This window comes from Pectinophora gossypiella, chromosome 22, assembly GCF_024362695.1.
Source record: "Pectinophora gossypiella chromosome 22, ilPecGoss1.1, whole genome shotgun sequence".
Lineage (NCBI taxonomy): Eukaryota > Metazoa > Arthropoda > Insecta > Lepidoptera > Gelechiidae > Pectinophora > Pectinophora gossypiella.
In genome coordinates, this window is record NC_065425.1 from 4,225,870 (window position 1) to 4,370,048 (window position 144,179).

General features: G+C 38.1%; 7 protein-coding genes and 1 long non-coding RNA gene across 11 annotated transcripts in view; 4 read left to right on the forward strand and 4 right to left on the reverse strand.

Moving 5' to 3' along the window:
* The first annotated feature begins 808 nt into the window (after nt 1-808).
* LOC126376951 (uncharacterized) lies at nt 809-8,496 on the forward strand. Its single transcript, XM_050024501.1, has 10 exons — nt 809-821; nt 1,365-1,513; nt 2,112-2,263; nt 2,630-2,712; nt 2,925-3,142; nt 4,660-4,830; nt 6,106-6,261; nt 6,901-7,073; nt 7,547-7,624; nt 8,202-8,496. The coding sequence occupies exons 1-10, from the start codon at nt 809-811 to the stop codon at nt 8,494-8,496; spliced, it is 1,488 nt and encodes a 495-aa protein (XP_049880458.1).
* Nucleotides 8,497-9,372: 876 nt separating this feature from the next.
* Nucleotides 9,373-27,090, forward strand: LOC126376952 (uncharacterized). Its single transcript, XM_050024502.1, has 22 exons — nt 9,373-9,421; nt 9,694-9,806; nt 10,071-10,222; nt 10,469-10,551; nt 10,658-10,875; nt 11,149-11,337; nt 11,680-11,871; nt 12,108-12,280; nt 12,686-12,763; nt 13,083-13,168; nt 13,780-13,989; nt 16,867-17,180; nt 18,181-18,415; nt 18,697-18,908; nt 19,446-19,628; nt 20,323-20,487; nt 21,639-21,811; nt 23,582-23,659; nt 24,303-24,332; nt 25,570-25,626; nt 26,074-26,097; nt 26,736-27,090. Exons 1-22 carry the CDS (start codon nt 9,373-9,375, stop codon nt 27,088-27,090), a joined length of 3,369 nt encoding a protein of 1,122 aa, XP_049880459.1.
* Nucleotides 27,091-27,500: 410 nt separating this feature from the next.
* On the reverse strand, nt 27,501-34,275 carry LOC126377238 (uncharacterized). Its single transcript, XM_050024948.1, has 4 exons — nt 34,204-34,275; nt 29,939-30,103; nt 28,753-28,905; nt 27,501-27,709 (listed from the first exon to the last, which is right to left on the reverse strand). The coding sequence occupies exons 2-4, from the start codon at nt 30,077-30,079 to the stop codon at nt 27,539-27,541; spliced, it is 465 nt and encodes a 154-aa protein (XP_049880905.1). The 5' UTR covers nt 30,080-30,103; nt 34,204-34,275; the 3' UTR covers nt 27,501-27,538.
* Nucleotides 34,276-35,885: 1,610 nt separating this feature from the next.
* On the reverse strand, nt 35,886-58,995 carry LOC126377106 (methenyltetrahydrofolate synthase domain-containing protein). 3 transcript variants are annotated; one of them, XR_007567788.1, is made up of 14 exons: nt 58,789-58,995; nt 53,698-53,920; nt 45,867-46,027; nt 45,224-45,310; nt 44,653-44,741; nt 43,912-43,986; nt 43,175-43,290; nt 41,861-41,978; nt 40,718-40,870; nt 39,846-39,935; nt 39,545-39,595; nt 39,239-39,449; nt 39,056-39,096; nt 35,886-37,158 (listed from the first exon to the last, which is right to left on the reverse strand). XR_007567788.1 is itself a non-coding variant. In XM_050024766.1 (13 exons), the coding sequence occupies exons 1-13, from the start codon at nt 58,826-58,828 to the stop codon at nt 37,150-37,152; spliced, it is 1,383 nt and encodes a 460-aa protein (XP_049880723.1). In that variant the 5' UTR covers nt 58,829-58,994; the 3' UTR covers nt 35,886-37,149. The 3 variants fall into 3 exon arrangements, 1 of the variants encoding a protein (XP_049880723.1); XR_007567787.1 differs by lacking the exon at nt 39,056-39,096 and having other exon boundaries at nt 39,197-39,449; XM_050024766.1 differs by lacking the exon at nt 39,056-39,096 and having other exon boundaries at nt 39,279-39,449; nt 58,789-58,994.
* LOC126377288 (uncharacterized) lies at nt 51,876-76,651 on the forward strand. The gene is made up of 2 exons (XR_007567828.1): nt 51,876-51,951; nt 76,540-76,651. It is a non-coding gene; the product is annotated as an uncharacterized LOC126377288 (long non-coding RNA).
* Nucleotides 59,785-67,614, reverse strand: LOC126377123 (BTB/POZ domain-containing protein KCTD9). Of its 2 annotated transcripts, XM_050024798.1 has the most exons (7): nt 65,597-67,611; nt 65,182-65,252; nt 64,684-64,812; nt 63,928-64,063; nt 63,263-63,337; nt 62,694-62,812; nt 59,785-62,360 (listed from the first exon to the last, which is right to left on the reverse strand). In XM_050024798.1, exons 1-7 carry the CDS (start codon nt 66,186-66,188, stop codon nt 62,244-62,246), a joined length of 1,239 nt encoding a protein of 412 aa, XP_049880755.1. In that variant the 5' UTR covers nt 66,189-67,611; the 3' UTR covers nt 59,785-62,243. The 2 variants fall into 2 exon arrangements, 1 of the variants encoding a protein (XP_049880755.1); XR_007567792.1 differs by lacking the exon at nt 59,785-62,360 and having other exon boundaries at nt 62,749-62,812; nt 63,844-64,063; nt 65,597-67,614.
* Nucleotides 76,652-123,961: 47,310 nt separating the features above from the next.
* LOC126377128 (uncharacterized) lies at nt 123,962-127,821 on the reverse strand. Its single transcript, XM_050024806.1, has 3 exons — nt 127,379-127,821; nt 125,829-126,870; nt 123,962-124,023 (listed from the first exon to the last, which is right to left on the reverse strand). The coding sequence occupies exons 1-2, from the start codon at nt 127,548-127,550 to the stop codon at nt 125,834-125,836; spliced, it is 1,209 nt and encodes a 402-aa protein (XP_049880763.1). The 5' UTR covers nt 127,551-127,821; the 3' UTR covers nt 123,962-124,023; nt 125,829-125,833.
* A 10,669-nt stretch (nt 127,822-138,490) lies between these two features.
* LOC126377000 (uncharacterized) overlaps nt 138,491-144,179 on the forward strand; it is a 6,162-nt gene continuing 473 nt past the window's right edge. Inside the window, exons 1-5 of the mRNA XM_050024576.1 lie at nt 138,491-138,768; nt 138,949-140,214; nt 140,364-141,552; nt 141,719-141,921; nt 143,825-144,179. The exon at nt 143,825-144,179 is cut by the window's right edge and continues 473 nt beyond it. Coding sequence (XP_049880533.1) covers nt 138,967-140,214; nt 140,364-141,552; nt 141,719-141,921; nt 143,825-144,179 — 2,995 coding nt within the window. The 5' untranslated portion in view covers nt 138,491-138,768; nt 138,949-138,966. The remainder of the gene's footprint in view (nt 138,769-138,948; nt 140,215-140,363; nt 141,553-141,718; nt 141,922-143,824) is intronic.

Consider the following 144,179-nt stretch of genomic DNA (forward strand, 5'->3'; position numbering starts at 1 on the left):
ATATTTTAAACAAATATGTGCTGTAGTTCTTGTCGTTAATAACATGGTTTTCTTTCACAATTTGTTTCAAGAGAATACACATACGCGCTCATCGACCTTTTCAAATATTTTTTAACTTTTTCCTCCTTTTTTGCATTATTTAAATAAAAAAAAAATATAATAACAGAGGGATTGCGCCCATATTTGTTGACTTAATTTCAAGTTGCTGTTCAGTGCATCCTATTTATTAATGTTCTGTCATATCGTAAAAATCTACAGAAGGATTATGTCCTTTCTAACGTGATGGGCCATTTTATGGGCGATAACCTGTCACCATACTATCCCATATGTTTTATCATAATATCCATCTTAGTACGTCTCGTATTAAATGTAGCTGCTACTTGATTTGCAATTATTTGTAGGTCCCACCCATTAGGGTTACGAGAGTAAATACTGCGCAGTAAAACTTTCACAATGTTTAACCCGACACACATAAAGCTTATATACGTCCCTTTGTTGGACATAGACGTCGCCTCAATCAACCGTAGGCTGGAGTACACTCTAACACGCTTCTCCAAAGAGAAAATTTAATTCGAAAAACATCTGACTCGGACGGGACTTGAACCCACAGCTCTCCTCCTCCTGTTCATGCGAAATTCGATCTATTTATCGCTGCTCCATACAAAAATCCAACAAAACATTTAACAAATATATTGAAATACAAACAAAAGAAACTAATTTCCAAACTGTTTATTTACAATGCAATATCGATGCCAATTTCCATAAAAATCGATTATAACTCGGAAGCATAAAACTCGGAATATTAAAAATGAACTTATGCTGTATATTTATGCCTGTATAACGGAAACGAGTTTTATTTGACTAATGAGCTTTACAATCAACCGTGAAATTAGGTATAAGACTTATTAATACGGTATTCGTATTTTTAAGTCGACTATAACTCTTTCTTTATGAAATTCAAGATGAAAACTTCTTTCGAATTAAGTTTGTGGCTTACCTATTTAATATGGGCATCATGTCGGATTTTGGGTGAGTTTATGACACGCTAACTAAGCTATAATTAAAAGGTAAATATAATATTCCTTTTGTTAATGTATTTACCTTAAAGAGGAAAGTGACCAATCACAATAAAATTTAATTGAGGAGATTGACTGAGGGCGCTACGCAGTTACTTCAATTCGAAGTGTAATAGGGACTGAAAAGCGAGAAGCAGAGAAATTAAACCTTAAAAGAGTTCTTGAACGGGTTTTGAATTTAAATTCAAAGAATTCAAATTCCGTCCAAGTAATTTGAATTATTAATTTAAAAATCTTTTCCCTCCATCTCCGTAAAGTTATATATATTTCTAAGTTTTTATTCTACAGCGGCACAGGGAATTGAGACAGCGACGGTTTTGCCAGAAAACATACTAGACGTCATAAGAAAGGCGAACGCCAGTGAAATACGACAAATCTTGAATAACACCAGAAGAATTATACTCGGGTCTCAAGCTACACACACTCGTCCTTATATGGTAAGAAATGTATTTATTTATTTATTATGGTGCATCAACAGCAGTACATACACAAACACACAAAATAAAATACACACAGGAAAAGATCGGGTATGCCAGCCAATTATAGACGCACACAACACTGACTAAAATAATAATAAAAAGTAGAAAATAAAGTTAACAAATTAAAAAGATCAATAGTTGAAACTAAAATTAAAAAATATATAGATCGTGTAAACTTTCTTTGAGAAATCACAGCAAATTACTACACCGCCTACCGTGGTATTTGGGGTAGTCAGAGGTACATCCATCGCAAGATGAACTAAGCACCCCCACCTCACCGAGTTTTCTGTTAGACCAACGTGATAAGTGGTGAGCCATAGCGCCGTCTATAATGGTCGAGCCTAAACGTCCAAGTTAAAGCGAGAAACATTGAAGTCTGTATCCACTAATCAGTTCATCGGATCGACTATCATCATTCACCGTGCTAAACAGTCAAACACAGTCATAAATATAGTCAATTCCAATCCATTTTTTATCACTAATCGTAGTATTGGATGAAAATTCCCAACATGTATTACTGCTCCAGAAGTCGATGCTAAAATCTTTAATCTTCCAGGTATACCTAAAACTACCGTCAAACAGCGCTAAGTTCCAAGACTACAAACGGTGGTTGTGCGGCGGTATTATCGTCCACGAGGAGTATATCCTCACCTCAGCAGCCTGTATCGAGGACGTCAGGCATTTCTACATCGTCTCAGGAACTTACAAGTATTCTTATTGTGTCTTTTATTTATAAGTCATGTTGCCAATCCATCCAAAGGTCACACCGATGCAATTCATCTAAAAAAGCAATATTGCTATTTGAAATTTGCGCATATGAAATAAGTGTGAAATGACAACAAATGTCAAATAGCAATATTGATTTTTTTTAGATGAATCTGGCCAGATGGAGTTTTTAGCCCCCCTGGTATCTATTGCTAAAGAAAACGAATGTGTTCCGCGTTAAAAAAACTGTATCCTCCTTACTCTGCTACTGAATCTAAATAGGTAGCTATTTGTATTTGTGTTGCAAACCCACATACAATTTTGCAACGGGAAGATCTTAATCTAACTCTACACCTATTATATCCACAGATTCTCATTCGATCAAGATCGCTATAACAATCCTTGTATCAAAAACGGAGCTAAAAAAGCTGTATGGAAATGTATTCCCCGAAGTAAGTTATTAATTTTTAATTTTGTAAGCATTTTTTCTTACATAACGAGTTTGTGAACAAAGTTCTTTTATGAAAATTCCACTTGATATCAACTCAGAATCATGGTCTGAGTTATCCCTCAAAGTTTTAGTTACGATGTCACTAACACCCGGTATTTTTGACCGTGACTTAAAGGCGAGTGATTCAAAAATAAGGCAACGTGGTTCTTTCAGATTATGTCTTCGACGGTCATGAGAACGACAACATTCGATGGATGAACAACGACATCGCTGTGGTCAAAGTGGAAGACGAGTTCGACTTCACGAGGCGTGTCAGGGGGTGTGACTACGCTCCCAAACCCATCTGTTACAATAATCAGAGCACAAAGTTTGAAGCAGCTGGCACACCCGCCTCTATTGCCGGTTGGGGTAGCAAGGATAAGTATAACGATGTATGTTTCATAATCTCTCTATCTATCTACTCAGCCTGTGTCCACACACTGCTGGGTATACGCCTCCTCTCTTTCACGCCATCCTTTCCGATCCTGTGCAAGTCTCATCCACGGCTTTCCGGCGTACCTCACAATGTCATCCGACCATCGGGCTGGTGGTCTGCCTCGATATCGCATACCATCCCTTGGCCACCATTCAGTAACAGTTTTAGTCCATCTGTTGTCTTCCGGTCTTGCCATGTGTCCTGCCTGCTCCACTTAAGCCTAGGAATTCGTATACCTACATCTTCGACTTTAGTGCCTTATACATATATACATCCCCCTACCGGTGTCAGGCCTCCCCTCAATCAACCGGAGGGCGTATGGAGCATACTCTACCACGCTACTCCACTGTGGGTTGGTGGAGGCATCACAACAATACTAAATATGCGATTTAACAATGCCCTGCAAAACTGCTTAATCCGTGTGCCTGTAGGAAGGAGTCTCTAATATACAGGGTGTTAGTGACATCGTAACGAAAACTTTGAGGGGTGGTTCAGGCCATGATTCTGAGTTGATATCAAGTAGAAATTTCCGTCGCAAAAGTATGGATTGGAAAATAATTAAAAAGAAAAGAAAAATTTTCATGAATTTTTTGACACGAAATTCCACTTGATATCAACTCAGAATCATGGTCTGAACCATCCCCCTCAGTATTCGTTACGGTGTCACTAACACCCATACCTACTTATATGGCTACCGTATGTACTTGTACGGGGTGTAAGTGTCATCGTAACGAATACTGAGAGGGATGATTCATCTGATTATTCTGAGTTAATATCAAGTGGAATTTTCCATCGCAAAAGTATAGAATTGAAAATAATTTAAAAAAACTAAAAAAAATCATGAATTTTGCGACGGAAAATTCCACTTGATTTTAACTCAGAATCATGGTCTGAATCAACCCCCTCAGTATTCGTTACGATGTCACTAACACCCAGTATGTATATAATATACACTGTCCTTCCAAGACATAAATTATATTATCAACCGTCAATATTTGAAAATATCTGATTCTGAAATCAAACCCCCGGCTTTTGTCAACCCGGGACGAGCATGTTAACCGTGACACCTGATTATGTCCAATTTATTTTTCGATCTGTAAAAATGTCATGGCAATAGTGAGGCTTGCCGGACTTGCCGAACTACGCACAAGACCGCGAAAAATTTAAAGAGGAACGGGAGGCCTTTGCCATAGAATAAGGAATAAATACTACGTGTAGAACGGCAACTGTCCACTCTCCATCAGCGACTGAGCTATGGGCTAGGTGTACCTTATCCCCCTCGGTCTCACTTTAGTCTTCAATCGTATTGGCGTCAAACGTCACACACACAGATGCGCGTGTACGATAACGTCAATGTGTAGTCTCTGTGAAAAACGAGGTTTTTGTACGAAGTGTCCGGTGTGCTTTTGCCCAATCATGGCAAAATAGGCTAGACTTGATTACATAGATTAAATAGCATACAACTTTTCGCAGTGGGTCAACTCACGTAGGAACTACGATGTGGAGGACCTAATTCATGCTCCTGTGACAATCTTGGGTAAAGTTCAATGCAAGAAGCGTTGGGGACAACGGTACCATAACATCATCGACAATTATATGATCTGCACTAATGATTTCTCATCGGATCTCAGCGAGATTTGCAAGGTCTGTATACAGAGTGTAGTAACATCGTAACGGCCTGGCGGCCTCCGTGGTCCAGTGGTTTGAGTGTGTGAGGCCCCGGGTTCAAATCCCGGTGGGGACATATCACAAAAATCACTTTGTGATCCCTAGTTTGGTAAGGACATTACAGGCTGATCACCTGATTGTCCGAAAGTACGTGAATCCGTGCTTCGGAAGGCACGTTAAGCCGTTGGTCTCGGTTACTACTGAGTTTGAACTTGAGCGACCGAAAATTCTACTTGATATTAAATCAGAATCATGACCTGAATCATCCCTCTCAGTATTCGGTACGGTGTCTTGTTAACATTCTTATGCCACATCATCTATTTTTTTTTCTATAATGATAGCCAACATGATATACATAACACGTTCTTGAAAAATAAATATACGAAACTATAATCAGTAATGACAAGTTTTCCAATTTACTTTGTCCACCTTGAGAATATTCTTTTCTCAAGAGGTCATAATTATTTTGAATTAGGTACTAAACCGGCTCTCAACCGGCGGGCGTGTATGAAGCGATTGATGAATGTGGAGGAAGCAATAGAAGTGTGTCAGGATCGAAGCAAATGGAATTCTATAGTCTCTGCTTACCCCGGTGGGAAATAGGCGTGAGTTTATGTATGTATGTATGTAGATACTAAAAAATGTGTAATGGTGATAGTCGTGTGATAGGACATACCCGACATTATATTTCTAAATTTAAGGAAGAATGTTTCAATGAGGTTGCATATCAGCAAGATGCCTATTTTTTCGCCCGGGTTATTCCTGAATTGGCTTATAGTAAGTTAGTAAAGTAAGTAAATCTTTATTTCCTTTACAAAAACATGGATACATAACATACATACAAAATACAATATTTGTAGAGGCTGGAGCCTAAACTAGGTAAAAGTTATACTGAACTTATACATTCATTCACTTATTTTAAAGTTAACGGTTGTCAATCATCCGTCCCTTTTTTGGCGGATAAGACGACGGATATAACTTAAAATAAAATTAAGTGTCTGCAGGAATCAGGGCCATTGAATTTCCACCTCAGCCTCTCTTCCCGAGGTCCAACAGCACTAACGCTCACGATCACGTTGAAATCTTTGTTCAGAACACATAAGATAAACTTACGACTATTGTCTCAATTGGGGTAGTCAGAAGTACATCCTTCGCATGATGAAATAAGTATCCCCGCCTCACCGAGCTTTCTATTACACCAACGTGTTAGGTGGTTAGCCGTATGTTTTAAATATTAATATACTTTTACAGGAGAAATATGTAGACTGTACAGATATCGTAGAAGATTCAGATGAAGCAGGCAGAAGATCAAATCCTGAAGAGATACCTGTTCATTCCGCACATCACATTAACCAAAACAACTCTTTGAGGAGACAGAAAGACGAAAAAGATGGCGGATTCTGTGAGGTATAAAAACTGAGGGTTAAAAAGGCAATATTTCTTTTTAATCTTGTATAAATTAATAATACATAAACAAATACATTCCATTCAACTACAATTGTAACAACACACACATTATTAAAAACAAATTTTAAAATAAGAATATAAAACCATAAGTAAATAAAAAAATCACATCGAGGCAAAGTCCCCAGAATACTGGCCATGTTGCCTCTCTGCACCGCCAAACTAACCCTTATAAAAAGGTCGGCAGTGGCAGCGGCAGTTAAAAGTAAGCACGCAATGCCAACATTTGTGACGGTAAGAGCGATGTGGCCGAAGATGGGACATGCTTACCTAAAAAGTGCCTATTCAAGCCTTGAAAAGGCCCAGATTGTACATAGTAGGAAACACATTCACGGGCAGCGACTTCCAGAAATTTAAAGTTATTCTTAAAACAATTGCAGATATTTCTTATTTATCAATTTAACTCATCAATATAAAATAATGGACACGCAATGTCTAAGTCTCAGCTCTTGTCCGTATAGCATTCTCCTTGCTACTTTTAGGGAAAAATTGGGCAGTGGTTTCCCTCTTGCCTTCCGCCCCTAATGTCTAAGTAGTTAATTATAATTATTTCATTTTCTTCTTCCATTTTCCGTGTTTTAGAATGATCACGGTGGTCCCCTGGTGCACGGGACTGGCATAAGCTCCTTAGCTATCGGCATCATCTCTGCGTGTTTAGTCCGGGAGAAGACCAACCAGTGCTACGGGCCTTTCCTTTACACCAGCATCTATAAGAATCGTATGCTTATCAACTGCGCCATTTATAAGGATGTCGGGTAAGAAAACAAGTGTTGTATATAGTATAACCTACTATTTATTTATATGTGTTTTTACATTCCACGACATTATCGTGCGAAAAGCGCCGTTAAACACAATAGAAATAGAACTTAGGTAACTTAACTACACATTTCACGCATCATTCATCACTATATGTCCTCTGATTCACAAATAGATTACATTGGCGCTGATGCAAGCATGACAAGGCACGCTGAAGTGGCGAGTATAAATTGCAATGTTCACTACTTGCTTGCTTTCTACGTGATCTCTGTACAAACGGCATTCGACAGCTAGTGGATTAATATCGAAACGAAATATTATTTATTGCAGATAAAACAATTTAAATATACAGAAAAAGGAATATAATACAATACGTGGCCTGTGTAGGGATGCTAAAATTCCTTCTCTAAAGAAAAAATACGAATTGATACGAAGTAAAAAACAAACTGTATTTATTTTCTCTTATTTACAGTAATGACTGCAGTAAGCTGTTCAGAGCTGGCACGACACACACTGAAGTGGAAATGAATTGGTCCGACCATCCTGATGGGTAAGCCTTCACAGCTATTTCCTGTTGAGCTCGTCTGAGACCACAGAACTCCGATGATAATAGAAACTTCCACTTTCTACTATCATCATGCATCTTCATGCTTAAACAATTTTCTTTTTTATAACATGTTCCGGCTAAGTAGTTGATGCCATTTGTGGGAAATCTACAATAAATCATAAAAAAGAAATATAACCAGTAACATATTTGCTTTTTGTGAATGTTGTTTTAAAAAATGATTTGTCTCAATGTTTATTAAAAGAAACTCGTAATTATGAAGTAGCTGTCTGCATAGGATGTCTACATAAGCCGGATTATAAATACTTTCCATCAGTACACTACCCTAATCCCAATGTTTGAAGGGAAATGGTGAAATCATAAAACAACATAACATAACATAACTACAGATCTATGACGTATCTCTGACTACAGTGAGATACATCATCGCAAGATAAACTAAGTACTCACACCTCCCCTAGCTCTCTATTAGACCAACGTGATAGGAGGTAAAGCTTGTAAATGAAAAAAAAGTACCGAAATATCACTTAGAGAAAAAATAAGTAATCTAAAATGTTCACAGACCTGCTAAGAATGAAATCAAAGTCATGCGAAGGAAAGAAGAGGAGGAGAAACGAAAACTTGTTGCAAGTGGTGGAGTCAGCATTGCCACGGGAAATAACGCAACTGACCACGTTGGTAGAAACGACAAAAATACTGAAGATGTTAATAAGCATGATTCCCATCCTGATCGTCCTTTAGAACACGATGGTCTTATCCTTAGATCTCGTGATGATGATCCACCAGCAAATAAAACCAAACATATAAAGTCTACGACACCAAATGTACCGGTCGCTACCACAAACCGTGCACCATGATTTCTTGGAGAAATAAAGTTTTCGAATAGATATATTTATTTTATTTTATTATTATTGACGTTAATCCTTTCCCTTCGGGTTGAAAGGTCAGACAGACAGTCGCTTCTGTAAAAAACCCGGACGTATTCAGGTTAGGTAAGTGGGGGTCCACTTGGTTGTGAACACGGGCGAACGCTAGAGGTGATAAAGTTAAACTTTTATTAAACGAGTATAATTATTAGTACCTATATCAAGGATATTAGTAACAAAATTAATGAGTAAAATAGTGTAATGTTATATAACCATTTGAATTGAGTAAGCGATGTTTTCGTATAAAAGCTATAAAAATCCTAAGATTACTTTATGACGTCTGTTAAGATCTACAAGGCATAGAAATTAAATATAATCTATGCTGCCTAGTAACTACTTAAAATAATAATGTAGTCACTCGTAATTAGATTATTCTTTGGGTTGACGAGGTTGGTATTCCATCTCACAACCCACACGATAAGAAGACGAAGATTATTATAAAACATAACTTGTATTTTTTAAAATATTGATGTTGAATATTGAGATTTTAGACCAAAAGTACCTAGTAGACGATCGTTAGCAGATGATGCATGTCGAATCATCGCGTTTATAATCATAAAATCTGGCAATCTTGTTAACCTAGGCTACAGACTGTTAAACCCGACCCACATAACATCCGTAATCAAAACCTCTCATCCTAAGATTTTCCGCCGGAAATAAATTTTCATTAACTTGCACATGTATGTTTTCAACCATAAAGTCATGTAGGAACATTTAATTAAATTGTTTGCATTTGCGTGAAATTGACAATTATTTTTTTCCAATTGATCTCATACCCACCGGTCTTCTGACATGCGCCTTTACATCATGAAGTCCCTTTTTTGTGTTTTCGGAGCTTTTTTACAACTGTTAATAGGTAAGTTCTAAACTAGTTATCACGGAAAATGTTCTATAGATAATATGCCTACAGTGGAGGTATCTATATAACAAAGTATGAATGATTGGATGTAAAAGAGAGACAAGGTAAAGATATGACGTATCTAACGATTAGACGAAAGATTATTGACGATCAGAACTGTATCCATAGATCAAAAATTTACAGATAAAAACGTGTTGCAATATAAACAAACATTATTGGTTAAGACGTGTTAAAGCTATTATTGTTTTAACAGCAATTTTTGATTGTAGATGTGCAAGCTATCGAAGTAGCCACCCAATTACCAGAAAAGGTAGGTAAACTTGTAAATCAAGCCAGAAGAATAATGAATGGAGAACCGGTAACAGACAACAGACCTTATATGGTAAGTAAAAGTAGTAAGAAATTGATCATGTTAATCTATATATAAATGTTAATGTTGTGAAAATGTTAATGAATTGAATATAACTCAGGAGATATAATGATATATCTCAGGAGAAAAACATAGTGGTTAAAAATTAACTTTGTAATAACAGACAAGCTTACAATAATTTACATGTCCCAAAATCCAAACCATGCAAAGATAGATAATGATGTTTGAGTTTTGACAGTGACTTATAGCAACCTAAGTAACTAATTATCATCCTAGGTGTATCTTAAACTTCCGCGCAGCAGTGCCAAGTCACAAAGCTACAGAAAATGGTTGTGTGGCGGTGTCATTATCCACGATGAATACGTCCTGACTTCAGCAGCCTGCATCCAAGACGTAGAGCATTTCTACGTTGTATCAGGCACTTACAAGTAAGACGACAACGGTATCTCATTTCATTAATTTTATTACATATATACACAAGGTACTTACATCGTTTATGCAGTTTACAAATGATCACCATAAACGACCAACGTAATAAATCTACTGATACCATGTTTGGCCATCAGAAAATATAAATATAATATAATGTTACACTTTTATGTTTGCAAAAATATTCACTTAAAGATAATTAATTGATAAATAAGACAATTTTTAATAGTGTAATAATCTTTAAGGTATGCTGATGAAGATGATAGATATAATAACCCATGCATCAAGAATGGCGGAAAGAAGGCGATATGGAAGTGTGTTCCCAAAAGTAAGAAGTAATATTTTCAAAATAGTATTTTTTTTTGATTCTGTTATGATTCCAATAATGTTTCAATTACACACCATTAGAAAGTAATAACCTATTTTAATTATAGATTACATATTCGATGGACATGAGAACGATAACATAAGATGGATGAACAACGATATAGCAGTAGTAAAGATAGAAGATGGTTTCGACTTCACACGAAGAGTGAGAGGCTGCGAATTTGTACCTAAACCAGTGTGTTATAACAATCAAAGTCAAACGTTAGAAAATCCAGGCACGATCGCTTCAATTGCTGGATGGGGAACGACTGAAAGGTATAATGATGTGAGTATAGTACGAGAGATTAAATCAAAGTAAAATTGCTACGATGAAGGACAATGTCTTGAAGAAAAGAACGAACGCACGAGATGAAACATTTTTTTCGTAAAAACAAGAAAGTTTTGAGGCCATGTGGCTTATCTAATCGGATTAGGAGATTAGTTGGTAGTCGCTTCTATTGTATTAAGCTGGTGCCTATCAGCTTACGGTCAGAAAAGCGAATCCAGAAGTAACCATGACAAGCACTAATATATGACGTGTTAATGTTCTACTTTGTAGTGGGTCAACAGAAGAGGTCTTAGTCCACTAAGAAGAACTGACAACCAGCAGAACCTTCTAGAAGCAGCTGTGGAGATTATAGCGAAGAACAGATGCAAGCGCCGCTGGGGTAGCCGCTACCACAATATTATCGACAACTACATGATATGCACCAAGGACATTGGTCAGACTATGTCTGAGATTTGTAACGTATGTATTTGCTAATGCTATTACTAATTATTTACAATAATTATTTAATATATATGAAAGTGCAATAATGATGCAAATATTCTCATCAATTGGAGACTTCGCTAAGTTTGAACATGTGATATCCCGTAATACAATTACCACAACAAGTAAATATTTTACGATACTATTCTTTTGATTTCCAATCAATACAAAATCAATGTCGTATATTTTTTGATATTGGATCATTTTAAAATAAAAAGCATTTGATGTCCATGCTATAACACTATCGCTTATCAACGCTTTGCAATGTGTCATGGCTGAGGAGAAGAAGCAGCATATTTCATTCCTTCTGAAATTCCGTAGGAAAAGTATGTAGACTGTCAAGACATAAATTATTCAGACGAAGAAGATGGTGGCATGAGACGAGATGCCAACGCATTGAAGAGGACAGACAAAGTTCCTACTAACCTCATCATGCATTCGGCGTTGCACAACGAAACGTTTAAAAATGGCTCAAGAAGATTTACACATAATGTTGATGGTGGATTTTGTGAGGTAAGCCCTACCTTCTCATTTCATTTTTCATACAATTGCTTGAAAATCTATCTAATTAAATACCTACCCTTAAGTTTATAATATCAACGTCAAGCATCTTAACTGTAGATTTTATGTATAAGGCCCAAATAATAAAAGTAAAAATATGCTCTCTATTCTACGGAGTTATCTATCAACATAATTTTACAGATTACGTTAAAAATTGTCTTTATTTTAAACCATCGTTTTTAATATAGAATGATCACGGCGGTCCTCTAGTGTACGGCTCGGGTATCAACTCTGTCGTCATCGGGGTCATATCAGCGTGTCTTGTCAAGGAGAGGACTAACAAATGCTACGGGCCTTTCCTCTACACTAGCATCTACAAGAATCGACAGTTCATCTCCTGTTCTATCTTCAAGGATGTCGAGTATGTTTAGTTTTTCAATCAAAAATACAAGGTTAGATGGGACTTTCCACCAAGAGTTGTCATCGGTATAATTTTAACAACACTACAGCAAGTAGTGGAAGCCATTTAACTTTTTTCTTATGATCTGTTTCCTGTAAATAATTCTTGTTGGACGCAAAGCCGGGATCCATATATGTATACATCAAGCTTGGTGTTGAAATTGTAATAAAAAAGCTTTAATTTTAATTATTGGGGGACGCCTATGCCCAGCAGTGGGCGTCGTACGGCTGATGATAAATTAATATTATTCAGATTGCATTACTGTAAATTACATTCATTTTGACTGGTCAGCATTTTATACAATCAGAAAGTACTACAAGATATTCTGTTATTATATGACTTACCAAACTCATTATACCCTTTCAGACCTAAATGTCGGCGACAGTTCAGATCAGGGGTGACCCACGAAGAAACGGTCCTGTCATGGAAGAACCATGAAGATGGGTAAAGAATTTTGTATCTTTTGTTCCTTTTGGCAAAATATAACTAAGTATGGAAAAGTTCGATAGACATAGAAATAGGCATCTAACAAAATCAACTATTTCAACAATAAATTGAGACTCAACATAGTTACTAACTCGGCAGCATATCAACAACACACACATCAACATAACACAGAACACCAGACATACATCATACATAAATGCTGTGAATTGTGATAATCATACAAAACAAAGACAGGACAATGTTAGTTGGATCAACTAGTATTTTAATGAGATGTAAGATGAAAGTACAACATTATATGACTAAGTGTTTTTAACAGGCCAGCGAAGTTCGAGCAAGAACCAGCTGCAGTACCTGAGAAGAAAGTTGAAGCCGTAGCAGTACCTGCGCCCGTTGTGCCAGCAGGTAATTACAGAAATCTGGATCACCTAGGTGAATGATTTTGTAGGAAACATTTGTATCTTACAATACCCTTTCGCAGACATTTGATTCACATACATACAATAAAGTCCTGTTCATATTCCCTATTATAAGGTGGATCGGAATCACAAAACCACTTACAGCAACATTTGGTATGATGTACCTTATATTATCGCCTATAAAAAGGCCTATCATGTTTGAAAAGACACAATGCCCGCGAAGATAAGCAGTCCACGCTTGACTTTGTTTGAATGTGAAATTGTGATAATGCCGATTACAGGGGCTAAGCCCTTTTACATACAACTAGCACTTTTTGTCAACAGCACCTTCGGCTGTGTGTAACAAACAGGGATTAGTCGCTGTAATTGACATCATCATTTTTTTCACATTTAAACGAAGTCAGTGATGAACAGGGAGCGAATAAAAACACAGAACGCTCGCACTTAAGTAATTATTATTTATGACATATGAGGAACATACAACATTATAGGGTGACCTAATGCGCTGTAGTTTAGGTATAAAAAATATTTCAAATTGAAATCTACTAAATCTGAATCTAATGCTATAAATAAATCACATGCATCTGTTTAAACTAGTACCGCAACCACCAGTAGTAGCAGCGGTACCTGAAGTAGTGGAGCCCGCGGCTCCGGAGCCGGTACAAGCTGAGACTGCTCAAGTGGTCCAACGAGCTCACGAGGAAGCGGCGGCAGCAGTTCCAGACAAGGTGTACGCAAACAGTGGTTTCGTCATCCGAGGAGTCAACGAGACGAAGGTAGCCAAGGCGAACGCGACTCACGTAGCCGGTTAACTATAATGTTTATGATGAATAAAATTTAGTTGGAAATTGTGTTTTTATTTAAATAAATGAGATGTCGATTTTGCTGTTCTACGAAGCCCAACTTCGATGGTATGGATATGTGATGCGCCGAGAAGGCAATCATCCGGTTAAAACCGCTCTACAAAATTTCACAGGCTAACAATCACGAGGACACCCAAAAGCTACATGATGGAGAAACCTAGATAAAATGGCTAAAAACATACCAACTGACTATAACAGAAGCAAATGGCGGAAACATATTCAGAGGGCCGACCCCAAATCACAAAGATAAAAAAGAAGAGAGATGTTGATGTTGTCGATGAGGTTAGCGCAGGATCGGAAAGGGTGCAAAATGTTGGAGGCCTATACCCAGTGGAATGTTGCGGGCTGATTGATGATGATGATGATGAATGAGAGCCGGATGGAACCAGATAGCATTGAATTATTAATTTATCTTAAGTGAAGTTTTCACTAACACAATTTCATTATAGACACGGCTCCCCACCTATTACGTTGGTATAACAAATAGATCGGCGAGTTGTGGGTACTGAGTTCATCCTACGTTGGATGTGCCTCTGAGGGGATTCTCTTAAAATGCATAAATGGTTTTGTCATAATTTTTCATTATCATAATCCTTTTTGCATAACGTTTTTAAGCATAATAGTACTTTCCCATAATAACATCTAAGAATACTGGTTTGTTAGGTATAACTTATTTTTGGACTAATATTTGTTGGTATAAATTTGATTCGCATATAAATAGGTCTCCATAATTCTTTTTTTAGAATAATAGTGTTTTGTCATAATTTTTACAAGGCATAACAGTAGGTTAGGGTGCGGCGGGGGTGGCCCTTGGGCCACCCCTACGCCGCCAGCATGTTTATCTTACACACAAAAAGAATACTGAATGATGACCAACAGCATGAAATAGAGTCAAAAAATATCATCATCATCAGCCGTACGACGCTCACTGCTGGGCATAGGCCTCCCCCAAGGATCTCCACGACGATCGGTCCCGCGCTGCCCGCATCAAAAAATATAAAAAGTCACAATCATGAACCAAATGCAGCCTAGGAAAAAATAAGTTTCGGAAATGTTCAAAGTTGTGCCAAAGCTTTTCTCATTCGGAGTATAGTTTTTATGCTTATAATAATTATGCTTATATATCATTATTGCCATTAATTATTATGTAGTTATGAGTTTCAAATTTATGCTTAAAAAGTTATGACAAATTAATACTATGCGTAACTAATAATAGGACAAGTAACATTATGCCATGGTAAATTATTACATAAACTTTTATGCGTTAAAATAGAGAACCGCCTCTGAGTACCCCAATCGGGAGTAGTTCTAGGAATAATATAGTAAAAATGGGGCTCTGGGAGATTTTACTCTCTCGTACGAGAAGGTAGCTATGAAAATAGGATGTACCTATGACTATCCCAATTGGGATATAGGTAGTCGTAAGCTTATGTTACATTACCTCTGAAGGCTAAGGAGACCTTATTTTTAACTTTACTAACGTGGTGTGAATTTTAGTTGAGTTCTGCAGCATGCATGGATGATATTCGCAACTCATTATTTATCGTTTTCGTGATATTTATTTTGCATCATACGCATGCATGTGCGTCAAACTGTCAAACTCACAAATATTTTTCCATTTTATTCAGAAAACATATATGGTCTATTTTTGTATAAGTACTTAAATACAGTATAGACAACGACTTAAACTTATGATGAAACTCATTTTTGTAGACATTCAAACAGTACCTTTTTTGAAAATGATTCTCACCTCAACCTCATCAACCCTAGTGTCAGGAACCTCATCAACCCTGTTGTCAGGGTATTGAGCTGCCAAAGGCTCAGATTTATGATTTGGAATGATGGGAATTTTTCACACACATTTTTTAGCGTAATTTACACCATTTTTTGAAAACTAAAGATCAATTAGTGAAAACCAAATAACAAAAACGAATTATTATTTATCCTTGTTGAATTTATAACCTTTCTGCACAATGGTCAAATAAATGGATGCAACAGGTATCCATAAGAATATAACACTTACCTACAACAATTAGAGCTGGTGGTCTACAAAAAACTACTAAGTAGGTGTACAACATAATAATATGGAACCCGAAAAGAAGCAAATCATGCTTATTCCGATAACTGGTATAAGTACTTATATGCTAAATTATTTATTACTAAACAAGGAAAGAAATAAAATACTTGGAGTACATTTTTGCTAGAAAGATTTACTTATTCTAAATCTCAAACTTTTAAAGAACTTATTGTTCATATTTTGGCATAGGTAGGTAAGTGTAGGTAAGGTATTTCAAAATTTCAAAGATTGATATTAGAAATTAGAAGGATTATTTGATTCTTAAAGTAATAAAACAAAGTAGTTTCCTGTGTCAATTTCTTTATTTCCTGTAACTTTATCAGAATTAATTACGTTGCATCACTCTTCTATTTGAATTTCGTTGATGGAAATCCAATAATTGGATTCTACGAAGCGCGACGTCGTTTTGATTGACCAAATAATTGACATACAATTTTAATCGCGACATTTACAAATATCTGAAAGCGATCCTTCTGGGGCCGCTTTTTGAATCAAAATGACGAATTTCCACTTGTTCCTGGTTCCTATATTATTGACTATCGGTGAGAATATTTATATTATTTTGTTGATATTAAGATAACTAGTTTTTCGGTTCTTCTGTAGCGTTATTAATATTACTATTAATAATTTCTTGATATTGATTATTTGCGGCTACAATAAGAGTCTAAACTCTGTTACACACAAGCAGCCCTTTGCTTCTGATTAATGAGTGTACGGTCTCTAATACAATTTTGAAATCGACAGACACAACAGTGTGTAAGCCAGATATAGTCCCAGCGGTTGCAGCCACAGCTCCATCAGTAGTCACGTCACAGGTAGAAATTAGCACAGCAAATCCAGAACCCACGTCGAATGCTCCAACTGGAGCAGCGGTCGCAAGAAATGATAAGAAAGAAGAAGATAAGAAACAAGATAATAAAAAACATGATGATAAGAAAGATGATGAGGAAGGCGACGGTATACGAGACGAGGGCTGGGAGTATGAGAATAGTACGTACGTCGACACTAGAAGAATCTTATACAGTAAGACAGTTGGTGTCGGGAAAAGACCTTACATGGTAAGTGGTAAAATAATAAAGTTGTAGAAAGACAGTCACAGACAGACAGTCAATTTTTGAGGGTGAACCCAAATTACCAAAAGACAACTTGTAGCAACACTTAATATTGTATTGACAACCTGTATATTGACGACGATTGACAGTGTAGCATGCTGACTGATTCAATGTGTATTGGCTTACCTATCACGACCAGACGAGTGGTGTTGATGAAGTTACATAAATAACAACCATACTAGCCCTAGTTACGAGAGGTGGAATTCAATCTTATTTAAAATCAGAGTGACAACATTGTCTATTACAACTACACGTGTCATATAATATCTGGACGTAGGTAATAGGTACGTAAACTACCCTCTTTTGTAGTAATACTCATTACCAGAGCACATATTTTATGACTACCTACACAAATGTTATTCGACAATTTAAAAAAATACTTGTGGCTATGCCAGTATTTTTCACTACCAATTTTTAAACTACCTACCTCAAAAAATATTGGCTCGGCAGTATCGGTGATTCTAAATACATATTTGTCTGCTAACGACTTGGGTATGATAGAATCCAACATAAATAATTTTGGATTTTACTTATCCCCTACATAACATACTCGTAGTGACAGATAGTATAGGTTTCATATTTATGTTTTGAATCTATTTGTTTTTTAAACTTGTTTATCCCTTTGGGGAAAGGCAACTGTCGTCTAATGTATTTTTTGTAATGTCCAAATCTTAATAAGGCTGAACCCACGTCTTGAGTGAGTATTTATCAATGTTCTTTATTTCAAGTCCTTTATAAAGGCGTCTTATTTAAAATGTTCTAGGCCGAAGCCATGTCTTCTTCATGTTAATATCCGTGTTCAATCCATGATTTAATCGCCCGGCACAGACTGAGTACAAAAATGAGGACCAGGACCCAGACTACACTACTGATCAGTATCCGCTCAACAATCGGGTACCTTCACTAGTTTAGATATCCATTTAAACTTCTTCATCTCTTCATACAGGTGTACCTTCAACTGACGAAGGAGTCAGCTAAAGCGCACAAGTACCGCGGATGGTTGTGTGGGGGTGTCATTGTCGATAGGAACTACGTGTTGACGTCTGCTGCCTGCGTCGAAGATGCCGACAGGTTCTACATCGTCAGCGGCACTATTAAGTTTGTCGACAGCTTCGACTTCAAGTCCAACGACTGTGTCTGCAAACATCGTCGGAAAGTCGTCTGGAAGTGTATCCCCAAGAGTAAGTTTTTTAGATCTTCTGCTGCCGAGAGGCTCAAAATTGGCTGGGTTGCGTATTTTATACTGAATCTATTTTGTGAATCATGTTCAACAAGTATTTCATTAATTTCATTTTTATTACGATTCTTAGTTGCCATATATTATGAAATCTCATTATATTTTTACTGGTATTTTATTTTCAATATAGTTTAATTAAAATCATCGTTTTCCCTTAAGTTTCCTGGCCATTTTGTTCAATGGTGTCTTACCGGAACGAACAGAAAAATATTTTTTTTTTTTTAGATTACAAATTCGATTTCCAAGACAGTATAAAGTGGTCATCCAACGACATTGCTATCGTGAAAGTGGACAGGCCGTTCAAATTGGGAGTGCAAGAGAAAGGATGCGAGTTTGCCACTGATCTCATTTGTTATAACAACATCAGCAGAGAACTTGAGAAACCTGGTACCAAGGCTTTCATTGCTGGTTGGGGTAGCGGTAGCAACTTCAGAGAGGTAAGCCTACGTAACGTTGACAGACAAAGATGTGATTCCCCAAATGAATTGACGTAGGAAAACGTTTGGTCAGTTCAGTATTTGGATACAAACAAGATTTTGTCGAGGAGCGCACGCCAATGAGAGTATAAGGCGTCACAAGCTAGGCCGCGGGGATGGTGAATGTTCAAATACTAGATAGCAAGGTCTGCTCGCGGTCGCGAGTTATATCGAGGGCTTTAACCAATAGCCGTACTGCGTTTATCCACTTAGCATTCGCTGCATCTATTGGTCGAAGCCGTCGATATAATGCGGCGCAGTTTCCGTGGAGAGCCTGCTGGTGCCTTTTGTTGATTAGTCAGAAAGAATAATATTCTCACCACCCGCTGCATATTATTATACAAAATTAAAAGCTTTTTGAAATATTTAAGTTCTGCACCTCATACATAACTTATAGCAAGTGAAATATAAAATTATACAATAACGATAGCACCCGAAAACTTATAGAAACAGTTTACGTTTTTAACAATTATTTCGAATTTGATTATTTCTGTTTAGGGCGTATACCGACGTCAAAAGGTCCACATACCAGAAAATGCTAAGTGCCTGCAAGAGGCCAAAGTGTGCATTATGGACAACGAACAGTGCGCCAAGAAATGGGCTCAGAGATTCAGGACCATCATCACTCAATACATGATCTGCACCAAGGACGTGATGAAAAGGCTAAGCGAAATTTGCGAGGTTGGTAATGTTCCTTTTACCTTGTGCCGTGCGAGGGAGACAGACAGTCTGCGTGCGCTTCCTCCCTTACACCTTAACACTTTCAAGGACAGAACGTCTAATGACGTTCCGATTCGAAGGTATCATATTACCTATTATGAACCATAAATGGCCCATGATCTCTGTCCGTGAAAGGGTAAACGGCTTACGGCTTCATTAGACTGAGGGTGAATCAAGTACGCTCCAAGCTCGTATTGGTGGAAAGCGCAGTGTATCTTCTATATCTTTATTTATTGTTTACTTTATGAAATAAGTATATAAGTAAGTAAGTAAAATGCATGTAAAATGTTTATTTTTCATAAGGATACAAAAAAATATTGGTACAATAAAAACCCCACAAAACCTAAGAGGGTTGTCCGTGAAAGTGAAGTTCGCTTAAAATTATTATGTTTTAAAATACAGTATGAACAGTCAATCAGTGTGATCAGTGTGTACTTACACGTATGGTTGCATTTCATTTGTTGTCGATCTAAAATCGGTTATTTTTGACACGAGTGGTATAAGAAATCTAGAATCTAGAGGAGATATTTAGCAGAGAAAGGTAAATAGAACAAGACAAGAAGCAGTCGCGTCTATAGCAGTATGTTCATTTCATCAAAGTGCGATCGACCCAATTTTTTCTAAATCAGTACCTTTTAGTAACTTTTTTTCTCAGAAGAAATACGCAAACTGCACAGATGTCGAAAGTAGAAGAATTTTCACATCTGAGGGCTCAACGGACGTCAGCGGGAAAGTCTTTAATGTGGACTTGGGGCGGCATCTACGAGACCCTGATGACTATACCGCGAGGAGATCATCCATGCAGGGAGGATTTTGTGAGGTGAGCTTAAAATTTGCCAATAATGCTTTTCTTTTGCCATTTTTGCCCTTTGGAGATACAGCAGTGATGCTCTGTTGTTATGCTTTTCACGATCAGCCTCCGTGGTAGTTAGAGCATTAGCTTACGATTTGGAGGTGGAGGTCCGGGCACTGTCGAAAAAAATTATGAAACTGTTTTGCTTCGCTAGGATTTTGCAGGCTGAATCGCCTGATTGATTGAAAAAGTAAAATGATTCCTTGCTTTGATTCCGGGCTACTATCTTAAACGTCGCCACCAATACTTAGGATGATGGCATTGCAAAGTACTTTGTTATCATCATGACGTCACATACTTACTACATCATCAATAATTACAGCCTCCGTGGTCTAGTGGTTAGAGCGTTAGCTCACGATCACGGTCTGGGTTCGATTCCCAATGGGGACATTGTCGAAATCACTTTGTGTCGGTTTACAGTAGATCGTACTAAACCTTTTCTAAAGACATCTTGAATTTGGTCAATTACGTCTTTCTAGGTCCTCTGCCGGCTTTATGAACAACCTTCGTCTTATATGTGAATGGAATGATCTTACTTAAATGTTTTTTATCTCTTTCTCTCCCTTGCATTATTGCTTTCCGAGTCTTTTCCTTCCACTTCGCTCTGTTGAACGTATTTTTTTTTATATGAGTGTTTAAAATATCTCATCATTCTCCTGCCTTTATCCCACTCTAGGTGGGGTCGGCACAGCATGTATTCCTCTTCCATTCATTTCTCCCACCTTTCACACACATCGTGGGTGACTTTGCAAACTGACGTATCTGCAATTATTTGCTAAAATAATTTGTGTCTTATTGACAACAGCAAAGGCTGCAAATGAGATTCGCCAAAAAATTCAGATACGTCAGTTAGCGATGTCAGCGACATGTCTTTTTTACACAATCCATCCACATTTTCTTTTTCTTTTTTTTACAACTCACATATTATTTAAAACAAAACATAAAAAAAGAATAAAAATCTATAAATAAAAAATGTCCTCCAGCTCACCACATCGAGGCAAAGTCCCCAGATTACTGGCCACGTTGCCTCTCTGCACCATTTTCTTGTCGTTGTTGTCTTTCTTCTTTTTTTTAAAATATCTAAAGGCGGGTACTTAAACCATTTTTTTCGATGACAGAACGACCACGGCGGTCCGTTGATAGTGAAATACCAAAACAAGGAGCGTGTAATTGGTGTTATATCAGCGTGTAAGATCGACCCTAAGAGCCACAGCTGTCATGGACCCTTCCTCTACACATCTGTCTTCAAGAATAGGCAGTTTATATCGTGTGCTATCAACAAAGATGTGGAGTAAGTAACTAGTCTTAACCCTTTCACGGGCAGAGACCATGGGTCATTGATGGTTCAGAATAGATAGTATGACACCTTGGAAGCGGAACGTCATTAGACGTTCTGTCCTTGAAAGTGTTAATAAATGGGTTTCGTAGCACTAATCGTGAATAAATTGGACTCGTGGTAACCCAGTTGGAAGAACGCTCTCAACGCGAGGTCGCAGGTTCGAATCCTAACTCAGGCCTAAATCAATAATTTTCGAATTCATGTTTGGATCTTAATTGTTCATCACGTGCTCAGAGGTGAAGGAAAACATCGTGAGGGAACATACTTGAGAAATGTGTTTCGGAGGTATACACCTAATCTGTATTGGGCTGGTTTTCCCTTCGGGTTGGAAGGTCAGACAGGCAGTCACTTCTGTAAAAATCCGGACCTATCAAATCTTCAGGTTAGGTAAGTGGACCCCGTGAAAGACGGGATAACGCTAGGGAGATATAAGAAATTTTACAAAAAGCTCATAGGTTATTTGTAGATCTCTAAAGGAATGATATCGTTAAAGACATCAACAGACTTCTTGACAACCTAGTCAAATGACTTACTTTTGAGGAAACATCAAAACGAAAGTTTTACTGTCCTGTGACGTCATCAATAAAAGCGGTCAAACGTCGTACTCATTGTTCTTTGATTCATAAATAAAATTCTAAAATATTTCGAAAAGTAATATGAGATTTTTGATCATCTTAAATTGGCTTCTATTTCTAGATTAGCATTTTATGATTTATCTTTGACCTAGTCAAATACCTAGTTAATATATATCGAATGAGTGATAAATAGGACTTGAGTGATGCCAAGGAATAAATAAAATATTACCATCAACTATTTAATTTATTGTAGTCCATAAATAAATGTAAATAAATACGTGACACAAAAATCTACTTTACTACAGGATTGATAATGTTGGTTGTCTGTTACCACAGACTGCAGGATCTATATTAAAAAGAATAAAAAAAGACTGAGCTGTTGATATTAATATTATTTTTTGTTTTCTTTTTTATGTTATTTAATATCAAATCTAATACAATATTGTTCATTTCAGGTCTGGGTGTGTTACAATTTTTCATTTAATAATAACTACTATATAAAATAACCAATTTAAACTTAACGTGCTAATATTCTGTGGGGCTAAAAAGACCATATAGAAGCAATCACTCCAAAAAGCAATATTTGCTATTGATTTGCGTGCTTATTGTGCAAATGTCATATTGCGTTTTAGGTGAATTGCTTCGATGGCCAATTTTGACCCCTGTATATGTCAATAAAAAGTGGTAGCCCAGTTGGTAGAACGCTTGCCTGTCACTTTGAGGTCGCAGGTTCGAAACCAGCACTGGCCTTTCTGGCCTGATCGGTTTACCGATAATTGTCGAATTTGTTTTCGAATTCATTTTTGAATCACGTGCTCAGCGGTGAAAGAAAACATCGCGAGGAAACCTACATTCCCGAAAAATACATTTTCGGTGGTATGTGACCTAACCTGTATCGGTTTTCCCTTCGCGGGTTGGATTGGAAGGTCAGACGGGCAGTCGCTTCTGTAAAAAACCGGACCTGTCAAATCTTCAGGTTAGGTAAACGGACCTTGTGAAAAACGGGATATTGCTAGGGAGATGATGTATATGTTAATAATTCGCTTGTTTGGAATATTTTCGCTCTTTGTGGGAAAGTTTCATAAGGCAATGTGTTTTAAAATTATGACTTAGATACTTATTTGAAATAAATTATTTTTGTTTTTAGTGAAAATTGTCGAAGAGTGTTCCGTACAGGAATCACGCATGAAGAATGGTCTGTCAACTGGGACGATTACAATGAAGAGTGAGTAGCAAATAAGGAAATCATACATCCTAATTGGGGTAGTCAGAGGTACAGCTATCGCAAGATGAGCTAAGAATCCACACGCCACAGAGCTTTCTGTAGTATAGCCGTCTATAATGGTCGAGCCAACTGTGTTAGTGAAAATAAAAGGTAAATTAATATCTCAATGGTGAAAGTCCGGGGTAACGAGCCTCGAATCAGCGCTCCCCGATTGATTGATTTATTTCTGTGCTATAAAGTATTATTTGATTTGATTTGAGAAACTAATCACATGACCACAGAAACTATCAAAAAATCATTATCGAGATTGTATTTATAACTCATGTTAGGTTTAACAATTGAAAGTGATCTGTAATTGAACCAGTCAAAGTAGGTATTGGCGATCGTTTAGTACCTTTAGCTTTGAACACTGGTTGAAACATCCAAAGGTCTATAATTCTGAAACTCTTTGCGTTGAATCTAAACGTAGCGAAGAAACATAAGTGCCTATTTAAAACAGTTCATTCGGACTATTAAACAAAACGTCATATTTCAATGTAGATAGATTTTGAAGACGTATTTACTGATATTATTTTGCTTGAATTTGATACTGTAACGATGGAAAGCTACAATTGCAAAGCTAATTATTTCTTTTTTATTTCAGTGGTGAAGATTCTCCTACCAATAAAGCTGAGTAAGTGAATATCACAATTTATAGATAATAATTATGGTCTAAACTGGCATTCGTATACTAGTGATGTTCCGAATATCCGTATCCGTATCTGTATCCGCGGATATCCGAGATAAAAGAATAATCCGTATCCGTGTCCGTTACTTTTCACGCGGATCTTTTACGGATCTTTTTCAGGTGATTAAGTAGAATTATTAAATAAAAAACTATAAAATTCCATTCAGATTATTTTTATTTCTTAAAATCAAATATTTGGCACCTTTATATTGCAAACATTTAGATAGATAGATCTTTATAATGAAAGCAAGATAAAATATCACTTTTATAACAATGAAATAACTAAAACTTTAATATATTTTTTTAACATAATAAAGATCCGTATCCGTATCCGCGGATCTTTACACTAAATATCCGTATTCAGATCTGTATCCGCGGATATACATGTTTAAAGATCCGGCACATCACTAACGTATACTGGAAATAAAGTCACATAGAATGTAACAGTGTCTAAGAAAGAAAGAAAGATAGATATGTTTATTATGTGAACGTCACAGCGACAACATGAAAAACAACATACACTAAAAAAATCATTAACCGACAGACGAAACAAAGTAATATAAAAAAAATATATATATTATTTTTAATGTCGTGGTCCTAGATATCAGCTTTTGTTTCTTAGACGTTACTTATTGTAGATTTGCTGCAAGTGGCATTAAGTACTTGGCCACAAATGGGGAGCGCTGACTGCTCTCACTCGTTACAAAATTTAAGACAGCAGTCCAGAGGGTATGCCCAGTTGGCCGAGAACCGAGCCGAACCTGCGCTTCGGGCTCAGGGTGTCGTCTGGAGGATTATATTTGAAAGTTTTAATCGACCCTGGTGGGTCGATGGCGGAATGAGGGAAAGTAGACATCAGAAGTAATGGCGGCGTCCTTATTAAAATGGTTTTAATAATATAGTATTAACGTGATGTGTTGGAGTCACCAGTTGGAGACTTCTCCTGCAGAGTGTGCGCTAGAGTTTGCCGCTCTAGGATTGGCTTGCACAGCCATGAAAGAAAGTGCATTTCTTCGAGGCAATGACGTCATAAATCGTCTGAAACAGACGTATAAGGCCAATGATGATCATGATGATGTGGTTATATCAATAGCGCTAAAACAGTAAGATGATCGCCATATAATATAACGACAAGCAACGTGCTAAATAAAAAGTAAGACTAACAAAACAAACAACATTTCAGGGATAAAGATGATGATGACAACGAAGAGGTCAAAGAAAAACCTGCGCTCAGAAACAAGTAATATTTTCTTTTTTATCGTTACACTTCCTGTTGTAAATTGCTTTGTTAAAACTTGCCACAACAGTAATTTAGTGGACACACCCCTGCTGGTGATCCCTAGTTTGATTAGGACATTACAGGCTAATCACCTGATTGCCCGAAAGTAAGATGATCCGTGCTTCGGAAGGCACGTTAAGCCGTTGGTCCCGGTTACTACTTACTGATGTAAATATGTAGTCGTTATATGAGCCATGTCGGTGCGTTTGGCGGCTCAATAATAACCCTGACACCAGGGTTGATGCATTTGGTAATCCACCTCACAACCCACACGATACAAGAAGAATCAGTGTGAAGGAAACTCGCAATTCATTCACTTCGAACCCTACATTTTTCCAAGTGTTTCCAATTTCTTTCGGTGATTCAAAATGAATTAACTCATTCAAAGTAATTATCTTTTTATTTTAGAACAATACCGATTGAAAATAATCGGTAAGTATAAGTTGCTACGCACACCCACTGTACCTTTTGAACATTCAAATTCAAATTCGTTTATTGCAAAAAAATGTGGTACGTATATAGATCCTATCATTGATCCTATAATATTATTTGATACTATTAATTTAATTTTTATCGTATTTAAAAATAGTTTATTTGAAATCTGCAGTACATCTGCTAAAGACCCCGGATTCGATACCACGGCTGACATTTTGTTGTTAAAAGAAATATATATTTCATGTATGAAGGTGCTTGTTACTTTACTCTGGTCGCCTGGAAGAAATTGCTGTAGAGCAATAAATGTGCTGTAATCTTTCTTGTTATGTTTTAATATGTTTCGTGTATGTGTGTGCAATAAAGAATATTTGATTTGATTTATGACTGGAGCTACGTAATTAGGATTTCATACAAGAGGCAACTTTATTCAGAAAATGATACGAGTTACATTTTCAGTACTTAGATGAGAATAAAATAGCAAATTCGTTTTTGATGTTCAGAAATAAATTGTTTTACTTACACTTTCTTAATAATTTTGGCTAATACGTTGTTGTACAGGCTTCTTTAGTAATAGTTAGTTAAACTATTAATAGCTCAAACACTAAATCAGGCTTTACTAAGCAACCTAATTACAGAGATGAAGACAAGAAAGAAGAAGTAGTTGCCAAGAAAGAATCTGCATCAACAAAGGCGGAAAAAAAGGAAGACTCTAGCGAAGAGGAAGGGAAAGATAAGGCTGCAGAACGTAAAGATAGCAAAGAAGAAAAGAAAGAGAAGGCAGAAAAGGCAGATAAGAAGGAAGAAAAAGCTGCCAAGAAACCTAAAAGCAAGAAAAACAAAAAACACTCAAAGAAAAAGGCCAAAGCTTCTAGCCGAGCTGAATCCAAAGAGGCCAACAAAAAGGATGATACGAAACCAAAAGTAGACAGCAAAGGTGAAGTCTTTTATGAATCAAGTCGCGATGAAAATGTGAACGACCCTGAAGAGTAGCTGTTTTGAAACAATAAAATTACTGTAATTGTATAATTTTCATTAGTGTTTTATTTTTCTTAATACTATCATACAATGTAGGAACAATAATAATAAACAAATAGTAATAAAAATAAACCTTCTTGACTTTCAAACCGAACAGTTACTTTCAAAATCGTATAATACTTAATTGAATAAATATGAAATTTTGAATTATCAAAGTAAATAAGTATAAGAATATCGTTGCTACCCAATTGCTATAATTCGCCGTTCAACGAAATGCCTAGGCATTCAATATACTTAAAAAGTTCACAAGTTAGTAAGTACATTTAGGAAAGTAATTCAATGCTTAATTTGAAAAAGTTAAAACGTAAGTTGACTAAACGGCGAGATATTTCTGGGAGCGCCATGTTACGAACGGGCTAGGCATTTTGAAAAATAGGGAATTCATTGGTTGCATAGCAAATTATCATATAGGCTCAATGCAGAAATCCAATTTCAAGCAGCAAATGAATGATTTCTCGCAATCGTCTCCTTCGCACTTGTACATGTTAATCGTTGCTTGGTACGCGCCCGCGTTGGCACTGTTGATAGGCATGTCAGACGTGTCAGCTGTTAGGTTGTGGATTGGATACAAGCCCTGAAAGGAAAATTAGTAAATTACTTTTTGTGTTCCTAGCAACAGTGCTCAGGGAATACTCACAAAGGGTAAGGACCGAAATCATCTGGAGTAGGATCCGCAGCTTTTGTCATTTTTTCCTCAGGTAAACTATAGATGGAAGTTGTCTTTAGGTTAGCTTTACACTTTTTTCTAACACCTTTTGGAGGAGGTATATGCGTACAGCACACATCTACTCACTCCCGCACATTTATAAGAACAAAACGTCTCTATCTATAAATGCGTACCGGAAGACCAGCCCGCGCCTAAACGCAGGCGGCTCACTGGGCCTCCCCCAGCGGGGTCTCACGCGGTGGGCTAGACCGCGAAGGCGGGGCCAATACTTAGGGCCCTTTCCGTAGTTGCGGAAGGCGAGGCGAGCAACCTTAAAGGGCAAGAGCCCCAGAAGGTTTCCCCACACTTGAGTGTGTGAGAAGACTACGTGTGTATAAATGCATACCAATACGAAACTGTCACCTAAATAACAATACACGAACCTGTAGTTCATATACTTCAGCAGAGGGGAACGCGTGCAGTTAGCAACGCCTGACTAATGTCTCTGATTATTTTTCTATCTGTAACGCAATTCAAATTCATATGCATGGTCAGTATGATGATGATCTTCGACCGATTTCGGCCATAGCGACCACTTCGACTCCTAGTCGGCACGACGCTGATGCGCCCGAAGATGGCTTATGTAGCCTATATTTAAAGTGAACCCCCGCGCACAGTGAGGGCACCGTTTCGGTAATTATAATGAACAGCGGCAGGGGGACGGGCCTTCAACTCATCACGTTTAGCGTCGAGGTCTGCCGTGCGCTGTTGCTGGAACTCGTGGACTCGCCTCATCACAAGTCTGCGCCAGTCTGCGCGCTGAGCTGTGCTGTGATGGTCAGTATAAGAACCCGGTGGAGAAATTCGGTAGCTGAGGACTTTTTTGAGCTATGGATTCAAATCCCGTCTGAGTCAGAATTTTGTGATGTTTTTTCCTTAATAATGTACTATAATTATGGTCATAAACTTACAGCTTCAAAAGGACATTCACTGGGCAGACCAAAGAACTCGATCCAAGTTGCATAGTCGCTGCCTGGGTCGCTAATTTCTTTGCAAGCTTGCAGTTCATGGGTCATCATTATTTCAAGTCGGCCGCTCGCTTCTTTTTCTAAAACCACTTCCAACTAAGAAAATAAAACGTCATTATACATAATACAATACAAAATTCTTTATTGCAATAACATAAATAACACAATAACGTTAAAAATAACAATCACTAGATCTATTAACATTAAATATAACGTTAGGTATTTTTAACGTTATCTTATTATTTTTTTACTGTGACAACCCTAAAAGCGAACGAAGCCCGCGCCCTCTAGCGAATTTTTCACTTCTCTATAGATGGCCGCAACGAGCACCACGAGGCGACTTGCCAAATTAAGTGAAATAATTATAAATCCGTAGATTTTATCCTTTGTTCACTTCAATAAACGTGGAGAACTGATGAATCATGTTGGATTTCCCGCAAAAACCCCTGGTAAGTGAATTTTATCTTCAATAACTTTTTTTTATCTAACAAGCTGTGAAAACGAGGGTACCTGCACTGCTTAGTTCACCATGTGTTAGCAGACGTCTAACTACACAAATTAGGACTTATTAGTTTATATTTCGTACTATAACTAAGCTAATTATGAAAAAAGTGTGCGTAACGTAATCCCGCTCTTTAGCGGGAAGTACCCGCCAAAATAATATACGCTCAACGGCCACCAGTAGCCGTAGCATGGAGCCAACCTATCGCAAAATGCCTATAAACTGGCTACATGATTTGTAATTTCTTTAAAACAGGTATTTAAAATAAAATCAAGTGTGCAAATAAAATAGAAAGTTTGGTGAGATGTGGGTACTTGCTCCATCTTGCGATGGATGTACCTCTGGCTACCTCAATTGAGATTTTTTTTTAATGTCTCGTCCTTCTTGAGTGTTATTTTATTCGTCACATACCGACTTTGCAAGGCGCTCGGCGCTCTTGCATACATACATACATAAACTCGCGCCCATTTCCCACCGGGGTAAGCAGTGACTACGGAATTCTGTTTGCTTCGATCCTGACACACTTCTCTTGCTACCTCCACATTCATCAATAGTTTCCTACACTTACACCGGTTCAGAGTAGATCGTATTAAACCTTGTCGTATTAAACTTGGCGCTCCTACATACCAAAGTAGAAGGTTCGAAAGACTTCTTGAACTCAAGGAATCCATTCATCACCGCAAAGTCATCAAACCGGGCCAGTTGAACTCGCGACGCGTCCACATACTCCTTGCTTTGTTCATCATCGCACGTATAAATAGGCGACATGAAATTGACGTCGAATTTTCCACCCTGTAGAAAATGATTATGGAAATAGATTACTTACTTAATTAAGAAAAAAACATAAGTACGAGTATATTCTAAAGTTGTCGTGGTATACCACGAATCCTATAGGGCTTATTACGGTGGACGCGATAGGCGCCGAAGTCATCGTATTTTTTATGACGCGCATTTCGCCACAAAATGCGATGACGTCGGCACGTACTGCTCCTGCGGCGCGTCTAGATGAGCTTTCACTTTTCCTTCTATATATAAAATGTATAGCGAAATTCTTCTATCGTGTGGGTTGTGAGGTGAATTACCAACCTCATCAGCCCTGGTGTCAGGGTTACTATTGAGCCGCCAAAGGCCCCTGACATGACTCGTAACGACTACGTACTTACATTAGTAAGTAGTAACCGGGACCAACGGCTTAACGTGCCTTCCAAAGCACGGATCGTCTTACTTTCGGACAATCAATCAAAAAAAGGTGATCAGCCTGTAATGTCCTAACCAAACTAGGGATCATAAAGTGTTTTTTGTCCCCACCGGGATTCAAACCCGGGACCTCCAGATCGTGAGCACACCGCTCAACCACTGGACCACGGAGGCCGTTATGGCAGGCAAAATTGTGGTCCTACCCACGATGAATTGTTTATTATAATTTACAGGCCCGATGGATTTGGTTGTGTAAATACGCCCTTACGGCGGCGAGTGGTGTGTAACAACACTGACAAGAATAAGAAGTGGTCTAAGTGTTACTGAGATGTTTTACTTTTTCGTTTTACAGCGATATGAGAGCACGTGGTTATCTTTGTTGGCGCGAAACGCGACTTGAAAGGGGACAATCATATCGTGGAGACGCGCGGTTTTTGGAGTTATGCAGCAATGTGGGTAAGTCCCTGATGGCCTAATTAAGTGATATTCAATAATGCTCGTGAGATATTGTTATTCATATCTTATACAGGTTCCGTATACAGGGTGTTAGTGACATCGTAACGAATACTCAGGTGGATGAATCAGATCATGATTCTGAGTTGATATCAAGTGAAATTTTTCGTCGCAAAAGTATGGGACTAAAAATATTTAAAAAAAAACACAAACATTTTCATGAATTTTCCGACTGAAAATTCCACTTGATATTAACTTAGAATCATGGTCTGAATCATCCCCCTCAGTATTCGTTACGGTGTCACTAGCTTTTGTGACGGTAGGTAGGTTGGAGGTTGTAATTATAAACGTCGCCACATGCCCATGACGTTAGAAAGACTACAATACCTCTGTCAGTGTTATACCTACCCACCACTCGGGATAACAAGAATTACGGTGTTTGAGGTTTACGCGGTTATCATCATAATTAAAACACATTACCTACCATTTACAACTCATACAACACATACAAATTTTATGCTTGTCGATTACCCGTCCCATTCCCTTTCGGCGGATAAGAAAATGGCAGGTATAACTTAAAGTAAAATTAGGAGGTGTCTGCAGGAATCGGGGCCTACACAGGGTTCTTACCGCGTTAATCAGCAAAACCAGCGGCAAAGAAAAAGAGTAGACATATAAGTTTGCAGAAAATTATGTATCTACCTACTCTACTCCAATTTCATCAGTCGTCCTGTGATCATGGCACTTGCAACAGTGTTGAAAAATCGGGAGTCTCATAATATCTCTGATCAGCGCGGTAAGAACTGTTGTAATTAATAATGAATTTCTACTTATAATGTACTTTTTATTCGTTACCAGTCCATTAGAAGTGCTCGTACCTCGCATCAAAAATAAAACAAAATCTTAGAATAGATAGGGAAAGAAAAAACTAAACAAAATGGCAGCTAAATGCGCCATTTTACCAGTTCCTCGCCACGGAAGTAGGTAGGCCCTTTTATATGGGACATATCTAGTTGTCTACCGTTTATTCAGTCGCATCTCTAGCGCGAGCAAACCACCGCGTCTTAATGTTTGGATCTTGTTATTTAATATAATATCCTAAATAAGTAAACAGGTCATTCAAATTTTGTGTGGGGTTTTATTATAATTAACCAGCACTTCCTACACCTTTGATTTAAACAGACATACTAAACCCACGCCTATTTCGAGGCAAGCAGGGACTATGGATTTTCATTTGCTTCGATCTTCACATGGTTAGGTATCTGTTCATACGTGCGTGCCAGTTCAGAGTAGACCGCAATAAACCCGTTTTACAGACATCCATGTATTTAATAATAATAAATAAACGTTTATTTTCTTATAAAAAGTGATTTTACATAAACACTCCGCTAAACCATAAAATAGTTTGTTGGCACAATCAAACTACCTTAAATCTTACAACTATTTCACATTCAATGAAATAATAGGTTATAACCTATGTAGGCATTGGTGTATAATCATCATCATCATCAATTTAAGAGTCACGCTCTTGTCGGTGCAGCATTTTCCGTGCTACTTTTTTAGGGAAAAATAGGGCAGTGGTTTCCCTCTTGCCTTCCGCCCCGCGGTACTCTTGTCTGACGCAAGTGGCATGGCGCCCAGAGTAGTCCTATTTCAAAGCCGTACTAGGACTCCTGTCCTCCGCCTCTGAATAGTACTGACAGTTACTGCTGCCCTCTGTCTGGTGTATAATATATATTTTTAATCTTTTTTGTATTCTGTTACTTGGTCTGACCTTTGAAGTCTGATATGGTTTTCTTTATTTAGAAGGGTGAATACCCTTCTAAATTAATAGAGGTGGCCTTGCTGAATAGCAAGGCCACCTCTATTACATGTTGTCGAATCTATTTACTTATACATTAGGGACACTATGTCGTTTTAGTCTGGAGTAAAGTAGGTTGCCAGTCATTTCTAGCTGTGTCGCTAATAGTTTGATATGATTAATAAGTCTTGTTTGATATTTCCGGCTGAATTATAATATAATATTATTACGATGTAACCGACCTTGCACACCTTTCACGCTTACACTGATATACCTAGATAATCTTAAGTATGTAGAAAGTGCCGTTTAGTTATTTTTTTGAAAGTCCATTTACTTTCACATTTTCTAATTGGTAGTAGAATATCGTTGTGAAGTTTCGGTATAAGAAAGTGCCTAACCCTTTCTTATTAATAGTTTACAAAAGATGGTACAATTAACAAGTCATAATCGCGCGTCAAAGTAAAACATCTCGTATCTCGCACGCAGTCGTGCGTTTGGTTTTCGGCTCCCGTTTATAAAATATTTTTACAAGTTTATAAGATTATGCCTATTCCCTATTGGGGTAGGTAGGCACATAACGTCGCGTTATAGTGGCAGCTAATCACGTAAGCGTTTTTTTGAAAAATCACATTCTGATGTGTTTTTTTGTTAACAAAACTTTGATACACTAGTTTCAATGTACTTACATAAAAAATTGTGGTCTCAATTTTTATCCGGAAATTAATTGAAAGGCCTGGGCCCGCAGAATACCAGGGTCGCGGCTCACGCGGCGGCTTATGTTGAGGTTAAGGTCTATTTATTGGAGGCGTCCACCATAGCCGTATGACTTTTTCGACCAACATTCTATTTTATAAAATAGGAAAAATAAAAAAATATAAGTACAATAGAAATAGATTAAATTGGATTGGTTTTAATTGGATTAAGTAGATTAGATTGGATATGGAAATAGATGTTTTTGGTTCTTTTTTATTTATGTTTCTGTAATGTCATATTGTGAAAATTTTATTTTTGTTTTAAGTATTCTTTGATGTTTTTGTTTGTTACTGTGGCGCTATGGAGCAACACGGACCTCTGCGGACCTGTGGCTCTAATAATACCTAAACACTTTCTTTCAAATAATTCAAGGTTTAGTTGAAGAAAATGACATCAAAATGTGATTTTTCAAAAAGGTGTTTTTACGTGTATAAGGCGTCAATAATTCATACTTTTAATAATTCATAGTTTCAATAGTTATTATTACCGCAGGCTGAGTCACCTAGTTGTTCGAAAAAGTAAGATGATTTCGTGCTTCGGAAGGCACGTTAAGCCGTTGGTCTCTGGCTACTAGTACTAGCCCAAATGCCTCCACCAACCTGCATTGGAGTAGCGTGATGGAGTATGCCTCAGACCCTATGACGTACATAGGCTGTTTATGTTATTATTATAAAATATAAGTACTTACGTCACTAGGTGGAGGCCCGCCTTGGCACTTCACGCCTGCTACAATACAGAGTAGACACAATAATAGCACCAACATTTTTACTGCCAACACCCAAATGCTTATGGCGTCCATACTCCGTTTTATAATATACGTTCAAACGTCGCATGTTCGATCAGATATAATACTTATTGTAACAAATATAATTATTTGCTTATTATGATCACGCTATCAACCAAAGAGATAAATATCTAATTTGTAGGTAACTATTGTAACATTAGACATGTTATAAGTAATTTGTTCCGCAAATGGTTTTTTTTTTAATTAACTGACAATGATTTATGGTTATACAGGCTGTTAGTGACACCGTATCGAATACTGAGGGGATGATTCAGCTCATGAGTTAATATCAAGTGGAATTTTCCGGCGCAAAAATTTTAGTTACTGTGTCCCTTACACTCTGTATGTTATTGTAATATAGCTCGATGAGGTGTCCGGTACTTAGTTCATCTTGAGAGTAATGTTCCTCTGACTGCCCCAATTGGGCTATAGTCGTGAGCTTATTTTATGTTATAGTCTACGGTTATAGTAACTCACAAAAAATGAGGTACGCGGGATTACGTATTTCTACGTAATCCCATTACCCATTCGACGAACTTAGGATACTTTACGTAGCGAGCTGAACATGGCTGTACTATCGGGGCCTTGAGCGCCTTACCAGTTTCGGGTGTTCGTAACTTTTGCCTTTTTATTTTATAATAAATAAGCATCCATACTGCTAGATGTTGTGACGCTATTCGTACCGAGAGATGTCGTAGCGGGAGTTGTCGTAGCGCGAATGGTCGTAGTAGGAGTTGCCGTTGCGGGAGTAGTCGTAGTACGACTAGTCGTAGCGGGACATGTCGTAGCAGTGCCGTAGGTCTGGGGAGTTGTCGTAGCGGGAGTGGTCGGGGTTGTCGTATCGGGACTTGTCGTAGTAGGACTAGTCGTAGCGGGACGTGACTTAGCAGTGCCGTAGGTCTGGGGAGTTGTCGTAGTAGGACTAGTCGTAGCGGGACATGTCGTAGCAGTGCCGTAGGTCTGGGGAGTTGTCGTAGCGGGAGTGGTCGGGGTTGTCGTATCGGGACTTGTCGTAGTAGGACTAGTTGTAGCGGGACGTGACTTAGCAGTGCCGTAGGTCTGGGGAGTTATCGTAGCGGGAGCTGTCGTAGCGCGAATGGTCGTAGTAGGACTTGTCGTCGCGGGAGTGGGCGGGGTTGTCGTAGCGCGAGTTGTCGTAGGACTAGTCGCAGCGGGACATCTCGTAGCCGTGCCGTAGGTCTGCACGGTCGTGTTGTAGCAGGAATCTTTTAAGAGTAGTGACACATAGGTCGTGGCCGGGACTTCAGTCGTAGCAAGGACATTACTCGTAGCAGCGATATAGGTCGTAGCACGCTCTGGTCGTAGCTAGAACGTTGGTCTTAGCAGGGATTTGTCTTGACGTGGACGACGGTTTGATCGTAGCAGGGTTTCAAACTTTGAATAAAACCAGAATTACATTCACTAAAAAAATAGAATTTAATTCGGCCTTTCCAACCTCTAAACGGCAAAGTTTTATTACAATCACATCGTTCCATCATCAAAAATATTTACTAGAATTACTAGAATTTTACTACTCTACTTCTCTGTTAATCAAACGAGAACTGAAAATAAAAACAAAAAAAAAATAAGTGTTTAATAGATTTATTTAAAAAAATACAAAACAAAAAAACTCATCCATGCTTGCTATCCCAACGTTATAAGAATACAAAATAAACAAGTAAACATGTGTTAACAAGTTATATACATAAATATATATTTCATAGTGCTAAAATCGTGAGATATAACATCTTATGGGCACATTCAGTGCAAGTGTACTACAAGAAACTATAACAGACAAACGCTTATATTAATAAGGTATCTCAATCTATTATGCTGCCAGGATCAACGAAAATTTTCAAAAAATACATCAATAAAATTGACCCTTCTATATAAAATACAATATTTATGTTTTAAACACTAAAAGAGACCAATATTGCGCGATAGACACAACTCTAAAATATATATTAGTTTAAATATTCATCTTATTATGTCAAGAATATATTACTTTTCGAGTCTTAAATTTACGTTTAACCTAATACTGAAAAAGTAACTGACAATCTTAGAGTTGAGATAATATTTATACCAACTTACTATAATCGATATGTTATAAGTTAGCTCTAGGAGATTATTTACGTTAAGCGGCCCTACACCGTATACACGAGATTATAGTATTACTTGCAGTTACTTATAGTTGGCACAAATATACAACAAGACCTGAACGGCGCCCCAAACTAGCGTTGTGTAAATAAATACTCTTAACACTAATCAAATCCTTCCAAACTAATTTCTAAACGCAGTTTGGAATGCCGTTCTCAAGCACCTTACAGTATTAAAAAATATCTCTTTAATATATAATTCAGTGTTCTATGCTATCTTTATACTAAAAATATAGCTTCTTTAATATAGTTAATATGGAAGAATGCTTAAAAGTACGCATTGAAACGAGAAATCGTAAATAAAGTAAGCCGTTTTAAAATTACATAGCTAATTTTAGACTAGAGAAACTAAACATTCTTTTAAGACTTTCGCGTTTCAAATAGCTCACTAGGGGCCGGCCCGAATGCAAGTAATATAAACAAAAACCAAGCGAGCGTCATAATGCCGACGTCAACTAAAATCCTTCGCTTCTCCGGTCGAGCTTTTTAACTTCTATTGCTTAATATGCAGCCGACTTGGCTCAAAAACTAAACAATAAAATACGCAATAGAGAAATGCTAATTCGCGGGCCGGCGTGAAAAATCAACCTTAAAACAATTAGAGTCGGAATGAGGAGGTCCGTCAGTCCGTGTGCAGTAAGCGACATCGTTGCGTGGATCAGAGTCGTGTCGAGTCGAGGGCGCGCCGAGGGAATCAGTGGACCTGCAACAAAACACGACTTCATGTAGATCGGATAAAAAATATATGTGGGAATATAATGTTAACAATCGTAATGTTAGTCTTTAAGGTGGTCTGGAAGCGATTAAAAAACACATTGTTGATATTTACGCGTTTAGTCTCGATTCCTGCATACACCTCCTAACTTTATTTTAAGTTATATAATTTTCTTATCTCCCGAAAAGAAAAGGCACGGATGATTGACAACTGTTAATTTTAAAATGCATGAATAACCCGGGCAAATAAAATAGGCATTAAAATTGACGTGTTCCAATTTTATACCTGTCGATTACCCGTCCGCCCCTTTGGCAATGAATCATGTATGTAGCTCTAGCGGCTGCATCTCTGCGGCTGTGAGCAGGGCTTGTGTCAAGTGACATTGTATCGAATACTGAGGGGGATGATTCGGCAATTTACTGTCGCAAATTTTTTTTTTTTTTTTTTTAATTATTTTTAAGGAAAACCATAATGAAAACCATAATGAATCATCCCCCTACGTATTCGGTACGGTGAACCCTGTATTTCACAAGTAGTATAACAAGCCGCAGGAGGTAATTTGTTTCCTGGACTCCAGGTGCGGCTGTGTGGGCAGCGCGGCGCGGCGGCGGCGGCTCGGGGCGGCGCGGGCTCCACGGGCGGCAGGCGCGGCTGGTGCTGGTCCTAGGCTCCTGCGGCTGCGGCTCGGCGGCGACGCGGGCTGGTGCCGACCTAGGTTGCTGGTCCTTGCGGCTGCGGCCCAGGGCGGCGCGGCTGGGACCTAGCTGGTACTACCTCCAGCTGCTGCGGCTCGGCGGCGACGCGGGCTCCACGGGCAGCAGGCGCGGCTGGTGCCGACCTAGGGTGCTGGTCCTTGCGGCTGCGGCCCAGGGCGGCGCGGCTGGGACCTAGCTGGTACTACCTCCTGCTGCTGCGGCTCGGCGGCGGCGCGGGCTCCACGGACTGCAGGCGCGGCTGGTGCCGACCTAGGGTGCTGGTCCTTGCGGCTGCGGCCCAGGGCGGCGCGGGCTCCACGGGCAGCAGGCTCGGCTGGTGCCGACCTAGGGTGCTGGTTACCTCCTTGCGGCTGCGGCCCAGGGCGGCGCGGCTGGGACCTAGGGTGCTGGTACTACCTCCTGCTGCTGCGGCTCGGCGGCGACGCGGGCTCCACGGGCTGCAAGCGCGGCTGGTGCCGACCTAGGGTGCTGGTTACCTCCTGGCGGCGCGGCTGGGACCTAGGGTGCTGGTACTACCTTCTGCTGCTGCTGCTGCGGCTCGGCGGCGGCGCGGGCTCCACGGACTGCAGGCGCGGCTGGTGCCGACCTAGGGTGCTGGTCCTACCTCCTGCGGCTGCGGCTCGGCGGCGACGCGGGCTGGTGCCGACCTAGGTTGCTGGTTACCTCCTTGCGGCTGCGGCCCAGGGTGGCGCGGCTGGGACCTAGGGTGCTGGTACTACCTCCTGCTGCTGCGGCTCGGCGGCGGCGCGGGCTCCACGGACTGGCGCGGCTGGTGCCGACCTAGGGTGCGCTGGTCCTACCTCCTGCGGCTGCGGCTCGGCGGCGACGCGGGCTGGTGCCGACCTAGGTTGCTGGTTACCTCCTTGCGGCTGCGGCCCAGGGTGGCGCGGCTGGGACCTAGGGTGCTGGTACTACCTCCTGCTGCTGCGGCTCGGCGGCGGCGCGGGCTCCACGGACTGGCGCGGCTGGTGCCGACCTAGGGTGCTGGTACTACCTCCTTGCGGCTGCGGCCCGGGGCGGCGCGGGCTCCACGGTCTGCAGGCGCGGCTGGTGCCGACCTAGGGACCTCCTGCGGCCGGCGCGGGCTCCACGGGCTCCAGGCGCGGCTGGTGCCGACCTAGGGTGCTGGTACTACCTCCTGCGGCTGGGCTCCACGGGGAGAGTCCTACCTCCTTGCGGCTGCGGCGCGGGCTCCGCGAGCTCCACGGGTTGCAGGGCGCGGCTGGTGGACCTAGGGACCTCCTGCGGCTGCGGCGCGGGCTCCACGGGCTGCAGGCGCGGCTGGTGCCGACCTAGGGTGCTGGTCCTACCTCCTGCGGCTGCGGCTCGGCGGCGGCGCGGGCTCCACGGGCTGCAGGCGCGGCTGGTGCCGACCTAGGGTGCTGGTCCTACCTCCTGCGGCTGCGGCTCGGCGGCGGCGCGGGGCGGCGCGGGCTCCACGGTCAGCAGGCGCGGTTTGTCGTCGCGCGGCTCGTCGGCGCCGCCGCTGCCGCCCACTGACATCTCGTTGAGAGCTGCGAGGACGCTCTCCATGTTTATAGTTGTAGTGCTGTCGCCTTCGCCCTGGGACGGGGAAAACGTATTTGGTTAAGAGTCATGGCGGTTTTGTCAGTCTGTTCGCTACTATTGATAGAATCAAAAGAGGTCAAAGTATTTACCTTTTGTGGTCCAGGCTTGAAGAAGTGCAAGTAGCAGAAACCGCGGAATCCCTGAAATAAATACATAATCATGAAACTCTGGTAAACGGCGACTGAGGGGAGACCTGTGCCTAGCAGTAGAAGTAATAAACTTCCACTTCACCTACTTTCGCCTTTCTTTTTCTTTCTTTCTTGGTTTAGCTTGCCCTGTCTATACAGAGTTACCGTACCAGATTCTGAATAATATCAACTGGAATTCTCCATACACCATAGTTGTTCGTCCCCTTTAGTATTTGGTATTGCATAAATGAATATTTCTCACCTTCCACACCATGATCTGCGGCTTGACTCCACGCTCGGATAGCGCCTGCTTCAGATCGCGGACTCGAATGTTCGGGCTTATGTTCGAAATCTGCAATCAACATCTTAATAAGTATTTGCTTTAATTTATTTGGTCTTGATTACAGATAGAGAGAGAAACAAAATACAGTGGGAAGAGTTCCAAGCCACTCTTGTCGTATGAAACAATGGGCAAGTTATTTCTTTTTTGTTATTATAATTTTTAGGCACCGCTTGAAAGACATGGGGGAGGCCTTTGCCCAGAGCAGTGAATAATATAATTTTTAGGCCCTTTTAGAAGAACGCTTGACTACTGTGAGGTCGCAATCCAGCACGAACCAATTTCGCGATCCTTATAATTATAGCGTGCTCAGCGCGGTAAAACATCGTAAGGAAACCCACATTCCTAAGAAATGCGATTCGGAGGTTTACCTAACCTGTATTGTGGTTTTCCCTTCGTGGTTTGGATGGCCAAGACAGGCAGTGCCTTTTTTAAAAACAGCCGGACCTGGCAAATCTTTAGATTAGGTTAGCGGACCTGGTGAAAATTACTTAGAATTTGTTACTGGCAATAAATTTATTTTATTCTTATTATTAATGAAAAACTATTATTATAATTTTTACTCCTATTCGATGCATGTGTACGTACGTGTACAGGGTGTTACATCGTAATGAAAACCATGATACTGAGCTGATATTAAGAGGAATATTCCGTCGCAAAAGCATAGAACGGAAAATAATTTAAAAAAAAGCTAAAATTTTCGTGATTTTTCCGACAGGAAGTAACTCAGAATGGTCTGAATCATCCCTCTCAGTGTTCGGATGTCACTAACACCCAGTACAACAACATTTTACCTTGACAGAGAAGTCGATGGCGGGGCGCGGGCGCTTGGGGCGGCGCGGCTTCTGCTCAGCACCCTCCTTGGCAGACTTGTTGCTGTTGCGGCGCCGCGCCGTGCGGCGGGGCTTGCCCGTGGACTTGCCTTCTTCGCCCTCTGTCGTGTTGCCCTGGGAACAAGTTCTTGATAAAGTACGCGTCACGTGTACAGTCATGAGCAATATAATGTACCCACTTTAGGACTCTGTCGCACTAACATATTTGATATTTAGTGAGACTTACAGTTCAATTTTGTGACATGGTACCAAAGTGTATACATATTAATGCTCGTGACCGTACCTACTTACAAATGTTTTTGTAATAAATATGAATTTGAGTTTAAATGTAAATAAAAATTATACATATAAATGTTGTTTTTCAATCGTAACGTAAGGGAAACTCGACCCAGAATAAAATGGACCACCTCTAGGTTGACTGGGATTCGAACCAGGGACCTCGGGATCGTGAGCCCAACGCTCCACTATTAGACTGCCGAGGCAGTCTTTCACAAGTTTATACAGCTTACACAAGATGAGAGATATCACTGTAATAAAAGTAATAAAAGTACTTTTATTTCTGTGCTGCTACGCAGGAAGTATAAAGATGTGCATTTGTATGCTGCTATCATAAGCAGCACGGTAGTGCGCGGGAAGTACAAGACATACAAGACTCGTGTAGGCTGTTCGTTCCGGACAATTACAAGAGAGCACGCAGCCACCAGCTGTTGGCTGTGCCGCGTGCGCGCACTGTGTCTCACGCGAATTCACCTCTCATGCGTGCTTTGCGTCTCCTTTCCGCAATGTTGGAATCGACACCACATTGTGATGTGTTCGCTGACAGATGGTGGAGTGTATGGAGAGAGTGTTTGGCTTTTTGCGAGAAGATTTGTTAATTAATTTTGAAATTGTAATTTTTTTTTTTATTGTTTTTCATGTTCATAGTCTTATTTTTCTTTTTGTTTCTTTTTTCATTCATTGTTTATTTTTTGTGTTATATTAGTTTTTATATTGTCTTTTTTTCTCGTCATACAGCGCATTGGATTACACTGTAATGTTGTATGTACCTTTTTATAAAATAAATAAAAAAAAAAAAAAAAAAAATAGATATGTATAGATAGTCACCTCCCCCTCGCTGTGGCTCTTGTGCGAGCGCGTGCGCCGCCGCATGCGCCGTGGGCGCGGCGCGGCGCCGTCCTCCACGTCCGTGTCCACCTCCTTCAGCGTGCACGCGCGCCCCGCGCTGTGGGCGACGGACATCATCTTTAGTGCGCTTATACATAACCCCTATATTTTAGCTTATTATTGCCCATATATATTAGAAACGAGAGCAGTGTTAAAGATGGCCATTTATTTAGTGCGCACTAACATAAACCGTTGATGTTGGGACAACATAATAGAATACGTTGAAGACGTTGGTCATTGACCTCGCAACCAAAAAATATTTTATTTTTATTATTATTTTTATTTATTAATTTAAAAAAGTATATTTTAAAAACAAAAACATTTAATTCCACTTTTAAAATGACTACGGATAAAACTACCCACATAATACAAAAAACTCACAGCCTCAATTCCTATTGTGGTGGGCAGAGCCACAAAGAAAGTTTTCAAAAAACAACTTGCAGTCACAATTGACCCCACAAGATACAATGGAGAAAATACAGGAGTAATTCAATGACCAATCGTATTCGAAGTCTAGGTATACATAATATAGCATTCCACTCGATTTCTTTATCAATGTATTGAAATGCACCATAATGTATTGAAATGCACCATAAAAGTATAACTATAAATAAAAAGAAATTCGGTTCGCAGTCACCTAGTTGGTCTGCACTGGCCTGCATATAGCGTACTGTTTTGAATAAAACATTGTAATCACGAATAAATATCGGTTGTAGTGTCCTCATTGCGCCCATTACGACTAAATTCGATCTTGACACGCCGTTGCTTAGTGACAAGATGCGCCGCGGACACTTTTAAAGAGAGGGGTCTGTTTGTTTATACAGGGTGTTAGTGACATCGTAACGAAAACTTGGAGGGTGATTCAGACCACGATTCCGAGTTGATATCAAGTGGAATTAAGCATCGCAGTATAAAACTGAAAATAATAAAAATAATAAACTAATTAATTTTCCGACAGGAACTTCCACTTGATATCAACTCAGAACCATCCCCCCCCTTGGTTACGGTGAAATTAACACCCATACCTACTCTACTTGTATGGCTTCCTGTATGTACTTGAACAGAGTGTAAGTGACATGATTCAGCTCATTATTCTGAGTTAATGTCAAGTCGAAAAAAAAAAACAAAAAAAATTATAATTTTGCGACGGAAAATGTCTCTTCATATTAACTCAGAATCATGATCTGAATCATCCCCTCAGTATTCGGTACGATGTCACTAATACGAGGTCTATGCTAGGAATGTATGACTCACAGCATCTCAATGTCGCGCAGTTGTCCGAGTACCGGCATCAGTTGCAGACGGCGGTTGGACAGCAAGTGCCACAGCACGCCGCCTGGCCGCTGGCTCATGCGTTGCGTCTCTATCACCTGAGGGCAGATAACATTATTTAGCTTAGCTTGTATCTCGTCTAGCCGGAAGCATAGAGCAAAGAATAATACTACGTATAAACGGTAATTCTCCGCCCCGCACCGATTAGTATCGGGCGTTTTCCTCACCCCCTCAGAGTTTAAACTGGATGACAGCGGCCAGATCGCGCGGTGTTGCGGCGGTATGGAGTTGTGTCTCAAATGAACGCGATGTCGAAACGGCGACAACGCATTTTCGATTGTAGTTCTTTTGTTTCGTACGATTTATTATGGGCAAAAGATCTGAATCCCTATAATGAACAAAGGAAACAAATAGGCGAGTTTCAAACGCAGAGACACCGCTCGACTAGAGCACACCGCTCGTACCCCGCCCCCCGCGCCACTGCCATCGAGAACACTTTAAATCTTAGCATTTGAAAGCGCCGGTCCCCGCACCGCCGCCGCTGCCGCTGTCATCCAGTTTGAGGCCTCAGGGTCTTTCTGAAATCTAATTTTCTTTGAAACATACACTTTGAAACCATGTCACATTAACTTTTTTGACAAATTAAACCGTAAGTCTCATTAAATGTCAAATATGACAGGGTTCTAAAGTGGGTACGAGATATTGCTCATGACTGTTACCTGGGTTGGTGTGACGATGATATCAATGGGCACGTCGTGCGGTCCAAACAGCTCGGCGGGCAGGGTGTCGAATACCTAATAAATTAATAAGATTCATTAACCTTCATCATCAGCATCACTAATTTAAGAGCTACTCTTGTCGGTGTATTCTCCATGCTACTTTTTTTAGGGAAAATAAAGCAGTGGTTTCCCTTTTGCCTTCCGCCCGGCAGTACTCTGCCGCGAGTGGGATAGCGCCCAGCGTATTATATATTTCAAAGCCTGTCTTCCGCCTCTGAATAGTACTGACAGTTACTGCTGCCCTCTGTCAGGGTTCCAGGTTACAGTCCCTGTGACTTGCCCCTTCCGTCCCGCATTGCCGTACCGATGGCTCCCATCTCCGCCTCTGCGACCGTTGAGGTCTTCACCCATATCCCTGGGTAAGGGTTCGTACATTAACCTCGTAACCGCGGATCATCTTACTTTCGAACAATCTGGTGGTCAGCCAATAATGTCCTAACCAAACTAGGACTACAAAGTCATTTTTGTGGTATGTCCCCACCGGGAATCGAACCCGGGACCTCCGGATCGTGAGCCCAGCTCTCAGCTACTGGACCACGGAGGTCGTCGGAGGTCGCAGTGTGTGTGACGATAGTATTGCTGTGTGATGATAGTATCGATAGTTCGGCAACGCCATTAGATGTTACGTCTATGAGTTTATGAAAGTATGCTCTAACTAGATAGCTGTTAAGTTTATCTTACCTGACAATCGTGGACAGTGGTAGCGACCAGTGTGTTGGGCTTGATTGCCTTCATGTGCATCATCAGGCCAAACTCCAAGTCGCCATAGCCTGCGGACATCACATCACATGTTACTGATATACACATACATAAACTCACGCCTATTTTCCACCGGAGTAAGCAGAGACTACGGAAGTCCATTTGCTTCGATCCTGACACACTTCTCTAGATTTCTCCACATTCATCAATCGTTTCACGCACGCCGGTTCGGAGTAGATCGTACTGAACCTTTTCTAAGGACATCTCCAATTTGGTCAATGTACAATCAAAGAGCAAAAGTTTAGTCAATGAGCCCAGCGAATTATTTGTAAACAGTGGTAAAATTATGAACCATTAGTATGTTTTTGTACGTGTTTTTGGTCTATTACAGAAACCACATGTAACCAGGTCTTAAGTGCAACCAGTTAATTTATTACTTTGCAAGAAACTGATTGGACTTTTGCAGCTTATCGTACGCCCCTATTCCCTACTATTAGAGTTTGTATAACAGGACCACTCCCAGGGACTAGTATACTGACAAGTTTAGACTTACCTCTACCCTTGCCAATGCGGTACCCCTCCTTGGAGACGGCGACAGACCCCATCACCACCAAGTCCAGGGACACTGAGTCCTCGATGCCTATACAAAGAAAGAGCAAAATTTGACATTAACATTTGAATTGTCTGAAATAAAAGGGCACGCAATAAGCAAGAGGACAATCTAGTCAAATGAGATACTTTTTAGAAAACATAATTATCAATATGATGTCAATGGAATTTGTATAATACACATGTACGACGTCATAAGTAACTGTGGTCAAACTTTTTTTTGTAGTTCATAGTTAATATACATAACATAAACAGCCTATATACTTCCCACTGCTGGGCACAGGCCTCCCCTCAATTAACCGGAGGGGGTATGGAGCATACTCTACCACGCTGCTCCACTGCGGGATGGTGAAGGTGTTTTTACGGCTAATAGCCGAGACCAACAGCTTAACGTGCACGAATCACGGAATCATCTTACTTTTTCAGACAATCAGGTGATTCAAGTCTGAAAAGTCTTACCAAACAAAGGACAGTCTCACAAAGTGACTTCGACCATGTCCCCATCGGGAATCGAATCCGGACCTCCAGATAATAATACACATTTATTTCTTATCCACACCATAACCCACAATATAGAAGAAGCTTACCAATAGGTTTGCCGTAGGTCTCCATGCCGTTACGTGAGACGGCTTTGCGGATGGCGGCGGGCCCCGTCTCCCCGTCAGGCAGCTCCAGCCGGTTCAGGAACCCGTTCTGCAGCCTGGGCTCTGGCACGTACACCGTCTTATGCTGCTCTAGGCAAATCACTCTGTGGAGGAAAGTGGTGAAATTAGTGTCGGTACTTCTGTATCTTTTCACATATATATGTGAATGTCAATGAGCTAAGTAAGAGGTAGTTCGGAGATAGGTGTTAGTGACATCGTAACGAATACTGATGGGAATGATTCAGACCATGATTCTGAGTTGGTATCAAATGAAATTTCCTGTCGGAAAATTTTAGTGCTTTTTAATTATTTTCAGTCCCATACTTTTGCGATGGAAAATTCCACTTGATGTCAACTCAAGAATCATGACCTGTATCATCTGTCAAAGTTTTCGTTACGATGTTACTAATACCCTGTATATAATGGTATCGAAGATAAAAAATATTATATTACGTATTACATTATGTCGGTAGCAATCCCGAAGCACACCAAATCAAATTATACTTTATTGCACACAAACACAACATACAAACAGTTGTAAAAACAAATAACAGAACCAATGGACGGCCTTATTGTTCTGAAACAAATTCTTCAGGGAGACCTCTACGAACCCTGACGCTGCGAAATATAAATTTCATACAAAATCTCATTTTTATCGTGTGCCGCCATACCGCGGAAAATGCGAGTGAGACAAATAGTTTACACGCGCTCTCCCTTCCTCCTTAGCCGCTAAGGCCATCTAGAATAAATCAAGCTCCAGAGGGGGTAGGGGAAATGTAGCTCGGCTGTGGTTGGTACGAGGCGGGGAGTTACCGTTCTAAACGCAGTATTCATTATTCTATATCCAGTCTCAAACATTAATGAAAACTAAAGCACATAATAACGGGTTCTTACCGCGTTTAAATGGGGATATGAGTCTCCCTGAGAGAGGGAGTCTTACCCGTTAACCCGTTATTATGTGCTTTAATTATGATAATAACAGCGTAAACTTAAAACAATGTATTAATGAAAACTAGCTTGTCTATCTGTATTTTATACCTCGGAACTGTATGCCGAATTATACGACTTACTGAGTGTACTTACTTATGCAACCTCCGAATACTAAACGAAATCCTGAACCGTATAACCGATTAACTGTATGGTGACAGATGGTCAATCAGAGAAATGACACAATCTCTGACAGTTTTTAGGGAAGATAACTACCTGAACGCGTTCTATGGTTTTAGTTCGTTCCCAGTCCAATGTCGTATCTGTTTTGTGTTTGTGTGTGCAATAAAGTGTTTATTCATACATTCATTATTTGTAAAACTAAGTTACCCAATTGGGAACCCTTCTTCTATCGTGTGGGTTGTGAGGTGAGGAGATCCTGGTGTCAGGATTGCTATTGAGCTCATGTAACGACTACTAACTTACATTAGTAAGTAGTAACATGAACCAACCGACTGCTTAACGTAACTTCCGAAGCACGGATCATCTTTCTTTTGGACAATCAGATGGTCAGCCTGAAATGTCCTATAACCAAACTAGGGATCAAAAAGTGATTTTCGTGATGTGTCCCTATCGGGATTTGAACCCGGTACCTCCGGATCGCGAGTTCAACGCTCAAACCACAAGACCACGGAGGCCATTACTGGGAACCCTAGTAGCAACAGATGCCTAAAAGGACATATAAGAAGAACAACAATCATTAACATTTGTTGAATATTATTAATAAAAAGATAAGTTATCTCATACAGATAATTGTCAATAAATGACGGGGAAAAGCCCTAATTACGTACGACAGTACACTGTATAATAAATAACTAAACAAAACATAATAAAATTTGATTTCCTATACAATAAGAGTTCTGAACGAATGTGAAAAATATAAAGTTGAATTATTTTTGTTGTTGTCATAATTATTGTGCTCTGAATTTTGGCGCGAACCTTCGGCATGTCGCAGAATCCGACCAAGCGATTACCTTTTTTATTTAACGTGATTAACCAATTTATAGGTAAAGGGCTGGTAACTTGTCATTGTACACCTTAGAGGGAGTTTAAATCGTGTGCTGCGATTTTGTCAAAACGCGTATTTTGTTCAATAAGAGACTTTCCAGACTACCTTCCCTAAAAACAAAATGGTGGTTGGTTGTTATATGGGTTGATGAGGTTGGTAATCCACTTCACAACCCACACGAGAGAAAAAAAAATATAGATAACTTTCTAATTTCATGGATATCAGACATATGCATGTTTTACCTTTATTTTTAGGTATAAATGATGACGCTTTTTATGACACCTAGCACAACACATTTTCCACCCATTATTATTCTGATCAAAATAAAGAGGAGCAATATAGGTAGCAACATAATTCTATACACAATCTGATCCAAATATCAATCCACAATGCTTTTGCCATTACATTATATTTTTGAAAAATTATGTACAGTCATGAGCAATATCACGTATCCACTTTAGAACTCTGTCGCACTATCATATTTGATATTTAATGAGACTTACTGTTTAATTTGTCTAGAAAGTTAATGTGACGTGGTTTCAAAGTGTATACATATTAGTACTCGTGACCGCACCCGGGTAATGAGAAAATATATAATTTAATTATCACGTTAAATCTGAACAGGGCCATCTATATTATTTTTGAGGAACTTGGCCTGGAAAGTCCCCCATTGAACCCAGGTACCAAATAATTGAAAAGATACAGTGATTTGGTATATGGGTCGTTCTTCGTTTTTATCAACAATGATCTGTCCTTCGTTCTGATAAGTTATATGTTTTAGAATTTTATTTCCATTGTCCAAAAATATAGTTATTATACTCTAAGGATCGAAAGCAGTATTAAAATGTAAAATTTAAATGTTAATACATTTACCTATGTTAATGTATAATGCATCCATTTTGACTAACATATAAGTACTTTGGCGTTAGCTGTAAGCTTATATTGTGAATTGAATAAATAAAATACTAGCAAAATTGGTTCCTCGAATGGTGATTAAAGTTGCTTGATTGTTTTTCACAAAATTCTGTGAGAAGTGTTAAATCGAAATGCTGTCTCCGATGAAATGGGCCAATCTGTCACAATATATTTTGGAATGCCCCTGCAAAGAGAAGTATGTTATACTAAGTAGTCCTCTATCGATATATCTTTAATGATGTTTTAAAATATTTATTGCCGTTATAATTTTGAAGATGTTAAATCCGATATACCGAGAAAATGTCTTTTTATTGTCGATAAAAAAGAAGAACGACCCACATTTAAAACGTCAAATATCACACATAATGTGTGTATATCAGTGATCTTTAGCGTTTGTGAAGTCTGAAAAAATTAAGATTCTGTTGAATGCGTCAGGTCTCGCTTTCTTGATTTCGCTGTCCGTGTGATGACACGACACTCGGACATTTTCTTTATTCAACGCTTATTTCTTTTTATGCGATCGCACTTTTAATTGTGGTTTTGAGATTTTATTGGCGATGTTTATTACATACATACATAAACTTAACAATATTTCTCACCGGGGTAAGAAGAAACTATAGAATTACATTTGCTTCGATCCTGACACACTTCTCTTGCTTCCTCCACATTCATCAATCGCTTCATACACGCACGCCGGTTCAGAGTAGATCGTACTAAACCTTTTCTAAAGATGTCCTGGCACTTGGCAATAAAATTAATATAAAATATATATATAAAGTTCGCTTAGGCGAGACTAAAAAAAATCAGAGGGTAGAATTATAAAAGTGTATGTAGTGTCACTATACGTATGTCTGGACAGTCCATAGAAAAATCTCGTTTTTACCGCTTGCCGTCTAACATGTTAAAAACACATTACATAAAAACACATTGGCCCCGATTCCTACGACACATCTTAATTTTATTTTAAGTTATACCTGTCATTTTCTTATCCACCGAAAAGGAATGGGGCAGATGATTAACTAATGTTAATTTTAAAATGAATGTATAGCCTAATAGAATAATATTTAATTCTGAAGGGTTACTGCCCAATGAACATTTTTTAGAAGGTTGTTTTAGAAATTGCATAAAATTGACTTGTATTCCATAAATTTTATGCCTGTCGATTACCCGTCCCTTTTCTTTTAAGGGGATTAGAAAATGACAAGTATAACTTAAAATAAAATTAAGATGGTATTTACTGGAATCAGCACCATTATGTAACAAAATAAAGTGCTGATTATTTATCGCCAGTGATGTGCCCTTCCTGGGAATGTTTCCACTTTAGGAATAAAAGCACGAAGGCGCAAAGTTATACGCAATTTGTATGAAAAAGCACACTGTGACGTCATAGAAAAATGTGATAAAATGTCGGACTTGTCATAACGTTTTTCTTGAATAAAATTCATAAATAACTTTAGTAGAAAAATTAAAATGTTTATCGTTAGTTTTAGATCTGTCTTTATTTAGTAATCTGAATTACGCAATTTATCTTGAACCTAGTACAGTCATGAGCAATATAATGTACCCACTTTAGGACTCTGTCGCACTAACTTTGACATTTAGTGAGACTTATAAGTAGTTCAAATTGTCAAAAAAGTTAATGTGACATGGTACCAAAGTGTATACGTATTAATGCTCGTGATGGTACACGACCCAAAGAGTTTTTACAACGTGAACATTCCCATTAGGAACGTAATATCCAAGAACGGCACATTTTAGTTATCGCATTTTTGTTTGCATCCAACACGTTGGGGCGTGTAACGATGCGAATCGGGTTATCGTGGGGAATGCAGGTCAAGTCAGTGTTTAGCTTAGATTTATTGACATTTAGCTTTATTTATTATGAAATACCGTATGTAACGGTTTCCTTATGGCCGATAATAATATAGTTTATTATCGAGTCGACTTTATTTTTTACGCGCTTTTACAACACATATCATGCCCAGAATGATATGCAGCGGACGTTTTTAGTACGAAATGTTAAAATGGATGTCACGGATATGATGGACCGTTGGGTGACAGGGAATCAGCTCATAGCTAGAAATAATGATCCATTACGTTAAGAGAAAATGTTGGCGGCTTTTACAATATGCTCAGGAAGATAAGCAGCTGAACGCTAATTACTGTGATTCCAATTACTGTCTATTGAAAGAAAGTGTAAAGGGGAAAGAAGAAAAGGAGAATATTGAGAGTTATTGAGGACAGAAGATGCAAGATAGAACACTTAATAAGACGAATTTATTAAAACATACAAGGAAAGACAGGAAGGGGAAGACCAAGAAGAGCTTACATGTAACAGTTTAAAGCGAAGGCGAACGTCATATCTTATAAGGAAGTTAATCTTCTATCGTGTGGGTTGTGATGTGGATTACCGACCCCATCAACCCTGGTGTCAGGGTTATTATTGAGCCGTCATAGGCCCCTGACATGACTCATGTAACGACTACGTACTTAACTCAGTAAGCAGTAACCGGAACCAACGGCTTAACGTGCCTTCCGAAGCACGGATCATCTCCCTTTTGGACAATCAGGTGATCAGCCTGTAATGTTCTAACCAAACTCCCTAGTTTGGTTAGAACATCACTTTATGATCCCTATCATAAAGTTATTTTTGTGATTTGACCCCACCGAGATACGAACCCGGAACCTCCGGATCGTGAGCACAAAGCTCAACCACTGGACCACGGAGGCCGTTAAGGAAGCTGATGAATTGGCCTTTGATAGACAATAATGGAGAATCCTGCGGCACGGTGGGTGGAAATGATTGGCGGTAAAAAGGAGAGGCCGGTATGAGCAGTTTGGACTCTGTCAAACTACCGAAGAGCGTGCCTCGTAAATTAACGATTGAAAGAAAACCAATAGTATTCATAGGCTATGGATAGTTAGTCACTATCGATCGATACTAACGAGGACTCCGATAGTATTGCTTCCGGCTATTGCAAGAACAATCGATACTAGGAAATGTGCTATCGATTTTATCGATAGTCCTGTTGAAATGGGGTCCTCTGAGAAGGACCAAATAATTGTAGTCTTAAAGGCCGAAGGTTTTGAAATAGTTCGTTCGAATAATCAACGAAGGTACTTTTAAAGGTACCAAAACTTTGCCGATCAATTTAATTCAAACCTTTGCGCCGATTGAGATAAAAAGTATTTTGTCTATGGACTAGTTCATTCAATTTCGTGAATAGGTAGTAGGCTTTAATAAAAAAGAAATATACATGTATCACTTGTCGTAATTTCTTTTTTGTCATTTTATTGATAAAGATATTATCGATACTCCTGTCGATAGACCAACAACGGTAATTCCAATACATATGAGTCTCATAAAACATAAACCTAGGCGGTTTGGTAATAAAAACCTTTCCGCCGTCAACTTCAAATTCATCGAATATTTCATGAAAAAAATATGCTTTTTACATAAGTGGCGAGTTAGAGTTACGGTTAAGAATGTGTTAGGTAAGGTATCAGTCACGGTTGTGTAACTGTAATCAATGTACCACGCAGCTCGGGCGCTCAATAACAAACATACTAAGTTAGCGATAAAACCATGCGAAAATGTATTTAAAACAGTACAGTCGTTATTTTTGTCAAAGGTTTAGTTTCATTCTTCTTCTATCGTGTGGGTTGTGAGGTGGATTACCCATCAACCCTGGTGTCAGGGTTATTATTGAGCCGCCATAGGCCCCTGACATGACTTATGCAACTACGTACTTACATCAGTAAGTAGTAACCGGGACAAACGGCTTAACGTGCCTTCCGAAACACTGATCATTTTACTTTTTGGACAATCAGGTGATCAGTCTGTAATCAGTCCTGATCAAATTAGGGGTCACAAAGTGATTTTTGTGATTTGTCCCCACCGGGAATCGAACCCGGGACCTCTGGATCGTGAGCACATCGCTCAAACACTGGACCACAGAGGCAGTCGGCCGTCGGCCGCATTTTAGCTGTTCAATCAGTAATTATTTTAAAGTCGTAAGACCGAATGTTCTTTTAAAATCTAAATCCTATTGTTTAACTATTGTGTCTGGAAATCTCGGCGTTACGACGTTAAACTCACAGTGGTGTTGATTCATGTACACATCACCTAATTTTCAGTTATACCTGTCATTTTCTTATCCGCTGGGAAAGAAAGGGACAAATCGTCAGGTAAAAAATTTATGCATCACACGTCAATATAAGGCAGAAAAAAACCCTTCCAAAACTTTATATTGGTCAATAACCAGACAGAATTGAGTTGTCAGCACACGACAAAACAGTTTGCATACGAGCGAGATGTCTATTTTTTCGCCCGGGTTATTCATTCATTTTAAAATAAGGCGGATAAGAAAATGACAGTTATAATTTAAAATTAGGAAGTGTCTGCAGGCATCGTGTTAGTTAAAGTTACTATTGCTTAAGAGAAAGTGATGGAAGAATATAATTTGGCGGGATTTAATTATTGAAAGACCGTGAGGTGAGGTTGCATCCACCTCAAAAAACCCCAATAGAAGATCGTGTTTTGTTTTTACGAATCTAGGCTTAGGAGCTCCGAGGTTGGTTATTTGAGGAATATTTATTAAGTCAGAGGGAAATCACTGTGATGATGACCTAGAAATTTTGAAGGGCTGAAAGATAAAGTAACTTTTGGAACTCTCAGTCTTCGTATTTCCTTGTAAGTACCTAAAACTGCTCGAAACACTGAGAATTATGTTTAAAAATAAAAACCCGACTACGGAAAAAATGCGTTCTAAAAAGTACGAAACAAGAAAATATTTTATTTCATCAAACACTTAACCCTCCTTTTCGCTTCGCCACAGTCGGGTAAAAAGCAAAGCAACTAACCTGACAGGCTCCTGCGGCTTATCGGGGTTGACTTTGATGGTGTTGGCATTCTTGAACACCTCCAGTTCTGCCAACTTGGCGGCGGCTTCAGGGGCGCCCTTGAAGTTGGGGATGCGGTTGTAGACCGGGCGAGGGAACATGGCCAGGCCGTTGGTCTCCAGGTGTCGCCATACCTTCTGCCTGAAAGACTGCTTCGTCACTTCTTCTGGCATCGGCTTCTTGGCTGGAATAAGAAGGATTTTGTTAGAGGATTTTTTAAGTTTAGCGAATAGCCTGTGTCTCCATGGCGTTGTAAATCTTCAGTGAATATTCTCACTTTACCGGCAGTAAAACATACATACATAAACTCACGCCCGTAATCCCTAATGGGGTGGGCAGAGCCACAAGTAATCAAAGACAACTTGCAGCCACTGTTGATACGAAGTCCTAAGATGGATATGATATAGTAAAACGGCGCAAAAATTATGTAAATAAAAAAAATACTGTATAATCTAACCTTTAGGCCAATAAGATCAGAGTGCAAAAAAAAAAAATTGAAAAAGAAAAGCCGCCAATATCCTTAATATTAAAGAGTTTGTACAACGGAAACATTCCAACTTTAGGAACATCGCCGGGAATGCCACATCACTGGCTCTGTCTGAAAGGACCCTAAGTTATACATGTAATAGAAAAGTGATACTAAATATAAGTAAATAATATTTTAAATTAATAATGGTGGTACTTATACTGGGTGTTGTCGTAACGAATACTGAGAGGGTTGATTCAGACCATGATTCTGAGTTAAAATCAAGTGGAATTTTCCGTCGCAAAATTCATGTTTTTTTTTTAGTTTTTTTAAATTATTTTCAATTCTTTACTTTTGCGATGGAAAATTCCACTTGATATTAACTCAGAATAATCAGATGAATCATCCCTCTCAGTATTCGTTACGATGACACTTATACCCCGTTCAAGTACATACGGTAGCCATATAAGTAGGTATGGGTGTTAGTGACACCGTAACGAATACTGAGGGGGATGGTTCAGACCATGATTCTGAGTTGATATCAAGTGGAATTTCGTGTCAAAAAATTCATGAAAATTTTTCTTTTCTTTTTAATTATTTTCCAATCCATACTTTTGCGACGGAAATTTCTACTTGATATCAACTCAGAATCATGGCCTGAACCACCCCTCAAAGTTTTCGTTACGATGTCACTAACACCCTGTATATGTCGTGGCCAGACCTTAGAATCGATCATTTCATGAAATAGAATATGACTATTGGCCACATCATGATGTAGTTTGGCCAGATCAATGAACACAAAACGACATGAGCAACTAAATGCATGATTACTTCATGATATGGCCAAACGTTGGCAATCATATCGTAAAATTAGTAACATTATCCACTGTCAGTGGCCCAGGTGTGGATTATATTCAAAACTTGATAGATATCATAATCGATGAATCAGTGTAATTGTACAATTTTCCATATCGAATAAGTATATAATTTTGAATCTAAGAAATGAGTCGACTATTCGCAACGTTGACGTTTCAACGATATGGTCAATTTAAGTAGGATATATCATGAAATATGACCATTTTATGAAATGATCAATTCTACGATCTGACCATGACATATAAATCATTATCTAAGCAAGTTGACAGAACATTTATCTTTAAAATATTAAAATCTTTTTTAGATAACAACAATTAAGTGGTGTAGATAAGTACCTACAAATTATAAGTTATCTATCACCTGCTAATATGTAACATTGTTTATGTTGGATAATACCCACTGTTATTTTATAGAATTTCCGTTAAGATGGTTTGATTATGAAGATAAGATAATTATATGATAGATAATAAATAGTCAATAATAACATTGTGCAATGTTTATGTTTTGTAGATAAGGTCCAAGTTCTATAATATAAACAGCCTATATATGTCCCACTACTGGGCACAGGAGTCCCCTCAACCAACCGGAGGAGATATGGAGCATACTCCACGCTGCTTCACTGTATGTGGGTAGAGATGATACTTAAAAATTTTTAGGGGTTTATCTAGTAAATAAATTAACGATAAGGAAGATAATAAAATAAGGCTAATTAATGACTCGTATTTTTGTATAAAATCCTACTTATACATATAACACCCTACCAAAATAGTTTAAGATGGTTGATTGAGAGGAGGCCAGTGCCCAGCACATAGGCTGTTTATATGAAGTTTAAGGCTTGGTATCCCTCAAAGTGGAGAAAAAAGAAAGGAAAAATTTACTTTATAAAAATACTTTTTTTTAAAATTTAAGTACCTACTTAATTTTTATGTACTTGTTTTATTAAAATACTGAAAACAAACATTGCAATACTAAGATGACCTTGACCTGATGTGATGGTCAATAAATCAAATACAAAGATGTATACAAAGAATGTATAGTGTAGTCCCCAGAAGTTATTTCGGCTTTATATATAGACTGTGCTAGTTTTCATTTATAAATATAAATATGGATCATTGTGCAATCAAAAATAGAGTCTCCATGGCGAAAAGTATTTTCTTTTCCTGCTCAAAGATGTAAATTTAGTTTGTTAATTTTGTTATCAAAGTTTGGTAGGATTTGTTTTGCACACAATTTTTGCCTTCTATTCTAATCATATCAATTTGTTTTATTAGCCAAAATCAAAAGTATAAACTTCTATTTAACAGTTTTAGCTAATATTTACCTAAATATCAAAGCGTTTTTGAAATGTCTGTACATTCTGTTAGCCAAAGCCGTAATAAAATATGTCATATTGTTATCTATGTAGTTATTTTGTGTTCAAAATCCATAATCATTTGTTATAATGTATTTAATACTGTTGATATGTGGAGTCTGCCTATGCTTCAAGGTGATTCCAATGCCTGTAACTCTACACTTGAGTACATATACCTTTACTTACACAATAACAATTATATCATGTTTATTTGTTACCTATAAAATGGAATTCAGCACATATTCTACATGTTTCTTTAAACCAGACACTTTTACTCAGTATTCAATGATATTCGTGAAGAGAATAAATTAAACCAGTCTATATTTTTAATGTGACAGGACATTTTTTTGATTTGTTTGTATAACTATAGGGTTTGACTATAGCTTCCAAATAGTCAAATCAGTTACTTTTTACTATATGTGTAAACACGAAACGACTACTATGGAATTTGTATGAAAAAGCAACCTGAAAGTGACGTCATAGAAAAAGTGACAAAATATTTTCTTTAAAATTAAAATTCATAACTAAGATAAATAACCCATATACCCATTATGCATATAACCTGGGTGCTTTCAAGGCCAGAGTGAACAGGCACCTTCTGGGCGAGCTCGCTCCATCATAGGCCTCGTCAATGGCTTCGGGCAAGTGTGGGGCCAAGAGCTAACTCATAAAAAAAAAGAAAAATAAAGCGAACAAAAAGAATTTCATAATTTATCTTTGACCTAGGAAACTACCCAATTAGACTTTTATAAGTATACAATAGTAATGACTATGATTATTCTTTTAGAAAGAACCCCATCTGCTTATATCTATATTTTTTCAGAAAACCATTTTGTATTAAAATTATTGTTGTATTTGTTTGCAAACATTCAAATAAAATTTTAAGTAGACAAGAAACTATGTCTCAGACTAATGGTAGTCTTATCATTATTTGATTGTTCCAATTTACATAATATTTTATCTAGCAGGATATGACACACAAAAATTCATATAATGTCCAAATGATGATACCTAGTTATTTCATTATGAAATAAGTTTATTAACTTTGAAGAACCCAATGTATGAAAACAAAAATATGATTGTTGAGTTTTAGAGATAATTATTAACTATGAAATCATTGATACTGTTGAAGAACTATGTAGCTAATCATTATTGTCTTCTGGTGTTTTAAAGATACACCCTCTTCCATGTAACTAAATCGAAATATGTGGGTATATTATGTTACTTTAGAAAAAACAGGAAGGTAGGTTGAAGGTACAGATTACATAGTTAAAGCTTTAGTAGTCAAAATGCTGATGGTGAAACTGAATAATGATATTTTTCATAGCATACTGATTGATTATGCAAAAGATCTCTAAAGTCCAAATAACATCCTAAGGTTCTAGTCTTACTCTCTGCAAACATCTAGTTATAACATTTGTTTCAATTGGATATTTGCAAACCGACAAAAGATTCTGGATATATTTGAGTGGATGATATTGACTTCCAGAGCTCTGAGATTTACCCACTAGCTCAGTAAGTAGTACTAATAGAACATTAATTTTTATATCCTAACTAGTACATAAATTCCTGCCTATTTCCCACCAGGGCAAGCAGAGCAGAGAGAGGGCTTCCATCCTGATACACTTCTTTTGCTTCCTCCAAATTCATCAATCTTAACTGGTAAACACATTCTTAAATGTGGGTAGCTATGTAATAGGTAGGTACAAAAAATATATTCTCGCAAGTGTGCTAATAGTTTTTCGATGAATACATAGTGATGTAATTACTTTATCCAAGTAGTAAAGGCCTTCAGGTTGATGATTCAGAGCAAATAGAAAATCTAGAACTGGAATGACCTTTAAAAATACACATTTTATGAATGAAGGTAGAAAACAATATGATTCATGAAATGGACAAAAACCATCGGTACATTTTACTGCGCGGTAATAGTAACTAAAGTACCGGGAGTGCATGAAGTAATAAGAGGTTGTTCAACAGGCTAACAAATAAACTGCATTTTTACATCATGTGGGCAGTGCTCAAGAATGTGACTCACGTTTCACACTCCAATTGAGCTACCCACAGTATTTTTAATTATAATCAACCCAAATACGAGTAATCCATGCACGAAACGATCAAATGCAAGTGAAATTATCATCACGCTTCTGAATTATTGAAACAGATTCTAATAGAAATTCCAATGATTTCAATACCCTCAAAGTGAGGGTAAAATTAAAAACACGTTGCATTTTACCAAAGATGCTCACCCACATCATTTTCACGCCCCGTCGAAGCGGCATTCCCCATAAAATATCCAAGAAAACAGTGGAATAATGATTGTTATTCCACTATTTTTGACAACAAATGCTAAACTTACTGGTTTCTGTGGCCGCCGGCACATCTTCTCCGTTCTGCATCTTGAAGATTAACCGCAATCGGGAGGAATTCAAGATATATTTCGATGATTCAAACGAATATCATCAATTTATTTGGGAAATAAAATCTTTTCCGCCGGACAGAACCGTCACAACTATATTCTCCTTGCCGTCACACACAAAAATAGAACGCGAAGTCGCCGAATAAAAACAATTGCTACCAACTTCACGACACAAAACTCAGTGCTGCCAATGTTACAACAATACAGCATAAGTTTGTTTTCATTTACAACTAAGTTTTCGGAAACTACCGGTTTTTATTAAAACTATTAAATGATTTGTCTATGTTTAAATTTAGCTTTTTTTATTGAAAATTAACGTTATACTTGTATTAAAAAGAAAGAGCCAATATGATTTGTTTAACACTCTAGCGTTGTACAAACACGAAATCGTAGTCATTTAAACGCATCGTTTTTTTTAAGAGCGCCAAATTCAAAAATATTTTATAAAATCTGCGCGACTTTGAACTTATAATACCTAGAAACGTATTAAAATATAATATTAGCATAGAATACTATCAAATATTTTTTCTCGAGGTGTGTATGTTGGGATTTAGTTCCAAATTAGATATTATATCGAATCCAGTTAAGAGTTTAATTTCTAACACACTCACATTGTTCTAGTAAGCACACTATAATAATCAGCGAAGTGTAGGTACATAATGAATACCGTTTGGACAAATCTACAAGTCAGTTTGGATCCAATTATCAGATAGATTATAAAAAAATTAGCTATAGAAATTAACTTGTATGTATGTAACACAGCAGGGATACTATTTTTAAATATATATAGACACTCCATACATAAAAAACCCGTGCGTGCGAGCTAGGCAGACAATCCGCGCGCGCTCCCTTACACAAAAGATAATATTTTTGCCGCCTTCCTCGCCTTACTCAACGTCTTAGATGTAGATAACAAAAATGAATAAAATTCACAGATGAGCAGTATACATTTATTTATTATAATATTACGTAGGCATAGAAAGGAATAGATATATGATTACGTCCTTTCTCTCTTTCACTCAAAGTGACTTAGCATTATAGAAAGACGCGAAGAGTAAAGTAAAGTAAACCTTTATTTGTGTGAATACAGTACATGAGAGAGAGAGAACCGATGTAATTTGTTGTCCTTTACGCTGTCGCTGGATTCACCCTACGATTATAAATATTTGGTGCCAGCGTTGCGCGTTTGCGGAAATTGCAGGTTTAATAGACAAAAATTTGAGTTTTTTTTTTGCATATACTACTTTGTGCAATAATGATAAAATAGTGTGGCCTTTTATGTTGCCAAAACCGGGACCATGGAAGACTATCGCTATCCCTTTTTCAGGCTACACTGTAGCCGGATGATTATACTCTGTATTAAATACTTAATACGTGTCAGTAACCGTAGCATAGCATTCGCATATCGGACGCGACATACATAATAAATTGTCACATAAAATCCATATACTTAACAAGTATATTGAGTCAATACCAATTTATGCAATGAAAATGTTATCATTGGTGACAGTTCGGGCAACCACCGAACTAATTTTGGTTAGGTTTGACAGGACTAAAATTGGCTCTATCCCTTTCTTGCACTTATTGTAAGTGCAGGACGGCACTCATTTGGGAGCCGTCGAACTGAATTTGGGTTGGGTTTGTGTGCACCCGAATGGGCACCAATGTATTTTATTTTATTTCGTGTAATTTCATTTTTATTAATAATATTAATTTTATTTGACTTTTTATATAATTTAATTTTAATTTATCTAATCTAATCTGATGTACTTATACTTATAATTATGGATATTAATCTGAAATAAATAATTTGAATTGAATTGAATTGAATACCGCTACAGAATATGGAACTTACAGGCTACATTCCCAAAAAAATAAATAGACGGCGCTATGAAGATTTAAAGTGATAATTACCTATTTTCTCTGGTACCATAATGATTCAAATATAACATAATGTAATAGCACTGTTATATAAAAATAATTGTTGCTTGATATTTGGATGAGATATATACATATCAGAATTATGTTCCTACCTATATGCTTCTCTCTATTTAGATCAGAATAAAACGGGTGGAAGATGTAATTGCCCTTGGGTGCAATAAAAAAGGCATCATTTATACCCAAAAAACAAAGACAAAAGATGCATAATAATATGTCTGTTTATCCATGAATTTATTTTATTTTATTTTTATTTTATTTTATTTGGATAATCAACAGCGTTACAATAAATGCATGTGTGTTGTAGAACATTAATTAAACGTAAGGCCAATAACAGATTACCCCGGATTATTATGAAGTACTTAATAATATTAATCTAAACTAATTACAACATTATGCTATTTTACTATATCATTATATAAACAAATATTTTGTAAACAGGAGAAACTAAATGGGATACCGTAAGCTTGTTCTTTAGAAAACTAAAACTATATTGTAACCATAAGTTGCATTCAAAATAAAAAACACTACTAAAAACTGTACTTTTATGCGTATCAATATTAGAAAGAAAAGAAAAAGAAAAGAAAGTTAAGTATCTACAACAATTGAAGTATATACTCACCAATCCTACTCTCAATGAGTTTCGTGTGTATGTGTGTATGCAAGTGTATTTTAAATATAAATATATATGTGTATTTACGTATGTATGTATGTAGCCCTACGTGTTTGCCACTTGGGATCGGATGGCAGCTATTCAAATAATCTCAAAAAACCACCATCCACTACTGTGTGTGTGTACCTATTATATTTGTATGCTGAGTGTTTAAAATTTATTTATGACATGGTTTTTGAAAGTTTTAACGTCATACCGGTATGGATCTACCTCAGTAAAGAGTTTATTGTAGGTACGAGTTATTCTTGTAATAGTCTCATTTTGACAGTAATTTGTCCGATGTGGTGGTACATAAAATGGATTAGGTCGATTTAAGGTGCGGAATGAGAGACGCCGTGGGATATTTAAATTAACTGTGCTTACTAATTCTGGACAATGTTAAACTATTTAGAATGTTAAACGAAGAAAAATATGTACAGTCATGAGCAATATAATGTACCCACTTTAGGACTCTGTCGCACTAACATATTTGACATTTAGCGAGACTTACAATTCAATTTGTCAAAAAAGTTAATGTAACATGGTACCAAAGTGTATACATACCGTACAGCGCCATCTATATTGTTTTTGAGGAACATAGCCTGGAATGCATCAAATATTTGACCACGGTTATGGAATGACGTCACAATTGATTTGTCTATCAACTCAACTAGTCTATATCGCGTCGTGCACGATATACGTGCTAAAATCTACGGTTACGGGCGTTATAAACAATCGTCTACCTATCGTCTACTGTATAACAATAAGTTTATCGATTTTGACCGCAGTAATAGCAATATTGGCGTTATCTTATAGTCTGCGACATGTGTAGGGGAGTCAACATTAGTTCGAAGGCTGTATCTTTGAGGTTGGCGCCGCGGAGGTTCGCGTCATGCAGGTCACTGCCGGACAGGTCGCAGTACTGAAATTATAAAAAAAAAACAGTTAAAACAGTCTCCGTGGTCGATGGCATTAACTACTTGGCCAGACAAATAAGCGCTTGGTCGGCGGAGTGCTGAGGGCTCTCACTCGGTACAAAATTTAAGACCACAGGTAATGTAAAGTAACTGCGCAATGCGAACAAATGTCAAATAGCAATATTGCTTTCTTAGATGAATGACTTCGATGTGGCCATTTTAACCCCCCAGGTCTGAGGTTGCCCAGTTGGGCGCGTACCTCGATTCAGGGCGTCTGAGAGGATCATATTTGAAAGAATTAATCGAACAATTAGTTTTTTAAATTTTAATATACCTACCTCTAAGTCTGCCCCCGCCAGCACAGCCGTTCTAAGATCACAGTTTCTTAGATTGGCATTCTTTAATGTGGCCACACGAAGGTTCACACCCGCCATATTGCTTCCCTCCAGATTGGCACCTGTTATACATTAAACAAAAGAATATTCAATAACAGTAAGAACAATACAACAATATTGACCCGTAATTGTAACTTATAAATATATAAAATTCATAATACCGGTTTTTTACCGCGTTAAAACAGGAATATGAGACTCCTTTCCAGATTTAACACGGTAAGAACCCGGTAATAAGTGTTTTGCTGATAATAATAACTGAGTAAACGTCAAACAATGTGTAAATAAAGATAAAGTTTAAAAACTAAAACCCGACTACGCAAAAATCACGCGCTAATCATCATCATCATCATCGTTTCATTGCTCTGAAATTCTTCCGCTTAGTGGTGTTTAGCAGGTAGCTTATAAGACACGACGTTCGGCTTCTCTTCATCCACAAAGTATATGAAATAATGACTAAAGGCTTATAACGTACTTAAATAAATTTTATTTTAAAAGTGACCTTAAATAAATACCTTTTAAGTTAACACCTTCCATAACAGCCCTGGAACCAAGAGGATCTTCCATGTTGCTCCCCTTTAAATTGGCTCCTGCAAACAAATAGAAAGAAAAAATATTTATTATTATGTTAGGACGCCACAAACTGTTCAATTACATTACAAATATAAATATTACATTTGTTCATATACAGATCGAGTTGTATTACAAAATTTGTTCAATCAATAATATTTGTAATGTAATCACAAGAGAAACAAACTATGTTATGTTTCTGGACTATTCATCCTCGAAAATTCATAGAACTTATTTATGCATCTTTTAGACGTAAATGAATATTATTTAAAAAAGTTACCTACTTAGTTAACTAATAAGTCACATTTACGTTGTAATATTTTTGAAAATACAGAAGAAAAATGGTTTGTAATTACGAGAAGATAAATAAAGAAAGATATGTCTAATATCCAAGGATCAATGTAAAACAACAACTAAAATAAATCGACTTTCAAAAAAAACATACAACAAAATATAACAAAGGGATTTTTGGAGTATTTTGACTTGGGGATTAAAAGTACCTTGGTTACCTTAACATAACACATACCTCCAAATCAGCCCAGAGGGCCCCGAGCACCTCTGCCCCTCGGCTGGCACGCGAGAAGTCTGCACGCTCCCTCAATAGACATACCTTCCATATTCGCACAAAGTGCTTTGACCCCCAGCAGCTGTGCCCCTTCAAGATTGGCGTGCGACAAGTCTGCGCGCTCCAAACAGCAATGCGACAGATTTGCCCCAGTTAGATTACAATTTGACAAACAGGCGTACTGAAAACAGCAGAATTTCAATGATTAGTAATTTAAAGTTAAAGAAAGAAATAAATTATTTATTATAAAAGGAAGCCACGGCACAATAACAATACAAATATCAGACTCAAAACTTACACAATTTTTCCATCATACGACCTTAAGCAGGTGTTTTAGGGTGTACATATGAGGGTTTATAATGTTGTGATTACATGGCCTCAATTTCTTTCCTCTGTCAATAGAGTCGAGTAGCAAGTGGGTTGACATGATTCTCTAGTCTCGCTCAGTATTTGGCCTTTTGGTTCTTTATTTCTTCCACTTACACAAATTGACAATTAAGAAAAGGAAAACAATGATGCTTATTGCTATTTAGCAATAAGGCCGCCTATTGTGCTTATGTTTTATTCATATGTTTATGTCCTTTATATATGTTCTTGTGCAATAAAGTATTATTGATTGATTGATTGATTGATGCTGGACAACTAATTCGTATCTATTGTACAAGTCAAGAGCTTTCATGAGGCGTTGGGGTGGACCATGAAAGAGATGAAGTGATGAGGACATACCCCAGGATTGAAGGAGATGAATAGAGGAAAGTTAAAGACCTTTCTCCTGCAGTGGCCAAATCCACATTAACAAACCTTAAAATTGATATTTCTCAAGTCCAGTCGACTAAGGTCAGCGCCAGACATGTCGACTCCTTGGAACCTCAACTCCGAGCTTGTGGGGGTCAAAATGATGGCACGGACCACATCCATACGGGTCAATACCTAATAAACAAAAAAATATATTTACTTTTCTAACGACAACTGCCATAATGTATTTATTGTGAGATATTTATGTTTGATTTTTATATGCATGTTTTTAACTTATTATACATCTAAGTTTTTATGTAGGTATTTCATTTATTTTTGTATTATCAATTTTATTCAATAAACTGCTTTATTTATTTGATATGTAATGTTTCATTTATGTTTAAGTATGCTTAATTATTGGACTGTACACTCTGGTCCTTCCAATGTAAAATCTAGAATTACATTTACGGGGAAGGTCATTTTTGGATGAGCCCACCTTTTGTGTCACAAGTTCTTTGTTTCATTTGTCTATGCACATTAAAAAGAAATTATAAATATTAATACCTCTTTTCTGCCGGTATTGCTTTTATAGTCCTCAACTAACTGTTGAAGTTCAGGTATCATGGATTCTATACCTGAAAAATTGATCAGTATATTCCACAAGTTTATTTTTGAAAATATTTTATTTTTGAATTTGATTTTTACAATCTCAGTTGCCATTTCAATTACCAAATAGCTAATGAACAAGGTAACATGCCTGAGGGTGTGCTTTTTTACTGTGAGAGAGAGAGAAATATCATCTCTACTTATTTTGTCTGATCAAAAAGTAAATCCCATCAGATGCAAAAAAAGCAGAATTTAGTTAAGTCTCAAAATAATAATATTATCTATAGATAAAGATAATTCAATTATTAGTTAAGGTTTAAGCTTTTATATTTTTTCTAGTGCAAAACTATGCAATAACAAAAAAAATACATACCATAAAATGAAGCCTCTTCCAATACTCCTTTAGGGTTGACATGTTTATCCAGTATCACTTCTCCATGCCTTAAATAGTTGAGAATAGGCTCGAAATACTCGGGACTTCTGTCTATCAAATAGGCTCCAGTCTCATCTCTTGCGCTTGGGCTCATTAAGTACATATTATTATTAGTATATGCGAACATTCTGGCTAACATTGACGAAGGTTCCTTGGCCAAGAGTGTAGACCGTGAAGTCGTGAAGTGTCTTCCTCCAACATTGAGCGTGATCCAATCGGAAGAAGCTGAATTCTCCGTCGGACTTTCTTCGTCCTCGATAATCAATTTCTTTAAGCGATTCTCCAAACTATTCTCCACTTTACACTCATCGCAGTCGTCTGTTTCAGATCCTGAACACAGGTAGATCTTCTCCTCGTCTCGTATAAGTCTCAAATCGTTGATTTCACACCCGTTTACTGTATATAACCGGATGGAATCTATAGGCCTTCGGAACAAAGCGCACAGGTGTGTTATGAAGTCTTTAGTCTCTTCCAAAGCCACAAGTTTACCAACATCTTGGGTCCTATTTTGATACACATATACGCGCTTCATAATACTGTTTAAAGATGTATTTTATTAAATACGAACAATACACCCCGCTTTAAAATAGCAAATTGTAATCGATTATGATGTTGTCAGTGTAAACGTCACTGTGACAGCGTCTGTCTGACAGGTGGTATTGATTGATTATTAATTTGATAATATCCGTTCGGATACATGTTTTACCATTTATCATTTTTTTTTAGATTTTTACACAGATTTATTATAATTATGTTATGCTTTTGCAAAATATAAATTGGTGGATAAGCTTTTAATATAAAATTGCGTTTAAGTACCTAGATTTACATCATTTTGAGGTCTGTGCTTTGGAGAACACGTTTAATAACTAGTTCCCTGTAGTAATTAGATGATAATAATAATAATAATAAGGCGAAAGGAAAGATTTATCGGCCATTTTTTTTTATAAACAGGTGTAACCCAAAGACCAAGTAGTACCTACATAACCAATGCTAAAATCCAGTTCCGTAACATAAATAATATAAACGACATAAACGTCCCACTGCTGGGCACAGACCGTCCCTAAAGCCAGTTATCCAGTGAAAATATGCAGTTAACAAACCACTAATGCTATTCAGCCATATTAACCTACTTAAAGCAATGCCATTAACAACTTTTTAATATTATCATTTATCACTATTAATATTATGCATGGCAAAACAACGAGACACAGCGGTCCATCCTGTCCAGAAAATGCTATAATATTAATAGCTCAATAAACATAACACATTAGGTACGCTGTACCTACACATCGATCGTCAAATCACAGATGGCTGTCGTAAAATCTCCTATGATCTTCGCAACACTGCGTACAATAGTGCCTGATTTTATTATTATTGCTTGTCCTCATCTTTCAATAAACAATTTGTTTATTGCCATTTATCCGATGTCGTGATTTATCGCCATAAACATCATCATCGTTATCATTCCTTTTTGTCCCATTTGCAGTTGAAACGATGGGTCCTTGGGGTCCAGAAGCAAAAATATTTGTTAAGGATCTCTCAATGCGTCATCGGGGCTTCGGGGGATGCTAGGGCTGGTAGTTATTTCTGTCAGAGAATTAGCCTGGCGATTCAGAGAGGTAATATGCTGCCAGCCTGTTGGGCACCTTGCCTCGATGTGACGCATTGGAGGAGGTGTTTTATTTTTAAGATGTGTTTGTTTTGTTTTTAATTGTTTATTATAAAGTTAGAAAATCACCATAAATATCGTTAAGATGTGTGTTTTTTACTAGATAGGCTATAAAGACGAGTGTCACTAAAATACCGTCGCCATATTATTATAGTGAAAACCGATCCCGAACCCAATCACTTAAACCAATGATTGTCGAATTTGTTTTCGAATTCATGTTTGGATCATAAATGATTAAGTAATATCCAATATTCCCGATAGCGGAAACCAATATTTCCGAGAAATGCACTTTCGGAGATATGTGACCTAACCTGTATTGGGCTGGTTTTCCCTTCGCGGGTTGGAAGGTCACACAGGCAGTCGCTTCTGTAAAAACCGGACCTGTCAAATCTTCCGGTTAGGTAAGCGGACCCTGTGTAAAACGGGATAATGCTAGGGAGATTCTGATAATATAGCGAAAACCATGTAGCGCCTTTTTGAAAAAAATCACCGACGTTTATAAAACCTCGCAAAAGATACGCTAGTTTTAATCTAGGTAAAAAATGCTGGTGCCAATTTTTTTTTTCGGATTGAAAATACCTGAAAGAAACGAGGTTGTTGAAGATAATATTGTTGAAGGCGCTTGCTTGGTTTGCTACGTGGTTATTTAAGCTTTATTTTTGGGCACTTCAGTAATCTTTTATGACAATTATTATTTACGTACCTACTTACTTAATGTTTTTGGAAATAAGTAGGTACAGTACTCCATAATTTCCGGCTTTAAAGTAATTTTCAGCCGTTGGTCATTTATGTAACACCTTTCAGACTAACTCATGCTGCCAATGAGCTAATCCCAGTATTTTACCATATTTTGTTTTATTTACATCCTACACGGATAAGTAGGTATAAATAGTTACTTACTAAGGTATAATAATCAAAATTAAATTACCTACCTAAGATTATTTTTCAAATCAAAACTAGTTACTTAGGTACTTCATTGCCAACCAAACTTAAGCAGCTGCTTAAGTTGCTTAAATCAAATCAAAACCGTAACACGTTCGTAATGTAACACAGTAAAACACAACAATTCAATGCTTCGAATTACTCAAGATCCAACTTATGAACCAAGTTTCGTCAATTCCATCAAATGTGCCAAATGTGCTACCCTCACTCCGGGGACCACTTGCCAAGTTAACGAGAGTTAAACTTGATGTGCCGCGGTAGTTACAGTTTTGCCGCGGTAGTTATACCTAGCTACGCCATAGCCGTAGTAAGTAGTACAATACAGTTAGATACAATTGTCAACGCTTATCAACGGAGTAGTTCAAATTCTAACGAGCACGATTGTGAGCGAGGAACTATTCGTATTCGGAATACCGAATTTGTCCAAATTATACTAAAGGTTATGAAAAATACAGCTGTTATGTACACGGAATACTTAGAGGAAAGAGGTTGGAAACATGACATAGTTGTTGCATAGTTGACACTATCGCCGGTGCACCTCTCTTTCTTTTACTACACTCGACACTCCTGCCAACTGAATATAACTACGATATTAGCTCTACTGCTACTACTTTATTTACCCCTAAAATATCGATACGCCTATCGATATTGCATATTCGTCAATTAAATCGATTATAATTTAATCTTCATCTTGTCGTTTCGATGGCATGCCGATTTTTTCAGCCTAGTATTTTGCCACGAGGACAGCATTTTCGGTGGCATTCATTAGCTCCTCTCGCGTACAGGTATCAGGGCACGCGGGGCAAGATGTTAGGTGAGCCATAGTCTGTGGCGTAACACCACACACACAGCTCAGGTCCGATCCGTTGAGAAAACCCCACCTGGACAGGTTATCTTTACTTATAATTTAATAATTGTTTGATATAATCGATATTATCGATTGTAAAATGACTGCAATACTATCGATTTAATCGATGTAAAGCCGCTGAGGAGTAAGGAGGGGCGCGCGCCGATTGTCTGTCTCGCTTGCACTTACGCACGCGCGCCACATGGTAAAAACGAGATTTTTGTATGGAGTGCCCGGTGTATTAGCACTGTCATAAAGCGTGTAATGATCTGTTTTTCCTTTATCCATTGCTCATTTTGACGCAGTTGGTTCCAGAAAATTATAATTTACTTCGCAGTTTACTGGTCTCTACACCTAGTAGATATTCATTAGTTCATAAAGTGTTGGCTACTAGCCAAGTTATGTAGGTAGAAATTGGGATTTTCAATACTTTAGAAATTTTTGTTTGGACTTTCAACTTCCGGCCTAGATTAGTGTTGCATACATACATAAACTCACGATCGTAATCCCTAACGGGGTTGGCAGAGCCATAAGTAATCAAAGACAACTTGCAACCGCTGCTGATCCGATGTCCTAAGATGTAAACGATAAACCTCATGGTGACAAGGGAGTCTATCGCTCATAACTATTGTCCATAATATCAAAAAGGACACAATCCCTCTGTAGATTATTGTTTAGGATTGAGTAATGCAATAATTAATTATTGTTTTTTTATTATACAGGGTGTTAGTGACATCGTAACGAAAACTTTGAGGGATGATTCAGACCATAATACTGAGTTGTTATCAAATAGAATTTTCCGTTGCAAAAGTATGGAACTGAAAATAATTAAATAAAACACAAAAACTTTCATGAATTTTCGGACAAGAAAACCCACTTGATATCAACTCAGAATCATGGTCTGCATCATTCTCTTCAGTATTTGTTATGTTGTCAATAACACCCATATTATGTACTTGTACGGCTACTTGTAGCTACTTGTACGGAATGTAAGTGACATCGTAATAAATACTGAGGGGAATGATTCGGCTCATCATTCTGAGATAATATCAAGTGGAAATTTCCATCGCAAAACTATAGAATTGAAAATAATTAAAAAAAAAAACACATGAGTTTTGCGACGGAAAATTCCACTTGATATTAACTCAGAATCATGGTCTGAATCATCCCCCTCAGTATTCGTTACGATGTCACTAACATCTTGTACCTATATAGTAAGTTTTTCGTATGGTTGTGTGTGGAGTATATTATTTATTCTGTGATGGTTGTGGAATGGAGAGAAGCCCGTAACCCGTTGTTGTGGTTATGTTGAATCGCGTGGATCCGTACCGGGTGAGGTTGTTTTCTGGTTGCTTGCTGTGGTTGTCGTCATCCCACCCTTATAAGGAATACGGGAGTGAGTTGTACCTATCTAGCTTACCTTTTAGCAATGACTTAAAAAAAAAACAAATCATATAAGTACACCTTATTGTACAGAACTTGATTTAAAAAAACAGTCATAACACATGAATACAGTACAACTTGGGCGACGTTATTGCTCTAGAGCAATTTCTTCCAGGCGACCCCTAGCAGAAAACAAACATGTACTAGAATTTTATCAAACAGTTAAGAGATTAGAGTTGCCACCTTTTTAAAAATCTGTCCCTATGTCTCTTTAAAAAAGTTGCAACTCTACTTGTATCTGTCTGTCTGAGAATTCCAATAAAGAATGTATTTCGAAACACGAATTCCGCATTTCATCAAATCCGCAGATTAAAAATATTACGAGTAGGTAGGTAAAACAGGTATTTGTATAATCTTTCTCGAGTTCTTTGTTAACATTTTTCTTCTTGCATTGCTACGTAAGGTATTATTTTACTGGGAGAGGGTAAAATAGCACACCGTGCTATTTTACCCTACCCTATTTTATTCTACCCTAAAACCCACTTCTCACTTCTCACCCTCGGACATAGTTTAGTCTTCAATCGTATGGCGTCAGACGTCACACGCACAGGTACGTGTACAATAACATCAATGTGTACTGTCTGTGTAAACTGAGGTGTTTTGCAAGTGTCCGGGTTTACTGGGAGTGACATTGTGTACCTATGCATGTGACGAGTTTTCACCAAAGAAAACTGTCCTCGACTTCCTTTAAACATAAAAATAAGAACGCGTACATTATTTCTGTCTGTCTGTTACGTGTTTGCGTGACGAAGCTTCTCAGAGGTTAGTCTGACTCGCCGCCCTTTTAATAAACATTGACCGAACAGTGTATTCGTAGAAATAAATATCTGTAAGATTCAGCGGAAGAGCTGTTAAGCAGCCAATATTATTTTTCAGTGTTATATATAATATAGCTACTTTATACACCTACTTACCTATCACTTCAACATAACCATAGAATAAGGAAAAATTGTCTGAAAACAAAATGAACCGTGCTTCGAAAAGGACGTAAAGTAGGTAGTCAGTCCGGCTACTATTTTAGTCGTTACATGAGGCTTGTCCTTGGCCAATTACAATACCTGGGGGGTTAAAAAGGCCGCATCGAAGCAACTCACTAACACCTTTGCACCTTTTGCAATTATCAGTAATACACAAATAACTTAAGCAAAAAATACAGATACGTCAGTTAGTTAAGTCAGCTCAATTTATTTACTGTTACAAATACATTCCATTCAACTACAATTGTAACAACACACATTATTAAAAAAAATTTCAAAATAATAATAAAAATCTATAAATAAAAAATGTCCTCCAGCTCACCACATCGAGGCAAAGTCCTCAGAATACTAGCCACATTGCTTCTGCGCCGCCAAACTGACCCCTTGGGCATAGTATAATGAATAATAGTTATAGAACGGCAACTCTTCGCTCCTCACCAGCGACTGAGCTAGGTTTACCTCACCCCCCTCGAACACAGTTTAGATTTAAATCGTATGGCGTCAGATGTCACACACACAGATGCGTGTGTACGATAACGTCTGTGGTGTCTGTGTAAAACGAGGTTGTATAAAGTGTCTGGGGTTTGCTTTGGACAAAATAATTGCCAGCTCTAGGTCGGAAGTTGCCTCGATGAGGTGATCTGAATTTACTGTTTATGTAAGATGACATGTAAAAAGTGTTTTTTTATTTTTATTAATTTAATAAGTAATGTTTATGTCTACCCCAACGGAAAATAGGCGTGATCTTATTTATAGAAACTATATACATGTTTTATTTGGTTAGTTTTCCGACAATCTGCAGCGTTATCTGGTCCAGTAGTTTATGTGTGTATGCTTTTAGAACTAAAATCCGATTACTATGAGCATTTCCTACGTTGATTGATAGTTCGATTGCCATTCAACGATTGATGGGAATCAGATTTGCGTTCGTTTTGACGTTAATTTGAGTCAGTCACCGTTATTCCGTGCATGCTGTAAGAGGGAAAACAGAGACAGTTCAGCCTGCAATGTCCTAACCAAACTAGTGGTAATAAAGTGATTTGTACATTGTATGTTTGTTTTTGCATTGTTTACGATGTTTTGACGTAAGAACCCGGTATTACATTTTTTAAAGTGATTTTTGTGATATGTCTCTACCGGAATTCGAAACCGGGACCTCTGGATCTCTGTACTATCTGTTTTCTTTGTATGTTTCTTGTGTCTGTTTCATTGTGTACAAATAAATAAATAAATAATAAATAAATAAATAAAAATCCCTAATTTCATTAGGACATTACAGGCTGATGATTGTTTGTAAGTAAGATGATCCGTGCCGTCAAGCCGTTGGTCCCGGTTACTACTCACTGATGTAAGAAAGTAATCGTTACATGAGCCATGACAGGGGCTTTTAGTGGCTCAATAATAACCCTGACACCAGGATTGATGAGGTTGAATTCACTTCACAACCCACACGGTAGAAGAAGAAGTACATCACCGTTAGGGATTACTGACATGTGTTTATGTATGTATGTATGGGCGTGAGTTACATCTGTCGGTCTGTTTGGACGTGTGTAACCGCCGCGCGCTTCCCCCCGTTCGAGTTTCCGAACCGGCCTGAAATTCGGGAAACATATCTCGAATCACGCGCTTAACTGATAGCGATGACACAACGGGAACTAACGCGGGTTTTATTTATAAAATCAGTGTCCAGCCAGTAGAGTGAGACGCGGACGTCTACGTTATAAATATACGTACACGATGCGAAAATTGTTGTCATTCGGTTAGACAAACTATTTCGACGCCGGCGCTTCGTGTGGCGTGCGAGTTTAAAAACGCGCGCGGATTTTTCTTATTTCTCTCACAAAGAGAGTATCCTTATTAAGTTTGTACTTGACGAGTGAAGCTTTTAAATAAAGGAAAAAAATGGAAGGAAACTTCACGGTCGTAGTGGACGACCCAGATGCTCCTCCGAAGAGACCACCGCCGCCTCCACCGAAGAGGCTAAGTCGACCGAAGATCACGCTTTCCATCCCAGAAACAGTCGCGACTGCGGCTACCCCAGCGACTCCAAGAATCCCCATGACAGCAAGAGGCCAAGTGTATTGGGGCCCCATGGCCTACCATGGCAAGGCCCCTATGACCCCAGCGTCACATGTCTCAGACCCCCACGGAAACCCCTACATGAACCCTTTTATGCACATGTACCAGAATAAAGCGTCAGAATTCATGTTCAAACAGTTCGCCGGGTTTAAGGACTTTACAATGAATACGGCGAAAAGTGGACTCAGTGCTGGAGAGAAGTCGGCTTTCTGGTTTTATAATAAGTTAAGGACATTGTCGAAGAAGTGGTTCACGCATTTGTTTTTGACTTTGTGTTTGGTTTTGTACAGTGTTATGGGTGCTGCAATCTTTATGGCTGTTGAAGGTGAGTAGAGTAACTATAATTATATAACTCTATTACAACAGTAGTCGGTCGTTTCCTTGGTCCGCAGAAGTATATTTAACCATGGTACTATGAATGTAAATCCAAAATTATAAACATTGAAGATAACATGGTAGGTACGAAATCACAAACAATTTCGGAGTCAGAAAACTGCAATCATGCGCTTATTTATAAAGGTGATCATTTGGGTTTTTATCAGTTAGTTTATTAGGCAAAATACAATAAAACAAACCAGTATAAGGTAAAAAGGTAGGTATCAATAATTTGTAAATACCGAAACATAATTTCAAAGAAAAATACGATAACCAGTTATACAAAAAGTTTAAAGTTCATCTGCGTCCGGATATATATACCTAACTTAAAGTCTATAAAAAGTCATTTGGATAAAAATACATATCAAGTTTATTAAAAATAATTAACTTGCATATCTATATAAAACATAATAAGTGGTAATAATCCAATCGCATTTATTTTAATTCATCTGTGTTCGTAGGTGTAATTATTTGACCAGTCGCTGTCATTTTGAGAAAATTATGGATTCGTCAGTCGCATGACGTCATAGCGTCATCATCTTTCTTTGACCGTGAATCGAGCCTAAAACTATTTTAATTTACTATATTTGAATCATGAATAACTAAGAGAATAACAAGTTCAGCATATACAGGGTGTTAGTGACATCGTAATACAATTTGTATTGCAAATAAATGATTATGAATTATGTATAATTACCTGTGGATACAGCCTCCGTGGTCTAGTGGTTAGAGCGTCAGGCTCACGATCTGGAGGTCCGGGTTCGATTCCCGATGGGGACATTGTCGAAATCACTTTGTGAGACTGTCCTTTGTTTGGTAAGGACTTTTCAGGCTTGAATCACCTGATTGTCCGAAAAAGTAAGATGATTCCGTGCTTCGGAGGGCACGTTAAGCCGTTGGTCCCGGCTATTAGCCGTAAAAAACACCTCCACCAACCCGCAGTGGAGCAGCGTGGTGGAGTATGCTCCATACCCCCTCCGGTTGATTGAGTAATATATAGGCAGTTATGATACCTGTGGATAACTCACTGATATCATATTAATTACTATTAAGCTTATCAGTCTTCTTCTATCGTGTGGATTATGACGTGGATTACCAACTTCATCAACCCTCGAGGTTATTATTGAGCTGCTAAAGGCATCTGATATAGTTCAAGTGACGACTACGTAACGTACCTACTTACATCAGTAAGTAAGTAGTAAAATTATTAACCGGCACCAATGGCTTAACGTGCCTTCCGAGACACGGATCATCTTACTTTTGGACAATCGCGTGATCAGTCTGCAAACCAGGACTCACAAAGTGATTTTGGTGATATTACGTCCCCACCGAGATTCGAAGTTGGGAACTCCGGATCGAATCCCGAACTGAATCAAGGAAGCGACTTGTCCGTAAAAACTGTAATTAGTTTATTTAGTACTGTATTTTTATAACTGTTGGTTTTCCTAAAATAAATAAATAAAATTACTTTTTATTATCTTTTCCAACTTCAAAGTGCCATCACAAGTTCACAACTTATCGCCTCCAAGTAATTGCCGGTTTAACCTTATGGAGGAAGTTTTATGAAAGTCATTTCATACACACCCTAGAGTATTAAATCACCCTCAGGAAGACTGGTAACATAGCCATGCTGACTGTACGCGCGGATCTATTCCTCCCCAAATCAACAGGACTATTACTGTTTTTTCTATTTTTTTATTTTCCCTAGACCATGACTTTCTGGCGGTGGACGCCTGGAGTCCTAAAACACAGGGCAACATAGGCTCCAGACACTACAAATATTACCATTTTACTTAATTTTTTTTTCTCACTTTGTGATTCCTAGTTTGGTTAGGACATTACAGGCTGATCACCTAATTGTCCCAAAGTAAGGTGACCTTAAGCCGTTGGTCCCTTACTACTTACTGATGTAAGTGAGTAATTGTTACATGAGACATATCAGGGGCCTTTGGCAGCTCAATGATGATCTGCCAGGGTTGATGAGGTTGGTAATGCAGCCCACAACCCACACGATAGAAGAAGACGATCAGCCTGACTATGAAAATGTAACCAAACGAAGCTCTCGGAAAATGTTGGCATTTACTCACTCACTTTTTTGTCGTTTGACTCTTAAGATTATAACAGTAGAACTTAGAGTTCTAATATAACCGACCTCAATCATTTGCCGAGTTTAATCGCGGATAGGGATGGGTGTTGAATACTTAATATATTATTTTTTACCTTTGATGGGTTTGCTCTTGGCCCCAGACTTGCGCGAAGGCATTGACGAGGCCTAACATGGAGCGAGCTCGCCCAGAAGGTGCCTGTTCACTCTGGCCTTGAAAGCACCCGGATTATATGCATACGGAAATAGAGAAGATAAGAAAGGACGATGCGAAGTTTATGTATATGTTTTAAGTCAAGGGGGGGGAGGGTCCATAATAGAATAGAATAGAATAGAAATTGTTTACCTATTATCCTCGTAAGCCCTGGGGTCCTCTGAGAAGGACCAAATAATTGTAGTCATAAAGGCCGAAGGTTTTGAAATAGTTTGTTCTAATAATCAACGAAGGTACTTTTAAAAGTACCAAAACTTTGCCTGTCAATTTAATTCAAACCTTTGCGCCGATTGAGAAAAAAAGTATTTTGTCTATGAACTAGTTCATTCAATTTCGTGAATAGGTGGCTTTAATAAAAAAGAAATATGTATCACTTGTCGTAATTTGTCATTTTATTGGTAAAGATGGTGCGCACACGGCGACGAGGTAAAAAAAAATCAAGTTAATAATCGAATTTCGTAGTTTTTCATACACATTATTTTCAGAAATTGCAGGTAATATAATAATCAACAACATGACATAGTTATTTTATCAATTTCGTATCGATATCGTTAGCAATATGAAAGCAAACTTTTTTAGTCCTTTGCAAGGGACTTTAGGTGTCATGTCCGGATATTTTTCAAATACTTTTTTAAATTGTTATATGTGATTAAATCATACCGATATAGACTGACTTGCTTACGTGATCTTATTATTAAAAAAAACTACCGTCTTCATTTTATTTCCTTTTTCCTTCTAATGATGATCTAAACTGACACCATGAATTAATTTCTTTCCTAATAATAAAAACCTAATGTACTTCCAGAGGGACTAATCACAAACTACATCATAAAAACTAAAACTCGTTACTTATTTTATATTTAAATATGTAAGTATATACACATATTTATGACGTACAAATAGGTATGTATTTTAATGAAAAAATACATAACCCTTTATAATAATAATATTTTCCAGATTTTACTAAAAGTAGTGACTTAAACCGGGAGTCCTTCTGAAAGAACTAAAAAAAAAACGTAATTTTTTCAAAAATGTCTTCTATTCATCCTTACATAGGTCTCCACTTAATTTGAACCCGATCGGATAACTCTAACACTTTAAAATTTGTACTTGAAGTGCTCGGCCTTTACGACTACAAAAATTTGGTCCTTTTCAAGGTACCACCGTCGTTTATTACTTCGAAATCGTAATTATGCTTCGGCGTTACGAGGTTAAAAATAGCCGTTTTCTTGTAAAAATTTTCATTATTATAAGAATGTGTTTATGTATCTATTTATCGTGTATACATCAAGTCACAAAAGAAAAAAAGAAAGAAGAAAAGGTGCAAAACAAAAGGTGTTAAAAGACAAGGTGCAGGTCGTGTCGTATCAGGAGGTGAAGGTTTTGGCGGGAAGAAGAGAAGAATGGCGATTACTCCACCGTCAAGAGCGCAGCTCTTAAATAAAGAGAGAGAAACATAAAGTCACGCCATGACCCCTGTCGAGGTGGGCAGAGAGACGATGTAATAAATCAATAAGTATGGTAAGATACCATCCAATTAAAATAATCAATGGCCCCGATTCCTGCAGACATCTCTTAATTTTACTTTAAGTTATACCTGTCATTTTCTTATCCGCCGAAAAGGAAAGGGACGGATGATTGACAGCTCTTAATTTTAGGAAGAATGAGTAAATAAATGAATAACCCGGGCGAATTTTTAGACGGTTGTTTTAGATTTGTGCTTAAAATTGACGTGTGTTCCATAAATTTTATGCTTGTCGATTACCCGTCCCTTTCCTTTTCGGCGGATAAGAAAATGACAGATATAACCTAAAATAAAATTAGATGGTATTTACAGGAATTAGCACCATTATGAAGTTAATTTATTTATTTATTTTATTTTTACAGTTTTCCATTCAGCTATTACAGTAAAAACCAATTCGACTGAAACAAACACATATAAGACATAACAATTGGTATTATTTAACTAGAACAATAGCCAAATGCCACATTTGTAAATTTGCCCACCGAACAGCTGCACAGGTCAATGTTAAGGAGTGATAATGTTTTTTTTTAGGTTAGGTTTTATTAGGTTGTGGCCTGAAACCTAAACCTATCAGGGTTATTATTGAGCCCCCATAGACCCCTGTCATGGTTCATGTAACTACTACGTGTAATGAGCAGCTGAAAACATTCCACATCTTCATTTACAAGCTAGTAGAGAAGTAAATCGGTAAACACAAGCACAATCGAATCATTTTACAATTTACGATAACACAAAATTCTATGCTAGTATTGTTTTATAGATTACTTACCCAATTTTATAATAATAAGCCAATTGTATTTTAGATGATAAGTGGAACAGTTAGTAACGTTTCACACCGGCTGTACCTACACGTCAGGTTTACTCATCAGTTGGTCCCAGATTTGCCCGAAGGCATTGACGAGGCCTAAGATGGAGCTCGTTCATCCAGAAGGTGCCTGTTCAGTTTCCTTTAAAGATATTGAAACGCGCAATCGTTTTGACTTGTATTTTACCCGACTGCGGCGAAGCAAAAAGGAGGGTTATGTGTAGTGATGTTTAGGAGATATTCAAATTCAAAATTCAAATTCAAAAATATCTTTATTCAGTAGGTAACATAGTTACACTTTGAATCGTCAATTTTTACATAATGAACGTCTCATCCGCCTAAAACTACTGCAGCTTCTCACAACCTGTATAGCCGGGGAAAAGAAGCTGCTAGAAAAATCTCGGCACAGGGCCCTAGACGTTCTTTAAAAAAATATCCGTGGTTGAATGCCAACCGGTTCTAATACTTTGGTTATCACGGCATACGACCACGGGTTTCTCAGAATGTCAGAGAAAATTTTGCCGCTGAATGACTTGAAACTAATTGTAATGAATACCTGCTTGGACGAATATATCAAAAACATTATAGAATGGATGTTAGAAGGAAAGAGATGACGGGGAAGATCAAAACTGACTGAAACAAATTAAGAATGCGAGCGTGTCTTTTAAAGAAGTCAAAGAATTTGCCTTTGATAGATAAGAATGGAGAACGCTATACCGACAGAGCGTAGCGCTTGAATTAATAATGATGACTTACTTGGAAATTCGATTCCCGGTGGGGACATATATCCTTACATTTTTTTGCCTCTGATGTCGAGGTACTTATCCTATACCTAAAGGTTGCCTGGAAGAGATTGCTACCTTAGTAATAAGGCCGCCTTTCTCCTAATCATCGATGCTTTCCGAATCGATTTCCGATTTATTTTCTTATGTTGTTATGTTCCTTCTGTGCAATAAATTATTATTATGTATTAAAAAAACAAGCACGATAACAGTTTAAAAAGTAGCAGGTATATCAGTTTAATTTAAACAATTCTCTAGTACTAGTGACTTGACTCATTTCATTTTATTATTAAAAAGTTCCAACAGCCTAATACGTGTAAAAGCTCCCTTAACGGGCGAAGTTAAGCAATTGAGTGTGTTAACAGCTTTTAAGTCGAACTTCGGAGCTTTTAAGACATAATTATGAAATAATTACCACAGAATAGAAGTGCGAAAGCGGTATATAGAGCGAAAGTTGATGGTAGGGCTGGCAGAGGAAGACCGAGAAGGTCTTACATTGACCAAATTGGAGATGTCCTTAGAAAACGTTTAGTACGATCTACTCTGAACCGGCGTGCGTGTATGAATCGGTTGATGAATGTGGAGGAAGCAAGAGAACTGTGTCTCTGCTTTTCCCGGTGGGAAATAGGCGTGGGTTTATGTATGTATGTACCACAGAATCCACAGATCTAAAGGTTGTTGAGTGATTTAATACTTTTTAAATTAGATGTGTCTACGAATATACCTCCCTAGCTGGGAAGTGCATATTTTGCAATTAATATTCCAATTATATACCCCCTCTGGTTAATTAAGGGGGAAGCCTGAGCCGAGCAGTGAAACATATACAGGGTGTTAGTGGCATCGTAACGAAAACTTTAAAGGATGATTCAGACCATGATTCTGAGTTGACATCAAGTGGAATTTTCCGTCGCAATAGTATGGAACTGAAAATAATTAAACAAAAAAACACTAAAATTTTCATGAATTTTCCGACAGGAAATTCCACATAATATCAACTCAGAATCATGGTCGGAATCATCCCCCTCAGCATTCGTTACGATGTCACTAACACCCAGTATATAGGCTGTTGATATTTAATTTACTGCTTTTGATTCCCTTTAGTCTATAAGCCTTTAGTCCTCTCCATTAGCTGTAAAAAACCTCCACCAACCCGCAGTGGAGCAGCGTGGTGGAGCATGCTCCATACTCCCTCCGGTTGATTGAGGGGAGGCCTGTGCCCAGCAGTGGGACGTATATAGGCTATTTATGTTAAGTATATTTAATTTATACAGATACGTAAACTCACAATCATATCGAGGGTTTTTATCAATAGTCGCAGAGTATGTTATCTACGCGGATATACGTCGTCGTACGGTATTTTTTTTTAAACTACAGTTTATCTCCTCTTTCGGAGGGTATTTACCAGAGACACGGGTCACAGACCAAGTGCCACTGGAAGGAGGGTATAATAATTAAGTATCTGTGCTATTATTATTATGTCTTTTTCATATTATCTCGGCCCTATGGAGGCCCGGACTTTTGGAACGCGTGCGTGGGGCCGAAGCCAACACGTAGAGGCCCCTTAAGACAGTTTATCTAAATGTTTATTATTATTATTGGTTTAAGCCCTCGATATAAGGCGCGGTAGTCTGCCTACATTTTACGTGTAAACGTTCCTTTACTGTTAATTATTTCTAATTATAATGACTTTCCTTAAGTTTGATTTCGTTCTCTAATTATATTTGAACAAAACGTCGGTATTTAAGTACCAACTTTAATTTTAATAACTGATTAATAATGAAACATAAGGCCCAGTAACCTTTGTGAATAATGAATTAAGGTTTAAAACAGTTGCTATTATGGTCGTAAAATTGACTTTCGTTCGAGATTTGAATTCCGAACGTCATAATGAATGTTTGTTGTAGAAAAGTCCGTAACAATATGAAATGAAATGAAACTGCAATGTCCTAATAACAAAATGTTTTATGTCATGTATCTCCACCGGAAATCGAACCCGGGACCTCCAGATCGTGTAGGGTTAAGATAAATTATGAAACTAAACTACTAAATAAAGACAGATCTAAAACTAACGAAAATCATTTCATTTTTTCTATTTAACTTATTTATGAATTTTAATCAAGAAAAACGTAATAATAAGTCGGACATTTTATCACGTTTTTCTATGACGTCACATTGTGCTTTTTCATACAAATTCCATAGTAGGGGAGAGCGAGGCTGAAAGTGCCGGGGGTAAATTGTGCCGACGCGAATATCTCAAAAACAGAAAGAAATACGATCGTATACGATCGTATAGTGTCGCGTAAGGCCTAACAGTCGCACACACGCGGCTGCCATTTTAGTTGCGTCAGCGACGCGGACCGAGTCGAACTGCATGTGAGGGTCCTCCAGCGCCACGTAAGTAAATATTTTCGTTTCAATACTTTTTGGTTTCAAGCTAGCATTTTTCGTGCTTTTAATATGTGAGTTTTTGTAAAATGTTTGTTATTTATCCTAGTTTGTTATGCAGTGTAATTTTAATGCTTTGTGTACAGTGATTTTTATATGTGAGACAAAATATCACACTATCGGGGTAAAATGTGCCGTTCATGTGGGGCTGCTTGTGCCGCGGCACAACCAACCCCTAACCAAGTAATAAAAGAGAAATCTTTACTGTTTATAGCAGGTAGTTTACTAGTCCGTATAGACTGATATTTTTAATAATTGATCTCATTTGCATAAAAATAAGTCCAAACTATTGATTAAAAATACGTTTTTATGTTTGAATAATTACATAAGAAGGTTCCTTGTTTTTTTTTATTATAATACTTAGTATATACAATTAAACTTTAAAAACTGTTGATTTATATTAAAAAATATAACGAATAAATATATTATTATAAAACTGATGTGTTTTAATTTCCTAATAAATTTGGCTTAGGATGAACCACTACTTTCAGACATAGTACTTGTTTTATCCGAATCTTAAAAGGATTTGTCAAAATCGGCACTTTCAGCCCCGCTCTCCCCTAATTACGAGTTTTGACTAGTTGGAAATTAGCCTGACACATAACAAGATAACATGACATCTTGTCTGTATCTTCAGAGGGGTAGGCAGGGGTGTAATAGGATACACACCCACTCCTGGTCAGCTATGTCTAAGACCCATGAAAGGCGACCCTATTGCCATTAACCTGGAAAAAAACCTGGAAACCACGTGATATCAAGATTCAAACATGAATTCAAACTCTTAAAGAAAAAATCAGTGGTTTAGAGCCCGACTCGGGATTAAAACCCATGACAATACGATGTGATTCACGCTTTCTCCGTACAGGGCTAAATTATTTATTTATTAAGTCATAATTACTAGCCGTACGACGCCCATTGCTGGGCATAGGCCTCCCCCAAGGATCTCCACGACGATCGGTCCTGCGCTGCCCGCATCCAGCGGCTTCCCGCGACCTTCACCAGATCTTCGGTCCTTGTAGCGGGCCTACCCACTGAGCGTCGTCCCGACACATGGTCGCCATTCGAGAACCTTTCCGCCCCAGCGGCCATCGGTTCTCCTCGCTATGTGTCCTGCCTGCCCACTGCCACTTCAGCTTGGCAATTCTTCGAGCTATGTCGGTGACTTTAGTTCTCCTACGGATCTCCTCATTTCTGATTCATTTCATTTCTGATTTATTAAATCCTAATACTAAATATGCAATTTAGCAATGCCCTCCAAAACTGATTAAACAGTTGGTCTGCAGGATGAAGTGTCTAATAGTAACATGTACTTATATCTATTAGTATTATGTAAGTATATCAAAATAAAGTGTATCACAACAATTAACTAAATTAACAATAGTGAGAATTAACCAGGACACGAATCTAAAAAAATAATATTGGCCATCACTAATTTAAGACCCACGTTCTTGTCGGTATCACGTGCTCAGCGGTGAAGGAAAACATCGTGAGGAAACCCACATTACCGAGAAATCCATTTCGGAGATATGTGAACTAACCTGTATTGGGCTGGTTTTCCCTTTGCGGGTTAGAAGGTTAGACAGGCAGTCGCTTTTGTAAAAAACCGGACCTGTCAAATCTTCAGGTTAGGTAAGCGAACCGTAACGACCACCGTGGTTCAGTGGTTGAGCGTTGGGCTCACGATCCGGAGGTCCCGGGTTCGAATCCGGTGGGGACATATCACAAAAGTCACTTTGTGATCCCTAGTTTGATTAGGACATTACAGGCTGATGACCTGATTGTCCGAAAGTAAGATGATCCGTGCTTCGGAAGGCATGTTAAGTCGTTGGTCCCGGTTACTACTTACTGATGTAAGTAAGTAGTCGTTACATGAGCCATGTCAGGGGCCTTTGGCGGCTCAATAGTAACCCTGACATCAGGGTTGATGAGGTTGGTAATCCACCTCACAACCCACACGATAGAAGAAGAAGTGGACCGTGTGGAAATGAGACAATTCCATGGTGTTGAGGTAGATATATTTGTTCACATTCATGTCTCAGTTATTGTCTCAGACAGAATGAGTGTTAATATTAATAGTAATACTTATTATTATGTACCTTTCTATTCTTCATGCCATGCCAACGTCCGTCAATCGTCACGACACTCAGAGGCCGTCGCGTCTATATATAAAACTTACCTTATTTCAAAAGAATAAAGATCTCTGTATGACAATAAATAATGTCGCCATTTTCCTTTTGACTAATAGTCAGAGTATCCGTTTAGTTCTCCAGTTACGTCACCTTGTGTTATTTTTGAAGCGTGCGCGCAATTTTGTTTACTTTTTGGATTCCAGCTAGTTGTCTCTTAAACTTCTTTTGTAAATGCGATTAACACGTTCAGCTGATTATTGATCTGGGCATATTAGTACGCGCGGACCGTGACATATCTTACATCATCGACTACCACGATGCGACAAATTTATAGTCTTCAAAATATACAAATCGGCTTCTTCTTCTTCTATCGTGTGGGTTGTGAGGTGAATTACCGACCTCATCAACCCTGGTGTCAGGGTTACTATTGAGCCGCCAAAGGCCCCTAACATGGTTCATGTAACGATTACTCACTTAAATCAGTAAGTAGTAACCGGGACCATCGTCTTAACGTGCCTTCCGAAGCACGGATCATCTTACTTTCAGACCTGTCCTAACCAAAACTGGGGATCATAAAGATGATTTTTGTGACATTTCTCCACCGGGATTCAAACCCGTGGCATCCGGATCGTGAGCTCAACGCTCAACCACTCGAACACAGAGGCCGTTTATGGTTGTCACTGTTAGAATAGGCTTTTAAAAATATAGGGTTGCCTCACCTAATCCTGGAGCGTTTCGTGTAGGAGGCGATTATAAGACAGTGACAACCATAAACTTAAAAAAGGCCACATCGAAGCAATTCATCTTAAAAATAAATATTGCTAGTTGACATTTGTTTGCATTGCGCACTTACTTTTATAAGCGCAAATGTCAAATTGCGATATTGATGATAAATGATTTTCACGTGCTCAGCGGTGAAGGAAGGCATCGCGAGGAAACCCATATTCCCGAGAAATGTATTTCGGAGGTAGCTATGTGACCTTACCTATTTGGGCTGGTTTTTCCTTCGCGGCTTGGAAGGTAGGCAGTCATTTCTGTAAAAAACCGGACTTGTCAGATCTTCAGGTAAGGTAAGCGGACCCCGTAAAAACGAGATAACGCTAGATGATGATGACTATTGCCCTAAACAAAAATAAAATTGTCGTAACCTCGCTCTAAGGTCATCATTATCATTCTACATATATTTTTTACCCATAAGTTCAATATCAATGTTATATTTCAAATAAAACTTTTTAAAAGTTTCTTTTCATTGGCAAAGATCTGGCAGGTTCATTACTAGACACTCTTGTAGATGATATAAACACGCATTAAGAATAATTTATTTTGTTTCTTTTTATATAATATGGCTATCAAAATATTTTTTTATCGTTTGTGTGCCAGCAATAAAGAAGGCTTTATTATTAGATTTTTAAAATTATCTACAGTTGACGTCTTGTGTGTTAAATCTGTCCTTTATTTTAGTCTCTCATAAGATTTTTTAAGTAATTAGTTTTATAAAATTTTGTAAAAGCAATAAAAAATTAGAGCGATGCATTTTTATTTAATACTAGATTAATATTATTTTGCGATCACTTTGAATCAGCCGGGCTGGTTACTTTAAAAAAATAATAAATAAATAAAATATATTATTACTTCCTTAAGGCTGTCAACGCTGTTATTTATATAAAAAAAATCTCCTTAGTCGTAAGGTTATCAAAGTACCTAATAAAAATTAATTAATTTTGATTAATTATACCTTTGTAAAGCATTTTTAATAAGTACTTAATTTAAAATCTGTAACTAAAATTCCTCTTTCAGCTCCATCAAAATAATGTTCTAAGTATTTATTGTAGCGTTAGTTTTTTTTGTTTTGGTTTTCCCCGAAGGGTAAGGCAAAGGGAACTATGCCCATACAGCCATGTCTTACATATTTTTTTTCTTGATGATTAATGAAATGATGAAAGGTGATGATGATGAAATGAAACCTAAGCCCCCTACTCCTACTCCGAGCCCCAAACGAATTAACTCAAAAGTCCGCATAAACTTTCGAGTTATGAAGCGGCTTCTTGGCACGAAGCGAAAATAGGCAGATACACTTTGTTTATTGAATACTCCGATATAATAATACTCGCGAATGTCTTCCGTTTTAACTTAATGCGATCATTAACCACAAAACACCACTTCGTATTAATTATTTAGATTATTCAATGAAGAAAGCAACTGTCCCGTTCCCGCCAAAAAGCATTGTAGCGTTAGATTTATGGGAAAAACATTGTACGAGATATTGGAAAAATGTTCACGAATAGATTTTTTTTTTGCTAAAAATGTGCGATCTATTTCGTATTCAGGCAACACATGAGTCAGAGCTTTTATAAATACAATCTGATGTATAAATAAATTGAGTAAGTTCTGTAAAGTCGTAGACAGCGAATTTTTTTTTTATTATTTTTATAGTGTTGTGGGTGGGTTATGCGTGAGTTTTGATCAGGGGGTTTAAAAAGGCCACATCATAGCAATTAATTTAAAAAAGGTGCAGTGTTACTACAAAACACAAACTAAAAATAAACTAGGTTTTAAATAGTATTACGCGCCACGAAAGAAGTCGGCGGATTTTAATGAAACTAACTTGACAAGTCATAATAATTCTATGCAGAATCTGCGACAGTAGCGCCGCCGCCTTCGAGACTTTTTTCGTATACGGATTATATTTTAAACATAGTTTATCTTTTAGTCTTTGTTTTGTAGTTAGGCCCCAATATTTCTTTTTGACGTTTGGTGACATTGCGTATTTTGGGAAACTGTAATGCACGACCATGATAAAGCCCAACCGAGTAATGTACATCCAAATATTCCGTGACCATATGTACACGGATTATCATCGCGTACATTCCGTGGCTGCGAATTAACACCTTGGACAAAAGCGACACAAGGTGATAAAGCCCATCCAAATATTCCGTGTACACTTCCTCCTATTGGTCGATCTCGCTCGTCGCCTATTGGTTAATTGATCAATCTATTATTTGTGGTTGTGCTACGTTTACACGCAGTAGGAATGTACTCTATTAAGATATAGCGAGAGAAACGGTGTCAAACAGGCTTGTTGGTAACCTCGTTTGTTTTTTATTCTATTTTTATACGTTTAAATAAATGTACGAACAAACGAAGAGCCGTTAACTTTTATCACAGTATGTTAGTATATCCTAATAAACAGTTTATAAAAAAAGTCTGGAGGTTTGAAAGTTGTTTTATCAAAATGTTTGTCAGGACTTAAAGTTTGTGGACAGGAGCCATGCTTACCAGCTGTTCACGTTTACAATAATACATAAACTCAGTCCCGTGCACAATCCTTTGTGGGGTAATTAAATTAGAACCATTTGTTATAAGAAAATTTTTGATACAAATCTTAAGTCAGATATGGTTGCCCAATCCGTAAGCCAGGAAAATACCCGAGAAGACAGGCAATTGAAGATATTCTACATTTTTGTATAAATTGACCGGTAGATTAACAAGGATTGGTTATGTAGATAATGGATTGGTTAACAAACCATTCCCTCATACTAGACTCTTTTTGTCAGAAAGAATCCAAAATCATAATTGCCCAGTCCATATGACCCAAAGTCAGGAATAACACAATTTCGCTGGCAACTGAAAATATTCTATAATTATTTTTACAAGACTAATAAGGATTGGTTATGTGATAATAGATTGGTTAATAAACCATCACCCGACATGGGTTAAGTCTTGAAACCTGGCCATATAATATAATACAAAATAAAATGAAAGTCCAGTCATTTCAGTAGGTAATTAAATTTACACATTTGAAACAGTTTATTTTAATATTTTATAATTACTTTTATAAGAGCATATTTATATATTTATACCACAGACCAAGTAGAGATGCTACGCACTAGACGGTAATGTTCCATAGTAAAAAAATTGCTCTGTGGAAACTGCTCTTATAGAACATGACAGCTCTTTTTTTAAATTGAATTATATGCCTTGGAAGTTAGTAGCTTTGGTTGGTAGCAATTTTAGCCTTTTTCAGCCTAAATCGCCTCCCCTTTTCACCCTATAAAATTTATTTATTATCAATTGGAAGGGGAATTTGAATATGATGAGTAGTGCTATTTATTATTTTATTTTAGGCAATTATTTTGATGTTGTTTCACTTTCCATATTTATCTACAGATAGAACACAAAAAAAAAAAAATTCCCTCAACAGAATGGACTAGGTATGGGTGTGGCGTTGTAGGATGTTTATTTGTTTCTGTCGATTTAGAGCTGTTGTGAGGTTATTATTATTTTTTTACTTTGTGTTTCTTATTTCAGATGCACCCATTTACTCCATTCCTCGACGCCCTAGATAAAGAAAGCGGGTGATTGTCACGAAAAAAATCTGACATCAATTTGTGCAAGAATGTACTCTGATTACATGAGATCCAAAAAAACAATCCATTAAAAAATAAAATAATAAATAGCACTACTCATCATGTTCAAATTCCCCTTCCAATTGAAAATAAATAAATTTTATAGGGTGAAAAGGGGAGGCGATTTAGGCTGAAAAAGGCTAAAATTGCTACAAAGCTACTATTTTTTTATTTTGGTTTTCCCCGAAGGGTAAGGCAAAGGGAACTATGCCCATACAGCCATGTCAAATTGAAAAATAGATTAATGAAATGATGAAAGGTAATGATGATGAAACCTAAGCCCCCACCCTCGAAGTAGACTCCTACTCCGAACCCCAAACGAATTAACTCAAAAGTCCGCATAAACTAATTAAAGAAACAAAAAAAAAGTCCGAATTAAAGAAACGAATTAATAAGTAATGAAGCGGCTTGTTGGACCGAAGCGAAAATAGGTAGGTACACTTCGTTTATTAAATATTCAGATATAATAAAACTATCGCCAATGTTTTCCGACTAACTTAATGCGACCATTAAACACCATTTCGTATTAATTATTTAGATTATTCAATGAAGAAAGCAGCCGTACCGTTTCCGTTCCCGCCAAAAAGCCATATAATGTGGTCGGTTTCAACAAATAAAGCTGAGGGCACTATTGGGCCTATATTTTGTCCTTGTCTAACATTATGATAATAAAAAATTGCCTAATGTAGCTACACGGTTAACTAATTAAAACGACGCATAGCAATGGAGTTTTGTGTCTATGATACTGACCCCTGATTGGCTGATAGAATAGGTGGCCGCCATCTTGGCTTCCAATTATTTGGATGTACATTACACGGATGGGCAATCCGTGTACGGACTGATAATTCGCAGCCAATATTTCCCGACCATGGATTGTACACGCACGTATTCCGTGTACATTGTTATGTACACGGATTATCAGGTCGTACATTACGTGGATGTACATTAACCGGACTCCGTATTTTCATTTATATGCGCAAATGTCTAATAGGCTGGTTTCCAACTAGTCAAATCAGTTACTTTTTACTAAATGTCAGAACATGAAATTACTATGGAATTTGTATGAAAAAGCACACTGCGATGTCACAGAAAAACGTGATAAGATGTCGGACTTATTGGACTGAATAAAGATATTTTTGAATTTGAATTTGAATTCGAATATTAAGTTTTTATTGATTAAAAATTCATAAGTTAAATAGAAAAAAATAATGTTTTTCATTACTTTTAGATGTGTATTTATTTAGTAATCAGAATTTCATAATTGATCTTGAACCTAGCACACGACCCAATTGCCTTTTTTAACACCACAGGTGTCTAGTTGTAAGTAGTAAGTAAGTAGTTTTGTGTACATATGTCTGTTTTGTGTAGCAAGCGTCTACCTGTATAACACTTTTATAGTTCAACTCTACCTTTATCTTTTTCAGTTTGTTCTCCGCTCACTTCGACATAATTTAAAAAAATAGCTCCTCAGCCACTCTATGCTCCATCCTATTTACTCTTTGACATACCTTAACTACAACATTATCAGCATTATCTGAATCTTAAACTCAATCATCCCCCTCAGAATTCGGTACCGGTATCACTAACACCTGTATATGGTCCTCTGTTGAGACACTGTCCATGAACGTGTTAAATAGGCAAGTAGTCTTTCCACTAAAGACCAAATTTATTGGTATGATTACATTCTTACTTTGTCGCTACGCTTCTCTTTATTACGTGTAAAATGACTCACTTAATAAGAGAGGACATTGAGGTTACTCGTATATTTCGTAAAAATATATTAAACATGTGAAAAGTTGACATAATGACAGAAATATTAGCTTCTCAGCGGGTATCTCGTGGAACTGAATCGAGATGAAACACACTCGCCTTTTTTCAAAGAAACGTTTAATTTGATGAGTCAAAGAGTGTTATTTTATTGCGAGAAATAGAAAGGTTGTCCGTCATCAGAATTTATAAGTTCACTAGTAAGTAGATTACTTTCTGTACTCCGCATTTACGCTTAAACAGCTTAATCTATCTTAACAAAATATCCAAAAAGGATATAGTATAAGTTTTACGATCGAAATAACCCCTTAAGGGGATAAAAAGGGGGTGGCAACGAACGTGCCGCGCGCGCGATAACGCTAACGCGATAGAAATGTCAAATTGTAATTTGACATTTGTTTACATTGCGTACTTACCCACTGTTATGGTATATGCGCAAATGTCGAATTGCAATATTGCTTTATATTTTTTAGATTAACTGCTTCAATGTGGGTTTTTGCACAGTGACGTTTCGTCCGAAAATATGATAATAATAGTGACAAGTTTGTCAACATCGAAGCAAATGGATTTCCAGTCTCTTCTTACACTGGTAGGAAATAAGCTTTATTTTATCTGACTTATTTTGTATGTGAAATAGTAATAAATACCAACAAATAACAGATAAACTTATATAAAAACCGTCCTTGTAAAGTACAAGCGACCTCAGGCGCCTGAAATATGTGTCAAAGTATTTTTATCTACTGTCGGCTCACATTCCGAAATCTTTTCTTAGCTATTTCTTTTCGAAGGTGAAGTATGGAATATTGTATCTTCATTTGTTTTAAGTTTATTATTGTTAAGGAGTCTACTTAATTAGTCTTCTATGTTGAACTAAGAGCGAATAAAAAAAGCTTCGGCTGCTTCATAGAATAAGGAATAATACTACTTAGCTGCACCCTGCACCCTGAGCGGTGGGCACGGATCGTCACGCATTGGGTGCCTCATGACGGGTACAGGCGTCGCGTCGTGGCAGACCTCGAAAGAGATGGCGTGACGACTTGGACGCTTGCCGGAGGGACTGGCCGAAGTGCGCACAGGACCGCGAAAAATGGAAGGAGGAGGGGGAGGCCTTTGCCCAGCAGTGGGATCTGTCTTAGCTGCTTGTCTTCCTGGGCATGTCGTAAAATCCGACAGAGCGTTTATGTCCTTTCTATCATTATGGTCATCAACACTGGCTCCTATACTTTAACAGATCTAACTCGTACCGCGCATTAAAGCTATTGTAAAATATCTATTGAAATATGAACTAGTCAAATGAGATACTTTTTACGATATGTCAAAACAAAAGTTTTTTGGATTTTGTATGGAAATACTGCCCTGTGACGTCATCAATAAAAGCGGTCAATATCGTACTCATTGTTACTTAATTCATAAATAATTTCGAAAATAAGTCGATAATTATTGATCATCTTAGAATTTTATATAGTATTTATCTTTGACCCAGTCAAATATCCTATAGTATTGAACTAGTCGTTCTGTCTGATACCCATTGTGGTACCGGTGTTAAAAATCAAGTTGCTTTAATAATATGTTTCTTTATTCCATTTCTTATTATTATAATTCTTACATTAAATATAGAAAGGGGGAAGCTGGATAGTAAAAAGTATTTTGCCCGGCGCACGGCGTCATTTCTTTTTTACGTGACTTATTTTAGATTTGCCGCAGATGGCATTAACTACTTGGCCGGACAAATGGGGAGCGCTGAAGGATCTCACTCGGGGCGCCATCGACCCTGTCTGTCATCAAAACATCTACTTTTAAAATTACGTAAAACGCGCCAGCCAGGTTGATGCGCCACAAAGAGGTGCACACTTTAATTTGTGTGCTAACCCTACACCGATTGAACAAAAAGAACAATTTAAAAATTCAAACCACCTTTCGGTTTTCAAACAGCCAATCTGCGTTCAAAGCTTTACCGCCAATAAAAAAGCCGAAACGGCCCCGAAAAGTATAAAACAGTTGTCATTTGGTTTCACATTAAAAAGTATCTGTTTACGAATTTATTTACTTTATGCGACCTCTGGGCCGTCGTGAAACGCTTTACGATACGATCGCCGGTTATTCCGGCCATTTGATCTAGAACCTTGTCATGGTCACCATTCTGTTTTTCTTTTTTTAAATAAACAGGATCGCGTTTGATCACAATCTCACCTGATGGTAAGTCGCCTGGTGGTAAGCAGTCTAGGTTGGATCACGTTTACCTAGCAAATGCTTATTTAGTCTAGCCTTAACGACTCCCAGATTATAACGAGTTGGAAATACAGACGTTAAGTGCGGATTATCAATACACATTGAAGTTATCGTACACGTGCATCTGCGTGTGTGTCACTGACGCCCATACGATTGAAGACTAAAGTAAGACCGAGGGTGAAGGTGAGGGTAAAGGGTGGGGGTGAGGTAAATCTAGTTCAGCCGCTGGTGTGGCGCATAAGTTTCCGAAGTATATTATTCCTTATTCTATTACTAATGTAAAACCCAGAGGGGGTTAGGTCGGCGTCCGATACGAAGTAGTACTTATGTTTATGAGGAGCTCGGTGGCGCAGCGGTTAACGCGCTCGGTCTGCGATTGTTGAAGTAAAGCAACTTTAGCAAAGGCCGGTCATAGGATGGGTGACCACAAAAAAAAAGTTTTCATCTCGAGCTCCTCCGTGCTTCGGAAGGCACGTTAAGCCGTTGGTCCCGGCTGCATTAGCAGTCGTTAATAACCATCAATCCGTACTGGGCCCGCGTGATGGTTTAAGGCCCGATCTCCCTATCCATCCATAGGGAAGGCCCGTGCCCCAGCAGTAGGGACGTTAATGGGCTGATGATGATGATGACTTATGTTTATGTTTTTCTAGCTTTTGCCCGCGGCTTCTCTTACGTTAAATTCGGGGTAACACTGTTCTCCTTTCCTAATGTACCAAGTTTTACGAAAACTCCCATATAACATTTCACTCCTCTTTGAAGGGGTTTGGGGCAGACTTCCACAAAAAAGTGATGTACGTTTTTCAGTTAGCCACAAAACTTCCGCATATCAATTTTTTGCTGTCTACCATGAAAATTGCAGAATGATCCATACAAACTTCTACCCCCATTTTAAGCAAGTGGGGGGTTAGAAAGAGACAAAACGTAGCCTATGTCACATTTGATCTCTTCAACTATCTCCACTTACAAAATAAAGTCAATTCGTCGCTTCGCTTTGCCGTCAAAAGCGGACAAACAGACCCAGACATACATTTCTCCATTTATAATATTAGTATAGATTCTACGGTCACAGTTCAAGATATTCTGGGTTTTGGTCTGAAGAATTCATAAAAACCCATTTTATTCTTATTTTATTATTTGCGGAAGACGTAGGCTCGAAGACGAAAGCAGTTTTTTAGCAATGGCTAACGTTAACGAGCTCGTTATAACTTTGAAACCTAGTTGTATGTATTTAATATCTTTAATTCTACAATAATGAGTGACTTTCTTGGCTACGTTCCCCAAAAACAACATAGATGGCGCTGTTCAGATTTAACGTGATAATAACCTATGTTATCATTACTCGGTGTATTAATCAAAAATATAATACATATAATGGCAGAGGCAAATGTATAAAAAAATTGTTGGGTGATTTTGAAATGGTAGGATAGGAAACGTTGTGAGCCGTGGTAGCTAAGTTGGTAGAACGCTTGCCTCTCACTTTGAGGTCACAAGTTCGAATCCAGCACAGGCCTAAACCAATGATAGCCGAATTTGTTTACGAATTCATGTTTCTAAATGATTACCACGTGCTTAGCTGTGAAGGAAAATATCGCGAAAGATGTATTTTCGGAGGTATGTGACCTAACCTGTATTGGACTGGTTTTCCCGTCGCGGGTTGGAAGGTCAGACAGGCAGTCGCTTCTGTAAAAAACCGGACCTGTCAAATTTTTAGGTTAGGTAAGCGGACCCTGTGGGAAATGGAATAAAGCTAGGGGGATGATGTATAAAATTAAATTTGATTCTGAAGTGGTGTCGAAGTGTATTGTAGTGTAAAAAACAAATATAACAAGTAGCTGATACTTTATTTTCGACAATTTTCGTTCGACATAAAATATGTTGAAGTTGTTAGTAATAAAGCCTGGTATCGCACTTTTGACACCCCTGGTGTTGCGGGTGTCAATGGGTGATCCGTATGCACGTTTGCCCCCTATATTATACGTAGTATAAAAAAAAAATACGAAAGTTTAACTATGTTACCAAATGAATATCAAATTTTTTGAGTTTGAGTTTCGTTTACATATCAAAATAATATTTCGTTTTTTCTTTGAAGTGATTTATTTTAGATTTGCCGCAAGCATTAACTACTTGGCCGGACAAATGGGGAGCGCTGAGGGCTCTCGACTTGATTTTTATTCTCTCGCATTCCAAAGCATAAGAAGCATAATATACTAGGTATATTTTAAGCAGATGAACCTATTTTGCGTCATTCGCGTCAGTTCGGTTTTTATTACTCACACAACATTAATATCAATAGTTGGAATGTCTCAGTAGGTAGTTAAAATATGCTTTGCTTTGCTTTGCGCTGGTTCGAATCACGATGTAGGCCATTTCTTAATTTGTTATTAGCAAAGTGTGGTTTTCAGATAGAAACCCTTACATAACTCCCGTAGTCCCTAATAGGCATTGGTAGGCAGCAATGGACCTTATTCCAATTTCGTATCTTGATGGTATCAATTCAAATCAGCTTGTCCGAGATTATTTCAGAGGCAATCAATGCATGTGAGTAACCGAAGCTCTACGCTACGCTTTGAGTTGATTTTGAGCTCATTTTCCGTAAGTTTTATTACATACAAACATAAATAATAATAGAAAAAATTATAATGCTCGTAATCCCCAATAGGGTGGGCTGGGCCACAAGTAACTAAAGCAATCTTACAGCCACAGTTAGGAAGTCCTAAGATGGATATGATAAACCTTATGGTGTCAAGGGATCAGCCTTTCGCCCATAACAATTGCGTATGTAAGGTATTTTTGAAGGTATTTTTTTATATTTTTAGAATAAGCGTAACTTTTTTTTCTCTTACATACCGAATTGACCATTACGATAGAAAGGACACAATCCCTCTGTCGTATTTTACGACGTGACCGGAACGACAGTTTCTAGTCCTTTCTTCTCCTCATAACACCTTGCGAAATGACGTAGATTCTAAATGTTACATAGACTTTCAACAAGTTTATCCATGACAATTACATTTAATAAATGGTTCTGAGGAGCTCGGTGGCGCAGAGGTAAACGCGTTCGGTCTGCGATTGTTGAAGTAAAGCAACTTTCGCAATGGCCGGTCATAGGATGAGTGACCACAAAAAAAAAAGTTTTATTCTCGAGCTCCTCCGTGCTTCGGAAGGCACGTTAAGCCGTTGGTCGCGGCTGCATTAGCAGTCGTTAATAACCATCAATCCGCACTGGGCCTGCGTGATGGTTTAAGGCCCGTTCTCCCTATCCATCCATAGGGAAGGCCCGTGCCCCAGCAGTGGGGACGTTAATGGGCTGATGATGATGAAATGGTTCTGATTCGATGACGAGCAACTGAGGGCGTTCTATGCTCCGCGCTTCATCCGCGTAAGCGAGAAAAAATCTATGGTTAAGTATAATGTTCTTTTTTATAAGTAAGTAAGTATTTTTTATTGAAATACTTACTTAAAACCTTTACTGGAAATGCAAGCACACAAAAAAGAACAAAATAGACAAGTAGACAGTGATATTCTTTTGTCTCACTTACGTCAGATCTGTCACAAACTACTCAATATGTGGTCGTCCTGTGCTGTGCACCAAAAAAACTAAGAAAAATATTTAAAAAATACAAAAAAAGTAATGTGTAAAAAGTAACGAATAAAGAAATTGTGTGCGCTTATTTATTTAGGAAGTTGGCGATATTTAGGATTAGAAATTGATATTTACAATGGCACCCCGTAAGTTATATCCAATCCTTCTTCTATCGTGTGGGTAGTGAGGTGGAGTTCCAACCTCATCAATTCTGGTTTCAGGGTTACTATTGAGCCGCCAAAGGCCCCTGACATGCCTCATGTAACGACAACGTACTCCAACCTAATCCAATCCTTTATTCATTATGTATAATGTTGCCTAATCCAATCCTTTATTCATTTTGTATATTGTTGTTGGTTTATTGCTAAAAACGGGTGTGGTTTACAATCCTGTTTGATTTTCGGAAAACGAATTAAATATGCACAGAAAATTAAAACCAAATTTGTAACCGATAAAAGATTCCCCGTCGATCTACGAATATATCGGTTTCCAAAAATCCGGAAGCAGGTTAAAGAGTTTCACTCTAAAAGCAGCTTGCTTGAAGCTTAACTTGCAATACAATAACTCTTTATTGCTTATGTATTTATTGGTAAGTTGTACTTATAATTTGTATCCGCAATCTTTAAATTTTTTAAAATTTTTCCTCACCTTATGGTTGTCTGCCGATAAGGCCGCCATTTGCCATGTACTTAGTTAAGAGTCCTTTTGTAATTATTTCTTTTTATTTTGGTGCAATAAAGTGTATTTGTATTGTATTGTATTGCACTTAAATCATATTAAAAATACATTACGTATTATAGTTAGATTGATAGCACAACAGGCGGCCTTATCGCTAAGGTAGCAATCTCTTCCAGGCAACCTTTAGGTATAGGAAATGACTTTAATAAAAAAGACTTACCTTCCATTTACTTACCTTATCCCATAGTGTTAGCTTTAAGGCCTCTACGCACTGAAGCTGGTAGGCGGGCAGCACGCTCCGCTGGCACAACCCAGCTACCTGTATAAAAAGAAAGACATTTTAGCGACACGTCAGCGGTAGCACAAGAAATGGCAACAGTTACGTCTCCAATATACGTTGGCCGAACCATCTGGCCAAACCCGTTGGCCGAACCATCTGGCCAAACCCGTTGGCCGAGCCGGCTCGACGCGATACGTGGTCCCATATGAGTTATCCACATATTCAATCTAGAGTAAAAAATGCTTGATATAAATACAGACACTTAGCATGTTGGTCGGTGTACTGCGGAACCGAAGGCGATTGGGGCAACCACCGTTCTACACGCCCTATCTATGGAGTAATGAAAATGGAGGCGCTTACTCCACCGACAAGAGCGCAGCTCTTAAATAAAGAGAGAGAGAGCATGTTAAAATCTATCTAAGTATGTCATCTATTCACTTAAGTGAAGGCGCAGTTTAAAATATAAGCTAACTAGCTTTCTGCCCACGTCATTGTCTGCTTAGACTTCGGTCATCACGAGCGACACGATTTCCATCCCCTTTTCGTCCCCTCAGAGGCTGAATTCCGGGATAAAACCTACTTAGGAGTGTTCTCGCCCAGATCTTAAATAGCAAATTTCATTAAAATCGGTTCAACTGTTTAAGCGTAACGGACAGACAAGGTTACTTCCGCATTTTCTTGCCTTATAGTGAAAATCACGTGCGCGCCATTTTGTAAAACCACATTCTGTTGTGATTTTCTTCAACAAAACCTCGATTTCTTTCAATTAATTACAATGCGGGTAAAAATTGTAGCCTCTGTGGTCTAGTGGTTAGAGCGTTAGGCTCACGATCTGGCCCGGGGTCGATTCCCGATGGGGACATTGTCGAAATCACTTTGTGAGACTGTCCTTTGTTTGGTAAGGACTTTTCAGGCTTGAATCATCTGATTGTCCAAAAAAGTAAGATGATTCCGTGCTTCGGAAGACACGTTAAGCCGTTGGTCCCGGCTATTAGCCGTAAAAACACCTCCACCAACCCGCAGTGGAGCAGCGTGGTGGAGTATGCTCCATACCCCCTCCGGTTGATTGAGGAGAGGCCTTTGCCCAGCAGTGGGACGTATATAGGCTGTTTATGTGGGTAAAAATTGAGACCACAGTTTTTTTACCTGGTTTGAAACTAGCTTACGAGGTTTTGTTAACAAAAATCACTTCCGTATACGTCTAATCAAATCATAAATGTGCTTACGTCGTTTTCATTATAATCACAAAAATCACTTTGTGATCCCTAGTTTGGTTAGGACATTACAGGCTGATCACCTGATTGTCCAAAAAGTAAGATGATCCGTGCTTCGGAAGGCACGTTAAGCCGTTGGTCCCGGTTACATCAGTAAGTCTACTTACTTACATCAGTAAGTAGTCGTTACATGCCGCGTCACAGGGTTGATGGGGTTGATAATGTTGGGTTATAACCCACACGACAGCAGCATTGTAAGCTTTATAATGTTACGGTGAATTTCAGGTATTCGCAAGGACAAAGACGCTTGGCCTGCTATCTGCTATGGTATGATGAAGCGGCCGAAAATCGACAAATCCACAAGATTTATCAACTTTTTCGCGCCAATTTTTTTCTTCGTCTGCCGATTGTTACCACATGTCTTCTATATTGCACTTGCAACTGCAATTATTATCATACAAACATTCCATTGCTGGACATTCTGCTGTTGTTAGTTGTTGGAAAAGTTGTTGTTGTTGTAACCCTGGGAAAAACCTGTAAGTAAATTAAACTAGCTTTTGCGACTGCACGTGTTGTTTCTATTTTCATAAGCACTATTTTTACGTATACTACTTTTCTACACGCTAGGAAAATAATGTTCGTATGTACTATTTATATGTACAGCAGTTATGAGCAATATCATGTCACCACTTTAGAACCCTGTCGCACTATCATATTGGTCATTTAATGAGACCTACGGTTTAATTTGCCATAAAAGTTAATGTGACATGGTTTCAAAGTGTATACATACTTATTAGTACTCGTGACCGTACGCTATTGTTCTACTTGGTCAGACAGTATTATACTTTATTAGTATTATTCTATATTCTATGGTATAGTGATAGGTAATCAAACGATCGCTCATCGTTCAAGGGTACAATTCTTCACATGGTTTTACGACGACAAGCGCGGGAGAAAAAAAAAGGTGAACGTGGAAGTGATCATTTCTAAAAGTGGTCATTTCTAGAAGTGGTCATTTCTAGAAGTTGTAATTTTTAGAAGTGGTCATTTCTAGAAGTGGTCATTTCTAGAAGTGGTTATTTCTAGAAGTGGTCATTTCTAGCAGTAGACATTTCTAGAAGTGGTAATTTTCAATCATAGATATTAAATGAAAAGTATACTTTGTCACCATACGGAAATTAATGATGAAGAATTAATTTTAACACTACGTATCAAAACTTGTCCCAAGTTGTCTTTTGATTACTCGTGGCTCTGATAGTAGTAATTGTATGGTAGACAAGTGCCTCACTTCCACTTTACTCGATCGTAGCGTTATAATTGTATGGAGAAGTTACCCCAACTCCAGGACACGTATTTATATTGAAATTATCGACGAAAATTATTCATACGTTAACAATTTTCATACGAGATTTTCCTTACACAGGAATAACAATGTCATAAAGGAAACGAAGGAAATAAAGTGCTTGCAAAATGTAAAGGAATGTGTTTGGCAAAATAAATTAAGGAAGTTATAAAGGTGCATTCATCTTTTCCCTTTTGGGGTGAAGTATGAAATATAAAAGCCAATTTCAATTTTTCAAAATATAAAAGCCACGCTTTAGCAATCGTTAATAAATGTTGTTTTGTGATTTGTTTATTTGTTTTTAAATGTTCCTTATATTATCAAAAATACAAATTATAATTGATAACATGACACTGTCTTGTTAGCAGAAATCTTAAATAGTTTCCTAGTAGTCAAATCAGTTTTTTTACTAAACGTCAAAACATGAAATTGCTATAGAATTTTGTATGAAAAATGTTTTCCGAATGTAATATTTTGAGAATATAATATTATGAGAACGAAGGGAACCCGAAGCCCCAATGTTCTAACCACTAATGTACAAATAACATAATATGAATATTATGAATAAATGATTTGATTTGATTTGATTTTTTATAAACAGCCTATACACGTCCGACTGCTGGGCATAGGTCTCCCAACAATCAACCTGCGGTATAGAGCATTCTAATATATAAATAAAAATAAAACAGGGTAAAGATAAGTAGAAGATTCTCAAAGAAAATATAAGTAGCAAAGTGGTAGCAAAGCAACAAAGAACCGGCAAAGTCGCCGTCGCAAAAAGTAATTATTTCAGCAAAATCATAAATAAGAACTTCCAAAGAAAAGTTGTCCAGCATCCCTTGTCCGTGTCAGGGCACAAATCAAAAGTTACCTTTTGAGGTAGAACCAAGATTGAAAACGAAATGAAACAAGAAAGTACAACTCAAATTGAAGTTGAGAAATTGGTAAACAAATCGAAAATTTAGACAAGGTGAGGCACTAATTAGAAATAATAAAGTTTTGTCAGGTACCTAAATATATAATGCTCTTCTACTAATATATTTTCAATGGTAGCTACATTCTTTCAGTTAATAAATTGTTTTTCAACTATAAAGCTACATTAACATTGCGTATTATACTTAATGTTTTTTTGGGGATCGAATCGGATGATGGATGGATGAAAATACGTCTATAGTACCTACTAGTAGAAATCGGATATCGCAGTAGTTTTGTTAACTGAACTATACACTAGAACTTGTGTTTTTTTTTTTTATAAAACGGATCGCCTAATCGTAAGCAACTACCGTCGCCCATAGACATATTTTTTGTTTTGGTTTTCCCCGAAGGGTAAGGCAAAGGGAACTATGCCCATACAGCCATGTCTTACGTATTTTTTTTCTTGATGATTGATGAAATTATGAAAGATGGTGATGATGAAACCTTAGCCCCCACCCTTGGGAGTAGACTCCTACTCCGAACCCCAAACGAATTAACTGAAAAGTGCGCATAAACTTTCGAGTTATGAAGCGGCTTCCTGCACGAAGCGAAAATAGGCAGATACACTTTGTTTATTGAATACTCCGATATAATAACACTCGCGAATGTCTTCCGACTAACTTAATGCGATCATTAACCACAAAACACCACTTCGTATTAATTATTTAGATTATTCAATGAAGAAAGCAACTGTCCCGTTGCCGTTTCCTGCCAAAAAGCCCGCCCATAGACACCAACGACACCAGAGGGGTCTGAAGTGTAGGCCACCAATCATTTCGGAGCAGTTTACCAGATTCTCAATTCACCAGATTCGTAACTCACCTGATTCTCAACTAGGAGACACTTTAAAAAGTACACTTTAATTCGTATATAATAAAGTGTGAAGTGTGTAATGAAAGTAACGTCAGGTTAGGAACCCCTGATCCAGAATGCAATCAGAGCAGCAAGTCTAATTTGAGACGAAGTGGCTCCCCTGGAATGCGGTTAGGGGTCTGAAGTGTAGGCCACCAATCATTTCGGAGCAGTTTACCAGATTCTCAATTCACCAGATTCGTAACTCACCAGATTCTCAATTAAGAGATACTTTAAAAAGTACACTTTAATTCGTATATAATAAAGTGTGAAGTGTGTAATGAAAGTAACGTCAGGTTAGGAACCCCTGATCCAGAATGCAATCAGAGCAGCAAGTCTAATTTGAGACGAAGTGGCTCCCCTGGAATGCGGTTAGTTATCCGGAAAATGTTCCACAGGTAATAAATACGCCACTTACTGAATAGATAGATTTTACGGTCTTCAACTAGTACTTTGAAGTTAAACTCGTGGAGTTTTTTAATATTATTTTTATACGTATCCAACCAACGGCTTAACCATGCCTTCCAAAGCACGGTATCATCTTAATTTTCGGACAACCAGGTAATCACCAGTCGGCTAAGAAAGGGACAGTCCCCCAAAGCCGTTAAGCCGTTGGTCCCGGCTACTACTCCAAATGCCTCCACCAACCCGCAGTGGAGCAGCGTGGAGTATGTTCCATGCCCCGTCCGGTTGATTGAGGGGAAGCCTGTGCTCAGCATTGGGACGAATATCACCTCGTTAGTTCACCTGCGGAGTATATTATATGACGAGTGTAAATCCGAACGCAACATTTGGTACATTTCAAGTAAGTTATTTCCAAAATCATACATACCTCCTATTAAACAGAACGACTAGTTACAATAAATTATTGATTACCTATATTTCATTAAGATAACATTTTACAATCGTCTCAATGCGCGGTAAGAATTCGATCTGTCAAAGTACGTAAGCTAGTGTTGTGACGTGTATGAGCGTAGTGATGTATCAGTCGATATTAGATCGATCGATTTTTTCAATCCAGCACTACGTAACATAACACAATATAGATAGATAGATAAAATACTTTATTGAGCACAATGGACACAAAATACTAGATAAGGACAGCATATACAGAAAAGCACAACAGGCGGCCTATAGGTATATGTTTATGGAATTTTGTGTTATTGATCACCAACGATCTTTTAGCAGGATGACTCTCGTAACCTATTCATTTGCTTGGATTCCGTAAACAAATCTATCAATGATTGGCGGAGATGAAAGATCTAAACTAAGATCATGCAGTTAATCGATTACTTTGTAAATACGTCGATCTATTTGAAGCCAGTGAAGAAGCAAATGGATCATACTTGGTGCGATATACAGGGTGTTAGTGACATCGCAACGAATACTCGGGGGGGGGGGGGGGGGGGGTTTGATTCAGACCATGATTCTGAGTTAATATCAAGTGCAATTTTCCTTCGCAAAATTCATGATTCTTTTTTAGATTTTTTAAATTATTTTCAATTCTATACTTTTGCGATGGAAAATTTCACTTGATATAATTTCAGAATAATCAGCTGAATCACCCCTCCTAGTATTTGTTACGATGTCACTTACACCCCATAATTACATACAGGTAGCTATACAAGTACGTATGGGTGTTAGTGACACTGTAACGAACACTGAAGAAGATGATTCTGCGACGGTAAATTCTACTTGATATCGTCACTGGAAAGGCAAAATTACGTAAGCGCCAAAATAGGTATTTTGGGTTTTTTATATATTCGGAATCAGCGTTTCATGCTGCGTCGATCTGTCTGGGTAGCATTGCGATACGAGCACTTTTTTGGCGCTTACGTAAATTTAAAAATAGTTGACTTTTTTCAATTCCAGTTTCTTAAACGACAAGATTATGGTGTTTTTTTCGTGACTGGTGTATAAGTAATATTGTGTTCCTATATAATAACTACATATTAACTTTAAGTAAATTTGGCATTCTATAGTTTGAAAAGTATCATTTTATTAGTAATTTTGGACTACTGAAAATAAAAAATAGACTATTTATAAGTCATTTTTATTTACAGCTTTTAAAATAAGTAAGGCGTATAAGAAAAAAATGTCTTAGCATGTTTATGCAGTGAATGGCGAATAAGTAATTTTGACTTACAGTATTTAGAATAAGTAAGGCGTGTACGTAAATTTGCCTTCGCATTTTTATGCTGTTATTAAGCAAGTTTGTGGGCTAGCAGTAAGTTTCCCAGGAAGTTATTTTTTAACAATAGATCTAAAAGTAAAACTATTTTAGAATTGATTTTATAATTTATTAGCGACCCGCCCGGCTTTGCTCGAGTGCAATGCTGAGGAAAAATGAAATTATTTACGACATCACATTAAAATCCTCAAAAATAACAGTATTTCTACACTATTTATTGGATGTTATTATACATACCTATAAACTTTCCTCTTGAATCACTCTATCTATTAAAGAAAATTGCATCAAAATGGATATAGGGACAGAAAAAGCGACTTTGTTATACTTTTTAAGTTCTGTCATTTGCATATTTAGCGCCAATTTTGAATTGAGAACTCAAAATTCAAATTTGTTGGAATTTCGAATATCAAAACAATTGAAAGCATTAGGATTAATGCAATTGTTTAGTCACAGCGTTGGTTTCTTAATCTGTCAGGTCACGTCCGAAAATGAATCTCTATTCTCGGTATGTCACATGACGATTTTTGAGGATTAGTTGTCTTTATTAGGCATTTCAGGGTCAACCATTTAAACGATATTGCATGACGCACTTGGTGTGAGGAAACTAGTTTGCCGTTACATCCCGCATTTTCTGACGATCATAAGGTAGCCCGCGTCAGATGGTGTAAGCAAACTCTTCAGAGGTTCAACCGAGAAGAGTCAAATCACGTGTACTACATCATCAGTGGTGACGAATCTTGGATTTATGCTATTATCCTGATTCCAAACAACAATCCACAGTTTGGGTCTTCCAAAACGAGTCAAAGCCGACTAAAGTTGTTTGCTCTTGAAGCACTTCAAAGAAGATGGTGGCTACCTTCGTGGAGAAAATCGGTCATGTTGCGACAATTGCACTTGAAGATCGTTGGACGGTTAATGCGGATTGGTATACCTCAATTTGTTTACCACAAGTCATCGCCGAACTTCGAAAATCTAACCCAAAGCGACGCATGATGATGCGCAGGGGTGCAGGATGCTGCACCATGACAACGCAAGCTCACACACCGCTCGTCAAACGATTATTTGAAGCAGGAAAACGTAGAAATTCTTGACCATCCTCCATACAGTCCTGACCTAAGCTCCAATGATTTCTTTACATTTCATAAAATTAAAAAAGAAACTCTTCGCGGTCAAAGGTTCCAGTGCGGTGAAGAAGCGGCCAACGCTTTCAAGTCAGCCATTTTGAACACCTCTACTTTGGAGTGGAATAAATGTTAAATAATACCTGGTTCGAGCGAATGGAAAAGTGTATTAAACTTCGTGGTAAATACTTTGAAAAACAATAAGGGGAATTATTGAGGAATTAAAAAAATATTGAGGAATTAAAAAGACTTGACCCTTCCAGAGACTTGACTTGACTTAGAGCCACGTATGCTTGTCCTAATTCAAACAATTTTGAGCCCAAATATACTATTGCATGGTCGACTGTGCTGCCCTGCATATGTTATGTTATGTTAGTGGGCTCTGTTTTCCGCATTTAGACTCTAAGGTGGCCCATTATGCGTGTAATTGTTGACTACGTAAGCCAACCTATCTCCTTCCAGAAGCTGAGAAGCCTCCTGGGGATTTCACAGGTTTCGCGGAGCGACCCCATTCCTTTGAGGATTTTTACCCGTTGTGCTGACACTCCCGTGCATTCCAGGATTACATGGGGGGGGGGCAGTTTCTTCTGCGTCCAGACAGCCTCTGCAAAGTGGGCTGTCCGTTATCCCTAAGTTAAATAGGTGCTTGTTGAGTGGGCAGTGACCCGTTATACTGCCCACTACTATTCGGAGGTCATTGCGGTTTAAGCGAAGCAGTCGGCGAGTGAATTGGATATCATAGGCATGATATCCTTCGACTGTCTGCATGTGGGCAGCTGTGCCCATCTGTCGTTGTGTAGTTGCTGGGTATGGTCCCGTAGCCACGAGCGTAACTGACTGAAAGGTATCGGCAGGATTGGTTCGGGTCCATATACCCTGGTGTCTGATCCTCTCCTTGCCAGTTCGTCGGCGGCATCATTACCCAGCGATCCACTGTGCTGCCCTGCATATTATGAACGGTGGATGCCAATGACAAAATTAAGGGCAACATCCTTCTTTCAGTCATTTTGTAATATCGTCCATCTTGGATTTGAAATTTTGACATAATTACAGTATTCTACTAGTGTAGTCCTATCATTTGATACCCATATTGAGGGGGTTGTGGAAAAATATGTACCTAGTCCGCTATTTTAGAACGGCGGCCATCTTGGATTTTAAATTTTGACATAATCACAGTATTCTACTTGTGTAGCTATTTCATTTGATACCCATATTGAGGGGGTTTGGAAAAATATGTAATCCCCCATTATGTACCGGCTGCCATCTTAGATTTATAATGTTATTGATTTTATTATATTGTATTGACATCGGAATTAAAGGTGTGTACCAAATTTCAGATCAATCTGACAACAGGAAGGTACTTAAATTGCAATTTCTAATTTTGATACAAATAAATACCGTACGGGTTTAGCTAAATAAAACCGTTTAACCCTTTCACGGACAGAGACCATGGGTCATTGGTGGTTCATAATAAGTAGTATGACACCTTGGAATCAGAACGTCGGTATACGTTCTGTCTTTGAAAGTGTTAATAATAAACTTTTACAAACAGATAACGGGTTGTACGCTATTGTTCATATTTTATGAAACTTTATTTCTGGCACTTCAGTATTTTAATAGCTATTTTTATAAATCAATTGAAGTAATAAGTAATTTAAGGAGGTATTAAGAATAATTATTTGTCTCTTACGTCTTTTTACCTATGTAAGATATTACAAAAACTTACTTTAAAGAATCTTTGGTGAACTGACATAATCAATCGATCACTTTTTACGCAATTTTCACATAATGAAAGCAGATGTGTAAAAGTCGTTACAGTAACTTTTACTCCGCTAACATTACAGTATTATTATATTTAAAGAAATATTGTCGTTCTCGTATGCATTGTCGTAAGAGCTGTAAGTAAATTTGCTTTACTGTAAACTGAAGTCATTTTTACGTAAGCGCCACTATATCCTAAAATAGCAATCCAACTGTTATGATATGTATTGCTGGAGATAGAAAATTAAAAAACAATGTAACCTTACATTGACATCATCTAAATTGGATAATTGGGTAAAAAGTTATGATAAAAAAACGAAAAAATGAAACTTTAAACGGCTTTTTCTCGAAATGGCCTTTTGGCGCTTACGTAATTTTGCCTTTCCAGTGACGATATGAACTCAGAATCATGGTCTGAATTTTCCCTCAAAGTTTTCGTTACGATGTCACTTACACCCTGTAAGTACAATCCATTTGCCTATAAGCTAGTTAAATGGGCTCATTGATGTAATTATGTTGCATTAGAATCGCACAGGCGTGTGTGCTTATTTAACACGTTTCGGGACAGAGCGTCATGCCACGACCATACAAATCGTGTTTGATATTTAATAATTTATAATGCAAAATATGACAGACGTAATCAGTGTGCTATTATAAGATATTGGATTCAAGTGGAGACGGTGAAAAATGTATGGAGAAAACTCTATAGGAATATTTATGTATTAATTTGACGGACAGAGGGTTTTTCCTGACAGAGGGCAGCAGGAACTGTCAGTACTATTCAGAGGCGGAGGTCAGGAGTCCTAGTGCGGCTTTGAAATAGACTATTTTGGGCGCCATCCCATTCGCGTCAGACAGAGTACTGCGGAGTGGAAGGCAAGAGGGCACCCACTGCCCTATTTTTCCCTAAAAAGTAGCATGGAGAATGTTACATCGACAAGAGTGTGGCTCTTAAATAAGAGATGAAGAATTTGAAATAATTTCAGTTTAGTGTCTTGACGCTTCAGTTCTGAAATTCGGTAGGAAGCTGTCCTTATACTAATATAAGTCGGAAAGTACTGTCATAAGATAAACTGCAAGATAAACAGTAGAGAATCTATTGTTTTGAGTGTAAAGAATCAATAAATTATACATTTATTCGAAGCTGGCGTATTTCCAATGAGTTTAGTATCTAGCACCAACGGAACAGTGAACAGCAAACGTTATTTTGAATAATCACTACTAAATCATTCAAGATGAATCGCTTCTCGACTAGAATTGTTAACAGCTTTTAGTGATAAGTGCTTATTCATGCGAAATGTTCGATTGGTGCGCTACTTATCGGACGTCGAGGTAAAATGATGTTTCCAAATCTTTTTAATAAGAATTCTAAGTGCAAATACATATCAGGTTTTTGATCCCGATTATTGTGGTTACGTATTATTAAGTACACCTCAGCGCCATCTCAGCATTGATGGAGTCTTACCCTAAATTCCACAAGATGTAACGGATGTCGGATATGTCGGATACCGCAACCTGATGAATGAAATACAATACACATTAATGCTCTGAAGAGCTAGTTCTAGTGTGTTTCATAGCGAATCGTAAATTCTTTATCAATTTGAATTAAATAAACACAGCTTCCCGTGGGGCTGCGATACAGTTGCGATTTGAATTTCCTCGCCGAGGTTTATAGAAATGTGAACTATTTATCTTCTGTGCTGGACTGGGAGCGCATAAAAACCAGAGGGATTAAAAAGCTCACATCGAAGCAATTCATCTAAATAAGCAATGCAATTTGAATGATTTTGTTTGCATTGCGCACCTAATTTTATATGCGCAAATGTCAAACTGCAATATTGCTTTTTAGATGAATTGAAAATCACTTTGTGATCCCTAGTTTGATTAGGACATTAAAGGCTGATCACCTGATTGTCGAAAAGTAAGATGATCCGTGCTTCAGAAGGCACGTTATGCCGTTGGTCCCGGTTACTACTTATTGATGTCAGTACGTAGTCGTTACATGAGTCATGTCAGGGGCCTTTGGCGGCTCAATAATAACCCTGACACCAGGGTTGATGAGGTTGATAATTCAAGTTGGTGTTTAGCTGCATATTTTCACAAGCCTGTGGTAAAAACCGGTAGCGGTTTGTGTCCTTTCTAACATGATGGATCATTATAATATGGACAATGATGTGCTGATCACCTGCCACCATAGGTAATATGGATTCTTTTCTTAAGATCAAAAGTGGCTGTTACCCAGACAGATATTGACCCCGCCGGCGTGGCCGACGATTCGATCGACGGTTTATCGCGATCGGCCCACTAGCTTGATTCATTCTTAAAAATATCCTTCAGACGACGCTCTGAGCCGAGGTTCGCGCCCAACTGGGCACCTTCAGGCCTGTTGTCTTAAATTGTGTACTAGATGAGAGCCTTCAGCGCTCCCCATTTGTCTGGCCAAGCAGTTTATGCCATTTGCAGCAAATCTACATTAAGTTACTTACGTCAAAAAAAACAGTAGTGGCTGCGAATTATCTTGTAATTGCTTCAGGTGGTACCTATATTTATTTATTATGATAATATGCATCGAATTCTGACGCTTGCCCAGTCTCATAGCCAAAATCAAAGAGAAATCGACCTTGTCCGTTCTGTGGTTTCAGACTACCAACCTACTAAAGATCTACTACTGGCAATTAGATACACCGCATCGAAACTGTAAGTTATAGCCTGTCTAGTTTGAAATGGGTATAGTTAAAGGAAACTTCCACAATTTATCATTATTTGCGACAAGACACCTTCTAACTTACAATGAAAGATATTTTTCTTGAGCAAACTGGTGTGTCACTGGCAACTCATATAACTTTAAGAAGAAATATGGGCCCCGAGTTCCCTATATCAAAACAATTACGTTTTTGGGAAAAGTTTTGAAACCCGACCGCTTACAAGACAAGTTAACATAGAGATAAATGCATATAGAGGGGGTACGAGAACTAAGCGTTGCGGAGCGGGAAGAGGGTAGGGCCTCATTTGTTCCATAGAACTCATGTTCTATGGAACAAATGAGGCCGATGACGTCATCGGACAAAATGAGACTTTTTAGTTTCAGTTGTTCTATAGGACATCTAGTACATTTTTATTTCAATATGTTCCATAGAACAAGTTTAGAGACTCTTTAAAAGATAAGACTCTTTAATGATTATCAAACTGGTCACTCGAAAGGAAGATATTCGAAAGAAAAAAAATATATACGGTCGAATTGAGAACCTCCTCCTTTTTTGAAGTCGGTAATGAAATGACAATGATTATTTTTTTAATACCAAAGTCAAATTTTGACACCTTTCTGTAGGTACATAAGATTTGGCACGAAGATATATAATCTATACTTATAATAAATCTGTAGAGTGGTCAATTCTGTACATTAAATATTTTTTCAAAATAACTATCAGGGGGTGATAAGTGATCGATACTGATGCCAAAAATGCAATCAGTAAAATTTTTGTCTGTCTGTCTGTCTGTCTGTCTGTCTGTCTGTCTGTATGTTCCTTATAGAAACAAAAACTACTGGACGGATTTTAATGAAACTTGGTACAATTATTCTTCACACTCCTGGACAGGTCATAGTATACTTTTCATCACGCTACAATCAATAGGAGCAGAGTAGTGAAGGGAAATCCTTTTTTATGAAAAATCTAAACCACTCAAGTTAGACGTTTGAAATTTGGCATGCAGGTACCTTAGATACCGTAGAGGTGCACTAAGAAAGGAATTCCCGAAATTCCTACGGGAACGGGAATTAGCGGGAAAATCCTTTTGTATGAAAAATCTAAACCACTCAAGTTAGACTTTTGAAATTTGGCATGCAGGTACCTTAGATAACGTAGAGGTGCACTAAGAAAGGAATTCCCGAAATTCTCACGGGAACGGGAATTAGCGGAAAAATATTTTTGTATGAAAAATCTAAACCATTCAAGTTAGATGTTTGAAATTTGTCATGCAGGTACCTTAGATACCGTAGAGGTGTACTAAGAAAGGAATTCCCGAAATTCCCACGGGAACGGGAATTAGCGGGAAAATCCTTTTGTATGAAAAATCTAAACCACTCAAGTTAGACGTTTGAAATTTGGCATGCAGGTACCATAGGTACCGTAGAGGTGCACTAAGAAAGGAATTCCCAAAATTCTCACGGGAACGGGAATTAGCGGGAAATACCTTTTGTATGAAAAATCTAAACCACTCAAGTTAGACATTTGAAATTTAGCATGCAGATACCTTAGGTACCGTGGAGGTGCACTAAGAAAGGAATTCCCGAAATTCTCACGAGAACGGGAATTAGCGGGAAAATCCTTTTGTATGAAAAATCTAAACCATTCAAGTTAGACGTTTGAAATTTGTCATGCAGGTACCTTAGGTACCGTGGAGGTGCACTAAGAAAGGAATTCCCGAAATTCCCACGGGAACGGGAATTAACGGGAAAATCCTTTTGTATGAAAAATCTAAACCATTCAAGTAAGATGTTTAAAATTTGGCACGCAGGTACCTTAGACACCGTAGAGGTGTACTAAGAAAGGAATTCCCGAAATTCCCACGGGAACGGGAATTAGCGGGAAAATCCTTTTGTATGAAAAATCTAAACCACTCAAGTTAGACGTTTGAAATTTGGCATGCAGGTACTTTAGTAAACTTAAAGCTTAGTTGCAACAGGATATTACAAAATTCCCACGGGAACGGTAGTTAGCGGGAAAAAACATTTGTATGAAAAAATCAAATCTAAATAAAAGGAGAAACTGACTGACTCAGTGACTGACATATCAACGCATAGCCTGAACGGCTAAACGTAGGCATTTGAAATTTGGAAGGGACATAGCTTAGGTACCGTAGAGGTGCACTAAGAAAGGAATTCCCGGAATTCCCACGGGAACGGAAATTAGCGGGAAAATCCTTTTGTATGAAAAATCTAAACCGCTTAAGTTAGACGCTTGAAATTTGGCATGCAGGTACCTTAGTTAACTTAAACCTTAGTTGCAACAGGATATTGCAAAATTCCCACGGAAACGGGAGTTAGCGGGAAAAAAACATTTGTATGAAAAAATCGAAACCGCGTAAGATAGATGTTTTCAATTCAATTCAATTAAATTATTTATTGCATTCCATGTAGTACAATGGGGTGTTACATAGGCATAGGAACTAAAACATGGACCCTGTAGGGCACAGCAACGTTGAAGGGAAGAGAGGAAGTGTGTATTAAAATTAAAACTCAATGAACAATCAATTAAAAAAAAATCAATTCAATCAATTGATTCAATCTAGCATGCATGCATACCTTAGTAAATATAAAGTTTATTTTTGGCTGTATTTTGAAAAATGGGAGTTATTGGGAAAAAAATTGTATGAAAAAATCTAAACTGCATAAGTTAGATGCTTGAAATTTGATATGCACTCCCACACACACATCTCTCTCTTATATAACACGCCACGCGGACGAAGTCGCGGGCAAAAGCTAGTAATGATTATTCAACCAGAGAGATTAGGAACATGGAACAATTTTGGAAAAGACAATTCACATTTTGTTCTATGACGTCACTATTAAAAAAGTAAAATTATTTATTAAATAAAAATACATAAACAAGTACATTCCATCCAACTACAATTGTAACAACACACATATTATTAAAAACAAAACATAAAAAAGGGATAAAAAGCTATAAATAAAAAATGTCCTCCAGCTCACCACATCGAGGCAAAGTCCCCAGAATACTGGCCACGTTGCCCCTCTGCACCGCCAAACTGACACTTTGGGCAAAATAACTGCCTGCTCTAGGGTCGGAAGTTGCCTCGATGAGGCGAGCCGAAATTGTCTTTAAAAACTGTCGTGCTTCTGGACCCCATGGGCCCAACGTTTCTACAGCAAAAGGCAAGAAAAAATAACCTGCACCCAGACCCTGATACTTACGCCGCTTTCCTAATTCCGCGGCCGCAGCCGCCGAACCCGGCTGAGAAGCCGTCGCCACTATCTGAGAGGGAGCCATCGTATCAACACACGTTACATCCCAAACTAAACAAAAAAAGTCGGGGGAAATGCTTGTATATGGAACATAATGGGGAAAAAAGTCTCACTTTGTCCGATGACGTCATGTGCTATTGAACAAATGGGACTTACCCCGGGAAGAGGGTGTTTGTTCGAAACCGCATCCGCGTTGTGTGAACAAGTCCTTATAAACCCGATATTATATTATGATATAAAACATATAGTGGTTGAGTAGTAATAAAGTTAATACCATACACATAAAATGAGCGATTATATATTTTAAAAAGTCCTAAATTTTTCATGAATTTTCCAATAGAAAATTCCACTTGAAATCAACTCAGAATCATGATCTGAATCATCCCCCAAAGATTTCGTTACGGTGTCACTAACCCCTTGTATTTCTGAGTACCAATGTGGACTATTATACTCTATCCATATTATCGTTCTTGCCAATGTGCGGAGTATTATGGAGTATAAGTATTACTCTGGGGACAGTTCATCATTAGTATTCAACAAATTTCAGCAAGTGCAATTTTATTTTACATCTTTTACATATTCATAAGCAAACACATGTCGTTTGCGAATTATACCGGAGAAGGCGACAGGGACGTAAGGGCTTTTATATAGACACCTATTTTTAGGGCCTCAAAATTTTTAATCATACATAACATAATATAACATCATGCTTGTATCATGCGTAGCGTAGCATAACATATAAACGCGTGTCCGGATCGTGAGCCAAATGATATTTCATTTATTTTTATTAATATTATACGACCTCCCTCCGATATTATGACGGCCACCGTGGTCTCATGGTTGAGCGTTGGGCTCACGCTCCGGAGGCCTCGGGTTCGAATCCCGGTGGGGACATGTGGGGACAAATCACTTTGTGATCCCTAATTTGGTTAGGACATTACAGGCTGATCACCTGATTGTCCGAAAGTAATATGATCCTAGAAACCATTATTACTACTTACTGATAAGTGAGTATTCGTTAAATGAGTCATGTCAGGGGCCTTTGCCGGCTCAATAATAACCCTGACACCAGAGTCGATGAGATTGGTATCCCACCTCACAACCCACACGATAAGAAGAAGATTGATATTATTTTTAAAGTCTGTCTGTCTTCTATGTTACCAGCGCCTGAGGCTCGAGTTGCTCTTTGTGTTACCGCTCAACCAATTTAAATGAAATTCGAGAGGAGTCGGTTGAAGTCTAAGGTCTAATGGACCAATAACGAATATCCCGAATAGAGGAAATGTGTGTGTTCAGCCTCGGGCGTCGGTTTCAATCTGCCAGCAAAGACAATATAATTCGTTTCTAAGAATTCAAAATACTAACACTCAAATAAACCGACCATAAACTAACTGACGGCCAGTAATATACACATTGGCTACCTACCTCTATAACATAACATAAACAGCCTATAGACGTCCGACTGCTGGGCACAGGCCTCCCCTCAATCAACCGGAGGGGGTATGGAACATACTCCACCACGCTGCTCCAATGCGGGTTGGTGGAGGTGTTTTTACGGCTAATAGCCGGAACCAACGGCTTAACGTGCCCTCCGAAGCACGGAATCATCTTACTTTTTTCGGACAATCAGGTGATTTCAGCTTGAAAAGTCCTTACCAAACAAAGGACAGTCTCACAAAGTGATTTCGAAAATGTCCCCATCGGGAATCGAACCCGGACCTCCAGATCGTGAGCCTAACGCTCTAACCACAAGACCACGGACGCTGTTACCTACCTCTATATGTTACGAAATTGTTTCTTAAACATAGTCTTTTATGATTTCTACTAAATCCATTTTCCTACACGGTCCACTTCCGCTCCAAATCCCACACTGTCTCGTTATTCACACCGTTATGATGTGTCTGAGTAAATATTTATACCCTCTGAATAAACTCGGCAATCGCATTCAGATAAACCACCAAACAAAATACACAGAATTTTCAATGCCGAGTAAAAAAATAATGTGTATCTTTTAAAGCCGAATTTCTATAGCTCTTTTGTGAAAGCGTATGATTAAAGGTACATTGTCGCGTTTATTAAAGATTGTAATTTGAAACTTGATTTGGAATAAAAACTGAATACATTTTTTGAGTCCTTATTATTTATTAAGCTGGATTGAATTCGTCTGAATCATTTTTTGTATTGTGCGCCGGTGGATATCAAACTCTAATCCAAATTCCATGTCATTTCGCATTTATGACTGAGGAGAGCGGAGATTACGGACGGCTATACGGCACACCACCTAAGTATCATGTTGATCTTACAGAAAGTTCGGAGAGGCGTGGGTACATAGTTCATCTTGTGATAGATGTACCTCTGACTACCCCGATTGAGATATAGTCGTGAGCTTATGATGTGACTGAGGAGAAGATACGACAAGTTTTTTTTTTACAGCAACACATTTTTTCATTCATTCATCACCAGCCCATTAACGTCCCCACTGCTGGGGCACGGGCCTTCCCTATGGATGGATATTGGTGGTTATTAACGACTCCTAATGCAGCCGGGACCAACGGGTAACGTGCCTTCTGAAGCACGGAGGAGCTCGAGATGAACTTTTTTTTTGTGGTCACCCATCCTATAACCGGCCTTTGCGAAAGTTGCTTAACTTCAACAATCGCAGACCGAGCGTATTTACCGCTGCGCCACCGAGCTTCTCAATAACGATACGGAGAAAGCCTATTTAGTTTCAATTTTTTTAGTGGGTCGTTAAGATTAAAATGGATGTGACATAAAGACCGATACACATGGTGAAACTGTAGACATGGTGAAACCGTCTAAAAAAAGGGGAGCGCCGCAGATTGGAACCCTGGTACCGGACTTGCACCAATGAGATATTAATTTATCTTTAAGTGCAGTTTTCACTAACACAGCTGCTCGACCATTATACGTATACGACGGCGATACGGCCCACCACCTATCACGTTGTTCTAACAGAAAGCTCGGTGAGGTGTGATGTACCATCGCATCCATCCATCGCGACCATCCCAATTAGGTTATACTTAGTCATTAGCGTATGTTTTATTAAAGAAAGAACATACATACATAAACTCACGCCTATTTCCCACTGGGGTAAGCAGAGACTATAGAATTCCATTTGCTTCGACCCTGACACACTTCTCTTGCTTCCTCCACATTCATCAATCGCTTCATACACGCACGCCGGTTCAGAGTAGATCGTACTAAACCTTTTTAAAGAAAGAATTTCAAGGAAAAAAGCATCTATTCACTAAAATACGTTTTATACGGGTCTGGCATCGTTTGCTGCTTTCGCTTCAGTATTATCTAAGGCAAAGGAAGGAAATACCATACAATGGAAACACTATTCATCCACATGACAAGGAAGGCGGTAGCGGACGCGGAAATCAAACTCTTCAAGTTCCATTGCATAAACAGCCTATATACGTCCCACTGCTGGGCACAGGCCTCCCCTCAATCAACCGGAGGGGGTATCATTTGAATCGTTTTGGAATCCGCTCTCGTGTGTGTACTAGACATCAAAGAGACGGAACAGCCTCAGTGGTCCAGTGGTTGAGCGTTAGGCTCACGATCCGGAGGACCCGCGTTCGAATCTTGGTGGGAAAACATCACAAAAATCAATTTGTGATCTCTAGTTTGGTTAGGACATTACAGACCTTGGCATCGATTTCGACGAAATTTATTGAATCGCTCGATAATTGTATCACTTGGTCATCCATTTCCCTTATTCAGCGCTCATCGCTATCGACCCACTAGGTGCGATTAATTCTTTTAAATATAATCCTCTTATAGATGCCCTGAGCCGAGGCTCGCGCCCGACTGGGTACCCTCTGGTCTACTGAAGTGTTTGTTGTCGCGAACTGATTGGCTGCCTCTATGGCTAAACGCAAAGTGCGTGGATTAAAGCAATGTGTGTACTTTGTGTTCTTGCAAATAAATGATTGATTGATTGATTGATTGTGGAATACTGAATGCGGATGATTCGTAGGAATAATAGAAAAAAAACCCATTCTTCTTCTTAGCGTGTGGATTGTGTGGAATACCAGCCTCACACCTCACCATGGTGTCGGGGTTATTACTGAGCCGCCAAAGCCCCCTGACATGGCTCATATAACGACTACATACTTACATCAGTAAGTAGTAACCGGGACCAATGGCTTAACGTGCCTTCCGAAGCACGGATCATCTTACTTTCGGACAATCAGGTGATCAGCCTGTAATGTCCTAACCAATACGAATTGTTTTACCAGCCAGCCCTGACACCAGGGTTGATGGGTTTGGTAATCCACCTCACAACCCACGCGTTAGAAGAAGAAGATTACCAGCCCAAGCCAGTTCCGCGCCCGCTTGTCAACGTAAAACAGGCCATAACCGTGATCAATGGCGGTATTCTCCCTATAGAAGTTCAAGGTCACTGCACACATCCATCATGATGTAACAAAACAAACACATTTCTCTTCCTGACTTCTTATTTGACATTCCGGATACCGAACGCGATCGCTCACTTTTTTAACCGACTTCAAAAAAGAAAGAGGTTATGAATTTACCCCGTATGTGTGCAATATTGTTGGAATTGTGTAGTTTCCTAAGTCTAAGATGAATTATGAAATTCTGATTGCTAAATAAATACAGCAAAAAAAAAAGGAAAAGAAAAAAGAAAAGGGAAAAAAAAAGAGAAGGTGCAGGTCGTGTCGTATCGGGAGGTGAAGGTTTTGGCGGGAAGAAGAGAGGAATGGCGGTTACTCCACCGACAAGAGCGCAGCTCTTAAATAGAGAGAGAGAAATAAATACAGCAAGGCAGGAGGCGGGGCAGAAGGCAAGAAGAAGGGAAACCACTGCCCTATTTTTCCCTAAAAAAATGGAGAAGAATGCTACACCGACTAGAGCGTGGCTCTTTTTGTGACGATGAAATAAACTATCACACCACCGAGTCCTCCTCCCGTCCATACGACATTTGTTAGATCTATGTAAAGTCATTAATCCGAAGTCATCGTTATTAAACAAAAACGATGATTTTTTTATCTTATTTAATATTTAATCATGTATGGACCCAAAAAGTTTATTATTAAAGGGCGTGAAACTTTAAAATTGATAATCATTAATAGATCCCTACACCACATCCCGGACACTTTATACAAGGAACCTGCTTTATCTAAATTGTTAAAGTAATATCTGAGTAATTTATGAAAATATCATGTAACATCCAATAAGTCCTTATCAACAGATAATATTGACATGTAAAAATACTTAAATACTTTGTCAGATGTCCTTACATAAGGTTGAGTACGATCTACTCTGAACCGGCGGCGTGGCTGTATAAAACGATTGATGAATGTGGAGGAAGCAAGATAAGGGTGTCAGGATTGAAGCAGATGGAATTCCATAGTCTCTGCTTACCCCGGTATGTAAAAATACTTACCAAGTACCTATACGAAAATGCGTTTATAGTTCTTACTAAGCAGATCAATAGGGTATTTGACTGGGTCAAAGATAAATTATAATATTCTAATCTAGAAATAGAAGCCAGAATAAGTCCAAAAATCAATCTCATTTTACTTTTTCACTTGTTTTCGAAATTTATTTATGTAAGCAACAATGAACGCGACGTTTGACCGCTTTTATTGATGACATAACTGGTCAGTATTTCCATACAAACTCCAAAGAAAACTTTATTTTTGATGTTTCGTCAAAAGTACATATTATCTCATTTGACTAGGTTGTCAAGTAGCTTATTGCTAAAGTAATTTCTTCCAGGCAATTTAGGAATCAGCTTTAAAAACTTGATTTGATATCAGAGTAAAAGTACCTACCGTTAACATTTTACAAATATTCCGAGTTGGTAACAAGAAAATTATGAATTTAAGTACCTAAGACGGGTGGACCTAAAGAGAATTTAGATTGTATTCTGAGAGGTTCCCTCTGAAATTTAGAGAAATGTTCTTTAAATATTTTATGTTCTGGCGTTTCGTTGGGAGTGAGCAGCCTACTGACAGCGATTAGCGTGTAAACTGAGGCGTAAACGTGTAACTCAATATTTATATTGTAGCTTTATAGAGTAAGTAAGTATCCAATCAAAAACATAAATGTGAAATGACAGCCAAGTTCAATACAATGATAAATGCTTGGTTGTTGACTTCAACGACAAAAGAAGTGAGATCTAAATGGGTGCCAAGTTCAATGGTCAGTCCTGAATTTATTTATAAGTAACAGTATAACATAAAATATCTTCTTATAACATAAGATAATGTATTGTAGCCTAAGCTCTGTCTGTCGGGTCAAAAGTGGCTCCAAATGGTTCGTGTAAGGCTCGCCAGTTCTGTTCCTTGAACTTGGCTTGACACGCGACCGCGTGTCTAGATTTATTTCCTCTACTCCTGCCAAATAAAAAAATAACTAATAATAAATAAATAGGCCGCCATTAACGACTGCTAATACAGCCGGGACCAACGACTTAACGAGCCTTCCGAAGCACGGAGGAGCTCGAGATGAAAACTTTTTTTTTTCTGTGGTCACCCATCCTCGGACCGGCCTTCCGCACTGGGCCCGCGTGGTGGTTTAAGGCCCGATCTCCCTATCCATCCATAGGGAAGGCCCGTGCCCTAGCAGTGGGGTCGTTAATGGGCTAGTGATGATGATGAGGCCGCCATTTGCCATGTACTTAGTTAAGAGTCTTGAGACCATGATTCTGAATTTTCCGTAGCAAAATTCATGACTTTTTTTAGATTTTTTAATTTTTTTTTGCGATGGAAAATTCCACTTAATATTAACTCGGAATAATCAGCTGAATGATCTCCCTGAGTATTCATTACTATGTCACTAACACCCTTCATATAATATGTAATCCGTGTCTGTGGTGTCCTAAAGTAAAAAAAAATGTTTCTTTCTTTCCTCCTACATTCCCGAGGAGAGCAATTTTCGGAGGTATGTGACCTAACCTGTATTGGGCTGGTTTTCGTTTCGCGGGTTGGAAGGTCAGACCGGACCTGTCAAAATTTTCAGGTTAATAATAATGTTAGGGAGATGATGTTTTTTTTTTTATTTATTTATGTCATTAAAGTATTACATTGTTAGGTAAACCACTGATACTGTTAAACCACAATACGGTTAGTCTCGGTATCAGTCTCCTCAGTTCGTTCGTCTTACAAACAGTAGTAAGTTTTATTATCTAAAGCAGTCAAACCAACCTCACATAACGAATAACAAGTTGTTTCCGTCATGTTTTTTTGAATGCTTTTTATCACTACAGTTACCAAAAACTGATTACTAGGATTCCTAAAAACTGAACAGCTGAAAACTCTAAACGACGCGAGTAGTCGAAAGAAGTTGTTTCCTTTAGAATTTCACTGTCATTCTTCTCTCTCACCATATTGTTCCATTTACTACCTCATACCTGTGAGAGCTTTGAACATCAGATCCTCTTGAGTCTTGCTCGGATTTGCAAGGATTTTTAAGACGAAATATCTCGGCGACGTGATATGAAAGTGGGCCGAGGCTTAGCGTTGCGACTAATAACGTATACCTACTTACTGTCTTGTGGGATTAGGGGTTTCTCTTATGAGTTTTGGGTATAATAAAACTTTGAAGCTTAAAGACAAGATTGGCCATGGCAAACTTAGCTACTAACATCTATTTTTTATACAAGAGTGGTTGCTTGTAGTATCGGAGTCTTTGAATACCGTTGTTGTTGAATAAATAATTATGATTTTTGAGTATTGTCACTACCCAGACACTTCATACAAACAATCCTTTTTACACGGACACCACACATTGACGTTATCGTACACTCGCGTCTATGTGTGTGACGTTTGACGCCACACGATTAAAGTTTAAACTACGTCCGAAGGGGGTGAGGTAAACCTAGTTCAGACGCTGGTGGGGAGCGGAGAGATGCCATTCTATACGTATTATTATTCCTTATTCTATGGTATGGTGACAGAACTTTAAAAAGAAATAGAGGAAATCGAGAACCCGTACAGCCCTGAACACTAACGTCGTAATGACAAGAAAAAACACATGTAACAGGGAAGTCACCACCAATCATAGAAACAAGAGAGATATGCCCTCTGCACTAATTTACATTAGTCCGCATGTTGCTTGTTAACTCATAACAGCGGCCGCTCAAAGACGTTTCTAGCTGGAAAGCTACATCGACTTACCCACCGTTCACTGCGTAGTAACACAAGTGCTAGTTGTGGTTGCGCGATACAAAAGAAACAATGAATGATGTGGAACGTTACATAATACGATCGTTGCTTTAATAATGTGATCGTTTTGTGCATATTTCGGTGCCACCGACTATGCTCCCGCGGCATCTCTCAATATTAAGAGCTCTGTGGATATTTGAGATTTTTTACTCGAATGTCGTCAACGCGCACGTTTAAGGCACGTTTGCAATCTCGCCATTCTCGCCTGAAAGTGCCAATGACTTGTACGTGCTTAATATCTTGAGTACTGGGCTTATTTCATCAGATTACACCACTTTCGCTTCGCTGAATTATGGCCGCTTTGTTTGAATTATTTGGGGAAAAATTGTCGTGACGAGCATTTGGAAAGGATTTTGTCCCTCGAGGTAGATTAGGCACATGGGCTCAGTAAGTTAGGCATACTCTATGCATGGTTGCTTGGAAGAGAATGCTACTCAATAAGGCCATCTATTGTATTTTTTATTTCTCTTTTTAACGGCCTCCGTGGTCCCGGAGGTCCCTGGTTCAAATCCTGGTGGGGACATATCACAAAAATCACTTTGTGATCTCTTGTTTGGTTAGGACATAACAGGCTGATCACCTGATTGTCCGAAAGTAAGACGATCCGTGCTTCGGAAGGCACGTTAAGCCGTTGGTCCCGGTTACTACTTACTGATGTAAGTAAGAAGTCGTTACATGAGCCATGTCAGGGGCCTTTGGCGGCTCAATAGTAACCCTGACTCCACATGAAGACATGTCGTAATTATGTATTGTCGGAATAAAGAAGTGTCGGATTTTCATATTGCCGAAGTAAAATCTTGTCGGATAACAGTTTGTCGGACTTCAGTTTTTAAGCCCCTATAGGGGTGCAATTGTTCGTTTCCGTAAAAACCGGACCAAGCAAGTGCCCCGGCACAATAAACCCGGATAAAGTGTGAAAATCCGATTGGCACCTAATTTGTATCCATTCTCAAGATTACTTTCCGCAATCTATTTATAGGGCGAAGGGCTTGGGAGCACCGATAAGCCATTCCCAGAAATATTCCCAAAGTGGAATTTTTACACTTTTCCTCACCTTATGGTTGCCTGGAAGAAATCGCGTTAAGCGATAAGGCCGCCATTTGCCATGTACTTAGTTAAGAGTCTTTTTGTAATTATTTCTTTTTTTTATTTTGGTGCAATAAAGTGTATTTGTGTTGTATTGTGGAAATATTTTAAGAACTGCAACAACAACCTGTTGTAAAATCTCTTTCATAGTAACAACACTGGCTGCCTTCTTTTTTAATTTTTTTCCACATTTCATCAGTCTAAGTATCAATATTAAAATAATTGATACTTAGACTGATGTGTTTGATAGGAACCAAATAAAAAACCATATGAGTCATGTATGTATGAAAAACCAAATTAACAATAAACATAATTGATTTAAACTATTACCGTGTTTTTTTTTCTAAATATCTTGAGTTTCTTTAATTGAACCATGAGCACAATTGTGCAGTGTTCCAATAAAGGCAACCGCGTGGTCCAATCAAAGTACCACTGGTCCAATAAAAGCGTCATGAGGATTTACTTTAAATTTAAAATATGAACACTGTCTGACACTCGCCTTTTACAGTTAGAGATCTCCATGGGCTCTACCAAGTCACGAAACTTTGATGTTCTACTTTAGATACATTTAAAGATATTAGCGTGTAAAAAAAGTGGTTCAATACTGGCAACCTTACCCTATCTGTCTAAAAGTTAGGCAATAGAGCTCTTTTTACATACATGTTTTGCGCCTTTTTATTAGTGATTAAACGAACTTACCTATGTGAAGTTCTATCATAATTATACGAAGCGCTTCGTCCGAAGAGATTAGTATTAGTAGATATATAAACACATGTAGTTTCGCCTAAGTGATACCACTCTTGCACTAATTGTTGAGAGAAAGAAAAGGGTAGTAAATAAAAAAGGTTGAATAATAGCAGAGAATCGTGGGTAGATGTTACTTACCACACTATTTTATCGACTGTTTCTCGTCATTTAGTTTAGAGCCATATAAGATACTTACATCTTCATTATCATTGACGTACTTCTTTGTTTGTTGCGTCCCGGGTAGCGTCAGCCTTAAGGGTGGGCGGGAGTACATACTAATCTCTTCGGACGAAGCGCTTCGTATAATTATGATAGAACTTCACATAGGTAAGTTCGTTTAATCACTAATTATACTTCGCGCTTCGTCCTCTAGATTAGTATTAGTAGATATATAAACACATGTAGATTTTGAGAGCCCCTAGAGAGAAGTAGGGTCAATGATACTAGGTGCAATTATCAAGAGTTTATTTTATGATTAATTATAGGTACAAAAATAAGCAATTTGACAATCGTATCTTACACTGAGTGTAATTACTATTATAGTAGCTACAACAGTAGTAGTACAGTAATTTGATATTATTTAATTAACATTAAGGAGAATGGTTATCAATGATTGTTCGAGCTAAGGCTAGGTCAGCGTCACCAACAACCCTATTATAAAATCGAGCGAAGGTGGAGGAGTTGTGGCTCCAGCCCGCGGTGCTACGGATGGTATCCACGCTGACACCGAGCGAGTGCGCGGCGCTGGTGGCTGCGTGTCGCGTGCTGTGAGCTGTGAACACGGCTGTGTCCACCCCGCACTCGCCCAGTGTGCGTTTGATCCATCGGCTGAGTGTCTGTGTACCTACCGCGTTGTGAGCTTTTTCAGACCAATGAATAACATTTCCGATGTTCTTAGGGACTCCGTTTTACTTATATAAATCTGAAGCGTTTTCGCTGGACAGATCGACGGTTTGTCATTGAAAAAGGGCAAAAAAAGAACAGGTTGCTTACAGCCGGGCCGAGAAGTTTTTAAAATATCCGGAATTTTGATACTAATGCGATCATCAGACGTTTCTATATTTTTGACATTAATTTTGGAAATAGTTTGCAATCTATGCGCTGTTGTAAGAGCTAACAATGTAATGGTCTTTTTGGATAGCTTGCATAAATCAAGTTCTTCATTTGGGTACCAAATACTTAGATGATTAAGTACACAACTAGTATCCCAGGTGGCATTGTACTTAGGTACAGGAGGTCTAAGCCGAAATACTCCTTTAAAAAATCTATGTAAGTATTCGTCTTTTGCTAATGTAGGTCCTAAGATTAACGACAGGGCCGATCTATACGAATTTAGAGACCCATATTGGTAGCCATCAGTGAATAAATTAGTCAAAAAGGAAATTACTGTAGGAATTGTAGCTTCATACGGTTCTACGGAATGAGCTTGACAAAAAGACCACCACTTTTTGAGGCATACATCATATTGTTTGATAGAGCTTTCTGAGAGCGAGGCCATCATGATGTCTAGTGATGCTGCAGGGAGGCTTCGTCTTGATAATGCCGCCCTGATAACACTCCTGCAGCCAGGGTAAGGGACGGCAGTATCCGAGAGCTGTAATGGGATAATAAAACATTGTCTTTAGGTGTGAAAGTCACGATGTCCGATACAAGGAGAGCTTTGAACAAAGGAAACCATGCCTGTGTTTGCCACATCGGTACCACAACGATACCATAAGCTTTGTCCGAAATTATTTTTCTAAGCATTTTGAGAACCATTGAAAATGGTGGGAAGGCATAGAAAAATAAATTTGACCAACAGATGGTAAACGAATTAATAGCAACAGCGTCCGGATCCCTATGCCAGGAGATGTATTTGGCGCATTTTTTATTTATTCGACTAGCGAATAGGTCTATGTCAGGCTGACCGAATAAAGTTATTAAGTGACGAAATGCTTGATCAGATAACTCCCATTCTATATCTGGGTGCGTTTTACGTGACTCTGCATCAGCAGTGACATTGTCGCAAGACCTGATGTATGACGCGAAAATAAACAATTTACGAGCCTCGCACCACTGCCAAATCTCTTTAGTTATGTGGTTAAGATGGGGAAACTGTATACCTCCCATACGATTAATATAAGCGATGGCAGTTGTATTATCGATTCGTAGTAATATTTGGCAATTGTAAAGATTTTTCGCGAAGATCTTTAGACCGATAAAAGCAGCCAACAGTTCCAGATAATTTATATGCTGTCTCTGTTCACTACTTGACCATTGGCCACTTGCCGTTTCGTTATTGCAACACACACCCCACCCCGTTGTTGAGGCGTCAGAATATATATGTATAACATAGTTGTCGTTTCTAATGGGATGCATCGAGTGGTCAATAGAATGCAGCCACCATTGAATATCAGGTAAAAGGGTATCTGGGATATTCATGTACCTATCATAATCGTTGTGGTGTTTTAAGTTGAGAAACTTGCACCTTTCTAGGTCCTTGGTATACAGCCACCCGTATTCGATAGCTGGGCAGCTCGACACTAGTAAACCAACGAGATGGGCGAACTTCCTGATTTTGCAACGGCGTAGATGGGTAAATGTTTCTAATTCGGATTTTATGCGTAACCTTTTGTCCGAGGGTAAGCTTAAATGCATGTTGTTGGTATCTATGATCATACCTAAAAATTTACATGACATTGACGGTGTCAATACACTCTTTTCTTCATTTACAATGAATCCTAAAGAGGTAAGTAAGTTTCTAGTCGTGTCGATATTTGTCAAGCATTGTTGAAAGGACTGACCTATTAGAAGCCAGTCGTCTAAGTAAAGCGTGGAAATAAAACCTGCCTCGCGTAGGATTTTGGCTATAGGTTTCATAATCTTGGTGAAAACAAATGGTGCGGTGCTTAAACCGAACGGCATTACATTGAATTCGTACATTTTGTTATCAAAATTAAAACGAAGGTATTTTTTAGACTCATCGTGAATCTTTATTAAAAAATATGCGTCTTTAAGGTCAAGAGTAGCCATAAAACAATTTTGAGATACTAGTTTGAGAGCGGTGCGTAAGTCTTCAAGTTTAAAATGATTGGTGCTTATGAATTTATTCAATTTCTTAAGATTCAATATGAACCTCATTTTGCCGTTCGGTTTGGGTGTGAGAAAAATACTTGACAGAAATTGACCTTCACAAGGTTTACACTCAGAGATAGCTCCTATATGCAAAAGATTATCAATAGCCTCGTGGAAATGTTGTAGTTCGGACTCCGTGTATACAGGTAACATAGGAATAGAATCTTGAACAACTGGTGATGAGAATACTATTTTGTAGCCAGTGATCCAGGAAAGGATTATCTGGTCATCTGTAATATTAGCCCACTGTCTATAATAATTTGCCAGACGGCCTGCGTACTTAACTGTGTCTAGTAGCGGCGTCGTTGTGGCGCTGGTGGAGCTGCCGGCGCTGGGTGCGGCGGCGGGGGCGGCGGCGGCGGCGCGTGCGGCGGGACCGGAGGCTGCCACGGCATGCGGTAGTAGGTAGCCGGGTGCGCTCGCGGAGCTGCAGGCTCGCGGCTCCGGTAATTCGCGCCTGGTGGCCTGCGTGCCGACGCCGGAGCCTTGCGGTTTAAAGATTTTGGAGCAGATGTGTTCGTCCTTTTTGCTGTATTTTTAGCGCCTGCTACATCAAGTTTTAGTTCGACACCCGATTTTGTCACAGCCTTAGCAGACTTAATAGTTTCCAACAGATTTTCGCCAAATAAAAAGGTGTCAATTTTCGTATTGGAGAGATGCTCCTTCATATCTTTTTTAAGTACTGATAGTATGAAATTCCTCCTTGTCGCTGAATCGCCGTGTTGAATATCGCAGAGTATGCGGCTTAGGTCCATAAGTTTTTGGAGCATTTCATTATTTTTGTCCTTTGAGTTAATTTGTGTGTTGATCACATCACTGAGGCATGAAATGGCACATGCCATTTGTTTTTGTTTAGCTTCAATGCCCTTGTCACGTTTTTGTGCGGATTCTGGGATAGCGGCCTTAATCTCGGGGTTAACCTGAGGGGCGCTGATATGTAAACAATTGGCAGGAACCGGGTACTTTGCGAGTAACGATTTTCTATCGTCTTTTTTCAGGCCTTCTTGAGCTGTATGTTTGAGGCGACTAGCTAGTTCTGTACGAATGTCGCTCGCGTACTTAATCTCGGTAAATGGGTCTTCTCCTAAGATTTCCAAAATGTCCTCGTCCAATGCTGTAGGTTCTGCCGGGGGTACATTTTCAGCCACAGTGACCGTCTTCTTCGACGTCGACGGGTCATTAACTGCCGCCGTGACCAGGGATGGGGGCGCATTTGCCGTGATGTTCTCATCATCGGATTCGACAACACTGACGTCGTCTACAAATCCCTGACATGAAGAAGTTTCCGGTAACCAGTCGTCTGGACCCAGAATTGGTTGTGGGGACTCTGAAATGAGTGCCACCAGGTTAGAAAAAGGTAAGTATATTTAGGTCATTAAAATATCTACGGCATAAAAACTTAGTGTGTGTCGAGACATTCCCAGCGAATGCTCTGATTACACACTTATTACATAACGTGAATACGTTGTATGCCTTGTTTATGTAAAATTAATTTCACATAAGTAGTCCAGAATTAAATAAAGTGCACATTTATTCTTTAGAAAAGTAGGTAAGAAAGAAAAAAGTTGTTAAAATATAATTAAACTGAGAACATAATTAATATTTTCGGAATATAAATCTAAATTGAGTTTTTGATATTATTTGGGTTTTAAAATATAAAAAGCAAGTTAGTTATAGTCACTATTACACATAATGTGTGCACTGTAAAGACAAAGTGTAATATCAGTTCGACCCGATATTAATATTTTGAATGCGGTGAAATAACCCCAACGGTTATCTCGGTTGCATTCGTCTGGACATTAGGTACATAAGTAATAAATCGTATAACTACGTACCTGGTCGATGTATGGTACTGCGTACCGTTGTTTCACAAGCTGGAGAAATTTCCGAATCACTATCCGAAACACTGGTTTTTCGATGACGTATTTTTCGTTCTAATTTTTTAACTTTCCGTAGTAAAGTCTCTAAATCGTCGTCAACTTCTTTAGAACGCTTTCTTTTAGGCATTTTTAAAGTAAAAACGAACTTTTTAGCGAATTTAAATGAGCTAGTATTAAGTGTCTAGAGCGGTTGAGCACTAAATTGCGAATGACGAGAAACAGTCGATAAAATAGTGTGGTAAGTAACATCTACCCACGATTCTCTGCTATTATTCAACCTTTTTTATTTACTACCCTTTTCTTTCTCTCAACAATTAGTGCAAGAGTGGTATCACTTAGGCGAAACTACATGTGTTTATATATCTACTAATACTAATCTAGAGGACGAAGCGCGAAGTATAATCAAAATAAAATAGCCTATTAGCAAGTTCCCAAAGTGGGAACATTCCTAGGAAGTGCACATCACTGCTTCGGAGACTCTCATTGACAGAAACCTCGAAGATTACTCTCTTGTTATTTGAAGGACAATACCGGGACCCGATTACTCCATTAGGGCTACGAAAGGGCAATTTACCCTTGGGGTAAATGGACAAACCGTGTTGAGTGGACAATCGATTTTTATGAAGATTATGATGATTTCGATGCCATTTCGGAACGTGTTTGGGATGGCGAATTGCCCTGACGTTTGTTTACCAATGATGATTGTGTATGGGTGGAGCGTTAACGTATTTTAACTGCTGGGTTTATGAAAATTGTTTGTGGACCGTATTGATTATGTTGTTTAAACGGATTTCATAAACATAATAGCTGTTGTGCTTCATGGACTCTAAAGGACTTCAATACAGCGTTATTTTCCGATGCAGGATAAAAACTAGAAGCGGCAGCGGAAAATATTCATATGTAGACGGCAGTACTATTATTGATTGTTCATACGTTCTCCATACTGTCTAGCTTAAATTCGTGATAAATTGCTACAAAAAGTGAAGCAACATGGAATGTATCGCGTTTAAAGGATGAGTAACGAAAAAGAGTAGCTAATTGGAAAAAGGCAGTTTTGTTGACCATAAGTCTTCATCTTTTCGATCTTTAGGGATTAATATAACACTATGATTTTGCAGTTAAACGCTGCGTAAAGTGTTATAGTGTAAAAATATGACCAATACAATATGTTTGTTTACTCAAATAGTATGGGCAACTGTCAAAATTTAAGAACGCTCAACAGCCGCGACACCTAATCGGAGAAATAGGCAGTTTTTATCCTCTTGTAAGGTAATTATAAAAAAAAAACAAGTAACAATTTTAAAATTCGCGCTATCTACAAAGAGATTTTAAAATAAGAAACGCTATGTTTTAGTTTATTATTTAAAAAAAAAATGGAATATTCATAATGCTATCATTTGCAAAATCCTTCAAAATAACATGTTAGATTCCGGATAGATTATATTAGCAAGTTAATAAAACCTTTTACTTACAAGTAAAAGTAATATTCATTCAAATATAAAATGCCCGTTTTTTGCGAAAGGGTTTATTTACTAAGAAAATAATCATATCAACACTATCGTGAGAAATGATTCCACATTCATTTCATACTGAATCGAAGGCTGCATCGATCTTCACAAAGAATAGAATCATATCTTTGGTAGCTTTGCACGATACTTGTCGATTGAAGACGTATTGGCCAAAGAGTTAGTATCGGAATGTTATTCTAATAAGCGAAAGTGTTAGAGAGACTTGATATGAGAAAGTAACTAATTAGGTAACTACCACCATAAGAATCATGATGATGATGATAATCATGCCGGAAAAAAGATAAAATAGACGATTATTAAAATAACGGAGTAACGCTGCGACTGCGAGCGTGATGGGCACATTCGGTCGAGAAGTGGTAAAAGGGAGTATTTTTAATTGAGCCTACTTGCGTGTACTTTTATTTCTTTTTGTTTTTAGTTTTAGTAGTCTAGTTTTAAATATTTGTAATATTAAGATTAATAATAGTTTTATAATATATTTTGTGAACTATAAAATAAATGTGAAATAAAGTTAAACTTAATAAATAAATAAATTATTAAAATTATTATTTACTCCTCAAACTCTTTTCCTTATTGAAGAGGAATACATATTGTTTATTATCTATTATAATAATTAAAGACTTTATTGCACACACATTCGCAGGGGAAAAATATTCTAAGCTAGGCAAAGGCGACCTTAACGCAAAGAACGATGTCTTTCAGAATTCCAGCAAAGAATTGACAGAATTTAGTATTTATAAATCTTATAGGTATAGAATTTTATCTACCAAGCGTTATATAATTTTTACAGATTTTTTTTCACAATCATAATTGTCCATTTACGGCGAGATAAAAGCTAGACCATCCCCAGAGAGATACCGAAGCAACTTTACTGACCATTAAAATAGAAAAGGAAATTTAATTTATTCATAGGCTTATCTATCAAGCTAAATCTCTGTCGGAGAGGCCGTCTAGTCGAGACAATAAAGCACCATTGTTGTGTCCAGACAGATTGAATGAATGGTTTTATTTCAATCACGATCCATTGATAATATAAGCCTTCCTTTTAGTAATTCACTTTGGAGTTAGACGTCCCTTGTTATGCTCTTTGCAGACAGACTTTCATTTTAATCTAAGAATCGTAATCCGAAGACGGGATAGGTATTCTTAACCTCCTCAGGCCGAGGTTTCCAGACACAATATTGAAACCTATACACCCCGGACACTTCATACAAACAACCTCGTTTTACACAGACACTACACATTGACGTTACCATACACGCGCATCTGTGTGTGTGACGTCTAAGGGGTGCCAATTACAACACCTAGTACCTACTAAGGTAGGTAGTAGTACTTACCAAAGAAGCTTTTATAATCATCAGTTATCACTTTCACTGCTACTATAGTTACTTTGTGGTCCCTAGTTTGGTTAGGACATTGCAGGCTGATCATCTGATTGTCCGAAAGTAATATGATCCATGTTTCGGTAGGCACGTTAAGCCGTCGGTCCCGGTTACTACTTACTGATAAGTGAGAAGTCGTTACATGAGCCAGGGGCCTTTGGCGACTCAATAGTAACTCAGACACCAGGGTTGATGAGGTTGGTACTCCACCTCACAACCCACACGATCGAAGAAGAACACTTTCACTGTGTAACTGAAAATTAGATATCAACTCATCACACATTGGAATTTATGTACATAGACGAATTATGACAAGAAAAAATGTGTCCCACATATGGGACATGCACGTATGAGTTTCAAATGTATTGCCTCATATGTGGCTCATACACAGTAATAATAATAATAATAAACGTTTATTGCATCAATTCAGGTTAGGTACATTGCAGATTACAGTGCATAAAAATAGTAAGTATCACCAAATTTTACTTTTTCAAGCATACACAATGAAAGAACGGACGGTACAAGTTACATTACGTGAACGTGTTAATATTTATTTATTACCATACAAATCATTAACAAAAAAAATGCGTAAGAATCTCCTTCTGTGTCGTATTATTATCGCAAAGCTACGAGTAATCAAAACCTGACGCTAATTTTAAAGAAAGAAAGAAAGAATCATTATTTAGGACACCACAGACACGAATTAGATATAATTATATACATTATAATGACATCACATCAAAAGACAAATAACGCACACACGAAATATTTTTTATATAGGAACATGGAAAACGAACACAGAAACTTAACGAAAAAACGAATTTTAGCGGTCCCTGGTTAATGTTGTTTACATAATATGTCATTTTTTTTTTACAGGTACACACGAAGACAACCTCATCAAGCAGTTAGACGCAAACGGTACACTGCTTAACATCACTGTTATAAGAAGAGAATTTGCAGCGCAAATTGAAGATGCTATTAAGGTATGCTATTACTTTCTTACAAAAACATCATCATCATCTCAGGCCTTTACAATACATCTTTATCAGATGATTCAAACAGCGTTTCTGTGGCAGCTTTTAAAATGGCTGTAAAGTCCGATGCGAGAGCGACAGTAGCGGCCGCACGACTGGCATTGTAGTTGAGGGTTATTAGACGGTACAGGCGGTAAATCGGCCCTCTCACTTCTGTGTCGCCTCTCCACTCGACTCGACTACAAAAACATAGCATGCCTGAATTCCCGTAGGCAGAGATGTATATCACATACATCCACTCCTCGCCAGCTATGTTTAATTCCCATATAATAAGGCGAGCCTTGCTTTTAACCGGGCATAGATACCGGGAAAAATTCAAATCAAGTCATCATCATCAATTTAAGAGCCACGCTCTTGTCGGTGTAGCATTTTCCATTCCAGTCTATCAAAGGCCAATTCCTTGACTTCCCTATAAGACACGACGTTAACCTTTTGGGGAAGACCAAGAAGAGCTTACATGGAACGGGTTAACGTCAAATCAAGTAAGTAATCAAAATTCCTTTACTAAAGACTCGGCATGTTTGTCTTCTTTTTTCTTTGAGAAATTCATATCAGGAAAAACAGTATGAAAATTCTTTGAGTTGTCGTCGAAATTAGTCTGAAGAAAGGTAAGTATTTAGCACAGATTTTTTTATACTATATGTATTGGCTGATTGACAGTGATCTGTTTTAGTGATAGTGTCTTAGTGACTGCAAAAGTCTGAGATTTTGATAAGTTGTGGCGCTATGACTTACGTTCATATTTTTAATATGGAAATCTAACGTTCTTGAACGTTCTGCATTTTAACTGACATTTTATTTAGACAATGGTGCTAATTCCTGTAAACACCATCTAATTTTATTTTAAGTTATATCTGTCATTTTCTTATCCGCCGAAAAGGAAAGGGACGGGTAATCGACAAGCATAAAATTTATGGAACACACGTCAATTTTAAGCACAAATCTAAACCAACCGTCTAAAAATTTTACATCCGTCAATAACCCGACAAAGTTAAGTAGACAGCACGTCAAACGGAATGCGTACCAGCGACGTACCTTTTGATTCGCCCGGGTTATTCATTCATTCACTCATTCTTCCTAAAATTAAGAGCTGTGAATCATCCGTCCCTTTCCTTTTCGACGGATACGAAAATGACGGATATAACCTAAAATAAAATTAGGCGGTGTCTGCAGGAATCGGGGCCAGTGTTCCTCATCACATATTAAACTGATTTTCGACGTCTATAAACGTTGCTTACGTGAACGTGTTAAATAGATTCACAGACTGTTTCAATCCAGTCCTTCACTGTTCGCATTGAAAAGGCGGAGGCGAAGAATTTTGTACTAATCGGTAATCATCATAATAGAAGTCGTGGTAGCCCAGTTGGTAGAACGCTTGCCTCTCACTTTCAGGTCGCAGGTTCGAATCCAGCACAGGCCTAAACCAATGATTGTCAAATTTGTTTTCGAATTCATGTTTGGATCATAAATGATTATCACAAAACAGCCTCCGTGGTCTAGTGGTTAGAGCTTAAGGCTCACGATCTGGAGGTCCGGGTTCGATTTCCGATGGGGACATTGTCGAAATCACTTTGTGAGACTGTCCTTTGTTTGGTAAGGACTTTACAGGCTTGAATCACCTGATTGTCCGTAAAAGTAAGATGATTCCGTGCTTCGGAGGGCACGTTAAGCCGTTGGTCCCGGCTATTAGCCGTAAAAACACCTCCACCAACCCGCATTGGAGCAGCGTGGTGGAGTATGCTCCATACCCCCTCCGGTTGATTGAGGGGAGGCCTGTGCCCAGCAGTGGGACGTATATAGGCTGTTTACGTGCAAGGAAAACATCGCGAGGAAACCCACATTCCCGAGAAATGCATTTTTTGATGTATGTGATATATGTGAATGTTTGTATTACATAAATAAATAAATAAATAAATAAATAAATAAATAAATAAATATCTGTATTGGGCTGGTTTTCCCTCCGCGGGTTGGAAGGTTTTGCGCACATACTTTTACATACGCAAATATCAAATTGCAATATTACTTTTTTAGATGAATAGGCTAGTGAAACACGAAATTACTGTATTCATGTGTTATGTCTGTTTGTTGAAATTTTAGTTCTGTGCAATAAAGTATATTTGATTTGATTTGATTTGAAATTACTATGGAATTTGTATGAAAAGGCCCACTAGAAAACCATGACAAAATGTCGAACTTATTATTATGTTTTTCTTGATTAAAATTCATGAATAAGTTAAATAGTAAAATTAAAATGTTTTTTGTTAGTTTTAGATCTCTCGTTATTTAGCAATCAGAATTTTATAATTTATCTTGAACCTAGTACATGACCCAATTGCTTCGATGTTGCCTTTTTAAGCGCCCTGTATATATATATATATATATATATATATATATATATATATATATATATATATATATATATATATATATATATATATATATATATAAGTAAAAATAAAATATTAGTTACAAGACGATGATTTAGCCAAGAAAAAATGCTGAAGTTTAGTTTTGAATATAGCTAATGACTTCGAATGCCTGATATCAGCAGGCAAATCATTCCACAAGTGCGTGGACTTTACGGTAAAGGAATCTTTGTAGTATCCAGACCTTGAGAAAGGAGCCTTCAGCACATTGCTTCAGCATATATATACATATTATATTATAAATATATTATATATATTATATAATAAATAATGCGCGCCGCGTTCGGTGCGGTGGTCCTGCAGACCCTACTGATCATTATTATTTCTACCTTGCAGAGTGAAATCCAGCCAGAATGGGCGACCGTCAAGATAATGAACCTACTAGAACAGTATGACCAGAACTACACAGAGTACACAAAGCAGCCTTCTGGCAAGACTTGGAGCTTCTGGAATTCCATGTTCTACGCTGGCACCATCTACACCACTATAGGTTAGTTACACTATCATTTATTTTATATTTTTTTTTACTATAACCCAATTTAAACCGACAGAGGGATTGTGTCCTCTAACATGATGGACTAATGTTATGGGCGATAGGCTGATCCCTTATCACCATAAGGTTCATCATATCCATCTTTGGAATTCGTATCAACAGTGGCTGCAAGTTGTCTTTGATTACTTGTGGCTCTGCCCACCCCATTAGGGATTACGGGCGTGAGTTTATGTATGTGTATGTACTATAACCCAATTTGGGGGAACTAAGTACGAACTTGTAAGTACTCCTCTACCCAAAGGTTGCCTGGCAGAGTTTGCTGTTTGGCAATAAGGCCACCTATTGTACTCCTTATTTCTTTTTTGACACATCCTAATTCACATTCCGTAGTGTTGACATGGGCAACGTCGTATAGAATTGAAAATAACTTTAAAAAACAGATAAAATACATGAATTTTGGGACGGAAAATTCCATTTGATATCAACTCAGAATCATCCCTCAGTTTTCGTTACGATGTCACTAACACCGTGTATAATAAAATGTGACATTTCATAGATATTTTCACATATATTAAAATATGTATCGAAGAGCAACGCTAGGTAACCAACCTACCTGAATTTACGCATGTTGCAACGGTATCATAGTAACATATAAAAAACGCCTGTAACTTTAACGAGAGCAATGTTTAGTTTCATAACAAAACCTGTTGCACTAATAAAATTGCCAGGCGTTTCCGCGAGCTGCTATGAAGAATAACAAAATTTATAAAACAGAGTTGGAAATCTGAACGTGTTCTTTGTTTTTGCCGGGGTGCACTCGGTCTTAACACGTTCAAAGCGTTTGTCGAGGTATTTCTGTTTACTTTTGTTTCACAAAGTAAGCGCGGATATGGCAGAGCAACGCTTTTGTTTCGAACGATGCACGTTTACAAAGAACGTACGGTATTGGAGGAGAAATAACATAATCTGTTTCTTTTGTATCAGATTTGCGTCCCTTTAATCATTCAACTAAATAACCTGAGGTTGTATTATTGTAGAAACGTAGCTTCGTAATCAGAATCATTGTTTCTTTATAATTATTATAGATAATTAATTTAGTTACTGTTTAGTATTCATTGACAGGATTCATAATAAATTCATTCTTTTCTTCATTCTCTCTCTGTTCGCCCAACCTCCGCAGCGTCAATACGTGTATTGTGTTTTGTGTCTATTTTCTATCATTTTAATAAATAACAAGTGATTACATAAGTGACTTTTTGTTTATAACGCCCCGCTGCATTAGAACATTCTTTAAGAAACCAAAATAGTGAACATTTTTGTGGTCCTTCGAGCCGGATCAAAAAACTTTTCCAATTTATAAAAAAAACTATTAGGCATTTCGTTTTTGTAACGATAATCTTAGTTACAAATAGTAAACGTTCTGTATGTATTAGTTATGAAAGTATGTATCATTTTCATGTCCTATGGAAATATCTATTAAGTAAATATATAAATTAGAGAACTATTTTCAAACGGTCATAAGGCACTTTGCCAAATTCTACTCACAAGTTCAATTCCGTTCTAGGTTAATTATATGTTCATTTCAATAGTACATTAGAAAATCGTTAACGTAAGCTGTCATTAGTCTTTGAAAAACATAACTTTATTGAGGGATTGTTTCCTCTCTAAAATGACCGACAACTTTATGGATTGATCACCTGTCATCATAGAATATAACGACCTCCGTTGTCCAGTGGTTTGAGCGTTGGGCTCACGATTCGGAGGTCCCGAGTTCAAATCCCGGGGGGACATATCACAAAAATCACTTTGTGATCCCTAGTTTGGTTAGGACATTACAGGCTGATCACCTGATTGTCCGAAAGTAAGATGATCCTTGCTTCGGAAGGCACGTTAAGCTCTTGGTCCCGGTTACTACTTACTGATGTAAGTAAGTAGTCGTTACATGAACCATGTCAGGGGCGTTTGGCGGATAGTTAGCCTGACACCAGGGTTGATAGGGTTGGTAATCTACCTCACAACCCACACGATAGAAGAATCATAGAATAAAGAATATGGTAACGGTATTTCTCCACCAATTCGGGTGTCGAACTATATTTACCTCACCCCCTCTGGGCCTTATTTTAGTTTAAATGGCCGTGAGCCGCTACGGAGTACCTTTACACCCCCCCCCCCCTTCCGTCCGATCCCCTTGGATCGCGCGCGTACTGGTAAAGTTGGACACTTCCTACTAACAACTTCGCTTTACACAGACACTACACATTGACATTATCAACACGCGCAACTGTGTGTGTGGCTATTGAGGGTTGCCAATAACAATACCTACTATAAGGTGGTTCGATTTCCATACTAGTTTATTTACTCAAATATAGGCACAGGCCACTTAATTTTACATTGAAACTTATTTCGCTGGCATTTATTTTTGTATATAATTGCGTGAAATTGCTTTTCAACAGAAAATACTGTTAAATCGTCGTAAAAACGATAACTTTGAAACAATATTGTGTATAAAATTCAAAAATAAATAATTTTATCAAATTAAAGAAAGAAAGAAGGAAACGTTTATTATAAAGGGTCACCACAGTAACAAATATAAAACAAAAAAATAAAAAACCAAACATATTAAGACACCAACGTCATCTATAGACGCTTGAACGCCTAGCTAACCGTATCGAACCACCTTAACCGCCATTACTTAGGTAGGTAGATGCGAAAGATGCTTTTATCATAATCAGTTAATATGTATATTTTTTTACCACACAAATAACAAACAAGAAATTTTGAACAATAAAGGTTCACAATATAAATAAATAGGCTTTATAATTAACTTATTGGTTCGGCCCCTATGGCCCTATTACATGGGACTTAAACATGCGAAGAGTGAGTGTATAAATCAAATCAAATGTATTTATTGTATAACTTTAGGGCAACAGAAAGCAGGTATAGGCAAGCAACTTTAGGGTAACCTTTTTAGGTGTACAATATTTATTGACGTAGAAATAATAATTGGTTAATTATAATAAGTGAATATTAGATGCATCTCTGCCTGCCTGCCTTATTCTATGTTGTTGGCTTACTGTAGGCTTCCCTCAGGTGGCATTCATAATTTGGCCGGACAAATGGGGAGCGCGGAGGCCGATAATACATACTATATTATTGAGTGTAAGAAAAACATGTCTCACACTAGTGCCTCAAATTATAATTCAGTAACGCCTGACTGAAGAAAATGTAAACATTATAAATCATATGTTTGGTGACCTTTTCACTCAAGCCTAGGTCACCTTTGGAGCTTTCTCAAGATTTAAGAGCATAAGCATTTTAGATAATATATAGTTTATTTTCATAACATATAAAATATTCATGATCGGTATATGCGTGAAGTCGTAAAACGTGTGAAAGGCTATTTCGTAACAAACTTTATGATTGTTATGAATTGAATAGATTATATTAGATTATATTTTGCGTTGAGACAAACCCATGTCGGGTTTAACAATGCTACTTAGCGTTTAAGGTATTTTGTTCATATTTTCTTCTTCAATAAAAAAAATTAGATTATAGTGACCCGATTTCTCTAGCAATAGAGGTGGTCAATTCGCTCGCGACTACAAACACTTCAGGACTCCGTTACCGATATATCGCTATCGGCCCACTAGGGTCGATTAATTCTTGCTAATCCCCTCATGTAACGCACTGCATGAGGTTCGCGCCCAACTGGGCATCCGCAAGTCTTAAATTTTGTACCGGATGAGAACCCTCAGCGCTCCTCTAGCTGGGACAGACCGGACAAGCAAATCTACGATAAGATCAAAAAAGTAGATTATAGTCTATTTTCATTTTTCAGAATATACGTATATTCAGTAACACATCATAGTATGTTCGTTACTTCTTCGGTCCAATTCGAACGAATCACGTGCATTTGTTATTCACAACAAGTTTCTATTTATATAAATATGCTTAATCTTTGACCAACAAAATCAAGCACTTATCATTATCAATCAACATAATAGTTCAATACTTTAACCACTTAACATTGACCTCTAATTGCTTTACGAATTCTTCTAAATGCTTAATAAAGTCCAAGACGCAAGATGTCTATTTAAATTGGCAGCAAATTCCTTTCGAATAATAATATTTCGGGTGCCACATATACATACTCATATACTGCTCTGAATGTAGGTGTAGTTGTTTTAAATTTGGAACGGTGCCCGGCGGGTTTTGCTCAGACGTTTAGTTCCATCGCGCACGATTGACTGGTACTCCATACCGAAAATTCGCGATATATTTTTTACATCAAATCAAATTGAATATCGATTTGTATACAGTGGACCCTGGTGGCAATAAAGTGACAAGGATGGATGTCATCCTGCAGTTGTACCGGCGTTTGTTTACGTCCGGAACGCTCGGGCGTCGAAAATAGATTCTTTTATTAGATATCTGCTTTGACCCCGATGTTATAAAAGTTTCGGGACGGGAATTATACGAAGGTAAGTTTACATTCTACATCATCATATTAGCTTGACGTGATTATACAGTCATAAATATTGGCAAACAATGAACTACGCATTGCCAAAGTATGTAATGGTCTATTGCTTCCGAACGATCCACACCTTTGTTATCATCAGTTCATTGTCGGTCGTTATACTGACCAGTTTTTTCTTTTTCAGTTTCGGGTGAAAGTGGTGATGAGTGAAGGAGGGAATGAAGAGAAAATACTTACCCTTCAAATCCCTATCATAAGAACCGAATCCGAAACCCAAACCCTAGGCCATTTAGTGTCCAAGTCCCCTGAAAAAAATCCCGAAGCCATGGACGTCGATGATCAGAAGCTGTCTATAAGGAAGAGGAGAAACTTGTCCAAGAACAGAGGACAAGCTGCGAGACAGAGAGAGAAAACACCTGAACCAGGTAGAACCCCAATACATGAAGACACGACTACCTCTGATGATGAAGATTCCAAACCTCCACGTAATTCACGAGAACTAGAAGCAGACAATACCTATGAAGAAATGAGACGCTTAGTTCTAGAACAAGCTAATGTCAAAGATCCAGTTTATGATTTAAATACCGACGAAGTTATGGAACAAAGGGCCCAAGCAGCGAATGAGAGAAGACGTAGAAGTATTTCACCTTTTGCTTTACCAGAAAAACCTGAAGAAGGATATAAGTTTGAGCGCAAAGGAAGTTTTATTGATCCAACAAATAAACTTCTTAGTACGAGTTATATTGTAAGCCCAAAAGATGAAGATACATCACCGCGGCGCAGCTCCTTAACAATCGAACCACCTAGAGATAGGAGAAGTTCGCTGACGCCCCCAACACCCACATCAGCATCTCCAAAAGAAACGAATTCACCATTTTCTTTACCTATGACACCCAAAAAGCTCGAAGAAATTGTATACCCTGACGAAGTGAAGACTAAACCGGCAGAAGATAAGCCTAAAAATTTAAAAACTCCAGTCACTAAAGACAGTAGTGTGTTTACTTTTGAAGACAAAGACGTTAAACCGGTTACTAAAGACGTCTCGCCAAAAATGGCTGAAACTAAACCGGCTGAAACCAAAGTAGTTGAATCGAAAGCAGCTGACGTAAAACCAACTTCTGTAAAAGCAGTAGGAAAAGCAACTGAAACACAAACAACAGCAATGATAAAACCAATCACGTCGAAAATGCCAGAGACTCCTACATCAACTGGAGAAATAGTCACAAAAGTTATACAATTGGAAAGAACGCCTAGCAGAAAACTGTCACAAGACATTAAGCCAAATGTAGAAATACGCGAGAGAATAGTGAGGACACCAAGTAGAAAAATGTCAGGGGATGTTAAACCAATTATATCTAAACAAGCACCTGCAAAACCTGTTCGGGAAGATCTACAAAGCAAGGCGCCACCAGTAAAACCCGCTCGGAGCAAATCTGCAACAAGATTTGGGGTCAGTTTTTATGTAAAATTAGTTTTGATTCTGTTAATTGCTTTGTTGATAGCGCTGTATTTTTATTTGAGCCAGTGACAGGATGTAAATAGATTAGAATAACCTCGTAGTGTAAGAAGAAAAACTAATATCCCTAATGACATTTACAGAGTAAGACTAGTGAGAGTGAGATGAGTGAGGATCAAGGGAACCAACAGAATATTCCAACCGGAGCGAAGCGAAAAATTCTACCGATACCACGACGATTTATGAAAAACAGATCACCGAGAGCTAATCGATCACAGTCAGTAGCCAGAGCTGACGAGATTAAGGTAATAGATAAGACAGGGACGGAAATGACTCAAACTAGCAGAGACATCTTAGAGTTAATGCAAAAAGCTAGAGCTAGAAGCTTGTCAATTCCAAAGGATGACCCAAGACTACCAGTTGAGTATCAACGTTACAGTAAGACGTTACAGACACCACAAAATAAAACTCCAGTTTCTAGAACTAGCAGAGGAATATCCTGTCCAAAAACGATACAAATCATAAGTGACAAAGAAATATTATCAGGATTAACATCAAAAACTTTAAAGAAGCGCGGTGAACCAGAAAAACCTCCAAGAAGGAGCTCTGGGTACATCGATGCAAGCCAGTCTGAATATACATCTAGTTGTTACTCATCATCACCGAGTGAAAATGAGTATGAATTCGATTTGTCAGAACGTACTGCAGAATTAACTCGCAAGCTTAAACTTCTAAGTCAAGAAACTCAAGTAAACGATAGTTTTGATTCGATTGATAATCTAGTAAGACACGAAGAAGAGGTAAAGTCTGTTTTACGCAAGAGGTCTTTAGCCGATAATAATAAAAATGGTGTCAAAAAAGAAAGGCGTCAATCCCTCGAAGATAAAAAATCTAAGAAAATTGTTGAAGAAAAAAAGAAGTCCACTAAGTCGAGATGGAAATTAATAGCGAATTGGCAACAGTTTAAGGAAGATCAAAAAGCTGATTACCAATCCCTTATATCGTTGAGAAATCGTTGTGTCTGTGATCTGTTGTTGATAATAATCATGTTCGGTTTAGGAGGAATGATGTTTAGATCTTTAGAGGGTTCTTTCGAGAACGCTTACAAATGTGGAACGAGAAACGTGAAGCGGGATTTCATTGAGAGTTTGTGGCGTGGGAGCCACTACTTACGCGAAGAAGACTGGAAATCAATGGCGAGAAAGAAGTTATTCGAATTCGAAAATCAACTGCATACGGCTCACGAAGCTGGCGTGACATCATACAGCGGACAGCCTTCGTGGAACTTTATGAATTCATTCGTCTACTGCATGACTATAGTTACAACAATTGGTAAGCTTTTCCACGCATAGAGGATAACAGAATAAACAATTTAACAATTTACCTAGAATTTGGGTTTGAATTCCTATTCCAAATTGCTTTCCCAAATTTTCCCTTTACACTTTTAATTTACGCTTTATAACGTTGTATTAAGCAAGTATTTTGTATGGTATTTCAGGTTACGGTCACATTGCACCGAAGACAACGTATGGGAGGGTAGCAACGATCGTGTACGCTATAATTGGTATACCACTGTTCCTGATCGTATTGGCTGATTTCGGCAAACTATTCACAAGGATCATCAAATTCTTCTGGGCCTTTATTAGAAGGTTCTACTACACTAGAAGCTGTAGGAAAGTCCGAAAAACTGTTCCAATGCAGGTATGTTATTAATTCTACTATCTCCATACAAGTTAATACATATATAAAGTCATGCCATTGTCATGTGAATAAAGCCTTAAGTAATCATAAGGCAACTTGCACTTCATTATTAATTTAAGAGCCACGCTCTCATCGGTGTAGCATTCTCCATGCTTGTCTATCAAAGCCATTGCAAAAGGTACAAGGGGGCAGTTCACTTAACTAACGAAAAACTTCTGATTATTTTAGTGGCCAGATCTTAGAATTGATCATTCCATGATGTGTTCGACCATTTCATGAAATAGTTATATTTCATGAAATAGCGAACATCATTAACACGTCAACATTTAATCGTATTTCAATCAACGTTTGGCCATACCATTAATGTAGGCGGTGTCCATGCTATGTGGTGTAATAAAAATGCGAATAGTCGATAAATTTCTTAGGTTCAAAATTATTTACCTAATCAATACTATCGATATGGAAAATTGCACAATTACATTGACTCAGTGACTAGAATATCAATCGAGTTTTAAATATAATCGACACTAGCGCCACTACCGGTGGATAATTTTATGATATGATTTCCAACGTTTGGCCATATCATGAAGGTAATCATGCATTTAGTTGCTCATGTCGTTAAACGTTTTGCGTTCATTGATCTGGCCAAACGACATCATGATCTGGCCAACGTGTGATAATTATTCTATTGCATTCTTATTTCAATAAGTATGACCATTACATGAAATGATCGAGCATATTATGAAATGATCAATTCTTAGATCTGGCACGACATATTCGTCTCTTTGGGCCCTTTTGCGTTTTCCACATGCACACCAGGTCAGAGCTCGTCGGGACGGGCCTACAACTATGTCTACTTTAAATTATTTAATTGTACATCAATTTGTATGAAATAGCTTCACAGCAATAAGGCCGCCCATTTGTACTATTGCTAAATGTTTTTTTTATTTTGTTTGTGTGCGATAAAGTATATTTGTTTAGATTTGATCAAGAATTAATTTACTTGATTGTTACACGTGTAACTGATTCAAAGATGTTTAAGTAAAATACTTTTTAATATGCACTTATTTAATTAACTCTTAGTAAGATTTTTACTAGGCATACAATTATTTATTCCAATTAACTACCTACATTTCAAGTACCTACGGTTAAAAAAGCTTTTACTTTTTCTCCGATATTATTTTACTCAATAAAATTGTACGTATCAAATTACAACATTCCGGGAATTGAGTAAAACAAATAAAAAGAACTCAACAAGGGGATATTTCGCTCTCTTGTTTCTCAAAATGATGCACGTAATTATGGCTGTGTAAAAACAAACGAAATTTTTCCTTTTAAACAAATAAAAAATGAGTAACGATTCCACCGCAGGCAGTACGTTTTCTTACATTTTTACACGTCTTTTATAATTGCATATTGGTTCCCTCAGAAAATTAAAACATCCCGTTTCTAATCGACTTCAAAAACAGATGTTCTCAATTCAGTATGTACATGCATCTAGTGTACGTAATATTGCTCAGATAGCGAAAATTATTATGGTGCTCTTATAACTTTTAAAGGCTTTCAAACACGTTCATAATTAAATATTATAATATAGGTATGTTATGAATGTATATAATGTTTGTGTACGGATATCTTCTAATTTGCTAAGATTACATAAAACGGTGGCGGTATATAACGCGAAGGTTGATGGTAGGGCTGTCAGAGAAAGACCTAGAAGGACGTACATTGACCAAATTGGAGATGTCCTTAGAAAAGCTTTAGTTCGATCTATTCTGAGCTACTGATGAAGTGTGTCAGGATAGAAGCAAATGGACTTCTATAGTCTCTGCTTATCCTAGCGTGAGTTGACGTATGTGTGTGTATGTATTTTAATAATAATCCTTTTTGTATTTTTTTACAGGAAATGATGAAAGGTCTCAATGTAGTCTACGATGTGGTGCGGCGACCGTCGCAGATATTTTCTGAAGAAGACATGGAAGGTGTCGGTCAAGGCGACAAGCCTCCACCAGTAGGAAGGAAACCGAGTGAGGCCCCCCCTCCACTTCCTCCGAAACCTGGTCAAGTGATAGTCAAAGATGTCGACACTCAACCTGATACCCCCGTACCTTCACTCTTCGAGATAGACGATGAGTTCAACTTACCTATATCCGTCGCTATTTTTATCCTACTCGTCTATATAATCATTGGAGCCACCGTCTACAATATTTGGGAAACTTGGAACTTCTTCGAATCATTCTACTTCGTCTTCATATCAA

Coding starts and splice junctions, on each gene's coding strand:
- LOC126377128 (XM_050024806.1), bottom strand. CDS start 127,550: ATGCCTAAAAGAAAGCGTTCTAAAGAAGTTGACGACGATTTAGAGACT. Junction 126,871..127,378: donor CAGTACCATACATCGACCAG/GTACGTAGTTAT, acceptor CACTCATTTCAG/AGTCCCCACAACCAATTCTG.
- LOC126377106 (XM_050024766.1), bottom strand. CDS start 58,828: ATGCAGAACGGAGAAGATGTGCCGGCGGCCACAGAAACCA. Junction 43,291..43,911: donor TCATCGTCACACCAACCCAG/GTAACAGTCATG, acceptor ATCTGCCCTCAG/GTGATAGAGACGCAACGCAT. Junction 41,979..43,174: donor CTGCGCGACATTGAGATGCT/GTGAGTCATACA, acceptor CGTCGCCCACAG/CGCGGGGCGCGCGTGCACGC.
- LOC126376952 (XM_050024502.1), top strand. CDS start 9,373: ATGAAGTCCCTTTTTTGTGTTTTCGGAGCTTTTTTACAACTGTTAATA. Junction 10,223..10,468: donor GTTGTATCAGGCACTTACAA/GTAAGACGACAA, acceptor ATAATCTTTAAG/GTATGCTGATGAAGATGATA. Junction 12,281..12,685: donor TCTATCTTCAAGGATGTCGA/GTATGTTTAGTT, acceptor ATACCCTTTCAG/ACCTAAATGTCGGCGACAGT.
- LOC126377238 (XM_050024948.1), bottom strand. CDS start 30,079: ATGTCGCCTATTTATACGTGCGATGATGAACAAAGCAAGGAGTATGTG. Junction 28,906..29,938: donor CTTTCGAACCTTCTACTTTG/GTATGTAGGAGC, acceptor TTATTTTCTTAG/TTGGAAGTGGTTTTAGAAAA. Junction 27,710..28,752: donor GTGAATGTCCTTTTGAAGCT/GTAAGTTTATGA, acceptor TTTTCCTTTCAG/GGCTTGTATCCAATCCACAA.
- LOC126376951 (XM_050024501.1), top strand. Junction 2,264..2,629: donor ATCGTCTCAGGAACTTACAA/GTATTCTTATTG, acceptor TTATATCCACAG/ATTCTCATTCGATCAAGATC. Junction 7,625..8,201: donor TGGTCCGACCATCCTGATGG/GTAAGCCTTCAC, acceptor AAATGTTCACAG/ACCTGCTAAGAATGAAATCA.
- LOC126377123 (XM_050024798.1), bottom strand. CDS start 66,188: ATGAAGCGCGTATATGTGTATCAAAATAGGACCCAAGATGTTGGTAAA. Junction 62,813..63,262: donor GGAAGGTGTTAACTTAAAAG/GTATTTATTTAA, acceptor AATGTATAACAG/GTGCCAATCTGGAGGGAAGC. Junction 62,361..62,693: donor TGGCGGGGGCAGACTTAGAG/GTAGGTATATTA, acceptor TTATAATTTCAG/TACTGCGACCTGTCCGGCAG.